The 121896-nt window shown below is 52.8% G+C and overlaps 3 protein-coding genes, 1 long non-coding RNA gene, 5 other non-coding genes and 1 pseudogene across 9 annotated transcripts; 8 read left to right on the plus strand and 2 right to left on the minus strand.

The window, feature by feature from the left end:
- Positions 1–15686: 15686 nt before the first annotated feature.
- Positions 15687–40004, minus strand: BRI3BP (BRI3 binding protein). The gene is made up of 3 exons (XM_058281221.2): positions 39722–40004; positions 31615–31717; positions 15687–20507 (listed from the first exon to the last, which is right to left on the minus strand). Exons 1-3 carry the CDS (start codon positions 39923–39925, stop codon positions 20086–20088), a joined length of 729 nt encoding a protein of 242 aa, XP_058137204.1. The 5' UTR covers positions 39926–40004; the 3' UTR covers positions 15687–20085.
- Positions 40005–42756: 2752 nt separating this feature from the next.
- On the plus strand, positions 42757–79147 carry DHX37 (DEAH-box helicase 37). The gene is made up of 27 exons (XM_058281222.1): positions 42757–42961; positions 46870–47039; positions 50147–50259; positions 51221–51554; positions 53492–53640; positions 54395–54487; positions 55913–56009; positions 57075–57188; positions 59463–59564; positions 59762–59876; positions 61427–61522; positions 61690–61772; positions 62783–62927; positions 63508–63584; positions 64544–64776; positions 66572–66683; positions 68881–68987; positions 69074–69262; positions 74409–74533; positions 74623–74739; positions 75123–75295; positions 76183–76297; positions 76409–76546; positions 76887–76981; positions 77069–77142; positions 77823–77920; positions 78068–79147. The coding sequence occupies exons 1-27, from the start codon at positions 42856–42858 to the stop codon at positions 78145–78147; spliced, it is 3450 nt and encodes a 1149-aa protein (XP_058137205.1). The 5' UTR covers positions 42757–42855; the 3' UTR covers positions 78148–79147.
- A 1337-nt stretch (positions 79148–80484) lies between these two features.
- LOC111761613 (acyl-protein thioesterase 1 pseudogene) lies at positions 80485–81688 on the plus strand (annotated as a pseudogene).
- Positions 81689–85819: 4131 nt separating this feature from the next.
- On the minus strand, positions 85820–85891 carry TRNAA-UGC (transfer RNA alanine (anticodon UGC)). The gene has a single exon. It is a non-coding gene; the product is annotated as a tRNA-Ala (tRNA).
- A 212-nt stretch (positions 85892–86103) lies between these two features.
- Positions 86104–86175, plus strand: TRNAD-GUC (transfer RNA aspartic acid (anticodon GUC)). The gene has a single exon. It is a non-coding gene; the product is annotated as a tRNA-Asp (tRNA).
- Positions 86176–90963: 4788 nt separating this feature from the next.
- TRNAF-GAA (transfer RNA phenylalanine (anticodon GAA)) lies at positions 90964–91036 on the plus strand. The gene has a single exon. It is a non-coding gene; the product is annotated as a tRNA-Phe (tRNA).
- A 517-nt stretch (positions 91037–91553) lies between these two features.
- On the plus strand, positions 91554–91625 carry TRNAD-GUC (transfer RNA aspartic acid (anticodon GUC)). Its single transcript has one exon. It is a non-coding gene; the product is annotated as a tRNA-Asp (tRNA).
- Positions 91626–93672: 2047 nt separating this feature from the next.
- On the plus strand, positions 93673–93744 carry TRNAA-UGC (transfer RNA alanine (anticodon UGC)). Its single transcript has one exon. It is a non-coding gene; the product is annotated as a tRNA-Ala (tRNA).
- A 4182-nt stretch (positions 93745–97926) lies between these two features.
- Positions 97927–100222, plus strand: UBC (ubiquitin C). Its single transcript, XM_004449970.4, has 2 exons — positions 97927–98039; positions 99005–100222. The coding sequence occupies exon 2, from the start codon at positions 99008–99010 to the stop codon at positions 100151–100153; it is 1146 nt and encodes a 381-aa protein (XP_004450027.1). The 5' UTR covers positions 97927–98039; positions 99005–99007; the 3' UTR covers positions 100154–100222.
- A 5579-nt stretch (positions 100223–105801) lies between these two features.
- On the plus strand, positions 105802–119551 carry LOC139436967 (uncharacterized). The gene is made up of 2 exons (XR_011646467.1): positions 105802–106019; positions 117375–119551. It is a non-coding gene; the product is annotated as an uncharacterized lncRNA (long non-coding RNA).
- Positions 119552–121896: the final 2345 nt, after the last annotated feature.

The following is a 121896-nucleotide window of genomic DNA, read 5'->3' on the forward strand; positions in this document are numbered from 1 at the left end:
AAAGAGACACAGAACAGACAACTGGGGTGGAGGGGAAGGGAAGAGAAATAAATAAATAAATCTTTGAAAAAAAGAGTAATTGAAAAAAGAGTAATTGGGGTGGATTTTGAACAGGTTCTTTCATTAATAAACATGGAAGGGCTGAACCAGGATGGGAGTGGGTGGAGTAGGGTGGGTACCAACCCGGCGTGAATTATAAAGTTATACCCGGGAGACAGGGACACTGAAGGTCAGCTACAAGGTTTTTCATATGGGTAGCAAACAGAGGAAGGCGGAGTGGCCACCCTTTCAGTAGAAATGTTCATATATATACAAGGGTAAGATCTGTCTGGAGCCATGGTTACAATGGCAGGTTTTTAGTTGGAAATGGTCACATACAAAGGGTGGTTCGTCTAGCCAGGTTCAGTAATTTCAATAGTAACCATTGTGGCTAATTTAAAAGGCATCTATATAATGTTTAGTAATTATACTTGTTCATTCTTAACCTTCAGTTACAGGATTAGATGAGAAAGTGTGCCAGGAGCTGGGGGTGGGTGCATAGGAGCTCTGCAATCTGACGGGTGCCAGTTACCAAGGGCCTGATGTGCCAGAGGAGGTGTCTAAGTTCAGCCCCCACCTCCTCTCCAACCGTGAGGGCCAGCAGAGGAGAAAACGCAGCCCCACCTGACGTCCTCGGCAGGAAAGAGGAGTCGGGAACTGACGGGCACAGTGGCGCCGTCGGCATCCCACCGCATGCCAGGCTGCAGGGAAGGCGGCATGGAGCTGCTTAGGTGAAATCCTTAGAAGCAGCAACTTCTTGAGACGGGCAGTAGAACAGTGTTCCCCAGGAAGGGGGGGGAGGAGAATGGGGGGTTATTGCTAAGCGAGTGTGAGTTTGGGGTTGATATGATGAAAACGCTCTGGAAATAGTGATGAAAGTTACTCAGTATTGTCAGTGTATTTCATTGTCAAAGAATTGGCCGCTTAAAATGGTTGAAATGATTTTTCTGCTATGTATATTTTACCACAATTTAAAATAAATAAATTAAATTTAAATTTAAAAAAGAAGTAGATAAACCCCTGGAGACATCACAGTCCTGGAAGTCGGAAGACAGTGGGTTCCTCCAGGTTCTTGGCTATGTCATGCAAAAGAATTTAAGAATGTGCCAGTTTATTGAGGCCAGTAAAAAGAGTTTATTGAGAGGCGAGAGACAAGAGTACACGCGGGAGACACGGATGCAGGCGACTCCAGGCAAAGAGGAGCCCCTGGGGCCCGGGCTGCCCTAAGAAAGCCGTTCTCCGCTCCCCTTTCCCAGAGTTGGGGGGGCCCAGCTGGTTGCTGTTCTGATCGTCTGCCTCCTGCTCCCCGCCTGTTAGCTCTTGGGGCACCAAGGAAGAGGCCTTTTGTTGGAGTTACCCAGTGCCTCCTCTTGACCAGAGGACCTGGTGGCCAGGGTCTCGTTGGGGTCTTTCTGGCTTTGTTCTTAGCAGCGGCCTTCCCTCAGGGTGTTTCCGGGAGGGGTCTCACGGCCGTGGTCCCTGCGGGGTCCCAGCTGTGACGTGCCTTCCCTCATTCCCTACACTAACCTGCCTCAGTTCCCCCAGGCAGATTGGGCAGGGAGAAAAGCTAGCTGCAGAAGATGTTACAGTGCCAGAAAAAGTAACACACAGCTCCAGTTTGTGTTTATATATCAATATATATACTTCTTTTGTAGATATATATATATATATATATATATATATATATATTTTTTTTTTTTTCTCTTTAAACCTTGATATATATGTGTAGAAAAAAAGAACTAGAAGGATCTCTGCTATACTGATAACAGAGGTTATCAGGGAAGGACTCAGGACCCGGGAGGTGTCAAAAGACATTTCAATCTTGTCTGCCATGGGAGAATGTACTCAGTCTTTGTATAGATAAAATCTCTGCTGACCTGTCCCCAGCCTCCTCCTTAGGACGTCAGCCGGTCAGCCCGGGAGAGCAGGGTCCTTGTCCTGTTTCTTAGCCCGGAGGCAGGCACAGGGCAGCTGCTCTGCAGTTCTGCAGAATGAATGAAGGAATGTATTAAGGATTAGGGTTCCTAGCGATACCTCCAAATGTCCCTCTAGACACTGAGTCGTCCCCCCCAAGCCATTTCTTTCCTTCCACCTTCTTTCCCAAAGCCTTGGAAGGAAGATTCCCGCGGCTCTAGTCTGGACATGGACTCATCCATGGCACCCATTGTATTCGACTGACCTAAAAGCTTAGACTGGGTCAGGTCTAAGTGACCAAGACAGACATGTCACCACCCTCCTCTGCCCGAGTTTACAGGCCAGGGAGAGGGTATGAGGAGCGAGAGCCATCTCACACCCCAGTGCTCGGGCTGGGTACTCCAGGTAAACTAAACAAGAGAATGTTCACGTGTATTTCCTTTTTTTTTTTTAATTTCTTATTTTAAAAAATACATTTAGATTACATAAATGTTACATAAAAAATAAGAGGGGACTCCCACATGCAGTGGTTCACACACCGCCCACATTTACCCGCCTTAACAACATCCTTCATAGTGTGGTACATTCATTGCAATTGAGGAACACATTTTGGAGCAAGGATTAAAGTTTATATTGTAGTTTATACTCTCTCCCAGCCAGTTCTGTAGGTTATGACAAGATATATAATGGCCTGTATCTGTCATTGCAATGTCATTCAGGACAATTCCCAAGTCCTGAAAATGCCCCCGTATTCCACCTGTTTTCCCTTTCCCTGACCTCAGAATCTCCAGTGGTCACTGCCTTTTCACCAAGCTACTCCACTGCTAGAATCACAGTAAGTCTATAGTAGAATACCAGTTAGTCCACTCCAGTCCGCAATTCATTCCCCAATCCTGAGGATCCTGGAATGGTGATGTCTACTCCACCTCTCTTTGAGAGGGGGCTGCAGTCCCACATGGCCGATGGATGGGATTCGCTTGCTTGCAGCTGTAGACTCTCTCGGTTCCTTGGTATGGTGATTGTCCACCATCACCTCCTTGTTAGTTGTCCTGGGTGAGTACAATGAACTGGAGAGTAGGTAGTATATTTTCTTATATGTAAGAAAAACCCAGAAAAGCCTTCATTCTTATTCAATGAATCTGTTCAAGAAGATTCAGCCACAAAACACATTTATTTTTTAAATTATTTTATTTTTTAAAGAATCTTTAGATTATGTAAATGTTACCAAAAATAAATAAATAAGGGATTCCCATATGCCCCACTCCCACACAAACATTTTCCCACATTAACAACATCCTTCATTAGCATGGTACCTTTGTTACAGGAAACATGTTTTAAAATATTATTATTAAATTGGTAAATCTGGCCAGTTTGACTAGCCCAGTGAATTGATGATCTGGCAAACTGGCTTTTGGGGAGCTGACTTTCTGAAATGGATTACTCCTTGTGACCACCTTAACAGGTATCTGTCATTAATTCAAATGTCACCTCCTCTAAGAGTCCCCAACCCCTCCCTTTTATTTCCTTCACAGTGCAAGGCTAAATCACCCTGGTTATGACTTTGTTCCGTTTTATATTTTCTGTCTCTCTATACTACACGGAAGTTCCAGGAGACCAGGGGCCTTCTGGCGTTGGTGCACCCACGTCACCCCGCGGCTCCCGGGTCTGCAGCTGCTGGGCAGATAGGCAGAGGCGTGGGCACCGTTCGAGCTATTCTCTCCAAGATCCCCAGCAACTGTACATCACCAACAACGCGTACACTCTAAAAAGAACTCCAGGCGGTGCTACTCCTTGAGCCCAGTGCTAAGAGTGAAACACAGAGGCATTCTCGCAAGCAGAGGCTTCGTTTACTCCTCAAGAGATTTCAACCTGCCGGACAAGCCATGTGAAGCTTCCTGTGGTCTACAAGGGTTTCCCCTCTTGCTTGTTTAGAACACAATGAGGTGACTCTCCACGCTCTGGCTCGGTTTGGCTTTTCTCTTAGGTAAATGCAAAGCTCTCCCTTCAGAAACCAAGCTTCCAGGGAAAAGGATCCGGAAAAATACCAAGTATGCCGTGGATCCCACGGGGACACATTTCCCTTTCCTCTCTTTAATTTTTATTTACTATTTCCTGTGCAGGTGCAAAAAGGTCTCCGCCTCTCTGGCTCCCCGTTGGGAAACCTCGCACCTCCTCCCAGCATTTGGTCCTCAGTCCAGGTAGCCCCCAGGGTCTCCATCCTCTCCCCGCTTTTCCCCTCAGCGCTCAGCAGCTTCTGGAATCGAGGCCGGCCGCGCTGCCAGCGCGAGCTCCGCGGCAGCAGGGGTCAGTGTCGCCTCCCGGCTGTCACCCCCGGAGGCGGCGGCCCCCGAAGTCTTAGACCCAAGCGCCGGGGCCCAGGCTTGGCCTTCCCTGTGCACATTCTGAGAGCCATCTGGACGTTTCTTGCGGGCACTTGGGGCGATCGAGGCATTTGCTTTTTATTAGTGGTCCCTGACTTCTCTGACTCGTCGTCCCGATTCTTTGGGTATTCTTTTCATTTTAAAGTTTATTCTTCAGGATGTCCCGCGAGAGCTCCCGTCTGCTGGGGTCCTTAGCAGCAGGGAGGACCCCCGGGGATCCCCCCCACCCTCCGGGGGCAGCGCTGCCGGCCGCCCGCGTCGCCTCCACGTGGCGCGGCCGCCTCCCCCCGCCTACCTCGGCCCCACCGCGGGGCCCGCCGGGATTCGCCCCGCCCCGCCCCGCCAGGAGCCTGCGGCGGCGGCGGAGGGATCCGGGCACTATGGACACACCACAATGCGCTCGCGCGCTGATTGGCTGGCGGGGACTGGTTCCACATCAGCCCAGGTCCGCCGCGCCGTGGAGGCTTGTGCGACCGCCAACCAGTCGCAGGTCGCTGCGGCGCCAGGGCCGCGCCTCTCAGCCAATCGGAAAGGGAATTCGGAAAAGGGCGTGCCCAATTGGAGCTGGGCAAAGGGGCGGGGTCATCCTTGGCGCGCGACGGCGCAGCGCCGTCACCTTGACAGCGGGCGCCACCGGCTCGCCCTTGACTCCACCGAGGCAAAACCTGGAGCTTGCGTCCTCTGGTGCAAAAGGAGGGATTTGGGGCCGAAGTGGCCGGAAAATGTTTATCCTTCAGTTATTTTTTCAAACATGTACCTTAAGCCTTTAGTGTGTGCCAGATTTAAAGCGTTCGGGACTGGGGGGAGAGCACAGTCCAATGGGAAGAAAGGGGGCAAATTCACCAAATAAAAGACCAAAGAAAAGGAGGTGGGCCGGGAGGGGATTATTCCACCATGCCCTCTGCCTGGCTATGGGGCAAGCAGGATCCGCACAATCGCAGGTGAGAGAGAAGGGAGCTGCTGAGGTAGGGCTGGGACTGGCTGCCTTGTCCTCCCTCCCTCACCCCATTCAGTGCCACCAGACGGCTCATTGCTGGTGCCCAGGTCCTGGTGAGGAAGCAACGACCCTCGAAGGACAAAGGGCAGTGAGGAGCAGTTATCTTGCCTCTTTAGGGCCGGGTTTTTTTCATAAATACTGAGGATTGAACCCAGGACCTGGTACGTGGGAAGCAGGTGCTCAACCACTTGAGCTTCTTCCGCTCCCCCAGTTAAAGGATGAGAATTTATGACCAGAAGGGCCTAAGGAACCGCCTTGCTGAGGGGATCTTCAGATCCCTTGTTATTCTGAGGAAAATTTTGGGATTTATTGAAAACCTTAATTCATTGCATGCGTACCTTAGAGCTGTGTTTAAAGTTGAAGTTTCAATTTGAATGATAAATATTGTATTCTTTCAAAACCTCTGGTGAGGGAAGTGGATTTGGCTTAACTGATAAGGCGTCCGCCTACCACATGGGAGGTGCAGGGTGTAAATCCAGGGCCTCCTGGCCCTTGTGAGATGAGCTGGCCCGCGCACAGTGCTGATGCGTGCAAGGAGTGCCGTGCCACGCCCCTGTGTATGGGAGCCCCATGCGCAAGGATTGCGCTCTACAAGGAGAGCCGCCCTGCGCGAAAAAAAGCACAGCTTGCCCAGGAGTGGCATCGCACACACGGAGAGCTGACACAGCAAGATGACGCAGCAAAAAAGACACAGATTCCTGGTGTGGCTGACAAGAACGCAAGTAGACACAGAAGAACACGCAGCGAATGGACACAGAGAGCAGACAACCGGTGGGGGGGTGAGAAAAATAATAAATCTTTAAAAAAAAACAACCTTTGGTGAATGAATCTGTGTTTTTAGGAATAATCACTTTCAGAAAGAAGTTCTAAAGTCCAAATCTGAGACTTTTGTGAATATGGCCATAGCCAAATTAAAATAACCGTTATCTATTGACATGTATATGATAAGTAAATATAAAAATATATAAACAGGTCAGAAAATGCTAAAGGAGAAGGAATCATACAAATACTCCAATCATACAAATAGAAAAGATAATTTAGCCTGTGCTCCCACCTTTTGGCACTGGTAGAACTGCATCCTGCTCTAGTCCCTTTTTGATTATTTCCTTCTGTTCTAATCTTTTAAAAAGATTCTAAATAAACACAGAGAGATGTGCATACTATTTATACCTCATATATGAATTTTTACCTTTCTGAAACCAGTTTTCTTTTAATGATGGTTTTATTTTCCAACCATCCCTATAAACAGAGACCTGCAATTATTGAACTATTCAAGAAGAACTTTGGCAGGAAAAAAAAATGTCAGACAGCTGAGAATTTAAAGCCATGATGCAGGACAAATTGTAAACACTCAAGATTTATTTATTCACAGATGTACTGTACCCATAAGTCTGACAGGACACACAACGGGATGGGCAAGAAACGGAGTGTGAGTGCAGCTGCAAGCAAGATAGCTCCATCCATCTGCCCTACGGGACCTAAGGCCCCTCTCAGTTAGGAGAGTGGACATCACCATCCCCAAATCCTCAAGATTGGGGAATGAACAATGGATTAAAGTAGACTTACTATTATTTTACTATACACATTACTATTCTAGCAATGGAAGAATTCTTATTGCTGTAAAGGCAGTGGCCACCAGAGGGCTGGAGGGAAGAATAGGTGTCATATGGGGGCATTTTCGGGACATTGGATTTGTCCTGCATGACACTGCAGTGATGAATACAGGCCACTGTATATTTGTCATAACCTACACAATTGTGCAGGACAGAGTGTAAACTATAATGTAAACTGTAGTCCCTGGTTAGAGGCAATGCTTCAATATGTGTTCATTAATTGTAACCAATGTACCACACTAATGAAGGATGTTGTTAATAGGGGAAAGTGTGGGAGGGAGAGGGAGTGGGGCATATGGGAATTCCCTATATTTTTAATGTACATTTATATAACCTAAAGCTTCTTTAAAAATAAATTTAAAAAAATAAAATAAAAGAATGGGTTGGGGAGGAATGAAGGGACAGAAAGCATCTGGTTAGCACTGGTTGTGGCCTTTCTGACCTTGACGTAGACTTAAAAGGGATTTGGTCATTTCAGGCTTTCTTTTCTTCCTCCAGTCCGGTGACACTGAGATGCTAATTTCACCCTCTTTCATAAAATAACCTCTCAGCAGTTTCTTCTGCAAATTCTATTTTCTATTTCAAGGACTATAACTTACGTTCTCCCAATGCTTACCTGTGTCATGTGATCTAATCAATATCCACTTAGCAGCAGCCCTTCAATACTGACGTCAAGTAGAGATTTAAGAATGAGGAAAAATGCAATTCAGCAGTGACCGGAGGTAAGTGGCATGATGTCTTTAGTGACTACAGTGGGGACAGATGCCATTGCTGGCTACAGGTGAATTTTTGAGTGATAAACAGGAAGGTTGCGAGCTGACACCTACATGGGTGAAGTCTATGATAAGCTGGAGATAATATCTGGAAAAAATGCCTATACCTCTTTATTTCTTTTGTTTTGCTTATACCATTGGATGAGACCTGAAGCCCTGAGTTCAACAATGGGATGTGACAGCAGCATTCTTTATTGATCATAATCTTAATTGTACTGCATCTATACTTTTTGCATTTGGTATAATGTTTGTTACAATTTATATATATATATATGTTTTCAAATTTGGGAAATTCCTATTTCTAGTTTTCTGAGTGGTTTTTTTTAATTTGGTGGTGAACATTTACCATTACTTACAGAATCTATTGAAATAATTGTATAATTTTCTTCCTTCATCCCTTAATACTATGTGTTGCATTAATACATTCCCTGATGTTAAAATTCCATTGCATTATGAGGCTAATATAATCACTTGTAGCTAATGTAATCATATATATATTTTGCTCCCATGTTCGTAAGTGAAGAGTGTATTAAATTGTATTTTCTCATACTGTCTTTATTCAGTTTTTTATACTGTAAGGTTTTCTTGAGATATATTTGTATATTATAGAAAAAAATAAAAAAAATAAATACAGTGGGTTGAGAACATTTCAAACTGTACAAACTCTAATCCAAACATGATCAGTTTGTGTTTGGGACTTGTAAATTTGCTCGTTGTGAGGAAGGAATCTTGAGAAAGTGTTTAGAGCTCTTGGTCATGGCAAAAACTTCCCGGGGGAGAAGCGGCTGTGGCTCCATCAGTGGGGCTCCCGTCTACCTTGTGAAGGCAGGATCGCCTGCACGCCGTGGACAGCCACCGGCCCGCAAGCGCCGCAGTGCCGCCTGGCCTGCAAGTGCTGCAGAAAGCCGACCCAGCAAGGTGAATCCACAAGAAGGGAGGCGAGTAAACAAAAAAACCTCCAAAGACACAGCGAGTAAACAAAAAAACCTCCAAAGACACAGAGAGTAAAACAATAAGCAAGCTGCAAGGGGGAGTGTGGGAAAGGGTCAAGTTTAATTTTCACAAAGGGAAGCCGGAGCTGGCTCTGCTGTTCGAGGAGGGAGAGTAGGGGATCCAGTGGCTTTGGCACCCAAGAATCTGACAAGTAGCCCTGAAATGAGGGGGGGCCAATGGTGAGTGCTGGGGGAGGGCCAGGGTGAAAGCAGCACCAGTTTGGAAACCTCGCCAGGTTTGAAAGCAGCACTGAGCCGCCCAGCTGGCGTGTAGGGAGCGGGAGAGCCGGGAATCAGAGCAGGAACTGGGAAAGTTAGTAAGATCTCTTGGGTAGGCTGCAACCCCTGAAGTACCCAATCAGTGGGGAACAGGGGAGGGACACGCCTGTTAGGTTTAGGTTACAAATATCACTGTTCCTTGTTGTTTGGCACGCAGGCCATTTTGTCCAGGTCACGTGCCCATTCTTGCAAGATCATTAATAAAATTCTTTCCTCCTCCACAATCAGGTGAGCTTTTGTTTTCTTATAGGTGCAGCATTCTTTCTAAGGGGGGAGGGAATAAAAATAAATAATACAGACACACAGAAGAACGCACAGCGAATGGACACAGAGAGCAGACAGCAAGCAAGCCGCAAGTGGGGGGGATTAAAAACAAACAAACAAACAAACAAAAACTGCCCAGGTGTTCATAGGAGAGACAGAAAACATAAATGGACGATAAAGAGGAAGCTGGGGCCCAGGCCTGCAGCAATGAGTGGAGGAAGTGTTTTTGCATGTTTCCTGCCAGGGCTTTGGCAACACATTGATAGTTTTTGTTTTGTGAATAGTAATGATCAGGATAGATTTTGATCATATATTAGGAGACAATCCTAACGTTATTCTTATCGAAGGCACCAAGGTAATCCATGAAATGCAGTTATTAAAAAAACAAAACAAAAGAGTACAAATAATTTATCTTGTTAATTTTGGCAATTGTGAAAGTGTATTTCCGGAATTTGGGGGTTGCACATAAATAGATAATTAATGACTGATAATTCAGTAGATAATCTTTCTGTTGACTTAGTTTGCTTTTCTTTGGGTTTTCTATAAACAGGGTGTTTGGATAGATGTTTATGACCATTTTTGAGTAGTTGTTTTCCTACTGTAAAGCTCAAGGACTAGCTAATGTATGTGGTTAATCAGATTTACACTAACTGTCCACTGAAATTCGGTTTACACTTATCAGAAATGAGCAATACTTTATCAAGGTTGGCCAGTTTCAAGTAGGACAATACCTATCAGTAACTGAATTTATGTTTTGGCGGCAAAAAACTGACATTAGGAATAAGACACCTCACACCTCCATACCCCAACAGAAGCTTTGAACCACCTGCAAGAACTAGTGGAACCACCATCCCTGTTAGCAGTGGCGAGTATCCCCTGCCTGTCACCTGGGAGACTGGGGCTTGGCTCCCCGATCGGGAGGCAGCTGCCTTTTTAAAAAGGGGGAGAGAAAAAAAAAAAGAACTGGCAGAAACAACTTTCTTAAAGCCCCAGCAAACATAACACACACAAAAAAGCATCACAAAGCGTACACCACTTAAAAGCAGTAGGCTCTCATGGCCCCTGGGTCCCTCCCTACCCCTCACCTGCATGCTCCCAGTGGGGTCCCTGGACCTGGCTCCAGATGGAGCAGAGTGACCTTGTGCACATGACTAGAAGCAGGTATGGCCGTCTCGGTCCGTCTGTTGGGGCCCCAAGGGACTTGCTGTTCCAGTACCTGCCCTGCAGGTGGAAGACCCCTCACTGAGCTCCCCTACAGAATGCTGGGAGAGGAGGCAAGTGGCTGCCTGGGGCAAGGGGTTGCTGGCTGTAGAACGTTCAGTATAGTTGTTTGATCCTAGCATGCAAAGAAAGTTTTGTAATAATGCTTGATACAAGCTTAAGGAACAGACACTTTGGAATTTAAATTCCAGCAATAACATTAAAATATCAAAATGTCCAGGTTTCAAGAAAAGGTCACAAAACACGAAGAAAGGGGAAAACATAGCCCAAAAAAAGGAGAAGATAAAAGCATCAGAAACCACCAATGAGGAAGACCAGACATGGGACATACTAGAAAGAGACCTTTAGAAAATGGTCCTCAATGTGCTCAAAGAGCTAAGGAAAACATGGTCAAAGAACTAAAAGAAATTATGAAAGCAACGGATGAACACAAAGAGAATATCAATAGAGAGATGGGGATTATGATAAGGAACCAACCACAGTGGAAGGCCACAGTATCAGAAACTAAAATTTACCTAGAGGTAATCTGAGCAGAACTGAGCAGAGGTAATTGGAGCAGAAGAAGGAATCAGTGAACTTGAAGACAAGAAATAGAAGTCATTCATCTGAGAAGCAGAAAAAAGGATGAAGAAAAGTGAACAGAGCCTGAGGAACCTGTGGACCACCACTAAGTGTACCAAACTATGCATTCTGGGAGTCCCAGAAGAAGAAAGAGAGAAAGGGCAGAGAAATAATGGCTGACAACTTCACAAATTCAACCACAGACATGAATATACACATCCAAGATGCTCAGCACACTCCAACCAGGATAAACCCAATAGGGCCACCCCATAACATATTTCAAACAAACTGTCAAATGCCAAAGATAAAGTGAAGATTCTGAAAGCTGCACACAAGAAACAATGTGTCACCTACAAGGGAGTCTCAGGTACATTCAATGATTTCTTAGGGGGAACTATGGAGGCAAGAAGGAGGTGGAAAGACATATTTAAACTGCTAAAATCAATCAACTGCCAACCAAGAATTCTATATCTGTCAAAACTGTCTTTCAAAATTGAGGGGGAGAGAGGCAGAGCAGGTTATTCAACAAATGGTGTTGGGAGAACTGGATATACATATCCAAAAGAAAGACAGAAGACCCCTATCTTACACCTTATACAAAAATTAACACAAAATAGACCAGAGAACTAAATATAAAAGCTAGAACCATAAAACTCCTAGAAGAAAATGAAGACCTGTTGATAGGTGGTGGTTTCTTAAACCTTACACTGAAAAGCATGAGCAACGAAAGAAAAACGGACAAATGGTACCTCCTCAAACTTAAACACTGTTGTGCTTCAAAGGACTTTGTCAAGAAGGTGAAAAGAGCCCACTCAGTGGAAGAAAATATTTGGAAACTGCGTATCTGATAAAAGTTTGATTTCCATGCTACATAAAGAGATCACAGTGGAGCAGATATAGCCCAGTGGTTGAGTGCCTGCTTCCCATGTGTAAGGTCCCAGATTCAATCCCCCATACCTCCAAAAAAAGAGATCATACAACTCAATAAAAGAACAAACAATCCAATGAAAAAAGTGGGCAAAAGACTTAAATAGACAACCTCCAAAGAGGAAATACAAATGGTGAAAAAGCACATGAAAAAAAATGTGCAATATCACTAGCCATTAGGGAAATGCAAATCAAAACTATAATGAGATATTATCTTATAGCTCATAGAATGGCCATTATTTAAAAAACAGAAAACAACAAGTGCTGGAAAGGAAATGAAGAAGTAGGAATGCTTCTTCACTGTTGGTGGGAGTGTAGAATGGTGCAGTCTCTCTGGAAGGCAGCTTGGTGGTTCCTCAGGAAGTGAACTACAGAGCTGGTATATGAGCCGGCAGCCCCTCTACTAGGAATACATTCAGAAGAACTGAAAACAGTGACACAGACATTCACACACAAATGCTCATAGTGGTGTTACTCGCAATTGCCAAAAGATGGAAACAACCCAAGAGCCCACGAACCAAGGAATGGTTAAACAAAATGTGGTGTATACATATGATAGAATAGTATGCTGCAGAGTAAGAAGAAATGAAATTGGGATATATACGATAACATGGATGAACCTTGAAGACATCATGCTGAGCGAAATAAGCCAGACACAAAAGGACAACTATCGTATGGTTTCACTAATAGGAACTAAAGACAAAGAATAAATACAAGGAGTTAAAACCTAGAGTACAGGTTACTAGGAGATGGGTTGAGGGCTGAGAAGGGGTACTGATGCTTAATGTATGTAGAATTCTTAGCTTGACTGTGAAGTGTAAGAATGGATAGAGGTGATGGTAGTTTATGAATGGGTTTATAAATGGGATTGTGGCTGAAAGGAGGTAACTTAGGGACGTAAATGTCAGTTGAAAGAAAGCTAGAGAATAATTAATAAAGACTGAATAACATAGGAAACCCCGAGGTGGATGAGGATTGTGGTTAACAGTACGAATACAAGAATATACTTCCATAAGCTGGAACAAATATACGTCACTACTACAAGGTAGAAAGAATATGGAGATGCATGGGGGAAATACAATTAATGTAACTTATGGGCTACAGTAACAGCAATATTGTAATATTTTTGCATCAGTGTCAAAGAAGGTATTTTAACAATTCCACGGGTCAGTAATAGGGGATTATGGGCTTTTTTTCTTTTGGACTAAGGAAAACATTCAAAAATCTCCTGAGGCGATGACTGCACAATTCTGATGAAAGTGAGATCCACTGAGTGGGGACACACTGTACGAGGCATGGGACTGTATAGCACAGGGAACAACGTGGTTGAAGATGGACTGTGGTTACCATACAAATATGAGCATTCTCCCATGAACTGTAATGAATGTACAATACGAATACGTAGTGTTAATAATAGGGTGTGTCCAAAAAAAAGGGGAAGCAGGTGTAGATCAGTGGTTGATCACACTCTTCACATGTTTAAGGTCCCAGGTTCAATCCTGGTCCCTCCTAAAAAAAATAACAATAAGGGGTGTATGGAAAAAATACTTCAATATAATTAAGAAGTCAAGGGGGAGGAATGAGCACATACTGTATAGAAAACGCTAGGAAATGCAAAAGAATATATAGTGGCAAAAAGTAAATCAGTAGTTGCTTGAGGATGGGGGAGGGGAGGGACAAAAGGGACACAAAGGGGCACAAGGAAACTTGGGCGGGTTCACTCTCCTGATTGTGGTGTAGACATATGTGAAAACGGGGGGAGGGGGGCTGTACCTCTGAATCATGTGCAGTTCACTGTCAAGTACTCCTCGGTCACTCCTTGATCAAGCCGCTAGGAAACAAAGCAAAACAAAGCCTGGGAAGGCTTGGTTGGGAAATAGGTACAAAAGTAAGGGGTGGCAATACCTGGCTGCCCTAGAGGTTAGGTAAGCTTCGTGTTGGCTGAGACTGGCAGCAGCAGGCGGGGTGGTGAAAGCTGGTGAGGCTGAAAACGAGGCTGGATGGGGGCGTGATTTCCAGCTCAAATTAATAGGGCACTATCGCCTTCCCTTGGGAACAAGCCGATGCCGTGGGTGAAGGGCCAGGCCCGTCACGCTCCCTGGCCCACGCACAGCCACCCTGCCGTTCTGGCCAAGATCCCCCATGGTGTTTAGCTTTCCTCCCCAGTGCCTTTGCCACCCAGGCCCCACTCCACTATTTTTTTTATCCCCCTCCTTGTGGCTTTTTGTGTGCTGTCTGCTCTCTGTGTCCATCTGCTGTGCGTTCTTCTCTGTCCGTATTTTTTATTTCCCCTCCCCCCTTGCAGCTTGCTTGCCGTCTGCTGTGTCCATTCACTGCATGCTCTTTGTGCTTTTGCTTGTCTCCCATTTTTGTTGCGTCACCTTGCTGAGTCAGCTCTCCGCAGCGCTTGCTGGCCAGCCTGCCTTCACAAGGAGGCCCTGGGATGCAAACTCAGGGCCTCCCATGTGGTAGACGGGAGCCCAACTGATTAAGCCACAGCCGCTTCCCTCACTGCTATTTTAATGCAAAGCTTTTTTATTGTGTTCTCACAAGATTATTTGAATCGTGTATCTATCTAATTTACTCAAATGGACAATGTTTTTATATCTCATTCTGGCTTCTACTTCCTCACCCAGCGCTGTTTTCATTGCTACTGACTGTTGCACTCTCCCCCACGGTATACGATTCCCACCTCTAACCTGCTCACTTTCCCAGTGATGGGCGACTCAGATTGCCTCCAAATAATTTCATAATGACTAGCCTCAAACTGTCCCCTATGGGACCGATGTGAGAATTTCTCTGCAACAGGTATATCAGGAGAAGTACTACTGAGTCTCAGGTATATTTAATGTGACTGTACTCTCCTTATATTCATTCCTAAGTATTTGCTAAATAAACAACTTAAAGCACCCAAAACATTGGGAGGATTTTACCACAATTGCATTACCCTGCTACGGTTATAAGATTTAGCAAATAAAAGTCCAGGACACCCTGCCCACACCTTGGTTGCAGCCCAGTGAGACTGATTTGGGACTTCTGACCTCTAGAACTGTAAGAGAATAAAAGTGTTGTTTTAAGCACTAAAAAAAAAAAGTACAAGATACCCAGTTTGAGTTTTAGATAGACATACAGGATTTTTTTTAAAAAATTTATTTTGCCCCACCCCCTCATTGTTTGCATTTGCTGTGTCTGTTTGTTGTATGATCTTTCTAGGAGGTACTGGGAACTGAACTCAGGACCTCCCATGTGGGAGGGAGGCACCTAATCGTGAGTCACCTCTGCTTCCTGCTTTGTTGATCTCTCATTATGATTTCCTCGTCTCTTGTTGCATCATTTTGTTGTGTCAGCTTGCCACACCTGCCCATCATGTCAGCTCACTGACTTGCTCGTCTTCTTTAGGAGGCACCAGGAACCGAACCCAGGACCTCCCACGTGATAAACGGGAGCTCAACAGCTTGAGCCACATCCACTTCCAATAAATGGTTTTTTAGTATAAGTTTCTACAATATTTGGGACTAAAGTTATTTATCTGAAAGTCAAATTTATCCAGGTGTCCTGTATTTTATCTGGCAAGCCTATGTGCAACTGAACATTGAATTCAGTATTTTATTATGACTCTTCTCAGACTGGAAAAGAGAATCACCGTTACATGTCAAAACTGGGGAAACTCCACAGATACTTGGCTGAAAGTGACGAAATATATTTAGGAAGTTCATACAACAAAATTACAATAAATGTTTATTGAGCTGTAATTTTCACAATACTTTAATTCTGTTCTGAAATCAGTCTACAAATATCTCTACTTAATACCAAAGCCAGTGATTTAATAAATAAAAAGTATATATATCACTTTGCAAAAAAATAATAAGCCTTATTATATTTATGTCTACCGTGTGATATTTGTAGGATCAATTTTCCAAGGCTCAGAGAGCTAAGGTGCACACACCACATACACACCACTGTGTCAACTTAAATGCTATAGAAAATTGATAACCAGATACACAAAATAGGAATTGAATCATAAATATAGTGTCGATAACGGGTCCCATACCCCACAATGATTTCCAGTTAGGAAGAGGGAAATAATTGCTTCGCTGGATTTTAAGTGTGCACTAATCACCATCACAAGAAATCAATTTAATTACGCGGGATTCAGAGATTTAACACACATGCAGGTATTAAAGTGACACTACAATAAAACCTTTAGATTTGCAAAAAGACATTAGAACATACGGTCAATAAGGCCATTCACTACCACGGGGTTTCGGTAGACGATGCAAATGACAATCAGCTTTTTGTGCCACCACAAGGTAAAAACTGGTACTGGTACACGGCCTACGTTACAAGGAATCACTGAAGAGCAAAGCACAGAATGCTGCGACACGCTGAGCGATTGCGCGTGTACCCCAGAGCCTAGCCCACCTCGACGGGCGCCTACGAGTACTGTGTTACGCCCTGCAAAAAAGATAACAATTCTATTATTCACAAGAGAGGAGCAAAGATCCAACTACTCAAATGGCCATAAACAAGAACTCTGCATTATGGTCTTAAGTTATTTTAAAAACACGGGGGCTAGGGGGCAAAGGCCGGCCCCTTAGAAGCCTCAGGGCTTCCTCCCGACACCGAGGGGATGAGGAGAGCTGGAGCGCAGTCAAGCCGGCCCACGCGAAACCCACGGGGAGAGGTCGTGCCAAGCCGTAAGGCAGGCGACACTCGTCACAAGTGCCTTACGGTGGCCCAGGGTGCGTGGAATGATGCCATCCTGGATTCCCGCTAGCGACAAAGCGAGCGCTCGAGAAATTCCGTTGCCAGAGATGACATGGGGACCGAAACGTGAAGCAAAAAAACCCAGGAGGCAGGTAGTCCTGACGTGCTGGAGAACGTGTTCACGAAAGAAGAGCGCGCCGGGAACAGCGCGTGCCTGCCCTGCTAGCACGGCAGGGGGGAGACGAGCTACGCGCAGACCCCAAACCATCCCCAACCCCGCCACCGGCGCCGGGTGGTCCTCTTCCTTTCCTTACTATTTTCTCTTCTTGGAAAAACGGGTATTTCTCGTGATACTGAAGCACCAGGAAATTAACACTGATTCACTTGAAGATGACATCCTGAAGCCACGGTAGTTTTCATCGTGTGTGTAGGTCATATTTAATGATGGCTGCACAAATATATTCTACAGCCCTGAAGAGAGAAAACGGTATTTCCCTTCTGGGCATGAGATATGGTAGAAAAATATTTTTTTCTACACACAAAAAAGAGGAAAAAGAAAGAGATGGGGTGGGGGAGGCCAAACACCCTACAATCTTCCATGGAATAGAGAAAGAAAAAAATCCCAAACTAGTAGAGGTTAGGAATATTCCTGAAGTTAAATTTATCTGTTAAAAATCAAGACATTCCATGGAACTGCACAACAATGAATCCTAAGTTAAATTGTGGGGCTAGGGTTAATGGTACAATTATAAAAATGTGCTCTCATCAATTGGAACATAGGTACCAAGCCAATTCACAGTGTTAATGATAGGGTGATGTATGGAAAGCCTGTGTTTCAGGCATAATCTGTAAACTCACAACTTCCTTAATTTAAAAAAAAAAAAAGACATTTTCAGACCTGGTATCTAGGACGCCAATCAGAATGAATTTCAAAAAACATTCTGCCCTGAATCGATGACCTGAATTACCTGTATGTTCTCCCATTAAAAGTAGACATCTTTTCACTTGAGTGTATCAAACTATAAAATGGGTCTCGGACTACATTTACCCAATTGTGGAAAAAATGGCACATATTCTCAATTTTTCATGGACAGCTGTAGTCTCAATCCACCAGGGAATACTTACAAGTGCCCAGATACACGTGTCTCCGTCAAATTTAGTAGAAATCAGATGGTTTTCCGACCTAGGCCCCGAAACCACACTGTGCCCTTTGTGTTTTGCGCATGGGGTGGGAGAAGGAGCCAAGTGGGGATGTGCGCAGGGGTGTGAGATTTAAGACTTAAACTTGGGCAGACGACTGGGAGGCGCAGAAGGCGTGAAGGCAGGAGCTGGCGTCGGCTTTGTGCAGACACCGCCTTCGCCTCGGCCAACACGAACAAAGCAATTTGGGGCTCCTACCCGAGGTGCAGTCAGATGCACTAAGGGAGGAGGGCAACACAGCTCCCTGGAGTGACTGATACCCTCTGCTAAAACAGATTCAGCTCGAAGTTTCTAAACGACAAAAATGGAATGGTTTCAATCCAGGAAGCATGTGTCTTAAATGCCTGTGGAAAAAAAGTTGCCCAAGCAAATCCCAGAGATCATGTAGGTGTTTTGGAAAGTGAACCAAACTCAGAAGTTTGGGGTCCCATTACGTGCACCTCAAAAATAGAAGTTTCTAAAACAGCCTCAAAAATATCTACTTCTGGTTCCCAGACACTTGCAACCAAAAATAAAACTGCACAAGGGGAGCAGATGTAGCTCTAGTGGCTGAATGCCTGCTTCCCACGTACAATGTCCCAGGTTCGATCCCCACTACCTCCTAAAAACAAATAAATGAAAAAAACCCACTCAGGGGAGCCGGTGCAGCGCAGTGGGTGAGCATCGGTTTCCCACTTGAGGGCCTGGGTTCAGTTCCCAGCCCCAGTACCTCAAAAGACAACAAAAACAGCTCAGAAACACCTCCCCAGAGTTGGTAGACAAGTAAAGTTTCTTCAACCTGGTATCTGGGCCGTAACATCCTGGTTCTCCCCGATCTGGCGGGGGTCCCTGCAAAGCTCAGTGCAGGGGCTCTGCAGGGGGAACCTGCTGGGAAACGTCGGTGGGTTAGAAAAGGGTCGCGGACACACCCGGGGCCCAGAGCCTTCAGAACCGCGGTTTGCGAAAACAGGGGCTTCGTGCCCCTGCCCTGCCTGGCTGGTGCTTACCAACAGGAATTCCGCCCCAAGCCTTGCAGGGCTCTTTTTCCAGGACCCCCACCCCCCACTGAGCTGCCGTGCCCGCAGGTTCCACTGCCTGCCCCCAAGGACCACCAAAAACGAGGACCCAGCAGACTTCCGACAAAAAGCACCAAACGAACGTACTGTAAAAACTTCAGTGTGTGTGTGGGGGGATGCAGACCTAGAAGCCTTGTTTATTGCTGCTTATTGTTCCTGAGAATGCTGTATAAGCAACAATAGACGCAGAAATGTGATTTGCTGCTGCAGTTTGTTTTCTTCCTAAGGTCCTGAGTTAATCAAACACAAAATGAAACAAATCATTAAAAAAAACACAAAACAAAATGAAACCAATCCACAACAAGCCCTCAATGGTGCATCCTTCACATACAGCCTAGTGTCAAATGGCTAAATTGGGAAATCAAGTCAGTTCTTGGGGGATTTTCGGTGCCTACCCAGGGAGCTCTTGGTATCCAGCCTCAAAGACATTTGCTTGCCTAGTGTTCCCATTTCCTTTACAGATCACTGGGGTTAAAAAAATATCGAAGTACAGAGGGAAAGAAACCTCAGGTTTCCCACAAATAAGGATTTCTTCATTTAAAAATGGAACTGATGGGGACACTGCTGGCATCTAGGACCCAAAAGAGGTTTTGTCGTCTGTCCACATTTAGAAGTGACGACATTCATCAGCTGAGTCAACAGCGACCAAAAATAAAAACAAACAAAAGCTCACAGTTTTGGAAGACGGGAGAAACCTCACGCAGACCTCACCCACCATCTCCCAAGCCGCGAAAACAAGTGCTTGTGTTGAAACTTTTCTAAAAGTGTCCCATGAGCATATTGTTCCCTTTGATTTCAAAGTTTTAATAAACGCGACTCAATCCACCTTTATTAAAAAACCTTACAAAAGATGTATTTAAATGCTTGAAAAATGAACTCGATGCTCTACGCACAGGTCGACTTCTCGTCCTGTGCGGCTAACGTGGTTATATCCTTTGTTTAAAAAATATTTTCCCGTGGATGACACCCGGTGTGTAGTTCTACATAAATGGCCTGTGAACTCCTGGCACGCGTCCTAAGAGCCGCCACGCGGTCAGAAACACCCTGGAGGGGCCGCCCTCCTGCTCAGTCACGTTTATTAGGGTGGTCGGGGGTCTGGCCTCGCCTCCTCTTTTCCCGGGAGCGCGCGCTGGTGGAGGGGCCCCGGCGGCCCGGCTGACCTTCACTTGTCGTTGGTGTGGTCGAGGTTCTCCAGCACCCTGCTGAGGCGGATGTTGAGCAGTCTGACCTGGCTCTCCAGGTGCTCCAGCTTCTCCTCCACGCTGGGCCCGCTGGGGCCGCCGCGCCAGTACACGCCCATGGGCCCGGTCATGAAGTAGAGCGCCACCACGAAGCACAGCGGCAGCACGGCGCTCTCGGGCTCGCCCTCGTACTTGTGCAGGATGTACACGCAGGACAGGGAGAAGAGGACGACGCGCACCACCCAGAAGCAGCGGCCGAACACCAGGTGCAGCGCGCCGAAGGCCAAGCCCAGCGTCAGCGACAGGAACCAGTAGGCCAGGAGGACGACGCCGACCAGCAGGAGGGCGCGGGCCGGGCTGCTGGACACCGAGGCGGGGCTGAAGTACTGCGACATGGTCGAGGCTGCGGGACAGAGCAGAGAGACAGCGCCTGGTCACCCGGGAGCCGGGGCTTCGGGGCACGCTGGGGTCGGGCGACCCGGCGGCCCTCCGGCTTTGCAGTCGCCCGAGGGACGGAAGTAAGCCGCCCCTTTAACCTGTGCCCTGAGCACCTCGAGCCAGGCAGAGGGCAGCCCCTTAGAACACAGACACTGCCCACCACACGGTGCCTTGACGACGCCTGTCAGTGTGCCCGAGCCTGCCAACTGTCCTTCCTCCCCTAGTGACAAACGCCCAATTTTAGGATATAGGGCCGCCTAGGACAAAGACATTCCCCAACCTCCCTTGCAAATACATGCCGAAGCTTTCGCCAAGGACAGCTGAGCAAAGGGCTTTGCGACAGCTTCAAAAAGAACCTAAAAGTACCAAGACGGGGCCCTCTGCCGCTCCTTCTTCCTGCTGGAATGTGGACACAATGGCTGGAGCTGGAGCAGCCTACTGCGCCACGAGGGAGGGGAAGCCCAGGGAGGCCACTTACGGAGGAGCGGTAAGATGGAGGCGGCCTCGGTCCTGAGGACGAGCAGCGGCACGCCGCCATACCTGCGTAACCACCTACCTGCGAACCCTCACATGAGAGAAAAACAAGCTTCCCCTTTGCTTAAGCCACTGCTACTTTGGGTCTCTGATACTCACAGCCAAACCTGATCCTAAATGGTAGGCACAAATGGAGGTGAGTAAGATCTTCCATGAAAGGAAGGACTTGCATCTTCTTTGCGCCTGATTGGTGGAGATTTTCAAACAGAAAAGTTGAAAGAACAGTCATACACTCCTACCTAAACCACCCAGGTGTAACAATAATTAACATTTGGCCCTATTTTGCTTTCTCTCTCTATTTAGGTTTTTCTCCCTGAACCATCTGGAAGATACATCATGTTCCATATGCACACATCATAATGCACCTTTTTTTTTTCTTTTTAAAAATTTTATTCATTTTGTAAAAATATTACATTAAAAAAATATGAGGTCCTATTCAACCCCACCGCCCCCACCCCTCCACTCCCCCCCCAGCAACACTCATTCCCATCATCATGACACATCCATTGCATTTGGTAAGTACATCTCTGGGCATCGCTGCACCTCATGGTCAATGGTCCACACCATAGCCCATACTCTCCCACGTTCCATCCAGTGGGCCCTGGGAGGATCTACAATGTCCGGTAATTGTCCCTGCAGCACCACCCAGGACAACTCCACGTCCCGAAAATGCCTCCACATCTCATCTCTTCCTCCCACTCCCCACACCCAGCAGCCACCATGGCCACTTTTCCCACACCAATGCCACATTTTCTCTGTGGACCTTGGATTGGTTGTGTCCATTCCACACCTATGTCAAGAGGAGGCTTAGATTCCACATGGATACTGGATGCAATCCTCCTGCTTTCAGTTGCATAATGCACCTTTTAAGGATAAAGATGGCATTCGCCTCAAATCACAATGACATCATCACACCTGAGAACATCAATAATTCCTTCGTATGTGATATTTACAGCTGTCACCATCTGCCCAGCCAGGACCCGATCATGGTTCGCACACAGCACTAGGCCACACCTCTTTAATTTCCTTTAATCTAGAAGAGTCCCCGACGCTGGCATTCTGAAAGTGTCGTCTTGTTTTTGCATCTGGTCGTCTAACGTGTTCCCTGAACAGCCGCAGCCGTGGTGCATTTAATTTACCCCCGTGCTTCAACCTGAGCGTGCGTGTGACGCCCCCACGGGGCTCGTGGAAACCCGGGTCGCCGGGCCCCACCCGAGAACGTCCGACTCAGGCGGTGTGAGATGGCCCTGAGAATCGGCACCCATTCAGTGGGATGCACACAGTCACAAACTTCCATTACAAAACTTTTCCGTCTCCCCACAGAAGTCTTCTACCCACTTCGGATCAACTCCCCATTCCCCGTGCCTCCCGCTCTTGACAACCTGTGTGCTAATTTCTGTCTCTATTGTCCATTATTTCCTTTGTAGTTATCACGGTGCTTAAATTTAACATCCTAAATCTAGAACAATCTCATTTGCTTTGATACTAACTTAACTTCAATAGCATATACTACAAACTATTTCCTATACACCTGACTTCCCAGCTTTATGTATTTCTAACAAATTACACATTTATACATTATGAGTCCAAAACCACTGATCGATCGTTACATTTTATGCATTGGTCTTTCCTTTCCTTTCCACAGGAAGGAAAGAGTGGCATTATAAATGAAAAATACAATAGTACTGCATTTGTATTTACCCAGATTATCATCTCGTGCCCATTCCTTCCAACCGGCTGAGCTCTCTGTAGCATCTTTTCTGGAGCGGGTCTGGTGGTGACCAAGTCCCTCAGCTTCTGTGTACCTCTTGTCAAGGAAGTGAGATAGGGGTCCTCTTTTTTTTTTTGGTTACGGATAGCCAGTTTTCCATTTGTTGAAGAGACTGTTTTGTCCCATTAACATAGACTTGGTATGTTTGGCCATAGAGGTAAGGGTTTATTTCTGGACTCCCAAATCTATTCCACTCATTGATGAGTTTATCTTTATGCCAATACCACGCTCTTTTGACCACTGTAGCTGGGTAATACGTTCCCAGGTCAGGCAGTTAAATTCCTCCCATGTTGCTCTTTTATGATGTTTTGGCTACTTGGGTGTACTTTCCTTTCCAAATGAATTTGGTAATTGCCTTTTCTATTTCTGTAAAGTAGGCTGTTGGAATTTTGATGGGCATTGCATTGAATTTATAAATCAGTTTGGGTAAGATCAACATCTTCACAATATTTAGTCTTCCGATCCAAGAACACGGAATGTCTTTCCATTTGTTTGGATCTTCACTGATTTCTTTTAGCAGTATTATCAGGTTGTACTTCTTTGGTTAAACTGATTCCTAGGTATTTGAGTCTTTTTGTTGCTATTTTAATAGTAAATGGAATGTTCCCCGATTTCCTCTTCAGATTGTTCTGTACTAGTGTACAGAAAAGTTATTGATTTTTGCGTGTTAATCTTGCATCCTGCCACTTTGCTGAACTCATTTATTAATTAGCTCAAGTAGCTTCATTGTAGACATTTAAGAATTTTCTAAATATAGGATAATGCCATCTGCAAATAGAGATTTACTTCCTCTTTTCCTATTTGGATGCCTTTTTTTTTTTGTCTAATTGCTGTAGCTTCTAGTACAATGTTGAATAACAGTTTTAACAATGGGCACCCTTGTCTTGTTCCTGATCTTAGAGGGAAAGTTTTCAACCTTTCCCCATTGAGTACAATCTTGGTTGTGGGTTTCTCATGTATGTCTTTTATCAGGTTGATAAATATTCCTTCTGTTCCTATCATTTGAAGTGCTTTTATCAAAAAAGGATGCTGGATTTTGCTGAACACCTTTTCTGGTCGATTGAGATTATCACATTTTTTTTCCTTCAATTTGTTAATGTGGTATATTACGTTGACTGATTTTCTTATGTTGAACCAGCCTTGCACAACAAGAATAAATCCCACTTTGTTGTGATGTATCAGTCTTTTGACATACTGTTGGATTTGATTTGCAAATATTTCATTGAGATTTTTTGCAACTATGTTCATTACAGAGATTGGCCTGTAATTTTCTTTTCTTGTAGTGTTTTTATCTGGCTTTGGTATTAGGGTGACGTTGGCTTCATAAAATGTGTTGTATTATTTTCCCACCTCTCCCACTTTCTGGACGAGTTTAAACAGGATTGGTGTTAATTTTTTTCAAAATATTTGATAGAATTCACCTGTGAAGCCATCTAGTCCTGAACTTTTCTTTATTGGGAGATTCTTTGATGACAGATTCAATCTCTTCAAATGATTGGTTTATTAAGTTCTTGTATTTCTTGAAGCATCGGTGTAGGTTGTTTATTCATTTCTAGGAATTTGTCCTTTTCAATTAGGTTGTCTTGTTTTTTGGCATACAGTTTCTCATAATATTCTCTTTTGGATCCTTTTTATTTTTGTGGGGTATTTGAGTCTTTTTGCTGCTTCCTTTCATTTCTGATTGTATTCATTTGCACCTTCTCTTTTTGTTAGTCCAGCTAGGAAGTTGTCCATTTTATTGATCTTCTCAAAGAACCGGCTTTTGGTTTTGTTGATTTTCTCTATTTTTTATTTCTTTCTGTTCTCAATTTCATTTATTTCTGCTCTTATCTCTTTTTTTTTTTAGGTACCAGGACTGGGGATTGAACCTGGGACCTTGTATATGGGAAGCCAGCACTCAACAACTGAGCCACATCAGTTCCAGAGCTGGGTTTTTTTGTTGTTGTTTGTTTTGAGGCACCAGGAACCAAACCTGGGAACTCCCATGTGGGAAACAGGTGCTCAACTGCTTGAGTCACATCCACTCCCTGCTCTAATCTTTATTATTTCTTTCTTTCTGCTTGCTTTGGGATTGGTTTGCTTTTCTTTTTCTAGTTTCTTCAGTTGTGCACTAGATCTTTGATTTTAGTTCTTCTTCTTTAATTAGGGCGATAACTTTCCCTCTCACGACTGCTTTGCTATATACCATAAGTTTTAATAAGCTGTGTTCTCATTTTCATGTTTCAATATATTTACTGATTTCACCTGCAATTTCTTCTTTGACCCACTGATTAGTTAGGAGGGTATAATTTAGCCTCCACATATCTGTGAATTTACCTCTTTCCTGTTTATTATTTATTTCCAGTTTCATTCCATTATGACCTGAGAAGGTGCTTTGTATAATTTCAATCTTTTTATATTTACTGAGAGCTGCAGTGTGACCTAGCATGAGGTCTACCCTGGAGAAAGACCCACGGGCATTTGAGAAGAACGTATATACCCGCCGAGTTTGGGTGCAACATTCTGTATGTCTAACTTGCACATCATATTGTTCAAGTTCTGTTTCCTCGTGGCGCCCTCTTAGTTATGCATCCTTTGCTGTTTTCTGGACCTTTGAGAAAGATGCTTCTGCCCTTTCCTCCTGGTTTTTCCAAGCTCCTGCGGGGGGAGAGCCCTGACGCGCTCACTCCATGGGCTTGAGGAGGGGCCCCCCCTTTCAACGTGGTTTCTGATTTGGGAGCTTACTTCCAAACTTAACCCCTGCGTACGATGACGCTGTCACACCTGGTCTCGGGACCCCTTTCCACGCTCTAATATTCCCGAGGACCCCCAAGAGCTCTTCTTCGTGTGTGTTCTATATGAGGATATTAACTCTACTAGAAACTAAAAGTACTTTTAAAAGACTGACCTTCTTTAATTCATTTTACGAAACAATCACACCTGCTATCAGGCACTATTTTAAGTGTTTGCAACTCTAAAGTCTGGCTCAACAGAAGAGAGCTGCATCCCCCAATCTGTGCACCAACCTGCTGCTCTATATTGGTGTGGCTCAAGTACATAAGGAGCAGCTGACCTCACCCAGGTGGTGCTGGAAAAGGGAGGGCCTTAGAGCTCCCCCAAAGGGGTCTTAGGGACCCCAGGGTTCCTCAGACCTCACTTTGAGAACCACTGGACTGGAGGACATAACCAAAGAGACATAACATACACTCTTATGTACAAAAACACCTAAGGGAACACTGCACGAGAAACAAGTCTAACCTCCACTCCACCCGAGTGACTTAAAAAAACTTCCACTTCCACTAAGGAAGGGCAGTAAAATGTGCGCTCACTCCCCAGACCCTAAGGATCCTGAACGGGACCCTGGATTTCCTCCCTTACAATGATGCAGACTTAATTTAAAAGTCAGGCTCATCTGTACAAGGGAGTATTATTCAGTCCTAAACAGGAGTGAAGCACTGACCCATGTCGAAATGCGGACGAACGTCAGACACATCACACTAGGTGAATGGAGCCAGACAAAGGAGGCCACGTACTGTGATTCCCTCAACGTGCAATGCCCAGAAGCGGCAAATCCACGGACAGAACGCAGAGCAGTGGTCGCCGGGGACAGGCGGCTGGGGGGGGGGGCACTGCCGATGCGGACAGGGTTCATTTTGGAGCCACATCAACGTTCTGGAATGGGACAGCGGTGGGAGATGCACAGCACTGTGAATGCACTGCATACCTCCGGAACATTCCCTTTAAAATGGTTAATTTTATGTTCCATGAAGGTCCTATCAAGTTCACAGACTTGCCCTTGGGCCGGCCTGTGTGTCAATGCACGTCCTGTACTGTCCTCACGAGCGGAGCAGGGTCGGCGGCTCTGGGCTGCGGCTGGCTACAGCCGGCCCACGGCATAGAAGAGCGAGCCCGGGAGGGTCTCTGCATTGCGACAACGTGGTCCTCGGCGTTTGCCGAGTGTCCGCCGAGGGTCAGGTGCCGTTCTGGGCAGGGGGCCCGTGGGCTCGTTCAATTGTCACGACGTGCCGATGCACTCAGCGGCACCGTCCAGGCGATGGCCCGGCCTCGAGGGACACAGAGGACGAGTGCTTGCCAGGGTCCTGCAGCCAGGACAAGCCAGGGCTGGGGTTCCAATCCAGGGGGCCTGGCTCCCAGAGCCCATCTGCTTCGTCCTGGGGCTCCACGGGTCGCGCCAGCCCAGCAGCACCGACATCGTCTGCATTTTGTCGGAAGTGGCCTCCGAGGCTGCAGAGGAACTAAGAACTCGATCGAGATGACAGCCTCAGGTCCGTCCCTCGACTCCTGGACAACTGCTCCGTCTCCTGGCAGAGTGATTCCATTCAGGTCTAAGTGGGGCCACGGCTGCGCTGACCAGCATGGCAGCTGCTGGCCACATGTGGCTTCTGACCACGGGAAAGGAGGCCAATCTGAAATGAGGTGTGTGAGTGGAGAATACATGCTGATTCTGAAGGCGAGTGTGTCATTTCCCAGGACCGCCGTAACAAAGAACCACAAGACGGGGGGCTTACGACACACAAATGCATTGTCTGGCAGTCAGAAGTCCAGGTGGCGCAGGCTCGAGGGCGGCTCCCCCCGCCTCTCCAGCCCTGGTGGTCTCCGCCCCCTCCCCCTCCAGCCCTGGTGGTCTCCGGCCACCCTCAACGCTCCTTGGCTCATGGCTGCGTGGCTCTGGTCTCCACCCCACCTTCACGTGGCCTTCTTCCCGTTTGTCCCAGTCTCTGTGTCTGCCCTCAGCTTCTTCAAGGACGTGGGTCACGTCGGGTTAGGGTTCCACGTCGCTCCAGAAAGACCTCATTGCAATTTCACTAATTCCATCTGCAAGGACCCTATTTCCAAATAAGGCCTCATCCTGAGGTCCTGGGGGAACGAGCTTCAACCCATACAGTTTGGAACCAAAAAAGCAAGGCGCTGCGGTAACCCCTGTTACACTGATTACAAGTTGGGGGGGTAATATTGAGTATATCCAGTAAAATAATGTCTTATTAAACTTCACTTCAGGGAGCAGATGTGGCTCGAGAGGTTGAGTGCCTGCTTCCCACACAGGAGGTCCTGGGTTCAGTTCCCAGTGCCTCCTGAAAAAATTTAAAAAAGCAAACCAGACCAGAAAGCCAACTTAGGGGAGCCAATGTGGCTCAGTGGTTGAGCGCCGGCTTCCCACTGATGAAGTCCCAGGTTCAATCCCCAGCCCTGGTAGCTCAATTAAAAAAAAAAAAATCATTTCATCTGTTTCTTTTTGCTTTTCTTAATGTTGACCTGCCTTATGTTACTGCACTAAGGAGTCCCCATTTTAACCAGCACCCTGAAAAGTTTTGCAGAAGGAAACAAGGATTGTGCTCACAGCAAGATTTTGCAGCAGAACAGCAGACTTGAATATTCGATGGCCCATAAAGCATTTTGCACACTCAAACTTTAAGCCTAAGAAACAAACTGCAAAGGCCTTCGGAGACTTTGAAGCTGACGGTATCAAACCAGGTAAGTGAGTTCCTTTCCCTCTAGAACGTGCCAGATGCTCTGCTCCGAACGGGGACACTGACAGCCTGCAGGCTCTGCCGTGCGGTGACTCAGTTCCCATCCTCCCCCACGAACCGGAGCCTGCTCTGCGCCGCAGTTTTCCTGGCCGAGCCGCACACGACCTCCTGCATCAGGCCTGCTTCTTCGGGGCCTGCTGGTCAGGAATGGAAGCGCCGGCAGTTTACCCAGGCAGGTGGCACCCGTGGATTCTGAGCAGGACGGCACTCGATGGCCAGATTCGGGCTGTGCACCGACTCAGCCAAGTCCCGGGGGGAGGACCGGGAGTGGCCCTGGGGGACAGCGGCTGCTGCAAGCGCCCTCTTGGCTGGCCGTGCCGCAGCCCCCACGCCTCCGCCCAGGCGCAAGGTGCCCGAGAGTCCGCCACGGCCCTCAGAGGTCGAAGTGGACGATTCCAGGCTGGAGACGGCGCTCACGAGGGACAGCGTGAATCAGGGCGCCCCACTCAGCTCCGGTTTCTCATCTGCAAAGTGGGGCATCAAGGGCCGACTAGAGAGGGGTTCCTGGCCTCCTGGGGCTGCCGTTAGCAAATCACCACAAACCGGGGTGCTTAAGACAACAGACCGCTCTCGTCTCCCAGTTCTGGGGGCCAGAGTCTGGGAAGCAGCTGCGGGCGGGCGCGCCCTCTGCACCTGCAGGGAGCTGTGCAGCCCCTCTCCTGGCCTGCGGCTGCAGCACCCATCTTCACACGCCGTCTTCTCCCTTTGTACTTCTTTACGTCTGTGTCTACTCCTTAGCACACCGGGCAGTGGATTAAGAACACCCTGATGCAGTGTGGCCTCATCCTAACTACACCTGCAGAGTCCAATTTCCAAATTAGGCCCCACTCACGGGTGCTGGGGGCTAGGGCTAGAGCGAGCCTTTGTGGGGGGATACGATTCGACCCTCCATGGCGGCTAAAGCAGCAGGGCCAGCGGTCATCAGCTCCTACCCACAAAGGGCCCCTTGGCACCAGGCCCAGAGCAGGGAGCTGAGGACACACCCTGAAGGCGGCAAGACCCCCGCGGGCAGGGGCTGACATCCCAGAGGTCGGCGGGCAATGATCAGGCGAGGACAAGTGAGCAGGATGCGGCAGTGGAGGGGGGTGAGGGCCCCGGGAAGGCTGCCTGCATGGGGCAGTCAGGCTGGCCTCCTGGAGGAGGTGTGCGTAACAGACCTGCTGGGCAGGAAAGACCCGAGCACCCCAGGCAGGGCACACAGACACCAGAGGGGTGGCAGGCCACAGCCTGGGTCCCCGGAGTGGGAAAGGGGCAAGCGGGGCTGGCCTGCAGGAAGGGGTGGGAAGGCCCCAGGAGCAGACCCTGGCCACGTCAGAGTTTGCAGTGTGGCCTGGAGAGTCACTCCAAGTGCACTGCAAGTCACCGGGCACGTTAGGCAGGAGAACGCCATGACCTGATTCATGTTTTTTTAAAAAGTCACGCCGGCTGATTTGTTGAGAAAGCACCGCAGGAGGTGAGAGAGGAATCCCAGTTAGAGGGTGCAGGGAAGGCCGAGCCGGCACACCCCACGGCTGCCCACAGCTGGGCCTGCACGTCCACGGATGAGCTGGTCCTGGGAGCGTGGCTTTCCCGAGGCTCCCCGAGCACCCCAACAAGGGGGGCTCCCTGCGTCCGGGCCGGATGTCGGCTTTCCTGCTGGGAATCTGGAACCCTGACGCGTGCCAGGCAAGTGCCCACTGACCGGCCCCCAGTGGAAACCCCGGGCAGCCGCTGGCGAGCCTCCTTAGAAGGCTCCCTGTGCCGGCACAGGCACCGCTGGGCGACGGAGCACGTCATGAGGGACCCCGTGGCGTGCCCGGCTGGGCTCTGTGCCCCCTTGCTGTGGTTAGCCGGCAATGGGCCCGGCGCCGTGCCGGGCACCGGGAGGCCTCCTCCTGGCGAAGCATCGAACCTGGGAGTGGTCCTTTCATTTTTTTAATTTCATTTTTTTTTTCTGGGGGTGGTCTTGGGGTCCCCGACACAGGCTCCTGCGGACGTCTTGGCGGTAGAGGTGGGGCCTGGGGCAGGGCGGTGGGGCTGGAAAACGGCACCGGCTAGGGGGGCTACCCTGCAGGGGACCCAGTGGAAACGGGGCCTCGGCCTGATGAAGAAGGCAGGAGGGCAGGACGCGGGTGCCGGCCCCGGCCTCCAGGTGACCCGTCCTGGCAGCAGAGGGGAGCCTCTGAAGAAACTAGAAAGGCAAGACCTCACGGGGCGTCAAGCCGGCACGCAGTAGTGATTCTGCACAGGTGCTACAGTCCCCCACAGAAGGTACCTGAAAGCCTGCCACCGGTCCCCGCAGGTGGGGAGCAAAGCAGCGCTGCCTGGGGAGGTGGGGTGCAAAGGTGGGGGCGGCTGGAGGCCGAAGGCCTGGACGCTCAGGCAGGAGAACCTGGTTTGGTTCTAGAGCTGCTCTGCCTCACTGCCTTGGCCTGGCCACGTAAACACCTCAACGTGCCCCTCAGAAGCGAGGGGAGGGTGGGACCGTGGGCGCTAGGGGCGCTCTTCGCAGCTGCAGACATGACCAACGAGGCACCACAAATGCATACGGGCAGGGCAGCATCTGCCGGCCCCTCAACGACTCTTGCCCGACGTGGCACGTCTCGTGGCCAGGCTCTCGCGGCGTCCGTCCCAGCTCCTTCTGGCCCTGCCGAAGCTGGAGAGCCGAGAGCGGCGCCTCCAGACTCCCTTGCAGCTAGGCACTGGACAGAAATCAGGCCCGCCCGGCGGCTGCCCTCGATGGGGCGGGAGCGGCGCGTGGCTGCAGGAAGGCCGGGCGCTCCTGCTGCAGGGCACGCAGCATCCTTGCTGGGGCGGCGGAAGCAGCTTCGTGGCGCTTGACTCCGAGCTCAACTCGCGCATCCTCAAACTCAGGAGCCAGCCCAGTTTGGCAGCGGTCAGGGATCCTCTCCTTACTCCTTCTGCCCTCTGGGGGTTCAGGGAGCACCCGACTCTTAAGTCCCTTTCTGCTTTAATAACTAGAGCGGCTTCTGTTACGGATCTCAGTAAACCAGAAAACTGCGCTTCCGGTCCACATGGTTCACCAGGGGTGGAGAAAACAACCTTCTCCCGCCTTATCCTAAATAGTATCTGTGAGCTCAGCCATTTATACACACGTTCACACACAAACATTAACATTAACTGTCCGTTCCTGTGCCTGCTGCCCCAACCACCCGGACTCCTCGGGTGCCACCCGCCACGGGGGCCAGTCCACACCGGAAGAACCGCTGGAACTGAGCAGCGTCTCACCAGACACCTACCGTCAAGTCCAAGGACATCCAAAAGCTCCATCCAGACTTTACATACTGTCTCCACGAACACGTCCACGCCCTGCACGAACCTCTCGGTCAGCCTGGTCAAAAACTGCAGAGACAAGACAGCGGTCACTGCCACGTCAGCCGGCACCCAGCCGCCCCCCCAGCCGCGTCGAGCGGAGGCACGAGCTCCGCCGACCGCACGGCAACGGACGAAAGTAACGCGCCAATGGCGCACGCCACGCCAGGGGTGGTCTCGTGGCCCAGGGGGTCGCAGCCCAAGCTGGGGCTCATCAGCTGCTGGGCAGGAGAAAGGAGGGAGGAGATGACGCCACCCGTCGACGGGCCGAGCGGCGCGACTGAGGGAGACGGGAGCTCTCTGCAAAACTGCTTGGCGCCCCTTCGCCCGGAGCCCTGCGGCTGCCCGCTCCTCTGGCAAGTTCTCCTTTCTCGGTTCTAAAGGGTGGGGGTCTCTGCCTCCAGCCTACCTCCCCTGGAAGCCGCAAGGGAGTGACGCGGAGTGCGGGGACAGTGCCGCTCCCGCCAGAGCAGCGTCAGCACCTCCCGGAAACCTGGCCTGCCCGCGGCTTCCACGCCACGCCTCGCGGGTGAGCCTGCGGCACCCAGAGTTTGAGAACCACAGTGCTCGGATGAGGAGGGGCGGCCCCATCTCACTTTAACACGCAGCAGTAAATAAGTGATACATACACAGGGAGAAAGATCCCGAAACCACCAACGGGCATTCAGCCACAAGTAAGCCTCCCCCCTCCCACCTGGCCACCCGGTGACCCTGCCACCCGTGCCCACCATTACCCAGCCCTTGTCTCTCTTGCCTAAGACGCGTCGTGTGAATGATGGCAGCTGCGGCTCTTGCCCCACTCACGGCAGCCCGTGCTCAAAGGTCTGCAGCTTTTCTCATCTCATACTCTTATCTTTTTGTTTTCTTTCTCTCCCCCCTTTCCCCGTTGTCTGCTCTTGTGTCCATTCACTGTGTGTTCTTCTGGGTCTGCCTCTATTCTTGTCAGTGGCACTGGGAATCTGTGTCTCTTTTTGTTGCGTCGTCTTGCTGCGTCAGCTCTGTGTGTGTGAGGCACCATTCCTGGGCAGGCTGCACTTTTGCACGCTGGGCGGCTCTCCTTACGGGGCGCACTCCTTGTGCGTGGGGCTTCCCTACACGGAGGGCACCCATGTGGCACGGCACTCCTTGCGTGCGTCAGCACTGCACATGGGCCAACTCCACACGAGTCAAGGAGGTCCTGAGTTTGAACCTTGGACCTCCCATATGGTAGGCGGATGCTCTATCTATTGAGCCAAATCCGCTTCCCATCATACTCTATCTAGGAGTCATTCAACCTTGGATGGCACAAAGCCACCTCGTACTCTCTGAGATGATACTGCATCTACAGCCATGTAGGAAATCCCCCGTTAATGGACACTTAGGTTGTTTCTGACTTCCTGCTGTTAGACAGAGCTCCACCAAAACTCTGGCACACATGGTGTTTGGCTCATGAGTGGAGAATAAACACCTCAGAGTGAGCTGGCTAAACTGGATGTCCTGACCAGACTGCTCCCCTGGGAGAGGGGAGAAAGGAAAACCAGGGGCAGCCACAACCAGGAGAGGAGCTCACGGCTGTGCTAGCGATTCAGAGTGCAGGCCTGGGGATACGGCTGCCTGAGTTCAAATCCAGCTCTGCCAGTTACTTATGGGGCAGTTGTGAGCAAATTGTTAATATCCTAAAGCTCTGCCCCGGGCGCCAGTTCTTCAGCTAACAAATGGGGGTGACGGTACTCGCTGCATGTTGTGATTGGAGCATTAAAAGGGGTCGTTCATGTGAAAGGTGCACTCACCTGAGCACACGGTAAATGTTCAAAGCCCCAGCTGACGCCCAGTATTCAGACGGAGCTGGGGACACCCAGACGTCCTGCAAGGGCATCGTCCTCGGCACCAGAAAACTGCCAAGCTGCAAGCACTAAAGACCAAGGACACACCGGGGGAGCAGCGATGAGCGGCGGATCCTACCACATGGTGAATGCTACTTGGCCGTGGAAAGGAATGAGGTTCTGCTGCGTGTGGTGAACCTGGAGACATGCCAGGAAAAGAAGCCAGACCCAAAGGCCACGTGTCTAGGATTCCACACGGGAAGTGTCCAGGGGAGGCGAACCTAGCGAGACGGAAAGCAGACTGGTGGCTGCCCGGGGCTGGAGGTGTGGGGAGATGAGGACGCTAATGGTTCAGGGTTTCTTCTGGGGGTAATGGAAATGTTCTAAAAATGACTGTGGTGATGGCTGCACAATTCTTTGAAATACTAAAAACACCTGAACTGTACACACCTTCAACGGGTTAATCACACTGTATGCGTATTTTATCCCAATAAAGCTGTTACCAAAAAAAAAAAAAAAAAAGGGAAGCGGATTTGGTTCAACGGATAGAGCGTCTGCCTACCACGTGGGAGGTCCAGGGTTCAAACCCCGGGCCTCCTTGACCCACGTGGAGCTGGCCCACACACAGTGCTGATGCACACAGGGAGTGCCGTGCCACACGGGAGTGTCCCCCACATAGGGGAGCCCCACGCACAAGGAGTGCACCCCGTAAGGAGAGCCACCCCGCGTGAAAAAAGTGCAGCCCGCCCGGGAGTGGTGCCACACACATGGAGAAATGACACAACAAGATGACGCAACAAAAAGAAACACAGATTCCTGATGCCCCTGACAAGAATACAAGTGGACACAGAAGAACACACAGCAAATGGACACAGAGAGCAGACAAGGCGGGCGGGGGGGGGGGGGGGGGGGGAGATAAATGAATTCTTGAAAAAAAAAAAAAAAAACAGCAACTGGTCTGGACGCTTCAAAAATGCCAATGACATAAAAACCTCCCAATCCCACCCTCCAAGAAAGCAAGGGGCCAATGAGAGACAAAAGAAGACAGAGAAACAAGTGCAATGAGCAATCTTTGATTGGGCCTTGGATTTTTTAAAAATGGAAATGTCAGAGTACGGACTGTACATGACAAAATATTATGGTATCAAATTTAAGTTCCTTGGGGGCCGGGGTTCCATAGGAGAGTGTCAGGTCTTCAAATGCTTCAGCCAAAGAAAAAAGTATATATTTGTGTATTTGTAGAGAAAAAGAACAACGAGTTTGGGGGAAAAAGTGAGCACCTCTACGTGAGGACTTTACAGCGACTCATTATCCTAGCCTTTCAGCTTTTCTGTAGTTTGAAATTTTTTGAAATAAAGTTAGAGGACTTCCTGACACAACGCAGATGAACCTTGAAAACGCTACGCTGCGTGAATAAGCCAGCCACAAAGGGACGAATGCTGTGATGGAATCTAGATGAGGAAGTATCTAGCAAAGGCAAATTCAGACAGAGACAGAAAAGAAGACTCGAGCTCCCAGGGCTGTGGGGAGGAAGGATGGGGAGCGACTGCTTAATGGGACCGAGCTCTCATTCGGAGTGACGGGAAGTTTTGAGAAGGGATGGTGGTGATGGCACAACACTGGGAATGGAATTAATACCGCTGAACTAACTGCCCTTAAAAATGGTTAAAACGGCAAATTTTATGTTCTATACACATCAGCACAATTTCAAAAGTGAGGGAAGCATTACCTTGATAATGGTGTTTACACGTCAAAACTTATCTAACTGCACACCCTGTTTATGTGCAGTCTATTGAGGTATAATATCAATAACACCTTTAAATAAAAACTTATAAAATGTTGGTGAAAAAAAAAGGACAGGAAGGGTCAAAGTTATTTTCCTCAAAGTATAAAATAAACCTACTGAAAAGAAACAAAACCAGAAAGTCAATTTTAAAAAGTAAAAAAAAAAAAAAACAACAAGCAGCTCCCGAAAAAGAAAATACCAATGGATTCTGAATAAATGAAAGATTGCCTAACTCATCCACAACAAAATCAAAAAGTTCACTAACACGCTTGGTTGTAGAGGGTTCGGGAACCAGGCCTCTCCAATGTGGCTCGTGGGAGAGTAAACTGGCAGCAACTCTTTTTTTGTTGTTGTTGTTTTATTTTTGTTGGTACTGACTCTTTATAGAGGAAAATCTAATAACCTCTCTCAAAATTAAAACTGCACATGGAACCAGAACTGTGCAGAAAAGGAATTTACGCCGCTAGAAGTCAGGAGAGTGGGCCCCCTAGGGAGTGACTGAAGGAGCACGGAAGGGCTCCTAGGGGACGGAAAGTTCCATTTCCAGATCTGCCGCTGGTCACAAAGTGCAGTCACAGTTTGTGACAATCCACCACGGTGTATATTGTACTTGCTTTCAGAGCACAAATTACAGGTCACCTAAAAGCTGTAAAAACGCACACTCTTTGACTCAGCAAGTCCATTTCTAAGAATTTACCGGTCACCTTGACCATGTGCACACGCAATGTATAAGGACCTCCCCTGCAGCCCCGATCCGAGTGGCAAAAGACAGGAAACCAACAAAACGTCCACCGCTGGGGTGGGTTAAACAAACGGCAGTGCAGCTCCACAACAATCTCTTTGCAGCCTTTGGAAAAGAACCGAGCAAAGCTTAATGCACTGATAAGGCCTGGCCCCCCAAAATATACAAATTTTTTAAAGAGGAAGGTGCAGAACAGTATACCTAACGCAAAACCTGCAAAACCAGGGGGGCAAGGATCTATATACTTATGCCTCTACACGCTCAGACTCTGGGGCCTTTGGGGATGGGGAATGGGAGAGAGGGGGGTTCAGAGGGAGGAAGCAACTTTAGTTTTTCAGCTTTAGAACTACTGGAAATTACATTCCATGCAACCGTGACCTTATTTGAAAATCTCTATAAATATTAAAGGCTTCTTAAAAAATAAAACTAAAACAAAAGCCAAAGAACAAGGGCAAACAGGCTAGCTGCTCTGCCTAACGTTCAGGATGTCCCGCCCCACAGGTCCAAGTTCATTTTTCATCCTGTACTCCCTGATAACACCCGAAGGCCAGGTGGACGGAGAGGCAACCCCCGTGAACGTTGCCCCATGCCCCATGCCCCATCCCTCCCTTCCTCTCTGCCCGCCCATCCTCCTGAACCTAACCCTCCAGGCAGGGCACGTGCAGCCCCTCCCTGTCTCCCTCCTCTACCCTGTTCCTGTTGACCGTTAAACGCTTTTCTTGTGCCCACGCCCCCCCTCTGGTCTATTTTGTCAAAGCCCAAGGTCTTGCGTGATCTGGCCCTGGCCCTGCCCCAGCCCACCCCCCACCTCCTCTTTCTGGCCCTCAGGAACACCAGGCCCACCCTGCCACAGGCCCTTTGCTCATGCTGCCCCCCCACCTCCTCCTGCAGGCCAGTTCATGTCGGGGCCACGCCGGGGCCTCTCTGGCCCAGTCATTTTCGCCCTTACAGAGCTTAGGAGCCTGGGGTCCCCCAGTTCCCTATCGCCAGTTAGCTGACCTGTGGCAAGAGGGTTAAGCTTCCTAAGCTTCAACTGCCTCATCTGTAAAATGAGGTCCTCCGTCTTAGAACAGTGCCAGGCACATAACACGCTTGGAAAGAAATAACCCATCATCACGACTACGTCTCCCTGTTTGATTTTTTTACTAGCACTTATCACTACGAACCAACCTTGTTTTATTTATTCTTGACGTATTCGCGTCTGTCCCTCACCTCCCTCCACACCAGGAAAGCTCCCTGAAGACTGGTATTCTGTTTGACTTACACTTCACAAATAGGAGGTGCTTAATAATTTTTTTTAAATTGTGGTAAGTCACACTTAACAAAACTTACCGTTTTAACCATTTTCAAGTGCACAATTCACAGCCTGAGTTGCACTTACATTGCTGTGCAACCCTCACCACTGCCTGGTTGCAGGACTTCAGCACCCGGTTCGGAAACCTCAGGCCCCTGAGCGGTGCCCCCCACGCTCCCCACCCCCCGCCCCTGCCAACCGCTACTGCTTCTCTCATTGTGGATTTGCCCCATCTGGACGGCTCCTATAAATGGAATCACGCAATAGGTGGCCTTCTGCGTCGGGCTTCTTTCACTCAGCACCATGTTTTTAAGATGGCGCCACATTGTAGAATGTACCAGAACGTCACTCCTGTTGACAGCTGAATAATAATATTCCACCGCCCGGACAGAGCGCGCTGAGCTGTTCCGCTCCTGCGCGATGGACACCTGGGCTGTTTCCACCTTTCGGTTGTTGTAGCTCATGCCCCAAATCCGAAGGTCACAGGTTTATTTTGGACAACCCCAGATTACAGTATCGGGTGTTCCTTTAAACACCCTCAAACTTCACGTCACACACGGCGGCGCGGCTCTCCGCCTAAACCCAGCCACACCGAAAACGACAGTCGCTCCTTTTTTTTCTAGTTAAAATGAACAAAACAATTTTCCCCCTAGCCTGGGCTGTCGGGCTACTCAGCAGGAAATAAAATAAGTCATTTCAGTGTCATCCTGATTTGGGGACCGGCACGAGGTCATGAGGCAGGAAGAAGAGTGAGGGTTAGGAGTGTGGGCCCCAGGTTCAAATCCCTGCTCCGCCTCTCGCTGACATGAAGCCCCTCACTTCACCCCTCTGTGCCTCAGTTTGTTCATCTGTAAAATGGAAACAATATGAACACCTGCCTCCCAGGGTTATAATAATTAAAAGAATGACCCTATCTGCCAAGGCAGTTAGCAAATAAGAGCAAATAAAGCTAGTACTTTCACCTCTCCTGACCTGCGCAAACCCCGTTGACCCCAATAAGAGTTCTGACTCCCACGTTCTCAGATTCTTTGCCACAGCACACCCCTTTCCTTGATCCGAAGCCAGCAGCTAAGCCCTTAAATAGCCATTTTGTCTTTCACCTCTGTTCACCTTTGGAAGGTCCCCGCGGGCTCCTGCAGCATACGCTGCTCCAAGAGACTTTTGCTAAACAAGTGATTTCTGCCTTCAAATTGCTCAGGCAGGGGTCCGAGGGGAGTCTCCTGGCACCCCCTAAGCCTGGGCAGCCTGGAGGGCCACCTCTGCTGTGATCAGGTGTTGAGCCCAGCTCCTTCCTCCCCAGGCCACGTGCACAGTGCCGCTTCCCTCCCGGAACTGCACCTCCCTGGGAGAGGCAGCCTGGGTACCTGCCGTGGGAGTGCACCCAGCCATGCCCAGGCGCTTCCCAGCACACCAGCCTCGCCCATCACCCGTAAGGGTCTCTGGCCACTGTGATGTGCTCTCAAGTTGTTGTTTTTTTCCCTCCCTCTCAGACACCAGTAAACTTCACTGAACCCTGAGAGTCCTCCAGCAGGGCTAGCCTGCTGCTTTACACCCCGGCGGGGAAAGAACAAGGGCGAGCAGGAATTCAGCCAATCCCCGGGCCACAAAGCACTAAGGCCTATCACAACCTCATACAGAAGGGGTATTCTTTTTAACTACCCCCTTGAAAGGATAAAGAAGTGGAGGCTCAAAGAAGGTGGTAATGGCAAGACTGGAACCCGAACTTCTCACGACTCCAAAACCCTTGGGTTAAAACTAAGGGAGGAACAGAGCTAACCCACGGCCACGTGCAACTCTCCCCAGGAACTTCCGCCTTCCTGGGCGCTCCAAGGCAGAAAGGCCTAGAAAGCTGCACCTAGGGCACCCAGCTCCAGGGGCCCACCAGGAGAGCCCCCTGCGCGCCCCACACCACTCAGCCCCCCAGAACCGGAAGACCCAGGCCAAAGGCCCGGCGCACTAGGCGCTCCACAGGGACACTTTGCCAAGTGGCCCAAGCAGCAGAGCCCACGGCCTCGCGCCCTTTCTTTTCCAGCTAAGGAAGAATAAATAAACCCAAGGCTCGAAAGCAGGAGGAGGAGGAGGGCCCGAGGTGCTCGGGGGAGGCGGGTCGGGGTGCGCGGCGCGGGCAGGGCGCCCCCTGGGCGGCGGGCGCGGGGCCTGGCGCATAATGGGTGCTCGGCCGACGCGCTCCAGGAATGAATGGGAGGCGCGGCCGCGGGCGCGCCGTGCTCGGGGGCAAGGGCCAAGGGGAAGGGCGGCGCGGGGCAGAGGGCACCCCGAGGCAGAGGGCACCCCGAGGCCCGACGCCCGGAGCCCGAAGGCCAGGCCGCACCCCTGTCCGGCGCCCGCGCCCCCGGCCCGCCCCGGGCGCCCGCCGCAAGGTGACCGCGAACGCGGGCCCGGCGCCCACCTTCTGCGCGGCGCGCACGTTGTCCTCGCCCAGCAGGCTGCCGACGCTCTGCGAGAAGGTGGCGGAGGCGCGGCGGTGGCTGTTCTTGTCGGCGCCGCCGCGGCCCCGCGCCGCCTGCGCGCCCGAGAGCAGCCCCGGCAGCAGCAGCAGCAGCAGCAGCAGCGCCGCCCGGGCCCGGGGCCCCCCGCAGACGCGCGCGCCCATCCTCGGCCGGCTGCGGGCTGCGGGCTGCGCGAACCGGCCACACGCACCGACGCCGCGCCTCGGCCCGCGCCCGCCGCCGCCGCCCCGCCCCGCGCGCCCCGCGCCGCCGCGCCCCGCCCCCGGCGCCCGCCCCCGGCGCCCGCCCCGCCCCCTGGGGGACCCGGCTGCCCGCGCCCGGGTCCTCCGCCCCCGACGCCCCGGAGCCTCCCCGCCCGCGGGACTCGCGGCCTGGGGGGCTCCGCGCCTCTCCCCCAAAACGACGCTTTATTGCGGCCCTGGCTGTCAAAAGGGCCCCTCGCCTGGAAAGGTGCGAGAGCCGGGCGGGGAGCGCGGAGGCGGTGGGAGCCCCGGCGTCGGGGGCGCTGCCCCCCGATCGGGCACCCGGCCCGTGGCCCGGGCGCCGGCCCGTCGTCCTGGAATTGCCCCTCGCCTGCCCTTCCGGGGCGCCCTGCACCTCGGAATCGCAGCCACGCCGCGGAGGGCAAGTTCTTTTGACCGACGCCCGGCTAGGACAGAAAAGCCCGGGCGCCCCGTCATTAAATAATGGGTCCAGGCGACGGTCGTCAAAAGAGACCAGAGCGAGAGGTAAAGGCGTGAAGGGGAAACTGGAAAATGGGGGGTCCGAGCCGTCACGACCCAAACGCGCCCATTAGTCTCCGGAAGCAGCCAGCGCCACCTGGGAGGGACTCGGGCCAGAGCTCCTAAACGTGCCCTCCTCTGGCCTCAGCGGTCTCCAACGGTTTACAGGAAATGTGGGGGCGCAGGAACGAGTGAGAAGAAGCAATCGGCCAAGTGCTGAATGTGGGGCAGTCCACGGGACAAACGACCCAGTTCCTTCCAGGAAGAAATGGCATAAAAGTGGGGAGTTGATTGGAAAAGACCTACGGGCCTAATAACCAAATACAATTCAGACACCTTGTTCGCGTCCTAAATGAGACAAACCAAGTCTACCCAGACATTTTTTGGGACAGCCAGGGATATGAAACTTTAATTTTTTGCCAATCTGAGTTTTTTTAAAAAAAGCATCTTATTTTTAACTTACATGTCTTACATGTGCTCCCTTGTGAATTGCCTGCTCATAGCTTTTGACCGTTTTTTATTGTATTCACTTCCTTTTTTATTGAGCTATAACATACTTGCCAAAAATTACACACATCATAAGGTACCTAGCAATGATTTTTCACAAATTGAACACACAGGGGAACCAGCAGTCAGATTAAGAAAAGGGTCATCACCAGGCCCCAGAAAGCCCACCTTGGTCCCTTCCCATTTGCTGCATCCCCCCCAAAATTTAGGGGATTCGTTTAGCCTGTTTTTGAACTTTACATAAACAGAATCACACAGGATGACTGTGGCTGGCTTCTTTTGTTCATTGTATTTGTGAGATCCATCTGTGTGGTTGTGTAACTTCTTTACAGATAGGATGTTCTTTATATCTTCGCAAAGCAAATCCTTTGATATACAAGATTTTAGAGGGAAACGGATGTGGCTCAACAGACAGAGCATTCGCCTACCACATGGGAGGTCCAGGGTTCAAGCCCAGGGCCTCCTGGCCTGTGTGATGAGCTGGCCGATGCACAGGACTTATGCGCACAAGGAGTGCTGTGCCGCGTAAGGGAGCCCCAAGCGCAAGGAGTGCACCCCTCAAGGAGAGACGCCCAGCACTGAAAAAGCGCAGCCTGCCCAGGAGTTGCCCAGCACACACAGAGAGCTGACGCAGCAAGATGACGCAATAAAAAGAGACAGATTCCCGAGCCACTGACAAGAACACAAGCGGACACAGAAGAACACACAGCGAATGGACACAGAGAACAGGCAACTGGGGGGGGGGGAATAAAAAATAAAAAAAGATTTTAGAAGATACAGTAGGAGAATGCACTATTGTTATGTACTTTATATTTTTAAAATGGTCATACCTTAGGTTGCTTAAATATATTTAAAGAAGAAACTGTGTATGGCTGTCATCCTAGCAATAAAATCCATGAAAACACAGGCTACATGTGCTAGTTACACTTTTCATTTGCAAAACACATTGAAATTAGTATTTAACTGTTAGACAGGGTTCACATGCATACTTCCAAAATCCTCTCCTGTGCCACTTGTGGTGTTGTGTCGCAGTCGGGGAAGGGGAGCAGTTTATCCAAATAAAATCCCTCCCTCCCTCTTTCCTTCCTTGTAGTGAGGGAGGGGAGTAGTTTATCCAAATAAAATCCCTCTCTCCTTCCCTTTTATTTATTGCTTACTTACTCTGCAGCCAGACATTGTCCTAGGTTCTGTAAATGTTGTTCATGAAGCAGTTTTGAAAAATAACTTTAGCAGTTCTGAAATAAAATAACATCTAATGCCTTCATCTTTTTGCGTGCCTGGTATAATTTGAATGTTTGCCCTGAACGAAATAATTTTTAACGGGGAAAAAAACAACACAAAACCCGCGATAGACTGTAACAGCTCTCTTCACAAGATAATTGCAGGGTTCAAAAACTACATTATTTCCGAGTGTCCTGTAGACGTTGCGACGTGGTAATGAGAGTTTCAAGTTCCCTCGGTCCCTGCGAAGGAAATACTTAGCGCCTCTTTACTACACAACTAATACACGTTCGTGGCAGGAATATCAGAAAAGGCAACTGAGCAAAAAAGGGGAGGAGAAGTGAGAAGTATGTTATTAGTTAAATTAATATCGGTAGATAATTAAGATTTAGACACTGACTACAGCGACAGAGAGCAGCCCTGGGTTTAAACCCAGACCTCCGCGGGGACCTCAAGCCCCGCCCCCGGCCCCGCCCCCGGCCCTCAGTCGCCGGTTTAGTCCCATCTCTCGCGAGAGTACCAGCCGGAAGTCGCGCTGCCTGGGCGGTTGGGGACACACGTGTGCTGGGCTTGGGGCTCCGCTGTGGCTCCGGGGTTCGGCAGAGGAGCAGAGCGGGGGCGTCATGGGGAAGCTGCGCCGGCGGTTCAACGTCAAGGGACGCCAGCAGGCGGCCCCTGGCCCCTCGAAAGGCGACCCCGAGCCGCCCCCAGTGCGGCTGGAACTGGAAGGTAAGGGGTAACGGAGCGGGGCTGACTTCCGGGGGAGGGGTCGCGTAGAGCCTCGCTGCCAGGGCTGGGCTGTAGGGGCCTGGGGCCCTCCGGACTGTGCCCTGCCTCCGCGACCCGGGGACCCCCCCCCCCCCCAATTTCAGACGATACGAAGGCGCGGGTGGGAAGTGCAGGGACAGTCTAGTTTTAACGCTGACTGGAGCAATACCTGGGTGGCTCTTGCAGTGCGTCTGGCCTTATATAGAGTAGCGTGGAGAATTGGGGCCAGAAAGTGAGGCCATTCCATCCACTCCGAGGACTTCGGTTATAATCGGCGTGCCAGCGAGCTGTCACTGTCCTGCTCAGCCCCAGGCTGCTGGACGTTCTGCTCGGACGCTTTTTCCAGTAGAGCGCCTACTGTGTGCTAGGCCTATTCCAGATACCCGGCACAGCAGGGATTTCTTAAGATCCCTACCCTCCTGAGCTTACTTACATGCTTAGGGAGAAGATAGGTGATTGACATGTAAAATACATAGGCTGGTATGTGGGTCTAAGTCCTAAGGAGGTAAAGCAAAACAGGTGGCTGGGGGGATCGCAGGGTTCCGTAGGGCTGCCAAGGAAGGTCTCTCTGAGAAAGGGTTATTTGAGTCAAGACCTGAAAGAAGCCAGAGTGGCTGAGAGCAAAAACGGGAAGCAGATTAGGTAGGGCCGTGGCTTTTCCTTAAGGTGAGATGGGAGCCATGCAAAGGTTTAAAGCAGAGGATGAACACAATATGCGATGAAGTCTTCACAGCGTCACTGTAGCTACCGTGTTGAAGAAAAATGGATGGTGGAGGGAAAAGGTCGAACCAGGGTGATCAGTTAGGAGCTCTTCACTAAGGTAATTGAGGCAAGAATTGATGGTGCTTGGACTGGGGCAGTAGCACCAGGGAAGACGAAGGAGTTGGGTTCTAGATATATTTTGAAGGAGGTGTCAAGATTGCCCCCCCAGGTGTTGGGCCCGGCCACTGGTGAAGGCTGGGGCTGGTTGGCTTGGGTGGGTAAGGGCTCCAGAGTCCAAGAGCTTGGCTTTGGATGTGAGCAGTTGGCGCTGTTAGATACTCACTTAGAGGGTGGTCAGGCAACTGTTGTAATCTGATCCGCAGGAGAGAAAAGTCCAGGCTGGCGATGCGGGTTTGGAGGAGTCTGCGGGTAGGTGGTATTTAAAGTCAGGAGCCTGGCCTGGCTCCCTAAGGGAGTAGCGTGGGTGAGAGGAGAGAGGTCCGAAGACTGAATCCTGGGGCCTGCCCGCGCTGGAGAGAGCAAAAGGAGGAAGAGCCTCCCACAGGAATGGGGGAGAGTGGGAGAGCCTGGTGGTCCTGGAATCAAGGAGAAGGACTCACCCTCTGTGCCAGATGCTGCTGTGGCTCAGAGCCAGAGAAGACACCCATGGACTTGACACGGGGTCACTGATGACCTCCGTGGGGCGAGGCTGGATTGACCAAGCCCGAGGATGTCCTGCAGTCCCCTGAAACGGAACACCTTCCAGCACTGAACTCATCTAGCCACTTGGCTATAAGTGCCGCGAGGGCCAGGCCTAAGAGGACCAGGCAGGTGGAGGCGTTAGGAAAAGGATGGGTCGGCGTTCTGGAAATGGCCAGAGGGAGAAAGCAGCCAGAGCGCCTGGAGAAGCCTGCTTCCCTGCTTCCCCCAGGAAGCGGTGTCCTGTTCCTCGCCCTGGGGTCTTCGCCCTGGGGCCTGGAAGGCGGTAGGAATCTGGAAGTCTGACTTCCCTTCTCCACAGTTTCCCGGATAGGTGGGGAATCGAGGCAGATCACCTGGCACCTCTGCGCCTCGGTGTTCTCCTCTATAAGTGGGGCTGATAGCAGTAGCCGTCCTACCTGCTTTTGGGGATCTGGAGACGATATTGGGAAGATGTGCTTATTTAGTGAAATGAGAATGCTTTGAGAAGTAAAGAAGGCTGTGGAGGAGTACCATATCCTGTGATGGATGTCAGCCCCTCGGCGACTGACAGCAGTGACAGCTCCGAGCAGGCGCGGCACCCCCACGAGGGCGAAGACTCCCGGCTGACCGTTGGAACTGGGTGGTTAGAGCAGAGGGGCCAAGGTCCGTCAGACCCAGAGATAAGGGGAAAATCATCGTTGGAGCAGAAGAGAGGTCTCCCTCTGTCCCCGCTTCGCGGGCTGGAGAGATCTCTTAACAGCGTAAAGCAGATTGCATCCCAGCTTAACACCTTCTAGTGGCTTCTTTTCACACTAAAAATAAAATCCTGGCTCCATACCCGGCACCACTGGGCCCCTGCTCCTTTGTGACCCTCTCCTGCCACTCGCCCTCTCTGGTGCGCTCCATCGGCTTCCTGCCTGCCTCAGGGCGCTGAGCTTCCCCCCTGCTGGACCGCTGCGCACACTCGGGTCTTCCCCTGGCCCCCTGCTCACCTGGCCCCTCCGGCCGGTCACCCCTCGCGTCAGAGCCACCTTCTCTGAGGTGCCTTCCGGACCACCCCAGCCAGGATCGCCACCCACCCCTTATCTATATTCTTATCATTCCCCCCTCCCTGCTTATTTTTTTTCCTACGACACAGCAGTCCTCAAACTTGTTGGTTTCTGGATCCTTCCTTTTATACTTTTTAAAACTGAGGACCCCCAAAGAGAGTGTGGGTTATAGGTATCGACATTTCTCATATTAGAAATTAAAACGGAGAAATTTTTGAAATACAAGGATATATGAGCACATATTCCATTAGCCGTCAGAATTACAAAGTCATTATATAATTTGGAGCCTGTGGAAAACACCACTGTACACCCTTTTTGTTTTTAGAGGAGGTACCAGGTATCAAACCCATGACCTCCTACATGGGAAGCTGGTGCTCAACCACTGAGCTACATCTGCTTCTCTTTTGCTTTTAATTCTCTGTATTTGACAGCTACACAATGGACAGCTTGCATTGCCTGAAATGATCTTGATTGGGTTTGCTGGACGTCTTCTGCCCTTTGTAATATTCACAGAGTCTTAGGAACCCTGTGCATTCAACAAAGGAATCAGATCCTGCCCTGCAGGAAGGCTGGAGAGGAGATGCCAGGCAGTGTACTAGCCAGGGTTCTCTAGGGAGACCCGAGAGGAGATACCTGTGAATTGTTTGAGATTTTATAGAATTGTCTCACGTGACTGGGGGATGCACAGGTCCACATTCCACAGGGCAGGCTGCGCGCCAGGGGCTCCAGCGAAGGTCCTCGTGAATCCCCAGGAGACCCTGGCTGAGTGAAGCAGAGACGGGGGTTCTCTCCCTGAATGCTGACATCAGTTCTTCTTTTAAGGCCTTCATCTCGTTGGATGAAGCATCTCTTATCGCTGACAGCAGTCTCCCCGCTTGGTCGCAGGAACAGGTGTGACCAGCCATGCACGCCGTCAGCTCGCTGAGGATTGAAGTCCGTGAGGTGCCCTTGTGTTACGGTCAGCCCAGTGCTGGCTGGGCCAAACGCCGGGGCACCATCACCTGGCAAAGGTGTCCCCTGAGCCTCTCCATCACAGGCGGGGATAGGTCCTCGCCCAGAGTCTGTGAAAGGTTGAAGCTGAGGAGTGGTGCAATAACCCAATTGTTCGAGAAAGGTCTAGGTCGTCTACTTCCAGCCTACCGTGTTTAAGAATAGACATGATAACTCTCTCCTAAGAGAAAGCCTGCGTTTCTGTATTTACGGAAGTGTCTTTGGCCTCCCTCCTGACAGGGAGCCCACCCTCTGAAGGCTCCATTGCAGTGCTGGCGCAGTCGGAGGCCACCCCCCCTTGGCTGGCTTGCGTGCCGTCTGCCCCCTTCTCCCCCCACACACTGGTGGGGAGCAGGTTCCACCTGCTGCTTCGTGCCGACAGGGCTTCCCAGGCGCCTGCGGCCTCAGCCTTGCGGGGCTGTGGACGAGGCCGGCACACCTTTTCAGGTAAGGAGCCGCTGAAAGGAGTGGACGCGAGCAACGCACTCGTGCTGCCCGGGAAGAAGAAAAAGAAGACAAGAGCTCCTCCCCCGTCCAAGAAGGAGCGGAAGCCTCTAACCAAGAAGGAGAAGAAACTGCTGCAGAAAGTCTTAGAACAGAAGGAGAAAAAGAGCCAGGTATGCCCCGCTCGGTCAGGGCCCGTGCCCAGCTCTCCGGTTTTGGGGGTGGGGGGTGGTCCGCGTCCCACCGACGCGGTCCCTAGAGCAGCGCCTGCCATCAGAACTTCCTGGGATGAGGGAGACGTGCCCCTTCGGCACTGTCCAGTGCAGGAGCCCTGCGGCACTACTGAGCACTTGAAGTCACTTGAAGTGTGGCACGTGCGACTGAGGGAGTGAAGATTTTTAAAAATTTGCAAAGACTGTGTTGTCGAGAGCAGTTTTAGGCTTACAGAAAACCTGTGCAGGAAGTACAGAGAGTTCACTCCCCCACCCCCTGTGTCCACTCTAATTAGCACCCTGCGTTAGGGTGGTACATTTGGTACAACTGATGACCAGTGTCCGTAGGTTATTAGCCACCCAAGTCCATGGTTCACGTTAGGGTCCAGTTCTTTGGTTTCAGCGAATGCAGAATGTCACGTACCCACAACCACAGTATCCCACGGACCAGTTCCCCTGCCCTGAGGGAGGGTCCTCCGTGTGGTCTCACGGCTTGATGGCGCATTTCTTTTTATTGCTGAAGGAACTGAATTTGTTAACTTTACTTCATTTTAATTAGTTTGAATGCAAACAGCCACCCGTGGCTCCCGGCCACCGCATTGGGCTGAAGCTCTAGAGCTTTCGGGCCCACCCGGGAGGGGCCCCTCGAGGCCTCTGCTGTCTGGTGCGTTTCCACTCTTCAGGCCACAGCCTGTCTGCTGGAGGGGCTGCGGAGCGACACGCTCGCTTTCTTTTTTTTTTTTTTAATTAATAATTTTATGTTATTTATATTGGTCAGCCAAAGGGGAGCTGATGCAAAATACCAGAGATCTGTTGGTTTTTATCTAGGGTGTTTATTTGGGGTAGAAGCTTAGAGGCCATAAAGCGTAAGTTACTTCCCTCACCAAAGTCTGTTTGCCACATGTTGGGGCAGGATGGCTGCCAACGTCTGCCAGGGTTCGGGCTTCTCAGGTTCATCTCTTCTGGGGGCTTCCCGGGTTCCTCTTTTCTGGGGGCTTGTTTCTCTCCAGGCTCAGCGCCTCTGCTCTCTCCACAGCGCCAGCTGTAGACTTAGGTGACCGGCTCTGTCTCTCTCCTGGGCTCGATTCTCTCTGAGCTCAGCTGATCTGCTCCTCCGTGTGCTTACTTCCCGGGCTCCAGCTCAAAACTCCAACCTCCCTTCTCTGTGGTGCTGTTTTTCTGTTAGTCCTGCACAAGGGTACGGGGATTCATTGTCCTACTGACATGGCCCAATCCAAGCCTTAATCCTTTTTTTTTTTTTTTTTAATTTCTCTCCCCTTCCCCCTAGTTGTCTGCTCTCTGTGTCCATTCGCTGTGTGTTCTCCTGTGACTGCTTCTATCCTTATCAGCGGCACCAGGAATCTGTGTTTCTTTTTGTTGTGTTATCCTGTTGTGTCAGCTCTCTGTGTGTACAGCGCCATTCTTGGGCAGGCTGGACTTTGTTACGTGCTGGGCGGCTCTCCTTACGGGGTGCACTCCTTGCATGTGGGGCTCCCCTATGCGGGGGCCACCCCTGCGTGGCAGGGCACTCCTCGCGTGCATCAGCACTGCACATGGGCCAGCTCCACACGGGTCAAGGAGGCCCAGGGTTTGAACCACGGACCTCCCATGTGGTAGACGGACGCCCTAACCACTGGGCCAAGTCCGCTTCACTTAATCCTTATTTAATCAAGTAAATTTCTGAATCCAATATAATCTAATATACCCAGAGGCCAATACTTATTTTTGGAATTGATAAATAATGCCAAACTGCTGCATTATTTATTTCTTAACTTTATTCTAGAGGATTTCAAACTCTTTCCTTAATGTTTCTCATTGAGGTAAAATTCACATAACATAACTCGAAGTTTTAACCATTTAAAGTATACAGTTCAGTGGCTTTTGGTATATTCAGAATTGTGCAGCCATCACCACAGTCAGGCTTAGATCATGTTCATGTCCCAGAGAAGTAACCCCCGCCCCTCTAAACCCTCACTCCCAGTCCCCGCGGTGCTCCCAGCCCTAGGCGACCGCTAAGGAACGTCTTCAGTATTGTCACGTCTTCAGTAAGTGGTAAAATTCCAAGTCTCTTGTAGATGCTCCCCCCCCTTCTTCCCTTGTAATTTACTGGTTGGAAAGTGGGGTTGCTGGTCTAGTAGTTTCTTACAGTCTAGATTCTTTTGCTTGCATCTCACGGTGTAACCTTACTTGCTTGCTTTCTCAATTCCTGAAAACTGGCTTTTGGATCCAGGGCCGTGGTTCTCCAGCAGGCCATGTCCGGAGACGCTTTTTGATCTCACGTCTATGAGAAAGGGCAGGGGGTGGCATGACCTCCAGTGGACGGAGGCCGGGGCTGCCACTGCTTGTCCAGCCATGCACAGGGCACACCCCACCACAAACAGTGGGACCCAAAAAGACTGCGAAACCCTGCAACAGTTTTCGTGAGATTCACATTGCACTTTGGGCAGGGCTCCCTCCCCTGGGTGCTGGGTGCTTCTCCGGGAAGCAGGTCTCTCTTTAGCAGCTGCTGCTCAGTGCCCAGATCTTAGCAGAGGGCTAGAGCCTTTTTCCATCCTGCTCAGGGGTTCTCCCCACTGCCCTGCACCTTGCTTTGTCAGGTCGTGAGCTTTGTGCACTGAAGTGTATCTAAAGCATGTACACACGGTTACAAAAATGATACAGCAAAAATTCACAGGCACCTCAGCCAGGTGGAAGAATTCAGGGGGCCTGTGAGCCCACAGAGAGCTGCCATCCCCTGGGCCTGCCAGGGGGCATTGCGTCACACAAACAGGCCATCATTTATCGACTCAGCATCCTGCTGGTGGACACCTGGGGAGTCCATCATTTCCCACTGTAAACAGTGGGGCAGAGACGCCTTGCGTGTAGCAAAGGGCTGAGAAAGTCCCCCCCCCCCCCGCGCTCACTGCTGCTGCCATAAGAACAGCACGCCCCCGCAGAGGTGCACGTTGACATTGATTTTGAAAAGACTCCTGGTGATAGCGATGCCATAATTTTATTTAGAGTCTCACTTCCTTTCTGAAGCAGGTGTTCTGATGTCAAATGTCTAACCCACACGTCTCCTCCCCCAGCGAGCAGAGATGCTGAAGAAACTGAGTGAAGTCCAGGCTCCCGAAGCCGAGATGAAACTGCTTTACACCACGGCCAAGCTGGGCACCGGGCCCCGCATGTATTGCGCCAGAGAGTGAGTCCGCCGGCCCGAAGCCCTTCCCCCAGAACCCCGCGGTGGGTGCTGACGGGCCCCGGGCGCTGCACACCTTAAGACCACACCCTCGAGGTGCTCCACGGGGCTGGAGGCGCCAGTGGGCAGAGTCCACGGGCGCAGCGGCCTGCAGCGCCTGGGGCGGCGAAGCAGCCTGCTGCGGCGGTTCTGGTATTCTCCTGCAACGGGGCGTCCTGCTTTGCAGGTTTTTCAGCTTTTGCCCAGATGATTAGGCCAGAAAGTGTGGCCAGGTGCTCAGGGGCTAGCTTTGGCCCGAAGACGTGTTTTGTGCCGCTCCCTTAGTGTTCATGAGCGATTTGGACCGTGTGCCCACGTTTCAGAATAGGAGAGCTCACGTTACAATCCCCGGTTGGTCGCGGCCAGTTGGGTGATCCGGCCCCGCCAGCCTCACGTCCCCGCAGAGCGGCAGTCAGCGGGTGCGGTGGGTGCCAGCCCCGCTCGACGAGCCTGTGTGCCCCCGCTCCATGGACCCCCACCCCTGCCACCCGGCCTGCTCGCGTACGTCCCTGCAGGCTGGTCTCTGCCCGCGTTGCCATTCACTCCGCGACTCCCCGGGGGTCCCAGGACCTGGCAGTAGGGCCGTGCAAGGATGACGAAGCCCCTTCCCTCGCCGAGCGCGCCTGCTCGTAGGGGGCCGGGCGATAAGCAAACGATTAAGAGCGAACCTGGTGCTGGGGAATACGAAGCCGCCGAGAGAGCTCAGGAGAGGCTGGGGCGGCGTCCAGGGCTCCGTGGTCAGGGCGGTCGCCCGGCGTAGCGTGAGGGCAGCGCTGCCCGCGGGGAGGGGTTACGGGGTCCAGCAGGTGCAGAGGCCCTGCTGAGGGAAGGGGCGTGCCGTGTGAGCCCTGACCCCCAGGCCTGCGGGGGCGGCCACGGCCGGTCCTGGGCCCCCGGCGCCTGACGTTCCCCCTCCTCCCGGCAGGAAGCCCGATGCAGCCGCAGCCCCGGGTCAGAAGATCAGCAGCCTCGGCGGGGCCCACCGGAAGCGCCACCGGCAGTCGGAAGAGGAGGAGTCCGAGTCCTCAGACGAGTCGGAGGCCACCGAGGCCAAGGCTGCCGGTCAGACGGAGGAGACTGGCGCGGGGACGCTGGCCGTGCGTTTGCCGCCAGTGCCGCCAGAGGCCAGGGACGAGAGCCCGGTGCCCAGCAGCCAGCCCGGCCAGGCCAGAACCCCCGCCGCTCCCCGCGCCCCTCCGGCCAGGCCCCCGGCGCAGCCCGCCATCTTCGTCCCCGTGGACCGCTCCCCCGAAATGCAGGTTCGTGGCGCCCGGGCCTGCAGCTGGGGACCTGGACCTGGGCTAGAGCGGCCCGGGGCCGAGGGCGAAGAGAGGCCGTCCTGGTGGTTCACACCCCCTGCCTCGGTGTCCCCATCTGGGAAAGGGCAGAGTAAGCGTCCCCCTCTTGTAGGCTGCCGCACAGATCGCAGCGTGAATGCACGTGAGGACGTGCTTGGGACAGGGCCTGGGGGGTGGCTGTCGGTGCCGTGTCGGCACGTTTTGTCACCGTCGCCGTCAGCTCCTGCGTGGGTCCTGGCCAGGCACGATTTGACCCGGAGGCGAGTCCGCTTCTGCCACTCTCCAGCTCGCTTCCTGAGCTGTGGTTCTTGGCCTGTAAAGTGGGGGTGCTCCTTCTGCCTCAGTTTCCTCATCCGGTAAACAGGGACCACACTAGGTTGTCACAAGCGTTTGAGGGCCGGCGCCGAGCAAACCCGCACAGCGTGGTTCTCCCTGTCTCATCTCGGGGTGGGCGTGAGGTTTCGGTGACGTCGCGGGTGCCGCAGGGCCGCCTGGCTGGTGGCGTGCTCGGTGCAGGGACGCTGGTGGTTCCTGCCATCGGGTGGGGGAGACCGACCTCAGCCAACAGTGCTGTAAACAGGGCCGGGAGCCAGGCAGGATGGGGCCGCGCACAGCACAGGCATCCTTGGGGAGGGGGCGTCAGGAGCGAGAGCTGAAGGGTGCGCAGGAGCCGAGAGAGGGGCCCATTCCACACCGAGAGCCGCGCGAGCAAAGGCCCTGGGGCAGGAGGGCCCTAGGCCCCCAGAGAGGCTGCTTCAGGCCGAACGCTGGACTGTGACAGCGGGTGAGCGGGCGAGGAAGTCTGGAGGGGGAGGTACGGGGCATCGCGGCAAACGGGAATAAGTGCCGCTGACCGGATTTGTACTTGGAGTGCCCGCGAGCGTGTGAAGCAGCCGTCACGTGAGGTCAGGGCTGCCAGCCAGCCCCGGCGTGCCAGCACCTTCCCACCACAGGCTCACTCCTCGGTGCCGTCTGGCAGCAGGCGGCGGTGGGGTAGCTGCGGGGATCCTGCTTCCTGCATCATCCGGGGTCGTGGGCGCCTTCGGGGGCTCCAGTGCCCTGATGTTTGACCACGTACATACTCCCCGCAGTATTGCACTAGGCTCGCCTGTTCCTGTGACGGGAAGCACATCACGTGTTTTTCTGCAGTTTGCTTTTGGGAGTCAGTGCTGTGTTCCTAAGCATTATCCACGTGATGCGTCAGCGTGAGGTTCATTCTTTTTTTTTTGCCCCAGCACTGGAGTAGTCCGTTGTGTGACTCATCCATAGTTTAAGGACCCTTCCACTGATGGGCATTCGAGTTGCTTTAGTTTTTTGCTCATCGTCATTGTCCTGTTAAACCTCCTGGCCCTTCTCGTGGGCACATGTGGACAGCTTCTCTGGGGCAGTGATTGCAAACCGGAAATCCCAACCCATCCCTGGGTCATGAAGTGACCAGGCTTTTTTGGTTTTACACAAATGGAGTGGAATAGAATAGGAATAGAGCAGGATAAAACACACTAGCACGTGTCACGGAGCGGGATACACGTTGGTTCACATGAGTGTGTGTGTGTGTGGACTGAGCCACGCTGTAAAATGTGTTTCTTCCCATGGGTTGCAGGGGAAAAATGTGTGAAAGCCACTGCTTCTAAGTACACACCCGGGTGACGACTTGCCGGGTGGCACGTCCTCGCCTTTAATAAAATTAGCACCTGCTTTCCTGCCCAAGCAGCGGTGCCACAAGCGGAGGCCCCCAGCTCCAGCCAAGGGTGCCCGTTTCTCGGGGGCTTCCCTGAGCCACGTCCGGAGGATGCTGGCCCATGCGTGACTCCTCTGTCCCCCTCCCCACCTGTCTTCCCCCGGCCTTGCGCGGCTGCCACCGTCCCAGGACGCTCTGAGTCGGCTTCTTCTCTCCCCAGGAAGAGCGGCTAAAGCTGCCGATCCTCTCGGAGGAGCAGGTGATCATGGAGGCGGTGGCCGAGCACCCCGTGGTCATCGTGTGCGGCGAGACGGGCAGCGGGAAGACCACGCAGGTGCCGCAGTTCCTCTACGAAGCGGGCTACGGCAGGTGGGCGCCATCACGGGGCTGCCTCGTGGCGCGTCGAGCGGTCCGTGGGGCCCCAGGGTCACCCCGTGGGGCCCCAGGGTCACCCCGCTGGGCTGCCGGGGCTCGGCACGTGGTCGCGCTCGCCACTCCATTTACTGCGGTGGAAGGACACGAAGCCCAGGCAGCAGAAGGAGGGGGGCACGGGACGGGTCTGGAGGGAGCCACGCGGGTTCCCCGTGGGGTCACACAGGCCACACCTCACCCCCCGGCGATGAGGGTCCCAGCACAGGGGGAACGTCCCGGTCAGCACCCCTCGGTTTCCTGGGGCCCCCTGGGCCCCTTCAGCAGAGACCATGTTGTTGGTGCCAGGAATCCACGCACAGGGGACCCCCTTACCAGCTGGGGAACAGGGCGCCCTCCCGAAATCCACGTTCCCTCCCAAAATCCATGTCCCCTCCCAATATCCACCTTCCCTCCCGAAGCCAAGGTTTTCCGGGGAGCCCAGAACCCCACAGGCTGTCCCCTCGGTGGGGTCCCACGTCTTGCATCTAGAGGGGCATGGGCATGGCTGGGGCAGCCCAAGCCCTGGGCCCTGTCTCAGCAGCTGCGCCTGAGCCGTGAGCGGCGCCCGCCTGCTGGCTCCTCGGCCGCGCCCTGCTGCCCCAGGCCTCGTCTTGGCGTGTGCCGTTCTGCCCCAGGTGGGGTGCCTCAGGTGCTTGACTTTGGGACCAACAGCTAGGCTGGACTTGCTAACGTGTGCTCCCCCAATCCCCAGCGAGAACAGCGTCATCGGTGTCACAGAGCCACGCCGAGTGGCCGCCGTGGCCATGTCCCAGCGAGTGGCCAAGGAGATGAATCTGTCCCAGCGGTGAGGCACCTTCTGGGGCGGGCTGGGGGTGGCGGGGAGCGTGTGGCATCGCCCAGGGCAGGGACACCCGCCGAGCAGGTTGCAGGCCTTGTCCAGTTGGGCGGGGGTGGGTCTCGGGTGAAGGCGCCGCCTCTGCACCCTAGCGCAGGGTCCCCACGACCCAGGGGCCTTCCTGCACCCTGGACAACGGAGCAGCCTGGGCGAGGGGCGCGGGGCAGAGAGGTCACCTGCCGCATCCTCGGCTCACATCACACACTACACAGAGGGGCCAGGTGGCCCAGAGCAGCACGTGGCTGGACTGAGGTGCCACCCGATGCGTCCTTAGCCTTGATGAGCTGATCTGAAGCTCGGGTCCCAGAAGGCAGAGCCTGTCCTGGTGGTACGGGTGTCGGACTTGCCTTTGCCAGCAGCCAGAGCCAAGGCAGCGCCGGGCTTGGCGTAGAGCCTCCTGGCGCGTTTGTGACGCGGTGCCCGGCCCAGTGTGCACCGGCGCAGGCAGCTGGACGAAGCGACGCGTTTGCTCTGGCCTCATCCCGAAGGCCCAAGCACGGGAGAGGGAAGCGGGGCTCCTCCCGCCGCCCGTTGGTCAGAACCACCGAGCAGCCCCACTGTGCGCCCAGCCTGGCCGGGGCCCTGAGGCTCCAGCACAGCGGTGCAGAGGCGCCCTCCCCCGCGCCCCGCGCTGGCCTGCCGGGTGGGGTGCCTGTTGGGTCTGCGGGTTCTGTGGACACGGGGCCCGGGAGGAAGGAAAGCGAAGCAGGGCGCCCCGCCCCAGCTGCTCCCCGCCACGTGTCCTGAGATGCCCTGTGCGCACGGCAGACTCGCGCCCGTCTGTCGCTGTCTTTTCCATAAATGGTAGCGCTCTGTCCACACCTTGCTGCGTCTTGCCAGTTTTGTCTAATATTTCTTTAAAACACTTGAGGTTCTGCCTCACCCTCAAGAGAAAGGAGAAGAAAGCCTTGTGTGTTGAGCTTGCAAGCACGTCCCTAGGTAGAGAGGTTCGCAGTGTGACCCGCACACCCTCGGACCTGACGGTGGTTGTCGTCCCCCGGCCCCTTGGCCCACCTACAGACGCCAGGGTGTTCACAGCGAAGCTCGGGCCTCCCGTCACCTCCCACGGCAGCTCCTCATGCAGGGTGGGAGGGCGCTGGGCGGGGAGGGGCCGCGCCGTCACCCCTAGCTCCCGCGAGAACTCTTTCTGGTCTTTCATCAAAAGCCTTTCCCTCCAGCCAGGGTCTCTGCGGCATGTGCGCGGCGTGGCCGTTAACGCCTGAACAGCTCCCCTCGCCAGCCCCGCGTGCCAGAGGGAGAGCGAGCTGGGGAGGTGCGGCGCTGGTGGACCCTGCCCACACGCCACACCCCGCACCCACAGGTCTCCCCGCCCTGGGGGCCCCTCCTGCCCTGAGTCACTGCCTCTCCCCAAAGGGTCGTCTCCTACCAGATCCGGTACGAAGGCAACGTGACCGAGGACACCAGGATCAAGTTCATGACAGACGGCGTCTTGCTCAAAGAGATCCAGAAGGTCGGTTGCTGGTCTCATGAGCAAGGGAACAAGCAGCCAGCATGCCACCTGCTGGCAAAGGGTGTCGCACACTTTGTGGCTGTGTGGCCTCGGGCAAGTTACTTAACCCCTTCGAGCCATTTCTCGATCTGTAAGTGCCTCCTTTCTCATAGACGCACGTGGAAGCTGAAGGTATATAAAGTAGGCAGATAGCCTAGAGCAGTGCCCCGTACCCCCGGTGCCTCTTAGACGTGAGCCCGCGCTTCAGAGCCTGCATGCTCACCCAGCGGGGCCCCAGGCGCAGCGGTGCGTCGGAGGCAGCGGCAGGCTGGGCGCAGCACCGTTGTCCTCGCAGACCGCCTGGTCCAGAGGGGAGACGCGACCCCGTTGTGGCGCTGTGCCCACTGTAGATGGGACAGCCCAGGCAGGGGGCCTGGTCGGAGCCGCAGCGAGTCCTCACTACCCAGCCCTGCAGAGCTGTGTTCCGGGCGTCTGTGCGTAGGACGGGAGGCTCAGCCGCGCCCCCCGCTGCCAGTAGACCCACTTGGGCCTCAGGGAGGTCCACAGGGAGGCCAAGCGTCCTGGGACCTCAGCCCATCGGGGGTGGCCCGAGTGTCCCAGCGTGTGCCGGCTCAGGTGGCCAGCCCGCGGGGGCAGGGGCAGGGACAGCCCCGGCGCCGAGTGGTCCTGCCTCCCCCGGCTCAGGGGCCCACGGCCCCCCCCCGCCCTGGCACCTGCTCTTGGCCGCTGGGTTCCGGTAAACAGGAGCCCCCGTCTCTCCGGCTTTTTCTCCACACATGGTGCTCACTGATCTTTGGACTTTAACGGTCTTCGACATCTCACCGTGACCCCATTCTTATCCCATTTTACAGACGAGGAAACCGAGGCCCAGGGAGATCAAGTGACTCGCCTGAGGCCACGGGGCCGGGAAGGGGCTGGACCGGGGTGGGCTCCCAGGCCACGCGGCTCCAGGAACCTCCTCGCGGTCGGGGGCAGCAGCAGGTTTAGGGACAGAGAGCAGCCGCGTCGGCCCAGGCCCCGGCTGGGACCCCGAACCGGCTCTGACCCCATGACCTCTGCCCCCAGGACTTCCTGCTGCTGAAGTACAAGGTGGTGGTCATCGACGAGGCCCACGAGCGGAGCGTCTACACCGACATCCTCGTCGGCCTCCTGTCCCGCATCGTGTGTCTCCGGGCGAAGGTGAGCGGGAGGCGGGGTGCTGGGTGGGCTGCGCACCCGGCAAAGGCCACCCTGCAGGCGCTCGGGCTCCACGATACACGTCTGGCTGCGCCCTGGGCTGCGCTGCGACGGTCTCCTGAGGCTGGGCCCCCTGCCCGCCCTGGTGAAAAGAGCTCCTTGTGAACCCACCTGCCGCACCAGTGTGGGGCTCCTGACTCCAGCAAGGAGTGGGTGTTCGGTGGGCCCCGTGGGACCTGACCCTGGAACGGCCCAGAGTGGGAGGCCCTGGCCGAGGCCCTTTGCCCCCCGGCGCTGAGCTGCCAGCCCAGCATCAGCTTCTCCCTTGTCGGAACCCCGGGGGGACGTGGCCTCCCGCCCTCCCCCAGCCCCCGATCAGGCTAAAGCCGACCTCAGGGGGCAGCCGGGTCGAGGGGGCAGCCGGGTCGAGGGCGCAGCTAGGGAGGGCTCCGTGGGGCAGTCCTCTTCCAGCCCCCCCAGTCCTGCTGAGAAGTTGCTGCTCACGCTCGGCCTAGTTCTCCAAGTGCAGGGTGTTCACCCAGCAGGTGCCAGCTGCGTGCTTGCTGAGTGCCCGCCGAGTGCCTGCGTGTGCCTGCATGTGCTTGCCGAGTGCCTGCGTGTGCCTGTGTGTGCTTGCCGAGTGCCCGCCGAGTGCCTGCGTGTGCTTGCCGAGTGCCTGCCGTGTGCCTGCGTGTGCTTGCCGAGTGCCTACGTGTGCCTGCGTGTGCTTGCCGAGTGCCTGCCGTGTGCCTGCGTGTGCTTGCCGAGTGCCTGCGTGTGCCTGCGTGTGCTTGCCGTGTGCCCAGCATGTGCTTGCCGAGTGCCCGCCGTGTGCCTGCATGTGCTTGCCGAGTGCCTGCGTGTGCCTGCGTGTGCTTGCCGTGTGCCCGGCATGTGCTTGCCGAGTGCCCGCCGAGTGCCTGCGTGTGCTTGCCGAGTGCCCGCCGAGTGCCTGCGTGTGCTTGCCGAGTGCCTGCCATGTGCCTGTGTGTGCTTACCATGTGCCTGCCGTGTGCCAGTCGCGTGCTTGCCGTGTGCCTGCCATGTACCTGCCGTGTGCTTGCCGTGTGCTGGGCTCTGTCCCCGTCATGGACGAAGCAGGCAAAACTGCCTGTCCTGGTGGAGCTTCCGCTTTACACATGGCGACAGGCAAGAGGCCAGCTCGGGAGGTCTGTGAGCCGGTGGAGGACAAAGCTGGGAAGGACAGGCAGACAGCAGGGAGAGGCGGAGGGCTGGGGGGCCTCCCTGAGAAGGGTGCAGGGTGGGCCCAGCAGGGGCACAGGCCATGGGGCTGCCATGGCAGCAGCCTTCTGTGACCAGCAGCGCGTGGCCCTCTACCTCTGGCTTCTCTGCCAGCCACTGCTTGCATGGCCCTGCCCCATGGGACAATATCAGCACCCCGTGCCATTTTGTGGCTGAATCACAATCCCCTGTACAGACAGGCCGTTCTGACTACCCGTTCATCAGCGGATGGCCGTCTGGGCGGTTGTCCGCTCTCTGGCTGCTGTGAAGGGCGTTGGTATGGCTTTCCATGTAGAAACTTCCGTGTGGGCCCGCGTAGCCGCTCCTCTTGGCCACGACCCAGGAGCGAGGGTTCTGTGTCGGGCGGTACTCCTGTTTAACCCTGTGAGGACTGCCTTGGCTTCCTCGCATCTCTGCCAGCCGCCGTCGTCTGCTTTGGCGGGGACCCCTGGTGGGCCTGGGCGTCCCTGAGTGCCTTTCGGGGACTGTCACAGAGCCCAGAGGGCGCGGCGGGGGGGAGCGCCAGGAGGTGGGTGGGAGCAGGGGAGGGTCCCTGTGGGAACGGGCCTGGGGCCTGGACCGGGCGGGGCCCCCGGCCTCGGGATCCCCCACGTCCCCGAGGAGCCGGCAGCTGCGGGGCGTGGGTTTACGTGCAGCAAGACGCAGCTTCCAAGGGCCTGAGAGCAGAGCCCAGTGGCTCAGCCGCTGCTTCCGAGGGGCCACCTCCAGAGAACGAAGACAGCTACCTGAACCTCAGGGACAGACGGACGGACAGGGCCAGGGCAGGCCTGGCGGGAGCCGACAGCAGCCGCGCCCCTCGGCTGGGCGGGGCCGGTGTCCCCCACCCACCTCGGCCCTTTCGAGCTCCACTTTGGGGGCTTTTAAACCTCTTAAACCACCCCCTGGGGGAGGCAGGTCTGCCGGCAGCTCGCTTTTCCCAGGGGTCTTTGGCAAGCGGAGCTGGGCTGGGGCTGGAGGGCAGGAACAGCCCCTCGGCCTGGCCGGCCGCCGTCACCAGGGCTCTGCCGTCCACAGAGGAGCCTGCCACTGAAGCTGCTCATCATGTCGGCCACGCTGCGGGTGGAGGACTTCACCCAGAACCAGCGGCTCTTCGCCCGGCCGCCCCCGGTCATCAAGGTAAGGGTAGCAGCCTCCGGAAGGCGCAGCCCGCTGCCAGGGCCGGGCCAGGGCCGGAACCTCGCTTCCCCACATGGGCCATGAGCGGCACTCGAGAGGTGCAGGGGCCTGGTGGCACCGTGGAGGCTGCCCGGCTCACCCAGGAGGGCCGAGGAGGGGGCGCCCCCGGCACCCGCAGCCCCCCTGCTCTCCCGTAGGTGGAGTCCCGGCAGTTCCCGGTGACCGTGCACTTCAACAAGCGGACGCCGCTGGAAGACTACAGCGGAGAGTGCTTCCGGAAGGTCTGCAAGATCCACCGGCTGCTGCCCGCGGGTGAGGCCCTGGCAAGAGGCCGAGGGGCCGCCTCCCCCCAAGCCCCTGGGCAGGGCCCACCTCCAAGTGGGCCGAAAAGTCTCCTGAGCTTGCCGTGTCTCGGTGTCCCCACCGCTCCAGTGTTCACGGCTCCTGCCCGCCCCGTTCAGCCCATTTGCCAAGAGGCTCTCGTGACTGGCCCTGGGGGTGCCTGCAGGCGGAGAGGGGAGGGCGCATGTGGGCCCTGGGGGGTGCCTGCGAACCATGGGGGCGTCTACAGGCCCTGGGGGTGCCTGCGAGCCATGGGGGCACCTGGGGGCACAGGTGTGCGCAGGTCCAGGCAAGGCCCAGCATTCAGCCTGGGTGCCCATGGTTTTTGCAATGCCCCGTGGCACGCACAGGATTATTTTCCTAGTATTTTAAGAGGCTTCTGGACCCTGCTCCCTGGTGTCATGGTTCTTTTTGGGTTCAGGTTGTCCCACCTCTGGTGTCTTTGGCCCCTAAGCTTTCTGAGGTCCCAGGCCCCTCGTAAGAATCTCCCAAGCACTCAGGACCCTCGTCTGGAAAAGCAGACCCCTGGACACGTGCACACTTTGCCCACGTTTTGGGGCCTTCCCCAGGCCCACTGAGGCCCCATTCAACTCCTGGCCTAAGAGTCCCCGTCTCCAGTGACAGACCCCAAGTCCACCCTTCAGTGCAGACCCCTGCCGTGGCTTTCAGGCCTGTCTCTGTGCGTTGCCCTGACTGTTGAGTCCAAACCCCAGGTTCCCTCTGCCCCGCTGCCGTCCCCATCACGCCTCCCCACATCTGCCCGCTGCCCCCTCTCGGCGGCTGGCCCCGGCACCTCACGTTGGCCTTGGGCTGGAGCCCCCTCTGCCTTCGGCTCCAGAGCTGACCCGGCAGCACGTCCTGGGGGCCCGCCCTCCGGCGCGGGAGGCCACGGCCTTCTCCGCGGGCGCTCTAGTCTGTCAGCCTTTGCAGAGGCCGCGGGCAGCAGGCGAACGGATGGCCTGGCTCGCGCCTGGTCGAGCCCTCTCCACAAGGGCCGCGGGGGCGTCCCTGGGCTGTGCGGAGCCCTGGCTGCTGTGGTCAGAGGCACAGCCGTGTACCTCCAGTTCCCAGGCTGGGCCCTGCCTCCCCTGGGCCTCCCCACTCCTGGTTCTTGGGGTCACTTTTGGACCGGTTTCCCTTGCTCCCCCCTCCCCTCCACTCTGTCCACCCTTGGAACAGGCCCTGCCCTGTCCCTGCTCGCTGTCACCCTGGGGTAAAGCTGCAGCTGTCCCCAGTGGCCCTACCTGCTTCTCCATCCCCGGATGCCTGTGCTCTGCCTGACCTCAGGGCCTTTGCACGTGCCGCCCCTGCACAGCCCTCCACCGGCAGCCCGGCCTCCCTGCTCCCGGCTGCCCACTCTGATGGCAGCCAGCCCTCCCATCCCAGCACGTCTGGATGGCTCCCCCTGGGCCCCCGGATCCCCTCTGGCCGCTCCCTCCCCCCACACCAGCCCTTGGGGCGCCTGGCCCCAGGCCCTTGCTGAGGAGCCTGCGCTGAGCAGCTGACCGTCCTCTCGGCAGGTGGCATCCTGGTGTTCCTGACAGGGCAGGCCGAGGTGCACGCGCTGTGCCGCAGGCTCCGGAGGGCCTTTCCTCATGCCAGGCCCCGGCCGCCAGGTAACCACGCTCCCCCGTGGCAAAGCCCGTGGCGCAGCGGGTGGGCATCTACGGCCTCCGTCCACCCCCCGACCCCGGGGGCACGACGCAGCGCGCTTGCTCGGGCAGTGGGGGAGCCTGCGGTGGCCCCCAGGTGCCTTTCTCCCCAGCATTCTCGACTTTTCCAGAAAAGGGAGAGGAGAGAGATTCGGTGGAAGAAACGCGGAGGTTTAAGAAGTCGCGGGCGAGGGCGCGGAAGGCGCAGGCCGCGGTACGTGGGGCCGGCGGGTGCTCGGGCGCTGGCGCTCTGTCCGCAGTGCGGAGGCCGTCTGGGCGACGCTCGAGGCCAGCTCTTCCCTCGCGCTTTGCGTGTCTCGGGGGCCCAGGCGCTGCCCGCTCCACGCCTCCTTACCTTCCTGGGGTGCTGACAGAGGCACACGGGAGGCTCCGTTCCCGGGTGGAGCACAGGTGTGGGTGGGCTGGCTCCCCCTCGTCCCCCACCTCCTGCCTGGGGGCTCCCGCGCCCCTGGCCTGTGGCTGCACTCGGCCTCTGTCTCCGTGTGGCGGCCCTGCCTCTCCTGTGTCATCGGGGTGACGGCATGCACAGCGCGGTCACGGGCCGGGGCCCCGGGGTGAGAACCTGAGTGCAGCTGCTGAAGGTCACGTTAGTTACCGTTAAGTGTAGCAGCACATCCGGTTTCTTCATCCCCGAGGGCACTTGCAGGGGCTCGGTAGCCACGTGGGGCTGGCGGCAGCCATCGTGCATGGCACAGTTCTAGAACATTCCCGTCACGGGGGTACTGCTCTAGAGGCCGCAGGGTGCGCTGTGATTTGAAATGCATGCGAGGTTCCCAGTCTCATGGGTCAGAAGGAATCTTCTGGAAGGCTGAGCCCTGATGCCTGCGCAGGGCCTATGAGGCTCCCCCACGAGCAGGCAGAGCCAGGAGCCCCTTGGTGCCCGATAAGGGAGGGAGGGGGCCAGGTGGGCGGTGAGGGCCACACACGTCCACGAAGCGAAGTCACCTCGTGGCCGCTGACCCGTGGCCCGCGCAGCGAGGAAGCTCTTCACATGAGTAACCCTGTGGCATCCGCCCAGCAGCCCTCTGGGGTCAGTTCTGCGATCACCCCCAGTTTCCAGCAAAGGAAACCGGCAGAACGAGGCCAGGCGCCCTGCCCAGGAACGGGAGGCTGCTGTGTCGGGGCCCGGGTCGTCGCCCCGTCCGACGTGCTTGTCCAGCAGGGCCGCCCAAAGCTGTGGCCCTGACGTCCTTCTCACCGCAGGCGTTGCCGCAGATCAACCTGGATAATTACTCGGTGCTGCCAGCGGGCGAAGGCGACGAGGACAGGGAGGCCGAGATGGACGACGAGGAGGCGGCCCTGGGCTCCGACCTGGACCTGGACTTAGGGGACGAGGGAGAGGACGCAGGTGAGCCCGGCAGAGCGTCCCGTCCCGTCCTTGGGGTGGCCACGCAGGAGGTGGACCAGCAGCCCTGCCCCCGAGCTCGTGCGCAGGTACGCGCCCTCGTGGGGGAGCCCTAGAGAGCGGGGTGCCTGCCTGGCTCGACGGAAATGGCGCCCGGGGCAGAGACGGCCCCTGGGGGTGAGCGCGGGCCTCGGTGGCCAGGGGCTGCTCAGCTCCAGGGTGTGCTCCGGGTACCCTGGCGAGCAGCGGAGCCCAGCACCCCAGCGCAGGGAGCCACCGCTGCCCGCTCTGCCCACACGCACACGGGCGTGACACTGTCAACGTGTGGGCGGTCCACTCCGGGGAGCGGATCACGGCGTTTGGCGGATGTTCTGGGACAGGTGGAAAGCCCTTGGGCTCCCCTCAGCAGTCCACCAAGGCTGGGCCCCCTCCTGTGCTGGTCCCAAGGGTCCCCTGGGTACGCAGCTGATCCAGGGACCCTCCAGCAGAGCAGGGTGGGGCCTGGCAGCCGGGGTGGGGCCTGCCGCTGGCTATGGTCCCAGTCCCGGCCTACTGCCAGCACGGCCCCCGCTTCCTCCCCCAGGTGAGCAGCCCGACGCCTCCCTCCCCCTCCACGTGCTCCCACTCTACTCCCTCCTGGCCCCAGAGAAACAAGCCCAGGTAACAGCACCGGGGGATGCGCAGCTGGTCTGGGGGGGCCCTGACGGCAGCAAGAGGGGCAGGCCACGTCCCGGTGCGCCCTGCCGTCGGTGTTTGACCTGCACCCCCGTTCCCTCGTCGAGAGGTGGACGGCGCGTTGGTTAGGAGTGGGCACTGCAGTGGCCCTGGGCCTTCACCCGGCTCACGCCTTACTGGCCCTGGGGCCTCGGGCCACTCATGCCGCCCGTGCCTCAGTTTCCACTGCCATGAAGCGAGGCTGGCGATGGTGCCAGCTGTCCTCACCGCTGTCACCATCGTCACCACTGGCTTCCCCGCATTCGGTTTTGGTTCAAAAGTTTCTGTGCACTTAACACTTCTTTTCTGGTTCCGGTGTAGACACGCACTTAGTATAAAACGTTTAGATAAAGACTTGTAAAGAGCATCTGTTTTTCCCCGGAAATTCAAGTTTACTGTGATTTTAATAGAAAGCTGTGAAGGTTTAGACACGTGTTTGTGTGGCATAATGCTGTTTTTTGATATGCTTCCATTTTAAGATAGGTGATTTGTGTTCCCTTGCTGAGGTGTGTGGGGAGCTCCCCCTCCCCAGTACACCTGCTCCCCCCACTGCCCGGGCACACCTGCTCCCCCCACCCCAGCACCCTGCTCCCCCCCCAGCACGCCTGCTCCCCTCACCCCAGCACCCTGCTCCCCCCACCCCAGCACACCTGCTCCCCCCACCCCAGCACTCCACACCGCCCACCCCAGCACGCCTCACTCCCCCCATAGCCCCAGAACTCCCCGCTCCCACCACCACAGAGGTTCGGGGTCTCCGTGGAGAAGAGCGAAGCCTCTGCGTCGAGGCCGTGGCCTCCCCAGCCCCTCCCACCCCAGCCACGGCCTCCCCAGCCAGGAGGAGTGGCCTGCTGCGCCCCCCACGAGCCCTTCTGATCCGGGTGCCCCCTCGCTGCCCCCCGTCCCAGGTCTTCAGGCCTCCCCCCGAGGGCACGCGGCTGTGCGTGGTGGCCACCAACGTGGCCGAGACGTCCCTCACCATCCCCGGCATCAAGTACGTGGTGGACTGCGGGAAGGTCAAGCAGCGCTACTACGACCGGGTCACCGGCGTGTCCTCCTTCCGCATCACCTGGGTGTCCCAGGCGTCGGCCGACCAGCGGGCTGGCCGGGCTGGCCGGACGGAGCCCGGCCACTGCTACAGGTGGGTGCCAGGCCCCCGCAGGGAGCCCCTTCCCCAGGAAGCTGTGCCTTCGGGGTGCTCTGTGAGCCCCTGGTTGGTTGGCTTTCAGCTGTTTCCATTTCTTTATTCTGCTCTTGGGGCCAGGCCCTGCTCTTGACTGTCACTGTGTTTCTTTGTTTGGTCTGTTTTGCTTTTTTAACAGCTTTATTGAGACAATTCACATACCATACAACTCAGCCACTTAAATTGTCCAGCTCAGTGGCTTTTAATACAGTCGCAGAGTTGTCCAGCCGTCCCCCAGTCAGGTGCAAACACGTCCACCACCCCAAAGATAAATGCATACCCCTTAGCAGGCCCCCCCCCAGCCCTCGCCTCTGCCCGTCTGCTTCTGTCTGAACTCGCGTGTGGGCGTTGCGCGCCGTGGGCACTGTCCGCGTGCTCTGTCCGGCTTCCCTGCCTCGGCTCCTGTTTTCAGTCATCCACGAGCGGCCTGAGTCAGCCCAGCATTCCTCTCCGTGGCCGAGTCCTGCTCGCCGTGTGGACAGGCGCGTTCTGCCTCTGCGTTTGTCCACGGGTGGCCCTCTGGGTCGTTGCTCCTGCCCGTTAGGAACGGCGCCGCCTTGACTGGTGCCGCCTTGACCGGTGCGTCGGGGCTGGCGTGGCTGTGCGGCCTCGTTCTCTTCTGCACGTTTCTGGGAGTGGCGCTGCCGGTCAGGTGGTCACCGTGTGCCTCCCCTGAGAGGCGCAGCCGGGCCGTCTTCAGAGCGGCTGCCCCGGGTTACAGCTCTGGGTGGACGCGGGGCTCCCGTTCCCACTTCCTCCTCAGCGCCAGCCGTCCTCCTTTGGGTTCTCGCATCCCGGGGGCTCAGGTGGCAGCTGCTGACCAGTGACGTTGAGCCTCTTGTCATGCTCATTAGCTGTTTGCCGGTCTTCTTTGGGGAACTGTCAGTTCAGGTCCTTTGCTCATCTTTTTAATAGGGCGTTTTCTGATTATTATTATTGCCATCGTAATGGTTTTGTGTGTCCTGGATATAAGTCTCTTACCAGATATTTCCTAGAAAATGTTTTCTCCCATTCTGTGTGCTGTTAGTATTTGTTAGGTTTACTGCATTTCTTTTCAATATTGTTTAAAGTTATGAAAATTTGAAATTTAGGAAGTCTAGAAAGAAAACTAGTAAGAAGTAACAATAACTAACCTTTGCCAGGTGCTAGCTGTGTGCTGGCACTATCTAAGTGCTTTACACGTGGTGCCTGTCTCTGGTTCTGAGCTTTACACACAGTGCCTGCTTAGCCTTCACCGTTCTAAGGCTTGGTGTGCCCACCTAGCGCAGTGCCCACTTAGCCTTCACCGTTCTAAGGTTTAGTGTGCCCATTTAGCGCAGTGCCCGCTTAGCCTTCACCGTTCTAAGGTTTAGTGTGCCCACTTAGCGCAGTGCCCGCTTAGCCTTCACCGTTCTAAGGCTCAGTGTGCCCACCTAGCGCAGTGCCCACTTAGCTTCACCGTTCTAAGGCTCAGTGTGCCCACTTAGCGCAGTGCCAGCTTAGCCTTCACCCTTCAAGGCTTAGTGTGCCCGCGCAGCACAGTGCCCGCTTAGTCTTCCGCCTTCCCCACAAGGCTGCACCTGCGATTTACCCGGTCACAGCTGAGCAAACGAGGCGGGGAAGGTGCTTGCCCAGCACACGGCTGGCCCTGAGCCCGGGTGGTCTGGCCGAGCTGGCGGCAGCACCGTCTTTATGGTGCGTTGCTTCGCCACGTGGGGACCTGCCTTTAGCTCTCGTAAACCTTCTTTTCCCACCGCCCGTGCCATCTGCGCAGGCTGTACTCCTCCGCGGTGTTTGGCGACTTTGCGCAGTTTCCTCCTCCTGAAATCACCCGGAGGCCCGTGGAAGACCTCATCCTTCAGATGAAGGCGCTGAACATCGAGAAGGTGAGCCGCAGCCCCCGCCCCGCGCCGCCCCCGGGGTCCCCCCGCGGCCTGGCATTTGATGGTCCTGAGGGAGAAGCCGCTGTGCCCTGGCCTGGGTGCTCGGGGCCCAGCCCCACGGGGAGGCAGCCGTCGCGTGGCGTCCTGTGCTGGGCCAGACAGAGGGCCGGGGCACAGCTGGCAGCCGCCTGGGGGGCCCTGCTGTGAGCCTCTGTCTGCCGGGGCCTCTGCTCCCCAGTGCCGCCCGCGGCCGCCTTGAGCCATCCAGGGGGGCTGCCAGAACAGAGGCCTGCAGGCTGAGGTGGCTGTACTGCTCGCAGGCCGGCAGGCGTCCTTGGGGCTCACGGGGTGTTCTGGGTTCCTCCTGGCCGCAGCCCCCTGCCGACAGGCGGGAGCGTGTCCTGCCCACCCCCCAGGGGCTGCCGGCTCCCGCTGCTCTAGGGCAAGCGCCCCGCACGTGCTGGGGTCTTGCCCATCAGCTTGCTGGAGCCCCCCCCCAGCCGTAACGTGGGCATCCCACCCCATCCGAGCAGACAAGCTGAGGCGGAAGTGACAGCCTTTGGGGTGCGCCCCTGGCGAGCAGCATGACCTGAGGGTGTTTTGTCGCTTTGAAAGTGCACGTCCTCATTGGCTTCTCTGACTCCAACCTGATATGTGCAGTTACAGAAACCCTGACACTTAAGAAACGTCCTAGAGAAGGGCGAGCGCCGCCTCTTGGGTAACGGCGTCCACCGCCCACGTCTGTTTCCTAAGCGCGTAGAGCCCTGTGTTGCGAATTCTGCCGTGTTTAAAACCTCAAGCCGTGTTTCACATCCTGCCTTGGCTCGGGTTTTTTTTCATCTAATGGTGGCTGGGACAGTCAGGTCCCAGGTGTCTTCCCGGCGGCCCAGGTGATGGCCCACGTGGTCAGCCCCCGTTGCGCAGACGAGGAGCTGAGGCACAGCCGCTCCGGCCTGTGGGCCCCAGAGCCAGGGGTGGCGGCATGGGGAGCTGCGCTGGGCCGGGCTGCCTCAGGCGACCGGTGCTGCCTTCTGTGCCTGAGGGCAGGTCCCCCGCCGCCCAGAGACCCTCTACGGCTCCCCCTGGCTCTTCAGCCCTGCGGGAGCAGCCCCCGCCTGCCCTCCCGCAGCCCCCTCCTCTCGCTCTCCCCCGCACCGCAGCCTCTCCCGGCCTCTCCTTCCGTGGCTTTGCTCTCTCTCTCCCTCTTCTAAGGATGGGGCCTTTTTTTTTTCTTTTTTGTTACACAAAAGCAAATCCTTAAGAAAAAGCTCAGGACTTCTTAGAGGACAAAAAAACATCGTTCAAGGATGCATCTTACATGGTAGCATCAGCTCAGGGAAGCCTCTCCGGGTTAGAGCTCAGTTGAGACAGTCCCCGTGCGGCATAGCCCGCCCATTTAAAGAGCACAATTCGCAGGCATGGGCCACCACCACCGCTGGACTTGAGAACACTGTCTTCACTCCCAGAAGGAGCCTGTACCATTCAGCCCTCACTCCTTCCCCCGTCCCGCCCTGCGCTAAGCAACTGCTGATCTATTTACCGTCCCTGTGGTTTGCTTGGCCTGGATGTTTCGTGTAAGGGGACTCATGCCCCATTTGGCCTTTGTCCTCTTCACTGGGCACGCCTTCGGGCTTCTCCCCCTGGTAGCACCGCCCAGCTCAGCCCTTTTCGTGTGGACGCACCACACTGTGCTCCTCTGTTCACCTGTGGATGGACCCCTGGGTGGTTCCCACCTTCGGGCTCTTGGGAGCAGAGCAGCGGTGCACCCTGGGGTGCACGATTCTGTTTGTGTGCCTGCTTTCTGCGGCCCCCAGCCCTGAGCCTGGTCCCCCGGGCCCCCTCTCCCTCTCACTGTCTGCGCCCGGTGACCTCTGAACTCTGTTTACCTGCGGGTTTACTTCCTGATTGGCGGCGGCTCCTCCTAGCGGGGAGTGTTCCTGGAGGCCACCCCTGCGCCCATCCGCCCCGCTTTGTCTCCGTCGCCAGGAGCAGCGCCTGGCTGGCGGGGTCCCCACGAGACGTCTGCAGTGAACGGAAGTCATGAATAAACACAGGGAGGCTGTGGGGGTTCGGTCACTGGCCCACAGGCCCTGAGAGGGCCCAGGCCCCCGGGAATCCCCGCTGGTGTGAGGCGTGCCGAGGGCAGGTGGGGAGGGGTCTGTGCCTGTCCCCCGCCACGCTGCCCGCCCTGTGTCCCCAGGTCATCAACTTCCCCTTCCCGACGCCCCCGTCAGTGGAGGCCCTCATCGCCGCCGAGGAGCTGCTGATCGCACTGGGCGCCCTGCAGGCGCCCCCGAAAGCAGAAAGGTGGGGCAGGGGCGGCAGGGAGGGGGACGCGACTCCCGCCCCCCAGCCCAGGCCGGCCCCTGCCACCACAGACCTCTCTCCTCCAGGGTAAAGCAGCTGCAGAGGTCCCGGGTGAGCTGCCCCATCACCCCGCTGGGCAGGACCATGGCGACGTTTCCCGTGGCCCCCCGCTACGCCAAGATGCTGGCGCTGAGCCGCCAGCATGGCTGCCTGCCCTACGCCATCACCATCGTGGCCGCCATGACGGTCCGGGAGCTGTTCGAGGAGCTGGACAGGTGCGGGGGCGGCGGCCGGGGGAGCCCTGGGCTGGGAGCTCAGCAGACCCCTGGCCCCGGCCTCTGACCAGCTCACGGGGTGGCCGCATCCCCTCCGAGCTCGGCAGTGCCCATCGTACCCCACGAGAAGACGTAGGGAGACTGAGTCTCAAGGGCACCAGGGTTCCAGCAGAGAGAGGGTCATGGATTCAAAGAGAGGGCCACATACAGCGGATCCAGTTCAAAGAAAGAGCTGACCTTCAAAGTAAATAGGGAAAACCAGGTCCGCCGAAAAGTGAGAAAATGCGTTTAGTTTATTGTAAACAAAGATTTAGGTGGCAGTCGTGACAATGGCCAATTCCTAGATTAACATATTCTTTAACCATTTCCAGATGCACTGGGAGGATGTGCCTCATGGCACCCTTCCCCGCCTCTCTGCCTTTTGCAACTTAGTAAAAGGGTCATTTCTGCAGACTTTTATCTGGAGGCAACTTCCCTTTCCTGAGGACTTCTTAATTCTTTGAAGTCCAAACCACTCCTTGCAGAAGAGCTTCTTTTTTGGAAGCACCTCCTGCGCCGTCCAGTCTGGCCATCTTGCGTTGGCTCACGCCCTTAGCTGCCCAGTCCTGACACTGCCACAGCGTCGTGTCCATCCCCTTCAGGAAATCCCGCACCTTTTGCACAATTTGCAGCTGCCCTCGGGGATCGACCTGCTTCCCACTTGTGCCATCTTGTCTGACAGTGTGCAGATGCCAGTTGGGTGGGGGTTTGGGTGCCAGCGATGCAGCTCGCCGAGGAGGGCTGGAGTTGTGGCGATCCTCCTCTGCTTCTCGTGCTGATGACCCTGAGGGCCTGTAGCACGCACCTCCACTGGCATGGGTCGCGCAGCGGCCACCCTTACCTGCCATGCCTGGGCTGCTTCTACAAGCTCTGGCTCCTTCCTCAGCGTCTCCCTGCTCTTGCCCAGAATCAAAGTAGCCTTTTGAGGCCACCCCACAGCGTCGTTTCCATCAGCATCAAAGAGTCGCTGGGGAGAGCGGGACACAGAGCAGGACCTGGAGGCCTCAGACCCTGGAAAATTCGGGTGGTGGTTGGGCCCGTTCATTTGGCCCTTTTAGGACCAGTGAACCTGGAGAGTCACACAGGAGGCCTTGTGCGTCATCCTGACAGCCCCTGCCCGTCTGGCAGACCCCTGCCCTCCTGGGCCTGGACAGCACCTGGGCAGGGACAGACGTGGATTTTCCCTTTTCCCTTTTCAGTTTAATTGCAGCAAAACAGGAGGGAATAAGGTAAATCTGAGGTTTAGCTCTTGGGATGCAGCTAGTGCGACTGAGGAAATGAATTTGCAGTTTAGTTTTAATTAATTCTCATTCAAATAGCTGCTGTATTGATAGCGCAGTTCTAGAGCTTTCTCTGGGATCACCCCGTACTGCAGCTTGCCTTCTACCCACCAAGCACCCAGGCCGTCTTTTCAGGAGCTCTCTGCGCCCCAATTCCTTCTCTCTAAATGCCTCTTAAAACTCCCAGCAAGGGTGTCTTTTAATTTAGTGGTTCGTGCCCTGGCTGTGCATCAGAATTCCTTGAGAAGCTTCTTGAAAACCCGAACATCTGGTCTCTCCCCAAATTCCCTGGAGTCTCCTGATCTCAGCCACCCTATTTTTTTTTTTTAATTCATTGAAATACATCACTCATACGTAAACATAACATAATAAGTGTATAATAGTTGTGAACGTACAAAACAAACATATATAACATCAAACAGACATATATAACATCTCACCCTACCACCAGTAGCTTGCATTGTTTTTAAACCTTTTTAACTAATGATTAAGAGCGTTGTCAAAATATTACTCCTAAACAAAGTAGTTTTTCCCTAACCAATCTGATTGTTGTTACCTTTATATCATTTATATATTAAGTGTATAGTAAAAGTTGTGAACTTACAAAGTAGACCTGCATAACATCATACAGAGGTCCCATACGTCAGTCCTCCACCAACACCTTGCATTGTCATGAGACATTCGTTACAAACTATGAAAGACCACTGTCAAAATCTTACTACTAATCATAGTCCTTATGTTACATTTGGTGTTTTTCCCCGAACCCACCCTATTATTATTTTTTAAATATCTTTTTTTATGACAGAAGTTTTAAACTTATAAAACAATCATGCACATATGCAGAATTCCCAAATAACACCCCTCCATCAACACACCACTATGTGGTATGTCATTTGCTACAGATAAAATAGTATCATCTGGTTGTTGCCATGTCCATAGTGTACATTTGGTTTACATTTTCTATACTTCCTCAGTATCAACACAGTACAGCTTTTGCATAGATGCAAGAATGTTATATTATTACTACTAACCACAGTCCATAGGTCACTCCAGCTGTATTTTTCCCGTGCTTCTCCACATTCCCATCACCCTGCAGTAATGATATACATTTGCTCTAGCTAACAAAGGACACTCTTGCATCTGTACCATCAACCACAATTCTCATTCACCTCTTGGTTCACTGTGCTATTCAGTTCCTGGATTATTCTCTAGCATTCTGTCAATTGGCATTTACATAACTAGACTACCATTTTCAGTCACATCCTCATTTATAAACTATCTATTACTCTCTGTTAACATCCACTCTATGTATTTCCACACTTTTACCATAAAGCTAGTTAAAACTTGTACATACATTAAACATTAGTAGTCCACTCGGTCCTTCCCTTATCTCCTTTAAGAACCCACCACCTACCACTGGGTCTTGAAGACATTTTCCTACAATTTCTTCTAGAAATTTTATGGTTCTTGCTTTTATTTTTAGTTTTTTGATCCATTTTGAGTTAGTTTTTTAATAAGGTGTGAGATAGGGGTCCTCTTTCCTTCTTTCAGCTATGGATGTCCAATTCTTTCAGCAACATTTGTTCAATGGATTGTTCTGCGTGAGCTGTGTGGGTTTGACAGGCTAGTCAAAAATAACTTGACCATACCTGTGAGGGTCTGTTTCTGAACCATAAATTTGGTTCCATTGGTCTATTGTGTCTGTCTTTAGGCCAGTACCGTGCTGTTTTTACCACTAGGTAGGTATTATGATTTAAAGTCTGGAGATAAGGGTTCACCTTTCCTTTTTATGATGTTTCTGGCTATTCAGGACTCCTTACTCTTCCAAATAAATTTAATGATTGTGTTTTCAATTGGGATTGCATTAAATCTGAATATCAGTTTGAGTAGAATTGACATCTTAATGAAATTTAGTCTTCCAATCCATGAGCATGGAATGTTCTTCCAGTTATTTAGGGCTTATTTGATTTGTTTTGACATTGAGTTGCAGTTTTCTGGATACAAGTGCTTTATATCATTGGTCAAGTTTATTCCTGACTATTTGAGTTTCATCTGTCATATTTTATTTTCACCACTCTTTTGACACTTTTAGTAATATATTGCTATAATCTTCATTTCTAGGCTCTCTTCCAGGCCCCTCTCTCCTCTCTTTTCTTTTCAGGCTCTAGCACACCCTTTAGTATTTCCTGAAAATCTGGTCTCTTGCTTAGAAATTCTCTCAGTTTCTGTTTATCTCTGAATATTCTAATTTTGCCCTCATTTTTGAAAGACAGTCTTTGTGGATATAAGATTCTTGGCTGGAAGTTTTTCTCATAGTATCTTAAATATATCAGACCATTGTCTTCTTGCCTCTGTGGTTTCTGGTGAGTAATCAGCACTTAATCTTATTGGTTATCCCTTATATGTTATGCATTGCTTTTCTCTTGCTGCTCTCAATTCTCTCTTTTTCTTGGGCCTTTCACATTCTGATAAGTATGTATCTTGGAATTGGTCTATTTGGATTTTTTCAGATGGGAGTACATTGTGCTTCTTGGACAGAGATATCTATGTCCTTAAATAAGGTTGGGAAATTTTCCAACATTAATTCTTTAAATATCCCTTCTGCCCCTTTTCCCTCTTCTCCTTCTAGGACACCCATGACATGTATGTTTGCATGCCTTTTGCTGTAATTTAGTTCCCTGAGAACTTGTTCAATTTTTTCCATTCTTTTATTCATCCGTTCTTTGGATGTTCACTTTCAGAGGCCATTTCTTCAAGCTCACCAGTCCTCTCTTCTGCCTGCTCAAATCTGCCATTATATGATTCCAATGTTTTTTAAATTTCATTGATTGTACCTTTCATTCCCATAAGATCTGCTATTTTTCTATGTACGCTTTCAAATTCTTCTTTGTGCTCAGCCAGTGTCTTCTTAATATCCTTAATCTCTTCAGCCATCTCATTGAATTTATTAAGGAGATGTGTTTGAACATCTATAATTAGTTGTCTCAACTCCTTTATGTTGTCTGGAGGCTTATCTTGTTCCTTTAACTGGGCCATAACTTCCTTCTTCTTGGTGTGGATTGTAATTTTTTGTTGGTGTCTTCGCATCTGACTTACTAGAGTTTTTTTTTTGGGTGCAGTTTTTCTCTCTAGTTTAGGGCTTCCTGCCCTTTTCATGCTTGCTGGTTGTAGGTAGTAGCCAAAGATGTAGTTGGTGCTATAAGCTGTGGAGGCTCAAGCTGCCCTCGTTGCCTCAGGGACCAATGAAGCTTCTTCCAACTTTCTCCTTTGCCAGGGGTAGGGACAGAGTCACAGCTATGTGGAATAATCCACATGCAGGCCTAGACTAGCAATCCTATTTTTAATAAAACTCCCCAGGGGATGCTGGGGTCGCAGCTCTAGGCTGGCCTAGCTGCCAAGGACACAGCCCCCGGCCCAGTGCCTGGCGGCAGGTGGCCCCTGCTCCTCCCAGCAGCATGGCTGGGGATGTCCACTGCCCGCGCCCTTTTGTCCCATCTGGAGAACGGGATGTTGGGAACCCCATGGGTGTTAGGGTTAAATGAGCTGACAGAGCCCTGTGCCGAGAACCCGCCCGGCATGTGGGTTACTGTCCAGCTCGGGGCCCTGGCGTGATTCGTTTCCAGCCCACACTTGAGCAGCCCTTTCAGCTGCGCACATTTTCAGTCTTGCCGGCGCCTGTGGTGCGCTTTGGCCTGAGCTTCAGAACTTAGGCTCCTCAGCGACCCCAGCAGGTGTTTTGTCTCTGACTCAGCCTGCAAGCTGTGATCCCTGGCCACGAGGTCCCGACATGGCCAGGGCCGTAGCCAGGCAGTGGGCTGTGTTTGCAGGCCGGCCGCCAGCGACGACGAGCTCACCAGGCTGCAGGGCAAGCGGGCCCGGGTGGCGCAGATGAAGCGGATCTGGGCGGGGCAAGGAGCGTCCCTGCAACTCGGGGACCTCATGGTGCTGCTGGGTGCGTGGGGGCCGAGGGGCGGGCTGGAGGGCCGGTCGCATGGGCCTGGGGGGCGGGCGTCATGCGAGGGCCTCCCGCTCTCCCCCTAGGCGCCGTGGGAGCCTGCGAGTACGCCGGCTGCACGCCCCAGTTCTGTGAGGCCAACGGGCTGCGCTACAAGGCCATGCTGGAGGTGCGGCGTCTGCGGGGCCAGCTGACCACGGCAGGTGCACCCCCCCTTCCACGTCACTGTCCCGCCCTCCTGTCCTCGCGGGCACAGAGGGCAGCTGGAGTTTTACTCGCATCTGCCCACCAGGCGAAGACGGGGGAGGGCGGGCAGAGGGGCACTGGCGCCACGTCAGGGGCGGACCCGGCCTCCGGCAGCTTCCCTCTTCATGCCGGCCGGGGGCGTCTGGGGGGCGTTGGCCATAGCCCGCTCCCCACTCCCCCACACAGAGCGGGGCCTGGGTCCTCAGGAGGAGGGGTGGCATGAGGGGGGCTGCATGGGCCCCCTCCTCCCAGCGGCCTGGCGGAGGGGTGAAGGTCAGCGGCAGGGGGCCTGGACCTCTCTAGCTGAGGCTGCCCCATAGCTCGCTCCGCTCTCCCCCAGTCAACGCCGTGTGCCCTGAGGCCGGGCTCTTCGTGGACCCCAAGATGCAGCCGCCCTCCGAGAGCCAGGTGACCTACCTGCGGCAGATCGTGACGGCTGGCCTGGGCGACCACCTGGCCCGCCGGGTCCAGAGCGAGGAGCTGCTGGACGACAAGTGGAGGAACGCCTACAGGGTGGGCTCCCGTCCAGGGTGGGGGGCGTGGGGGGGCCTACAGGGTGGGCTCCAGTCCACGGTGGGGGGGTGGGGGGTGCCTACAGGGTGGGCTCCCGTCCAGGGTGGGGGGGGTGGGGGGTGCCTACAGGGTGGGCACCGGCTCAGGGGGTCGAGTGGCCTCCCAGACGAGCTGCATAGCACAGCTGCGCCCCAGGCCCCACCCTCACCCCTCCCACCCCTCTGTCCCTTGGCCCTTGCATGTGGCCGGCCTGGGTCCTGGTGGCACTGAAGGGCTGGACTGCGGGGCCCTTGGGGGTCTGGGTGGGCCTGTCCTCCTGGGGCCCATGTCCCTGCAACCTCGGGGACCCAAGGAGCGGGTGGAGCTCCGTCTTCCCTGGGGTTAGACTCGCTTTCCCTCGCCTTCTTGGTAACAGCCTGAGGTGGAGCCCGTGTTCTGGGCAGTTGGCCCCTCTAAGGCGTACGGGCTGGTCAGCAGAGCCACATGACCTTCTCCAAGTCGACCTCGGGACACGTTCATCTCCCCTCTGCTCCCCCCGCCCCTGGTGGCTGCGCCTCGGCTCCCCGTCCTTGTGGCTGTGCCGCTGGGGGCACTCCCGGGGGTGGGGTCGCACAGCCGCTGCTCCTCCGAGCCTGGCCCCATTCGCCCGGTGTCCTGCCTCATTCCTCAGGCCTCGTCCACGCTGCAGCGGGTGTCGGCACCTCAGGCCTCCTGTGGCTGGGCAGCCTCCCACTGTGTGAGGAGACCCCACCCCGTCCGTCCATCACCCGTCACTGCCAGCCTCTCTGTACCCGTGGGCCAAGTGCCCACGCGATTCCACGGGCTAGCAGCACGGGGACCCCGGTGCTTGGCGCTCTGGCCTCACGCGTCGCACTGTCTCTCTGCAGACTCCTCTCCTTGATGACCCTGTCTTCATCCACCCCAGTTCCGTCCTCTTCAAGGAGCTCCCCGAGTTTGTGGTCTACCAAGAGATAGTGGAAACCACCAAGATGTACATGAAAGGTGAGGCGGCTCGTGGCCAGCCCGGCCTGTGGCCCCGGCTTGCCCTGGTGGGGGGACGGCGAGTCCCTGCCTATGGTGCCCGCGCGGCCCCAGCCTACTCCCTGTCCCCAGGCGTCCTGGCCGTGGAGATGCAGTGGGTCCCGGCGCTCCTGCCCGCCTACTGCCAGTTCAGTAAGCCCCTGGAGGAGCCGCCCCCCTCCTACTGCCCCGAGAGGGGCCGGGTGCTCTGCCATCGGACCAGCATGTTCTGTGAGTGAGGGTGCCGTCTGGGTGGCCTGGGTGGAGCTGGTGGTTGGTCACATGGGGTGCCTTGAGGGCAGGGCCAGTGGGCAGCGGGGTGCATGGAGGGACAGGGCCGGTGGGCAGCACGGTGCCTCGAGGGTGGGGCCAGTGGTTAGCCGGGTGCATGGAGGGGTGGGGCCAGTAGCCAGCGGGATGGGTGGAGGGGCGGGGCCGGTATCAGTGAGGTGCATGGAGGGGCGGGGCCGGTGGACAGTGGGGTGCATGTGGAGGGGTGGGGCTGGTGGGCAGCGGGGTGCCTCGAGGGGCAGTCCCAGGACCCACTCTGCCCCTCACTCCTGCCCTCCAGATCGAGTCAGCTGGCCGCTGCCCGCTGTCCAGGTGGATTTTCCCGAGGGCATTGACTGCTACAGACACTTTGCCCGCTTCCTGCTGGAAGGACAGGTACGCAGCCAGGCGGCGGCCCTCAGCGCTTGCGGCAGCCCACGGTGGTGGCACGGGGTGGTCTCACCCTCCCGTGGTCTCCTCCAGGTCTGCCCCCCGCTGGCCGCCCACCGAGGCTGCCTGCTGTCCAGCCCCAGCACGATGCTGAAGACGTGGGCCAGGTACAGTCCTGCCGAGGGCGTCTGGGGGGCCCGGGGTCTCCCGCAGGCCACCTGCCTGCCCCCCTCCCGCCCCCAGCTCCGCACACTCCTCTTCACCGGGCCCTCCCCTTTGCTTCCGGTCTGCCCATGGCCTGTCCCCGAGAGGCTGGTGCTCTGGAGGGTGCGGGCAGCAGGGCCGGTGGGGTGGGCGCCATCGCCTGCAGCCACACGCACACCCAGTCAGCACCGGGCACGCGGCGCGGGGAGTGGGGACTGAGCCTCCCCCGCGGCCTGATAGCCGCGTCACGCGCTCGGTCAACCCGAGAGCCCCTGCTCTGCCTGGCCTGTTCTGTGGTGCCTGATGGCGTGGTGCAGGGGGACGGACCTAAACGGGACGTTGGCAGCACATGTGGCAGATGGCCATGCGGTCCACGAAGGGAGGTGGGGTGGGGAGCCAGCCAGGGGCCTGGGGTTCTCGGGGGCGGGCAGCCTTGGATGGGCACGAGCCTGGGAGCACAAGGAAGGGCAGTGTGGCCGGGTCAGAGGGGACAAGGGTGGGGGTCCAGGCGGGGCTGGCCTGGAGCGGGCCCCCTGCTCTCTGGCTTCCACTGTCCCCACTCCTGACCGGGTGACTGGGCCTGCGGGTGGCTCCGGCACTCGGGCCCCCCCAGCCTGCCCACTCCCCCCTCCCCACCCCGCAGACTGCAGCCCAGGACAGAGAGCCTCCTGAGAGCCCTCGTGGCCGAGCAGGCAGACAGCCGCGACGCCTTGTTGGCTGCTTGGAAGAAAAACCCCAAGTGTGAGTGAGCCAGGCGCCCCGCGGCCAGGGGCTGGGAGAGGACCGGAGGGGCCGAGCGGGGCAGGGCCGTGCCCTGGGCTGGCGGGAGGCTGCTGCCACCCTGGACCCTACCAGCCCCCTCCGACGCCCTGTCCCTGCCCCCCGCAGACCTGCTGGCTGAGTACTGCGAGTGGCTCCCCCAGGCCATGCACGCCGATGTCGGGAAGACCTGGCCCCCCGACCGCTGAGCCCTGGGGCCTGAGGGGCTGGCGAGGTCACCGCTGGACCGCACCTGCTGCCACCAGGACTGTCGCGGGACTATTGCGCGGTGGCGGCTCACTCTCCCACGCCGCTTCCTTTGCAGTGGACTCCGGGTTCTGTTAGTCACTTGTAGAGCTGCCGGCGGCAGGGAGTGGAGCAGCGGGCAGGGGTGGGAGCCCCACAAGCCCTCCCCCCCGCAGCCCTCCCGCCCCCCACCCCTGTCCGGAGGGCCCGAGGTGGCTCGGAGCCTCCTGCCTGTGCCTCTTCCGTGGAGCGCGCCCGGAAGGCCCCGCACTCCTGTAGGTGCCCTGTGGCGGCCCAAGCTTCAGGGAGGGCAGAGCTCTGCTCCACCCGGGGGCCTGGCCCGGCCTCCCCACTTCTCCAGGATCGGTGTCTTGCTCTCCCTGACCACGTCGTCAGCTCCCAGGCAGCAGACCCTCGTCCCCTCTCCAGGCTGCACAGGGTGTGCCTTGCTGTCAGCCTGCAAGGGGCTCCCAGGGCCCCCAGCCCCCTTGTCCTCTCCGGTGACGGAGGAGAAAGGTAGAGAGGAGAGGCAGCACTCCAGCCCTCACCCCTCCATCCTCCATGGTCGGGGCCTGTCACCTCCCACCCCGGGCCGAGCTCCTGCTCAGGGTGGACCCCAGCGCCATCGCTCAGCTTCCCCCACACAGGCGGTCACCTTTGATGGTGGAGTCACAAAATAAAAGCTTGTCTAGGGAAGCGGATGTGGCTGGACTGATAGAGCGCCCACCTACCATGTAGGAGGTGCAGGGTTCAAATCCAGGGCCTCCTGGCCCATGTGGTGAGCTGGCCCACACGCAGTGCTGCCGCGCACAAGGAGTGCCGTGCCACGCAGGGGTGTCCCCTGCATAGGGCAGCCCCACGCGTAAGGAGAGCCGCCCCGTGTGAACAAGTGCAGCCTGCCCAGGAGTGGTGCCGCACACACGGAGAGCTGACGCAGCAAGATGACGCTACGAAAAAGAAAAACTGATTCCCAGTGCTGCTGAGAATGCAGGCGGACACAGAAGAACACACAGAGAGTGGACATAAGAGAGCAGACAATGGGGGAAGGGGAGAGAAATAAATCTTTAAAAAAAACTTGTCTAATTCCAGAGCATTTTCATGAAAGCCCGTACCCATCAGCCCATACGGGTCGCTGCACCAGCCCCCACCCAGCACCCACTCCGTCCTTTCTTTGGCTGCGTCTGTGCTGGGTCGTTCACGTGTAATGGGGCCTCCGTCCACGGCGCAGCAGGGATCAGCGCTGCGTCCCTTTTCGTGGCTCAGTCGTGTTCCAGGGTGTGGCCACATGGTGGCCCCTCTGTACCCTCCCCAAGTAGGCCGTCTTGTGTCCCCAGCATGAGAGTGTGCACACATTGAGAGGAAAATTGTGGAAAACATTTATAAGGAGGTTGGAAAAGGAAGTTTAAAGCAAGACGTTCCAGGAGCTATCAAAGGAAAAGACGTCTGACCTCACAAAGGTTTTAGTTGATGTGGAGAAGGGTATAAACCGTGTTGAAAGACTAGGTGAGGGGAAATGTGGCAGAACATGAGCCATTGTATCGGGCTATGGAAGAGTTATTGCAAATTGGAGAGAAAGTGGGGAAAGGCTCTGAAGAGGCGGGTTGCAAAACATCTAAATGGCTAGTAGATGCAGAATGCTCAGCCTCCCAAATGGGTGGGAAGTGAAAATAACGTGATCGCACTTCGGGCACTGCAGATTGAGAAAAAATAGCAGTCCCATTGCTGGTGCGATGGGGAAACAAGCACCTTCCTCCGCTGCTAATGAAACGTGTGCACTGGCACAGCCTTTGGGGAGGAAATCTAGCAATAGCATTTTACTTATTTTTTACAGCAGTTGTGGTTTTACAGAGAAGTGCACAAAATTCAGAGTGCCCATTTAACACATGCAGTTTTCTCTGAACATTTTGCCTTGGTGTGGTACACTTGTTACCATCTATGAACCAGCATTATTATGTTATTAACTGAAGTCCATAGTTTAGGGGTTCACTGCCTTGTACAGGTCAGTGGATTTCTTGCTTTCGTTTTTAACTTTTATTGTGGAAACATAGACCCACCATAAAAATTCCCATTTCCACCACTGCCAGGGACGCAAACCAGTGGTATTGATTGCATTCACGATGTTGTGCTACCATCACCTCCATCCGTTACCAGAACTTTTCCATCCCTCCGAACAAACCGTCCCGGTTAGGTGCTAACTCCCCGCTCCACCCCCACCCCCTGGTAAACCTGTCTTCTAATTTCTGACCATGAATTAGCAGCTGCTGTTGTAAGACGATGACTCTCCGGGCCTGAACCCTGCGATGTCCATAGAAACCCAGATGCCGGCGGCCGTGGCCTGTCTGCGTGCCCACTCGTTGACAGCCACGCTCATGAGCAGCCAGCGGCAGTGGCCGAATCGAGGGGGTCGCCTGCCTTGGGGAACGTGCACCTATCTTAAACAGGAGTCGGGTCTGTATCTACTGACCTGGAGAGATTCCTGTGGTAGTTCAGGGCAGAAAGGGCAGGTTGCTGAGAAGTCACACCACCCCACCTGTCCCCGCCCTGGACTCCCTGTCTCCTTTGACACTGGCGTAGAAATGGTTTGAGGGGACCCCTGCCAGGCTGTTCGCACTGGCTCCCTGGATGGGGTCTGCAGAGGGACAGCTAGAAGGAAAAAGGCAAGATAAGAAAACGCAGACATTGCAAAACAAAAAATCACTGGAAAACAGTGGGAAGCTAGAGGGAGGCCATTCATGGCGGGTGCTGCTGAGAATGGCAAGGCTGGAAAAGAGCCACGCTTAGCCTGGGAGGACATTCATTTTGACTTGATTAAGGCACAAACATCACGGAATCCGCGCGGTCGTTTAAACTGCCCAGCACATGTAGTGACGACAGGTCAGCCCCGCTGCCCGCCATCGTACCCACCGCCCGCAAGGCCACCGTGGCAGTTATTTTTCTTCGCAGATTGGGAGATACAGGGCACGGGCGGGCAGAGGCCCTGCAGGTGTCAGAAGTTCATGTGTCAGCTACACCTGCCCGCACGCGCCAGTTATGCCCGTTGATGTTAAGCATGAACACGATGTAGGCCTTCTTGGTGTGGTAGTGGGCCCTCGCCCGGTGCATGGGAAGACAAACCTGGAATCAAGCAGGGCAGCAGAAAATGTCAAACCTTTGTTAGACCAAATGGTGAAGAATGGAATTGCTGTACCAGGATTCCTTGGGGAGGATTTCCTCAGGGAGGGGCTTTATCTGTATATCCTGCTCTTGGCACGCAGCAGAAAGTGGCTGCTGGCCTCCACAGTCCTGTCAGTGCTAGAAGAGAGATTGCTCTTCTGCAGTGCCATGGAGATGCGACTCCTTAGTTCCCCTAACGTTTGATTCTCTTACAGCCAAAAGGCTGAAAAACACTGGCAAATTGAGCCAGTGGAATTCAGAACCTATGAGGGCATGTGGCACAGTCCCCGTCCCCAGGAGATGACGGCTATCAAGCGATCCATTGATACACTCCCACCATCAGTTGATTGACAACTCTGAGAGGACTGGGGTACAAGTACGTCAGCATCACTGATGTAGAGGAGAAACCTTTAAACATGGCCAGGCCTCAAACTTCCTCTTTGCAGTGTTAGAATGTTTTGCAAATATTATGCATACCAGTGACACAGACTAAATAATGTCTCCGCACAGGAAATTTGCTCTTTTAAGTTTCTATACATGTATTTTATAATATGATCCAAGAGTATGCTAGCGTTAAAATAGGTGAAGCTTTGGCTTCTTTATCTCAAATGGAATTCAGAAAAGTAATACAATACTGCAGTTGGAATTTTTATTACATCATTTGGAAATTATGTGTCTGCTTAATGAAAATTTGTTCAGGTATAATCGAGCAGTTAAGATGTAAATGATTAAAGCGCACTGTGACTTAGACCAAAATTGCTTGGTCACCATACAATGACTGTGTTTTTATACGTGTATTCATATATACATGACAATTGTAATACAGAATGAGAATGCAATTGTATTATATTATTCCTCATAATAGGAATAATACTTTCAAGTGTTTGTGGATGAGTAATATTATTGCTCTCCTCGATTAATGGACCTTCTATTTTGGAGACCAGTCTTTTTTTTTAACTATCATTTCTGTTTAATATTCTTTTCTGCTCTCTAGAAAAGACATGTTCTTCCTTTATTATCCTTCATAGGAGACCAAATATTGCTTCTTTGCATAGACATCTGGTGTTAATAAATGGTGTAATTTCATGTTCTGAACCACAGACATATGGTATTTATGATGGATTTATACTTATGATAAAATCAGACATCACTTAAAACTTACGTACAATTTATTTCTTCAACTGTATCTTAGTCTAAATTTAAACTTATTCAATTATTGGAATCTTTAGTTCAGGTAACAGGAATAATTCTGTGATTTTAATTTTCTGGAATCACCTGGAAGAATAATTAGATCATAGAATGTTCTGAAATATTTAAGACTTGATCTTAAAAACTAAGTTCTAAGATGATTTGGTCTAAGAGGATTATCCTTGTAGCAGTTTGTTTACTTATTTTGTACACGTTTGACACCAACTACAGTGGAAAATTAAATCCATCAGAAAATTTTGCTTTATTTTTATCTGCCAATGAATTTATTTCAAATTTTGACTTTATTCAAATGATTTTTAGTTTTTTTGGCAAACATAAAAATAGCATTCTTTTTATTTATGTAGTCAAAAGTTTTCAGATTACTGGTAAAAAATTGTTTCTGGGCAATAAGGTCAGTCATACCTTGAAATACATGGTATAATTACCACATGCTTTAATATTGAATTGAAATGTGTGTTTGGTATTTTTGAACTGTTAATTTTTTGGCTGTTTTCCAACTGACCAAAACAATGGTGGGATTGTATCTTTATAATGAATGCTAATAGATAATGGAAATAATTTTGCAGTGTACAAAACAGAATGTTAATAATTAAGCCATATATTTATGTCTGGATTTTAAATTTTTAAACAATCATTTACAAACGCAGTGTCCTTTACTTTGAGGAATTTAAACAGTTATATTCAGTTATACAAATCAGCAACATCTTATTCATGGTAAGATACCTTATTCTGTTGAAAAGTTTTGCTATAGTGTGGGAAAATATAAAGCTTTTTCACAGTTTCTATCAATGTGAAATAAAATTTAATTCTGGGGAAAAAACACAAAACTGACCAACAAGATACTACGTAAGTATGTGCTATGCAAGAAAATGGCGTTACGGGACTGGACCGCAACAGCACGCTCCTTGGAGAAGACGCTGGCACGGCGGGCCCTTGGCTGGCAGCTGGGAGCTTGGGTGTCAGAGGCACACAAGCCTAGACCATTGTGCAAATACTTCATGATCAACACCTGCTTCCCTCTGGGAATCTGGAATTTTGGTGTCTTTTAGTTTCCTAGGGCTGCAGAACAAAGTAATACAAACTGGATATCTTAAAACAACAGAAACTGACCGGCTCTCAGTCACGGAGGTCAGGGGTCCAAAGTCAGGGTGTTGGATGCCCACGCTCCGTGGATCCCGTGGGGAGTGCCCGCACGGGCCTCTCTTGACTGCAGTGGTGGCTGGCCTCCCTTGGCTCATGGAACCATCGCCCCAGTCCCTGACTCGTCCGTCTTCCCGTGGTCTCCCCGGCACCTGCTGGTGATTTTGTCCACATTTCCCCTCTTACAAGGACTCCAGTCCTGTTAGGGTAGGGCCACCTACTCGCCGGCCTCCTCTGGGCCACAGCCTCAAAGACCCTGCTTCCAGGTGAGGCCTGTTGGCTGGGCGGGGGCAGGGAGGGGGCTTGGACGGGTCTGCCTTGGTTTGGTTTTCCCCCTCCCATTCCAATCACCCGTCCCAGATTCTTACTCCTCTTTAAGTGGGCAATCAAAGATCTGAATCATTTTACTCAACCTTTTCTTAAAATTTATTTTATTCAAAAATTTTCAAAATGAGCACTCTGCACCCACCTAGCAAGAACTCACCCTCACCTTTGTTACATAAGCAGGACAATGTCCAATACAGGGGCCCGCCTGCGACGAGCCCCAAAGGAGCAACGCGGCTCTCAGGGAGGTGATTTATGGTGCGTGCACAAGCAAAGGCACTGAGGCATCTTCCCAAAACGAGTTCAAAGTGAGAATGGGAGCTAGGGTTTTCATAGGCGCAGGAGAGGGAGGGGAGAAGGAAAACGAGTGATGCCAGGGGTCTTGTGAGGAGGGGACGTGCACTTTCTCAGTCCTGGCTTGTGGCCAGCGCCACACGCCTGTCCCTGGTGTCAGCAGCTAGCTAAGGAGGTTGCGGGCGCGCGGTGCCAGGTTTTCACGAGGCCCTGTTGGCTGACGCTTCAGTAGTGTCGCCTGTGGCCCGGGGAGGCAGCCACTGCTGTGCCGAGCCATAGGGTCCTCCTGCCGTTCTCGGGGCTTTTGGCTGTGAGATGTTATCTTACTGCTGTCAGCAAAGCTGAGAAGGTTGATGTCCTTCCGGGACCTAAGTGCACTCAGTAAACATCTAAGATTACATGAACAGAAAACCTGCTCGATTAGTTTTCGGGAACAGTGTTAGAAGATCCAGAGCTGCTTAAATGAAGGCATTTTAGGAAGTGTATTTTCTGGCTAGCACCCTCTCCTTCCATCCCCTGAGAAGCTGTCATCTTTCTGTTTCTATGAATGTGCTATTTCTAGCTGTTTCGTACAAATGACATTTGTCTTTTGGGGGGAGGCAGTTCAGCCCATAACGAGGTGCCTCCGTCACCAGCGCCCGGCAAAAACCCAGGGCAGAGTTTCCGGGGGGCTTCGGGGCGGGGACCTCACACACCGCTGCCTTGCTGGGGAGAGCGCTCTGGGGGGCCCTCGCCGCTGCCAGGGCGCACGAGGCCGCCCCTGGGCCCCTCCACCTCCGCCTGCGCCTGCCCTTGTGTCCTCAGCGGCGAGCGCGACCTCGTGCAGGGTCCCAGCGCCGTGCCCGTGCACAGGCCGGAGGGAGGCGCCTGCCGGGCGTCCAGGCCGCGGCGCCGCACAGAAGAGCACAGCCGCGCGGGGCCGCGCCCCTGTCCGCGGCGCTCGCCCGGAGCCCCCTCGCCCCGCACCGCGGCTGCAGGCCCGGCTGCGCCCCCTGCGGGCCTCCTCCCGCCCACGCGCGCGCTGTTTCCCGCGCGGCCGCCAGGCGGAGCCTTTGAGAACCCAAGGCAGACCTTGGGGGGCCTCGGCGCCCCGCTTTCCCGGGGCCTCTGCGGGTGGGTCCACAGCCCCCACCACTCTCGTGCACACGCGGCCGGAACGGGGCCCCCGCGGCTTGAACAGGGGCCTCCCTGGTCCCACCTGGCCTCCTCCAGGCTCCAGGCGTCACCGGCATCGTCTTCACAATGACCCTGGCCTTGAGGGAGGGGTCCAAGCTCCCGAGCCCTCCTGTCCCCTCCGTGGTCAACACGATTCCCAACCCTCTACCTGGGAACTCAGTAGCCGCTCAAGGCGTGCCCAGTGCCAAACACCGGGCGCCCAGAAGTTACTGAACGAATGGCCAATCGCAGCGCCCTCGTTAGAGGTCACTGTGAAGGTTTGTGCGGGGGTGGTGGGTCCGGGGGGAGGCCAAACCGCCGACCCCTTCCCGGAAAGCCCCAGCCGCCTCGAGGAAAAAGTGGAGATGCCGGGGATTGAACCCGGGGCCTCATACATGCAAAGCATGCGCTCTACCACTGAGCTACATCCCCTGGACCGCCGCCTGCTTGTCGGCCAGACTACAGGAAGGCGCGCCTGCCCCGTCCCCCCGCAGCCGGCGCCGCGCCCGCAGCCGCGCCCCAGGCCTCCCTGCGCGGAAGCCAGCGGCCAGGGACTGTGCCTGAGGCCTCAGGGGGCGGGCGGGGAACGAGGGCCCAGCGCCACGTGGTTATGAGTCTCCCTGGAAAACACCCGTTCCGCCGAGTCCTCGTTAGTATAGTGGTGAGTATCCCCGCCTGTCACGCGGGAGACCGGGGTTCGATCCCCCGACGGGGAGGCTAACGTGCATTTTGATAAAGACCGGCAGAACCCAAGCGGTGTTCCTGACCTCCTGCCAGCTTCGCTGGGTGCGCTACCTGTGACCGTCGCGGGGCGTTCAGAGGCTGCCTTGCTCACCGAGCGCAGACGAGGCGGCAAGAGCGCCCCGGGAGCGCCGCGCCACGTGCGCGCTCCTTTATGCTAAAAATAGGAGGGCTAAGTCCGTGCCCCGTGCGCGTGGGTTTTTCCGGGGGCGTCACGGTCCCCCGTGGCTGGCGCCGGTGCAGCGTCCCCACGCCCTTGCCCCGGGCGGGAGGCTCCATTTCACCTGGTGGGACAAGCCCGAAACGCAGGCTTCCCAAGGCCACGCGGGCCGCCGTGGACGGCGGGCTCTGGGTCCCTCGGCAGGCCCCGGCGCTGCGGGCGGGCTCGGCCTTGCCTCGGGCCCCTCGGACCGCCGAGGTTTCTTCTTCCCTCCCTCCCTCCCTCCCCCTTCCTTTCTCTCTCCCTCTCTCGCCCGCGCTCTTTTTTCTTTCTTACGTTACTCGATTTCTATCAAAATAATACGCTTTAATCGTTTTAAGAGAAAACAACAACTATAAGGGGTTCCCCCTGCCCCCGCTTCTCTCTCTCTCTCCTTTATATCTCTCTGTATTTAATTGAAGTCCTGAAACTACTGAAATTTCCATCCAATAACTTGGGTCCATGGAACTTCTATTTTTTTTTACATCAGAAAAAAATCTATTTCGACTCTCCCTTCCCCGGTGCAAAATTAACTTCCAGGTATATGTATTTTATAATATTTTTGCGTTCTTTCTTTTTTTTTTTTTTTACTTATTTTTTTGTTTTGTTTTCCTTCTTTCTTCTTTTTTTTGTATATGTATTTTAAAAGCAAGAGATGAAACTCGAAGTACAAGAGCAAATCAAGCAACCAGTCAGTTCTTACGAGCATTAAAGGAATCCAGAAACCTTGCCAGACGTCCCTGCTCAGAAACAGGGAGGTCTTTACAAGCCTTTATGCATTTTGTTAACCATGCCCATTAGGTATATGCAGAAGATATTTAAAGAATGCTCGCAAAGGAGTAATATCTTTATTATGGAAATAATTTATTCAAATCACTAAGAAAAACCCAAACTTGCCAGCAGAGCACAAGCAACAGGCAGTGAACTCACAGAAAGGGAAGAGGAATTGTTTAATAATTCACGGAAATCGTTTGCTCTTAGTTAAATAAATGCAAGTAAAACGATGAGTTACCACTTTTGACCTGTGATATCAATAAACCATGTTTTAAAGAAAAAATGTAGGGAGAAAGAAGTCAGATTAGGAGAGGGGATGAAAATTGCCTCAGTCCTTTGGAATCTCAGACTTCATAATCCCATATGTGGAATTTTTCCTTCAATAAAACCAATCTTAAATACAGAAGAAAAAGCCCATGTACAACCTAGAGAGCCACAGATTGGAAGTCAGTTAAATTGTTACCTATAGATCCAGATGACAGAATAGCATGTCACCATTTAAATTGACATGACATTTTTAAAAACGCCTTCAAAAGCTTTTTTTCCCCCATAATCTTTTTTCTTACTGCAGAAGAATCGATTAGAAATTACTTTTTCTTGTGGGATGAAGAAAACATTTAGCTGTAATACAGTTAATCCTTTCATTTCATTTATTTTCCTTTTGTTAGATTCAAGTAAAAATGCATTTGTTAAAAAACAGTAGAGAATATGATCCCATTTTAATAAAAGTTGTCTGTCCACCTCTCCTCTCTGTAAATACGTAGAAAGGCTTAGAATGATGATGTTCAACTACCATCACTGTGGGCTACGTTTTCAGTGGAGGCATATAGGTGGTTTTTCACTCACATCTTCACACTTTTCTGATTCTTGACAATGAGCATTTTTAATAAAAAATAAAGACATAAAAAAGAACATAACGTAATGGTAATTAAGACCTTGGAACTCATTTATTCCACAAATATTTATGGAAAACTTTCTATGTGCTAGACACTGAGCTGTAAACTATCAAATGACAAAAACAGGAGACAGAATTCCATGAACTGAATGACTTGAAAAAAATTGGGGCGGGGGGGGACAAAACAAAGTGAATATGGAGTTTTAAAAAGTATTAACAATGGTTCTGAGACTGGGGAAGTGTTTTCCCTTCTCAAATTCTAACCACGTGGTGCTGCAGGGACAATTGCCGGACATTCTATGTCCTCCCATGGCCCACTGGATGGAACGTGGGAGAGTGTGGGCTATGATGTGGACCACAGGCCATGGGGTGCAGCGATGCCCAGAGATGTACTCACCAGATGCAATGGATGTGTCATGATGATGGGGGAGAGTGTTACTGTGGGGGGAGTGGTGGGGTGGGGGCAGTGGGGGTGAATGGGGACCTGATATTTTTTGAATGTAATATTTTTTTAAAAATGAATAAATAAAATAAAATAAAATAAAATTCTAACCACGTCAATTACATTTCCAAAACACACACTTTGCTGTGGGCTCACTGGAGATTCAAGGTCTCAATGGACATCAAATCTGAGCCCCTCTCATTCTTTCGGAGGCTGAGAGCTGGGTCTACTGCAGGGCTGGACTGGCTGTTTGGAGCTGGGTCTAGCCAGACCTGACACCCATGTCAACAACAAATGCAACAGGAGAGAAAAAAAGGAAAAGAAAAACAACATCAAAAAAACGAATGCACTGGGCTGAACCCTGGGAAGACTGTGTGGAAGGCCTCCGCGGGAGCCTCTTCAGAGGGGACCCTAATTTCAACAGCAAGAGAGCCGAGCATCTCAGAATGTCTCCCAGGCACCTGAAACCAGAAATCCGCCTTCCACCCCACTTCCGGGGAAATGCAGCCACTGGCGAGTTTTGGTGTGGACAGGTATCACCCACCCTGGACTTGGAGACACTTCGGGGGCTCCTTCATTCCAGCAAGTTCTGGAGCCTGGCTGATCAGCGTTTCCATTTGGAAATCTAATGCGCATCTCAAAGGTAACAGCCCGTGACTGAAGTCTTGACCCCCTGCTCATCCTGCAGTGCTCCCACTCCCACGATAAAGCATTTACCACCCAGCCCACACCATGGACCCACTCTGGATGTCAGCCTCCATCCCTCCCTTTCTCCTCTTGTGCACTTCAAATCCATCAAGTCCCCTCATCCTCCTTCCAAACCATATCTCAACTGTGTCCCCTGGAAAACTCCTCCAGGGCCTCCTGGTCTAAGACACTGGCAGCCACTGCCAGGACTATTGCTGTAGCCTCCTCACCTACCTTCTCCTGCCACCCTAACCCCACCTCCTCTCCATTCTCCACACAGCAGCCAGTGGAGACTAAAAAATATGTGTATACCTCAATTACCTCTGTTAAAAAAAATTGAGGTGAAATTCAAATAGCTTAAATTTAGCCATTTTAAAGCAAGCAATGAATGACTTTTAGTACCTTCACGGTGTTGCGCGAACACCACCTCTATCCAGTGAGTTCCAAAACATTTCCATCAACCCCGAGGGAAACCTCCTGCGCATCAGGGGTCACCCCCCTGCCCCCTGCCCCATGCCCCCAGCCCCTGGCCACCATCAATCTGTGTCTCTTTGGATTCGCCTATTCTGGAGATTTCACAGGAGTGGAATCATGCACTCCGTGACCCCTTGTGCCTGGCTTCTTTCACTCGGTGTGATGTTTTTTGAGATTTATCGAGGTTCAGGGGTGACTTTTAAAGATGTAAATCACTCCACTCCCCGAGGGACCTCCCAGCACACTCAGAATAAAATCCACACCCTTCACTTTGGCCTTCAAGTCCAGCAAGCTCTGGCCCTGCTCCCCTCTCTGACCTTGGCCCCCCCCCCGCCCCGCCCCCTGACCAGCTGACCCGCCTTCCTGCTGACCAGCCTCAGGCTTCTGCATCAGCTGCCCTCTCTGCCGAGGCTCTCCTCTCTCCAGGTGTCGTCAGGTCTCCCTTTCTCTTACTGCCCCCGACCCAGGTACCGCGTCCCAGGAGGTGATTTCGTTGTCCTCTTAGCACTGACGAGCACGGCCAGCTACCTTGCTAGTGCATTTGCCCAGGAGCCAGGTGGCCACCAGGTGCGCAGCAAACCCTTCCGAGCGCCTTCACTTAATGACTTCACACCCTCAGCCCCTCCCAGACAACTCCCCACCCACCCAAAAGGAGAGCAGGGAGAGGCCCAGGCGGACGCCGACCTGCTGACTTTTTCATGCCGTGAAGATGAGCAGGTGCCCTAGGGCACGAGGGCGACGCTTGGGGGCCGGATGTGAGTGACTCCCGCCCCAATGAAAGCCGCGTTCTGGCCCGTGTCCTCCCACCGCTGTGGCTGGTCAGCACCGCTCCCTCCCCTAGGGCTGCTTGGGGAGTCGCACCCAAGGGGTGACCCTGTTTCACTGGCAGAGAAACAGCTTCAACAAGCTGCGCTCAGAGCCAGGAAGAATTCATTCAAAAAAATTTTATTGGGCACTTACTATTTGTGCCGGACTCCGTTCCACTGAGGGATACAGCAGTGACCACGCAGACTGTCATTCTGGCTGGGGAGGCAGATAAAGGACAAGGACAAAAATAAATGAGCTCACAAATTAAAAGTGGCTGGCGCCATGTTGGGAGAAGTGACCAGAGAAGGCTTCTAGGGGGAGGTGGCCGTGATGGACGAAAAGAGGCCATCTCACGTCGGGGCCTGGCGAGCACGGCGGCGCCCGCTCCATTTGAACTGGATTCGGGGCGCAGGGTTCAGGGGCGCGCCAGACCCGGGGCTCTGAGAATGATGAGGAGAAAGAAAGCGCAAGTCAACTTTACGGCTGCCGAAATATCTCAGTTGGGAGAGCGTTAGACTGAAGATCTAAAGGTCCCTGGTTCGATCCCGGGTTTCGGCAGTTCATCTTTTCTCCTTGGCGCAGGGGAAAAGAACTTGGTTTTATCCTATTAATAAAGAAGTGTCTGTTTAAAACACCAGGGACAGCATCCGCAAGAAGCTCGAGGGGATGGGGTTTCATTTCAACTCCCCTGTTTAAGAAATCCCACAAGGTCAAGGTTTTCCAGCTGCATTTTTTTGGTCTATAAATGATTATTAGCATACTTTGTTAATGATGTTCTTTGTTCGTTATTCTTTTTTTGGTTAAATAGTGAACATTTTAATAGCAAGTAGTATTTTAGAAACTTTCTTTTGTTCGTTAAATTTTGCTTTATTACTTTCTGCTCTCTGAGACCTTCGCGGGAAACCCAGGACCGAGCAGGAAACGGCCTCATTAAGATACCGAGTGGTAAGTCACCTGGCTTTTTTTGTTTTACTTTATTGTAGGAAAAGAGAAAACATCAAATCCCTTGATCCTAAGGGTTTGGCGGAACTGAAGTTTTTCCAATAGGTAACTTGAGGGGGCCAATTACGTGTACTCCTCGTTAGTATAGTGGTGAGTATCCCCGCCTGTCACGCGGGAGACCGGGGTTCGATTCCCCGACGGGGAGACATTGAGGAAACTTTTCTCCATTCTCTTCTTAGTTCATTTCTCAATAGAATTAATTTCCTTAAATTTCTTAGAAATTCTCTATTCTTCTCTGGGCAACTACAACTGACAACCTAGCCAAATTCGGTTCTGCGACTGACTCTGCCATCACCCAGTCGCCCTCTAGCTTCTGAACGGTTAGACATATGCTTAAAAAAAAATAGTTCTCACACTGAAGTGTTCTTTTCCATTTCCTGCATCCTCAGGGTGCTGCTGTAAAAATGTTTGGTTTATATAATGGTTTCCCAGAATTAAAATCGCCAACCTCCAAGGCCAGAACTGCCGATTCTGCTGTAAATATTTCATCTTCTGTCTCTTGCTTTCGCCCCAAATCTGGTCCTGAGCAAACGTTTATGCTCTGAGGCGGGGGGGGGGGGGGGAGGGCGGCCCTAAGTGGAAACGGTTTCCCGGCTCACTTGGGTTGCAGACACCCACCTTCCTGAGTGTAGCCAGCACCCTTGCCAGACGCTCTCTCCTTCATTTACTTCATTCATTTTCTCTTTTGTTCTTTCGTGTTCATTCTACGGATCTTTCCCGAGCACCCGCTGGGGGCCAGGCCCTGCTCTGGCAGTTGGGAACAGAGCCGGGAACAGGCCGGACAGAGCCCTGCCCGGCTGCGCTTGCTCTCCAGCCAGGGCGCGGCCAGGCGACAGCCGGAGCCCAGGCGGGTTCAGAGTGGTAAATGCTGTGCAGACGGCGGACCATCCGCAAGGGCAGTGGGCTCGAGAGGCAGCGAGTGGGGCCTGGGGGCCGCTCTCGAGCCGCGGCCAGGGCAGGCCCTGGACAGTGGGGAACCGTGCTCTCAAGGCAGCGGGAACAGCAGGTGCCAAGTCCCTGCTGCGCTGGGGGGACAGCAAGGCGGCAAGTGCGCCGGGACGCGGAGGCGGGCGGACGGGCCTGGCGGGCGGGCCTGAGGCGGGGGCTCTCCCGCGGCGCCTCGCGGTCAGGCTGGTCTGAGGCCCGCTCCTCGCCGCCGCCGCACTGCCCTCCCGCCTTCTGTCCAAGCCCGGGGCACGGCCTCGCGTCACCAGCCTTCGCGTGACCACGGCCACGTTTACGGTAACGCGCGCGTGCCTCGAACCGGGACCCCTCCCGAAAGCTCTGCGTGTGAGGATTTGACAAACGAGGAAACTGAGGCCCGAAGAGGGGAGGCCGAAGGACACGGCGCCTGCTGGTGCGGAGGCCCCCGCGGCGCCCGCGCGCCCTGGCTGCCCTGCGCGGGGGCTGTGGGGTCGCGGGCCCCAGGCCGCGCGGGAGCCCGCGGGGGCGGGCCGGGCCGCTGGCGCAGGGTCCCTGGGGGCGACTTCCCGCACCCCCTGAGCCAGGTTCCTGCGCGGAGCACCCGAGCCTGGGGGGAGAAGGGCCCGCGCCCCGCGGCCTCCCTCGGGCCCGCCTCCCCGCTCTCCGGAAGGGAGCGCCGCTGCTCACGAACCCGGGCTCTTCTCGGGGGGCTCTGCAGGGGCCTCCGTCTGAGCTGAACCCTGATTTCGGGGGCTGGGCCTACATCTTTCCAGCTGGCCCATTTTTAGATCTCGAAGTTTCGTCGTGGGGGGCGGGTGTCTTCAAGCAGAGTGCAAACCTCAATCGCTGAAAGTTTGACTGGTCCTAAAGGACGGGCGACCCGCGATCTCTAGGCGGAGGTGCAACCAGGGCAACGCCTTTATTTATTAGAAAGAAACTTTTTCTTGTTCGGCGCGCCCTTTCCTGTCCTGCGAGGAGCAACCCTCGAGGTTTCCTTGGTTCCGGTGTCAGCTTTAGCTGCAAGACTACGAGGCACCGGCCTATTTGAGAAACACGAAACCAATTTAGTTTGCTCTTGCTAAACCCTAACACCCATTTATTTATTTTATTTTTTTCTCGTGTGTCATTACTTTATTTTGGTGTAAAGACGGGAAGTTGGAAAACACACTATTTAAAATTTCCTAACACCCGTTTAAGCGGCGTTTTTGAATTTACCTCAGAAAAGCAGACTGTAGCAGGGATTTTTCGGCAGCAGCTGCAGGAGGGAGGGGGATGTAGCTCAGTGGTAGAGCGCATGCTTTGCATGTATGAGGTCCCGGGTTCGATCCCCGGCATCTCCATTTTCCTTTTGTTTTTTTTTCTGGAGTATTATTTCTGCCGGTGGTTATTTTTATGAGCAGTTCGGTATTTAAATGCCATCGGTTTGACTGATGGTTACAAATGTCACTGTTGCAGTAATACTTGGAGCTAGGATTTTCACGCTCTTCCCTTCCGGTACTGGGAATAATTAGCAGAACAATGTAAAGGCAAAGGAGTTGACTTGATTGCCACCACAGCCCAGGGAGCTCACGGGCCTCCGGGAGCTCACTGAACGCTCCCTGGCGTTGCGGCGAAAGGCCCCGAGGACCCTCGGCGCATTCCTGGCCCCGGGGTGCTGACCGCTTTCCTTGCTGACGGCTGGAAACCCTCCGTCTTCAGAGGCAGCGGCCCGGGAGACCCCGGCCTTCCCGGCTCCCAGGGGCGCCCGCCGGCCTCGTGGCCTGGGCAGGGCAGGGCTCGGCTCGCGCGGGGCGCACGCTGTCCCTGGAGCCCGGAGGAGACTTCATCATTCAAAACAGAAGAAGGGGGCCGCTGCCTTCTGTGGGTGCAGTTCTCCGCCTGCTGGGACAGTGAATTCTTCCCCCCTTTCGCTCATCTGACCCCCTCCTCTCTGAGGCAAGTGCCTTCCTTTATGGGAGGCGGAAACTGACGTTCCTGAAATGACTCACCACTGAGTGGTGGCGCCTGGGGGGCGGCTTCTGTTTCTAATGAGCTTCGGTGGAGGTGATTTCTCTCTAAAGGTCAAGAAGATTTGTTTTTTTTTTGAACCACGGACCTCATACATGGGAAGCAGGTGCTCAAACCACTGACCTATATAGCTGCTCCCAAGATTTTAAGGGAACAAAACGGTGAGGTTATTTCTAAAGTGATCAAGCCTGGCATGAAATTAATTTTATGCTTGTTTTACATTAGATCTTGTAGTAACTATTTCTAATGATTCACTTGAGAGTAAAAAAAAAATAGCATAAAGAATTGCTATTGTCAAATCTTGTGCTGGAAAATGGAGCTTCCTAGAAACGGAGTTGGGACTCTGAAAACAAAAAAAGCTTTCAACTATTATATTTTCTTTTACACTTCAAAAGCCAAAGCCCAAACAGGTTAAATAACTTAGTAATGTTCCTAAGCTGTTAATCGGCAAATTTGAAGAAGAGAACTCAAGTCTGATTTTCCGACTAATGGGAGATGAAATGGGTTATTTTAAGCCCCACAATTCAAGCGTACAGATGTAAACAGGAAAAGGAACAAAACCCCTTGGGCTTTTTCTGGTTTTGTTTTGCAAGGCCTCTAAGATCCCCTTGATCCCCTTTTTTGGTTATATAACCCATGACAAAGCAAGGCAAACCGTTCTCAGCCAGTCCTCGTATTTCATCATTTCTCTTCGGGGTGAAAAATACTTGCTGAGGACAGCGCCTGCCATTCGCCGATATTGGCGGAAGGCGGAAGGCGGCCGCGCACAGGGCGCTGCCCTCCATGGGTACTAAAAACCTTGGGGTGAGGGGAAGAGGCGGCCACGCAGGCGGCCACGCAGGCGGCAGCGCCCGCCCGCCCGCCCCGGCCTTTGTGAGCTCAGCCCATCACGTGCCCTCGCCCGCCCGCCAATGCCGCCCTGTTGCTGGGCCTCTGTCATTTCCCCATTGGTGGCTGCTCGGGAGCAATCTTTTCTGGGGCGCCTGCAAAGGACGGATCTGTGGGCCGAACACACTGGAAGCGGATCCAGTGACTCATCCCGCTTCTCGCACGTTCTAGCACATTGCATTTCTAGGTCAAGGGCTTTGGGGCTTTGGGAGCGTGACTTGATACCCAGCTCCCGAGTCCAAGTCGGACAGTTAGCGCTTAGTGCCCTTCTCAAGCGTCAACGACAAAAACCCTCGTGTACCGCAGGGTTTCTCAGCCTGGGGGCTGCTGACTTGGCTGTGAGGGGCTGTCATTGTAGGTTTAACAGCAGCACTGACCTCCTCCCTTTAGATGCCAGCACCCACCTCCTCCTCTCCTTTCCCCAGTTGCTACAACCAAAAATGTCTCCAGACATTGCTAAATGTCCCTGGGGGGCAAAATCACTCCCTGGTGGAGACTGATTTAGACAAGGGCCTCTCTTTTGGGAGGACATATCTCTTCTCTTTCTGCTGACAGCCTCAGTGTCTCTCTAGCTCCTAGGGATTTTTTGTTTTCTCCTAGGAGGAACCTTGGGCCATTCCCCGCCCTTTGAGAGCCTGTTTTTCTCTGTCCTCCCCTCCTCCTCCGAAACCAGGGCTGTTTTTCTCTGTAAGGTTGGAACTCTGAATAAACCTGTGACACAGCTCGTGACTCAGCCTTTCAACAACCTGAATCACAAGCTTGCAGCAAAGCAACAGCCAAAAGCAATCAGGGTGTGGTTGGAAGCTAAGTCTGGTCACCTGAGAAAACCTCGGCTTTTTTTATTTCTTTAAAACCTTCTTGAAAATTCGAGAGAAATGACGTTCATGGGAATCTGTACTGCAAAGTGCTGAGATCTCTGGTTAAACTTGGAAAATGACAGTTTATTTTTTATTGTTCATTTTTAATTTGCTAGCAACACACGAATTCATTCTCTGGAAAATTGTTAAAAATTAGAGGCTGATGTCTAGTTTAAACAGCTTTTTTGGGGTTCAAAATAGGCCTTTCATGTTTTCATACGTACATACATTGTCATAGAAAAGATAGTGTTGTTATGGTTTGATTCGCTTTTTAAGTATAAATGTACTAAAACAGTAAAGCATTATTTTCTTAGTGACAGAAAATTTCAGTCGGCATTTTCTATCTTTCTTGAAGGCTTTAAGAGTAGAAATTAAAATACACATCTACACATATTTGTAGGGTGGAATTTTTCCAGAAGTTTCCTGAAGGAATTATGGTAGGAGGAACACTTTTCTCTGTGAACTTTTAAAAACCTGTTTTTCCAGGCTCCATGTTTTCCCATGTTCACGTCTTTTTTTAGAAAGATAAATACATCACAAAAACAGTTCACCTATTTTAAAGCACTTAAAAATAAAACCGACCCAGCAAAAACAGCAGGGTGAAGGAGGCCAAGGGGAAGAAGCGACAGATCACAAAATAGGTTATAAAAAATAGATTTGGTGATTCCTTTCTCCCTCTTTAATCAAAATGGAATTTACCTATATAAGCAAATTTCCTATTTGGGATATAATTTTTTTTTTCTCAGAAACATACAGGGCTGAGCGTCAGCTAATCTTTATTAAATTATCAGTCTAAGTGGGCTCAGTTTCTGAACCAAACTATCAACAGAACTGAAATTTCGATGCTTCTTTGCTTCCAGTCAAGTAAAACCTAGGAAGACTGAAGAGCAGCCTCGAAATGTCAGCTTTCAGTTCCAGATCAAAAGCGTTTTAAAATTTGGGTGACTTAAAGGAATTTCTTTTCCTAACTCGATCAGGACCTGCTCCCCTCACTTCTCCGCCGGGGAACTATTTTATTTCTTCCTTGGTCTGTTCTGAGGAAACCTGAGGGGCAGGGGCGCCTTCGCTTCCGGCCGGGTTTGGCGGGGCCCGGCCGCCCTCGCGGATGTGAGATTTGTCCAGTCACTCGCCTTGTCCCAGTGCCCGCTGGGCGGGGGACGGGTCCGACCGCCTCAAGCGGGGGGCCTTGCGACAGGGTTGTCCCCTTCTTGGGGGGGGGGTGTCACTTCAGGAAAATAAAAGCGTCCCCACCACCTTAAGTGTGACCCCCAAACGCCCCCTGGGCTTCCCGTGGGGGCAGGGCGGGCAGGTCCGCGCGAGGGGAGGCGGACCCCGACCCCGTCTGAGGCGCTCGGCCCGAACCCCTCGCCGGCCGAGGGCGGCCGCCGCGCGCTGCGGGGACCGTGGCGTCTGAGGGGAGGGGGCGCCGGGCGCGGCACACGGAGCCCACGGCCTGCCCGCTCCGAGCCGGCGGCCCGATCCGCGCCGGGTTTTCGCGCCTCCCGCGCCCCGCCCCCTCGCCGGCTCCCCGCACCCCCAGGCGAGAGCCGGACCCTGCCGCAGTGCGCCCCGAACGCCCTGATCCCTCCGCGCGGCCGCTCAGGACGGCGGCCCGCCCCCCACCCCACTCAGCCCCAAGGCCTTCTCCTAACAGGAGAACGTTTCCTGAGGGATATGGATGATTTCGGGCTTCTAGATTTCCCCCCAGACGGCAGGGCGAGATGGTCGAAATAGTCCCTTCTCGGCGTTTCTGCGGAGGGATCTCGCCAGGGCGGTGGCCGGCGTTGACTATATAAGGGAGTGCCTGGTGGGGCGCAGTGAAATCCGTCGAGGCCGGGAGCTTGGTTTCTCTTTCCTGCGTGAGCTGCTGTCACCGCCGCTTGGTGAGGAGGGGACGCTGGCCTTGGGCGCCGTACTCGCCCGGCGTCCAGCGCGGAGGGAGGCAGGGGCTGGCGACCCCGGGCGGAGGGGCGGTGGGGGCTTTAGGTCGTTTGGGAGCGAGGCCTGAGTGGCCGTGAGGGGGGAACGCGGCACGATGGCGGCCGTTTCCAGTCTCGGGTTGGAAGAAGCCGGGCTACGGCGGGTTGGGAGGCTGGAGGGACTAAGTCGGGAGGGAATGCGGGCTTGGGGAGGAAGTCTTGAGGCCTGAACGGCGGGGGAGCGAGGCCCCGAGTGGTTTGCTGGTGTGTTTATTGGACGGGGCTGGACACACGTTAGGTGGTTGGGTCTCGAGGGGCCTAGAACTCGGTTTACCGTCGTGGGGAGGAAGCGCTAGGCGTGGCGGGGCCGCGCTTCGCGGGATCGCGCCCAGTGGGGGAGGGGGACGAGTTGCGTGGCCGCGCACCGGCAAGGTCACGTGGTATCGCCCTGTTAGGTCATAATAGGCGTGGCGGGGCCGCGGTGTCGCCCCGTGTCTGGGGGGGTGGGGGGCGCGCGGCGGCCGCTCACCGGCAAGGTCACGTGATGTCGCCCTGTTACGTCATGCTGGAGGGTGGGGCCCCCTGCTGGTAACTGAGTGGGCGTTCCTAAATCACGGGACTCACAGGGTTTGGGCCTGGGGTAGAGTCTGCTGAATCGACGGGAGGGACCCGTGGGGGAGAGGTGAGACTCTGAATTTACTTTGGTCAGGTGTCTATTTTCCCACGTTTAAGTGGCTGAAGCCTGGCTTTAGGGGTATCTGTAAAGTCTTTGGAATGTTTTGTGGCAGTTTTTTTTTTTTGTTTGTTTTTTTAAGATTTCCTTTTTTAAATGGTTTGCAGTAATAAACGATACCTTTTAGGAATAGGATAATAGTACAAAATACTTGCTGAATTCTTGGGTCCTTTTTTGTTGTCTTCTGTTATAACAGACAATGCAGATCTTCGTGAAGACCTTGACCGGGAAGACCATCACCCTCGAGGTGGAGCCCAGTGACACCATTGAGAATGTCAAGGCTAAGATCCAGGACAAGGAGGGCATCCCTCCTGACCAGCAGAGGCTCATCTTTGCTGGCAAGCAGCTGGAAGACGGCCGCACCCTGTCCGACTACAACATCCAGAAGGAGTCCACTCTGCACTTGGTCCTCCGTCTTAGAGGTGGGATGCAGATCTTCGTGAAGACCTTGACTGGGAAGACCATCACCCTCGAAGTGGAGCCCAGTGACACCATTGAGAATGTCAAGGCTAAGATCCAGGACAAGGAGGGCATCCCTCCTGACCAGCAGAGGCTCATCTTTGCTGGGAAGCAGCTGGAAGACGGCCGCACCCTGTCCGACTACAACATTCAGAAGGAGTCCACCCTCCACCTGGTCCTCCGTCTTAGAGGTGGGATGCAGATCTTCGTGAAGACCTTGACTGGGAAGACCATCACCCTCGAGGTGGAGCCCAGTGACACCATTGAGAATGTCAAGGCTAAGATCCAGGACAAGGAAGGCATCCCTCCTGACCAGCAGAGGCTCATCTTTGCCGGGAAGCAGCTGGAAGACGGCCGCACCCTGTCCGACTACAACATCCAGAAGGAGTCCACTCTGCACTTGGTCCTCCGTCTTAGAGGTGGGATGCAGATCTTCGTGAAGACCTTGACTGGGAAGACCATCACCCTCGAAGTGGAGCCCAGTGACACCATTGAGAATGTCAAGGCTAAGATCCAGGACAAGGAAGGCATCCCTCCTGACCAGCAGAGGCTCATCTTTGCCGGGAAGCAGCTGGAAGACGGCCGCACCCTGTCCGACTACAACATCCAGAAGGAATCCACCCTCCACCTGGTCCTCCGTCTTAGAGGTGGGATGCAGATCTTCGTGAAGACCTTGACCGGGAAGACCATCACCCTCGAGGTGGAGCCCAGTGACACCATTGAGAATGTCAAGGCTAAGATCCAGGACAAGGAAGGCATCCCTCCTGACCAGCAGAGGCTGATCTTTGCCGGGAAGCAGCTGGAAGATGGCCGCACCCTGTCTGACTACAACATCCAGAAAGAGTCCACTCTGCACTTGGTCCTGCGCTTGAGGGGAGGTGTCTAAATCCTCCTTTTAAGCTCTCAAGAAATTTCATTGCACTTTTCTTTCAATAAATTTGTTGCATTCCCAAAAGTATGCCGTTTTCTTTTTAGTGTTAAGGGTTTTAGGGAAGGGGTTGGTGGAGAATCAACAATTTTTGGTTTACCATGTTTCATTCGCAACCTTGAGGTGAAATATTGGCCACATATGTTGTGGCCTTACGTAGAACTGAATTGGGTGGATATGAATAAAAACCATTCTACTTGGGGAAGGTTATAGTTAGAATTTTCCCTAAAAATACTGTGCTGTTGGGGTCATGTGAGATACCTTGCAAGTGTGGGACCATTTTCAGGAACACCAGGAGGATGTTACTTAAATTACTGGGAGTGGTGGAGGGGATTTACAGTTCATAAATACACATTGAGCTGTATAAAGTCATAATTCGGCCAGAAGAAAGATGTGGCAGGTAATGAAACATATTCGGTCATTATGCTGGAAAGTTTAAGTAGAAATGGGTTGAGGTTAAAAATTGATAAATTGTGATTCTTGAGCAGTGACTGGTGAATATAGAAAGGGCTTTAAAGATATTCTGGTGGTAATTTAGGAATAGAATTGTGGGTGAAACAATTGGCTTTGGGTCTCATTTGCTGCAAGTTTGTATTAACTGGCATTTTTCTTTTCAGGCTCAAGTTTGGGCATGTGGTACGGCTAAGGCACTGACTTTGTCCTTCCTACAACTAAGGGTGGGAATTGGAGGGAGGCTGGCTTAAAGGTGGCATAGGCACTACAGAGAAAATGGAGAGCCCAGTAAAGGATTTGAAAGAAGAAATTAACGGAAGGGACGGGCTTTCCCCCAGATCTTAGAAATTCATGCATAACCTCTCTGATTTCTTTGCTATTCCTATCATTTGTAAGGTACAGGAGATTATGGTTTAAGTCCTAGTTTTGCAATTAATAGAAAATTAGTATTTTCAGGATAGACGGGGCTCAACAGATAGAGCGTCCATCTACTAGATGGAGGGTCCAGGGTTCGATCCCCAGGGCCTCCTGACCTGTGTGTGGAGCTGGCTAATGTGCAGTGCTGTGCACAAGGAGTATGCCTCTTAAGGAGCTGCCCCATGTGAAGAAAGTGCAGCCCGCACATTAAGTGGTGCTGCACATGGGGAGCTGATGGAACAAAAAGACTGCAGTTTCCCAGTGCTGCCAGCTAATGCAGGCGGATGTAGAACAACACACAGCGAGTGGACACGGAGCAGACAACGGAGGGGAAGGGGGGGAGAAAAAATAAAATTAGCACTTTAAGAAATCCATTAAGCAGATCCATTAATCGTGGTAATTTTTAGGTTTATGTTGACAAGAGGTTACACAGAATAAAACCCAGTCTCCAGTTTACCCATGCAGACTGCATACAAGAAAGAAAACTGCTATAATCCCAGTTGCTGTACTAGGAGTTTTAGTGAAAATCGGTACAAGAGCTTGGGTAATGTTTTTTGAAAACTGGCTAGTTTTCAGCAGTGCCCCTTAAGGCAGATGGAGACCCTGAGTGCCTTGCTCAGAGCTAGAAAGCTTCACAGAGGAGCTCAGCAAGTTGGTATAAAGCTGGGAATTGGGGGATGAGAGTGCTCAATTTAAGAGAATTGGTAATTAATTTAAAAATTAGACATAAAACAGTTACTTCACAGGCACTAGATTGGAACTGCTGAGGTAAAGGGATCACACTACCATACTTTAATGAAAGTGGGGTTTTAAGGGGGAACTTGAGGACAATGAGCAAAATCTTTTATGAAATCCTATTAAAACAGGTTTTACAGGTTTTTTAAAGACAGCTTGAATACAGTATTTCTAAGTTTCTTGGTAACACCTTAGAATTTATATAATGAATTCATGATCACTGTATTTACTACTGTCCCATGTTTATATTTTTCTATTTTTAATTTAAAAATGTCAATATGTGTTTGAAACATTGAAAAAGTTCAAAACTCCTTAACTCCATCAACCCAGTCCTTGCCAAGTGTTACTTTCTTGTATATTTCACAATTTGTTTTTTGCCTCTACCAGGAACTACTAACACTTCATTCCCCTTCATAGAAAAGGTAGCATACTAGGCTATGTAGTCTGCCTGCCCCTTGCTTTTTTCACTTGGTCATTTGTAGTTTTTTACAGAGTTCTAATATCCTTTCATTTTGAATGAAAGAAAAGGACCCTTTGTGCATTTTCTCAGAAATAAAATCACTATGGCCACAGAATCCCCAATGAACATCCATCCAATAAATGCAAGCATGACAGGAACTGTAGTGGTAAGAGTGATGACTGGAAAGCATTTTTGCCAACGGGGGGCCTCAGTCTAGTTAAAGGACAGGTGTTAGACGTGTTCAGTTTCAAGGGATAAAAGCACCCTGAAATTTGGGTTCACACTTTAATCAATACTGAGTAAGGGATTCACTTACATGTGGTTGTATGAGTCTTGAGTAAATAAGAAAAACAGGCTCTTCATTTAAAGCAGTGTTCTTTTTACGTTGAGTTTCACGACAACAACATCCTTATCTCTGGGGAGAGCTGCTTTAGTCTGCTCTGCTTGCTGCTGTCCTCCTTGTTCTTAAACGGTGCTGGGAAGATTGTGCTGGGGCCTCAAGACAAAAAGAGCTTTCTAGAGACAGAACTAAGATGGGGTGGGGCCCAGTGGGACCCAGGCGATAGAGGCAGGGACAGAGACAGAAAGATCCGGAGAAGAGCCCTAGGGAGGGAAGGGCCCCTTCTGGCCCCAGGCTGAGAGCTCAGCTGGGCACGGCCTCCAGCCCAGCTCCCAACCCCAGCTCTGCCTCTCAGGCTCCGGCCGTCTGCCCAGCCGAATCTCCATCTCTGTCCCGCCCCTCAGGTGTCTCCGGGGACCCCTGGTGTTAGAAATATGGCACTTACACAGGTATATTTTTCAGAATTGGCAAGTGCATTTTGATTAAAGGGGTCAGCCATCTTAGGGTGCCGTGCTTAGTTCTGCAGGAAGAGGGAGCTGTTGGCACAGACTCTAGCTTAGTCACAAGCGCCCCCAAGCGGTTATGGTTTTCTAAGCAAATTTTGCTTTTATGTATCTACTCCTTCCAGAGACTTGTTTACACATCAGAAAAGTTAATTCATTGTCCTCCCAAATGCCTTTTACTTTATTTTTCTGTCTAGAATGATCTGCACTTCCAGTCCTGCAGCCCTCTGTTTCCATACCAGCTGGCGTTACTTCAGAATGCCTATTGCAGCTCTTGCTCAGTTTATTTTTTATTTTTTTAAAGATTTATTTATTTATTTCTCTCCCCTCCCCCCCACCCTGGTTGTCTGTTCTGTATGTCTATTTGCTGCGTCTTCTTTGTCCACTTCTGTTGTTGTCAGCGGGACAGGAATCTGTTTCTTTTTGTTGCGTCATCTTGTTGCGTCATCTCTCCATGTGTGCGGCACCATCCTGGGCAGGCTGCACTTTCTTTCACGCTGGGTGGCTCTCCTTATGGGGTGCACTCCTTGCGCGTGGGGCTCCCCTATGCCGGGGGCACCCTGCGTGGCAGGGCATTCCTTGTGCGCATCAGCACTGCGCGTGGGCCAGCTGCACACGGGTCAAGGAGGCCCGGGGTTTGAACCGCGGACCTCCCATGTGATAGACGGACGCCCTAACCACCGGGCCAAGTCTGCTTTCCTCCCTATATATTTTTTAAATGAAGTAAAAAATTTCTGATGCATATCACCTTCTGAATAGTATGTCATTGGAATTAATTTCTCTTTTTTTTTCCAGGGCTATATTACCAATGAGATTCTATGGGCCCAGTTGCTAGGGTTTATAAACTTTTCACAAGGCTAATCAAAATGGTTGATACCTTACAAATATTTTATCCAGTATATGAAAATGAAAAAATGGAATTTAAATTATTTTATTTTTATTTTTTATTATTTTTAAAGATATATAGATCACATTAATATTTTACTATTTACAGAAGGTAACATACTAGCTGCCACCCACCTCAACTCTGACATAGGGAATTATATTTAATGTGGTTACATTTTAACATATATTATAATATGAAATGTTTAATACTTGGTTGTGAAATCCAGAGTAAGAAAGCCTAGGGCCTACAAAGGTTTTAAATCAGCCATACTTTTCTTTCTTTATTCTTTATTTTATTTTATATTTTTTAAAGCAGACTAGACTTTTTTTTTTTTTCCAAATATGTCCGTACCAAAGAAGAAATCTGAAAGATTTTGGAAGAAATTTCTGTGGTATCCACATGTTAATTCTGGGCTGAAAGAATGGCAAGTAATTACTGGGCAGATCCTTTCAGTGCCTGTTTCCCTGGCACATAGACACAAGTATGGGGTGCAGCTCTCATGCTTTCGTGGACTCTTCATTAGTATTTCCCCAAACAATATGGCCATAGAAATCCTTAAATGGGTCCTCCTGAGCTCCTAATTTGCTTGAAAAGGAAACTAAATTAAGAACCATGTTCTTCTGTTAGGCATAGAACCAAAAAACAGAAGCCGAATACTGTTTTCTACCTTGAAGCAGAGCTGCACAATCAGTGAAATCGGCAGGTTTTTCTGATCAAAGGCTTTGAATGAATTGTAAAGAATACTTCTATAGAGAATAGATTAGAGGGGACTTACTGATATTGTATTCATGAACTATTGTGATTAGTAATCGAAGAAAATGTGGCATTGGTGTGGAGAAAGTGGCCATGGTGGCTGCTGGGGGTAGGGAGTGGGAGGAAGAGATGTGATGTGGGGGCGTTTTTGGGACTTGGAGTTGTCCTGGGCGGTGCTGCAGGGACAGATGCTGGACATTGTGTGTCCTGCCATGGCCCACTGGGTGGACTGGGGGAGAGTGTGGGCTATGGTGTGGACCATTGACCATGAGGTGCAGCGGTGCTCAGAGATGTATTCACCAAGTGCAATGAATGTCTCATGATGATGGAGGAGGTTGTTGTTATGGGAGGAGTGGGGTGAGGGGGTGGGGGGTATATGGGGACCTCATATTTTTTTAATGTAACATTTAAAAAATAGAGAGAGAAAAAAAGAATACTCCTAAAAGAGTAAATGAAAAATACATTACAAAGCATAAAAAAATAAACAAGTAGAGGCGTAGTAAATGGATAGTAGTAAGTAACAGCGATCATGATCTGTGTCCAGTCCCACCCTCACTACCAGAAAAAGGTGTGGTGGACACATGAGCCATTCTCTTCTTTGATCGGCGCCTGTGAACACACTTAACTTTTTCTTTTTTTACATGTAAATATTAAAATTGCGGGCCCCGCTGAGCAGGGCCGTCTGAATGATGTCTGTGCTCCAGACGTCACCATGGAGACGTGGCGAGGTCATGGTCGCAGACGTGGTCACTGTAACGAAGGACGCGATCGGGGAAGGCCGGCCAGGAACGCAGAGGACACGATCTGAGCGGCCGCCCCGGGGGGGGGAGAGGACGGTCCCGCCACCCCCGCTTCCGCGGGCCGCAGGGGTGACAGGCCCCCGCGCCCGGCGCGCGGCCACGCGGGAAGCGCGAGGTGGGCGCGTGGCGACGCCCTGGAGCGGGCCTGGGCGCGCTGCGCGGTGGCCCCGGCCCGGGCTGGGAGGCGTGGGGCAGCGGCGGCGCCCACGCGGCGGGAGGCGCGGCCCGGGGCGGCGGGAGCGCGGGAGCCCAGGCCCGGCCACGGCGGCGGCGGCGGCCGGAAGCGCCTCCCGCGAGCAGCGCGCCCTGCAGGAGGGGCGACGGGAACGCGCCGGGCGAGTTCTCCTCCGCCCACCAGCCGGAATCAGCGCGAACCGTCTTGTGTGAACGCGGAGCGTCTACAGGAAACAGAAAAGCCAGTCCCGGAGGCTCAAACAACTGGGTTTAGGGTTTTCTCGCGTAACAGGAAGTCTCCATGTAAGTAGCAACTATGGCGGCAGGCCTTCCTTGTTGTGACGCCGTAGTTACAAGATTGGTGCCACAGTTCCAGATATCACATCTGTATTCCAAGCAGGGAGAAGGGATGTCTGCCACATCTTTTTTTTTTTTGATAAAGAGAAAGAAGGGAAGCGGACGTGGCTCAACTGTCAGAACGTCCGCCTAGCATATGGAGGGTCCAGGGTTCATCCCCGGGCCTCCTGCCCCGTGTGGCGCTGGCCCGCGCGCAGTGCTGCCGTGCGCAGGGAGTGCCGTGCCACGCAGGGGCGCCCCGTGTGCAGGGAGAGCGGGCCCATGTGAAACAAAAGCACAGCCCACCTAGGAGCGCGCCGCGCACACGGAGAGCTGACACCATAAAGAGACAGTTTCCTGGTGCCCCCTGATAATGCAGGCGGTCGCAGGGCAGACAATGGGGGGACGGGGAGAGAAATAAATAAAAAACAAATCTTTAAAAAAAATAAAGGAAGAAAGAAAAAGATCTTACCAGATCTCGTTGGCCAGAGCCGGGTCAAATGGCCCCGTATGCCTGCAAAGGAGCTTGAAGAGTAGGGGATAGGATTCCTGTGACTGCTTTCAACCAGGGTTCCTCAAATCAACACTATTGACATTTTGGGGCCTGATTTTAAAAAAAAGCAAAACTTTTTTTAGCGGGACCTGGGACCTGGTACGTGTGAAGCACGTGCTCAACCCCCGAGCTACACCGGCGGCACCCGATAATTCTGTGATGGGGCGTCTGTCCTGTGCATTGTAGGATGTTTAGCAGCATTCCTGCCCTCTGCCCACTAGGTGTCAGGAGCGGTATCCCGCCCCCTCCCCCCGACAGTCGACAAGCAAAATCGCCACATGTCCCTCTGGGAACAAAGTCATCCCCCTTCGAAAACCACTGGTTTAAACCGAGCATACTTCTTCATTTCAGCCTGGATACGTTGGCACCCTGAAACAAACAAACAGACCAGAATTCTGTTAGTGAAGTAGGAAGAGAGTCACGGGTCTTAAGCAGTCCTCTACTGTTGGACATTTAGGTTGCTTCCAAATTTTGCTACTATAATCAGTGCAACAGAGACTATTCTTTGCTCATGTGTGATATATATCGGAAAGAGAAACTTCTAGAAGTGAATTTGCTGGGTCAAAGGACATATGCACTTTAAATTTCGACAGGTTTCCCAACTTCCCTTCCAAAGAGATTATACAAATTTACACCCGTGGCAGGAGCAGTCAACACCTGTTTCCCCACACCGCAGCCAACAGAGGGTTTTCAAACTTTGATCTTTGCTAATCTGATAGGAGAATAGTTGTATCTCATAATAGCTTTAATTAAAAATTTATTTTAACTTTCCTCTAACACAATAAGACCCCAGTGATTATTCCACTTGATGAAATCTCTTTCAACGTGAAAAACGTTTCTGGAAGCCCTTCGAATCTCAGTTTGGGACTTTGCTCTCCAGGAGGGCGTCAGATGTTTGTCCTGATTGCCTCATCTGTCACATGTTGAATATGGTGCTAATTATTAGCCATGGTGGATGCGGAGCAAAAGGCAAAATTGGATGTTGAATGCTAAAGGCTTTAACAAACTTTAAGAATGGCTGGACGTCTCTTTTAAAAGAAATCATGATGTTTCTCAAAGTGTACCATCGCTAGTTATCAGGTCATTTAACTGGACCTGCCCCAAGTGGCCAACTGGCGGTTCTGCTCTTGGAATCCAAGGTTTGTGCCGCAGAGACAAAGGACTGCTGACTTAACTGAAGGGCAGAAACATATAAAAAGAAGGGCGTGCCTGGCAGTAGGACCAGGAAACGTGTTTAGGAAGTAGGAGGGGAAAGCCCAGAACAGTCATCTCGCATTTGGGGAGACTCTGGAATGTTGCCCCAAGATGAACCCCCAGGAATCAGCTCAGGGCGAGGATGCTTTCAGAGATGTGCTCAGGATAGGATGGTGAGGTGAGGGCTGCAGAAGAGTCCTGGTGAGAGTCCCCGACTTCGCTCTGTCGCCTGTGTCCAGGGGCGCGTGTGGGCGCCCAGAGTTCTTTCTCCAAGGCCGCCGTAAAAACGTCGCCAGCCGCTAGGGGGCGTGGCGAGGAGGGTCACGGCTAACCCATTCCCTGCTCGGACAGGAGGAGCCAAACCAGTCTTCCTGCTGGCAAGCTTCCTGCCCTTCTTTGCCCCTTCTTTTTTTCCCCTTTCCTTCTTTTCATCCACCCCTCGTGCCCTCCCTTCAGTTCTTCCTTTCCTCCTCCTCCTCCTTTTTTTTTTTTCAGATAAGAGTGGGATAATGCACATAACAAAAAATGTACCCTTTGAACCATTTTACAGCGTACAGTTCACTGGTATTAGGTACATTCCCAGTGTTGTGAATCACCATTATCTAGTTCCAGAACATTTTCCTCCCTCCAAAGGAAACCCACCCCCTACCCATTAGCCGTCACTCCTCGTACTCCCCGCCCCTCATTCCCCAGCCCCCAGCCCCCGGCAACCACAAGTCTCTTTTCTGTCGCTGTGGATTGGCCTATTCCCGACTTTTCATATAATACCTGTCTTTTGTGCCTGGCTTCTTCCTTCCCTCCCTCCCAAATATTTATTTTTACTTTCCTTTGGGAGTCACATAAAGGAACAGAAATGAGATAATGACAAATTCCTTCTATATGATTTTTGTGTCTTATACCAGCTGTTTTTGCTTGAAATGGATATCTCCAATGGGTAGATACAGTCAAATATGGTATCTTCTATTTTGCATAAGTAAAAGAGCTGGCATTTCAAACTTTGGTATTACTGGATAATGTCTCTCAGTTTCTCAGGGTTGAGACCAGCTCATATCACAAGACCGCGGTAGTTTCACACTGGACCACAGAGAATGATCTAAATATTGCAAGTAGATGATCCAAAAAGAAGCTTCTGACTACTAGATATTACCCCTGAAGTTTTATTAAAAATCAAAATAGAGTATGAAATTTCCTCCCTGTCCAAAGTTATCATGTGTAAGTTTCAAGGCAGTTTACTTCCTTTTCTTGCTTGCTTACAGTTTCAAAAACAGTGTGTGAGCTTTCAGTATTTCCATAAAAATACAAACAGGACTATATGGAAAGTCTTGGAAAGTGCAGTATCTGCCTTTTAGTAATTCATTTAAACTTCTCCCAAAAGTTTTATTTTCTCATAGATGCTAATTATTTTCAAAATCCATGAATATTTTACCTCCTTTTACCATCCCAGAAACAATTTTCAGTAAATCCAAAAATGGCCCAGAGCAGAAGCAGAACTGAGAGAGGCAAGCTGGCCTGGGTTAATTCACAAGCTGTATAACCGGCTCCCCGAAGTCGTAAGCTGGATGTAATTTTGCTTTTAAAGTTACATTCTGAGTCAAATTGGGCTAAAAGAATTGGTTTCTTCCTGAAATTATTGCTAGCTACTTGATTCCTTATGGTGACCTGACATCTATATTCTAGTAGGTATTTTTCCTGACTGGATGCATCTCAAAGAAGAATTTACTATTGTCTTTGTGGAAAAGGAGGATAAACATGTCAGGATGAAGGAAATTATTATGTAACTCTATTCTTTCTGATTTTATTTTTTAAAGATTTATTTTATTTATTTCTCTCCCCTTCCCCTCCACTGTCTGCTCTCTGTGTGTTCACTGTGTGTTCTTCTGTGTCTGCTTGCATTGTCAGGAGGCATCAGGAAACTGCGTCTCCTTTTTGTTGTTGTTGTTGTTGTTGTTGCGTCAGCTCTCCATGTGTGTGGCGCCATTCCTGGGCAAGCTATGCTTTCTTCGCACAGGGCAGCTCTCCTTACGGGGCGCACTCCTTGCGCGTGGGGCCCCCCTACACGGGGGACACCCCTGCGTGGCAGGGCACTCCTTGCGCGCATCAGCACTGCGCATGGGCCGGCTCCACACGGGTCAAGGAGGCCCGGGGTTTGAACCCTGGACCTCCCATGTGGTAGGCAGATGCTCTATCAGTTGAGCCATGTCCGCTTCCCTTTCTGATTTTTTTCTGTGAATTATTTAAATATGTTACAGATTTCTTAAATAATGCAAACAACAGGATATTGACAAATCACTGTAAGATTTTCATTGAGAAGTAAGCCTTTTCATGGGATATTTTTATACATTTTCTCTAAAGTTAATGACCATGAATGAGGTGCAGCTTTTACTTGTCAACTGTGCCCAACTTCTTTCACTCAGCACCATGTTTTCAAAGTTCATCCATGTTGCAGAGTGTATCAGTACTTCATTCCTTTAAAAAAAAAAAAGATTTATCTCCCCCTCTCCCTCTCCCTTCCCCTCCCCCTCTCCCTCTCCTGCTGCTGTGAACATTCATGTCCACGCTTTTGTCTGAATAACTGTTTTCAGTTCTTTTGGGCTTATATCTAGGAGTGGAATTACTGGGTCCCGTGGTAATTCTGTTTAAACTTGTCAAGGGACTGCCAAACCAGTGTGTTTCTCCTCCTCTTTTTTTTTTTTTAAGGTTTATTATTTATTTATTTCTCTCCCCTTTCCCTGCCCCCTGTTGTCTGCTCTCTGTGTCCATTCGCTGTGTGTTTTTCTGTGTCCACTTGCATTCTTGTCAGTGGCATGGGAAAACTGTGTCTCTTTTTGTTGCATCATCATGCTGTGTCAGCTCTCTGAGTGTGTGGCTCCACTCCTGGGCAGGCTGCGTTTTTTTTGTGCTGGGCGGCTTTCCTTACAGGGCACACTCCTAGCACGTGGGGCTCCCCCATGTGGGGGACACCCCTGCGTGGCACATCAGCCCTGCGCGTGGGCCAGCTCACTACACGGGTCAAGAGGCCCTGGGTTTGAACCCTGGACCTCCCATGTGCAGGTGGACGTGCTATCATCTGAGCCAAATTCACTTCCCATCTCCTCCCTTTTTTGATTCTGATGAGCATACCCTCACAACAGAAAAAGCTCTTAGTGTATATTTAGAATTTCTCTGCTCTGCAAAGCAGCCAGTGATTTCTATGAAATGTACACCTGATTTCTGTCCTTTCCTTGCTTAAACCCTTCCACTGGCTTCTTCCCAATGCACACAAATAAAATCCCACATCCTCTCCACAGCCTGCAAATTTCCCTAAGATCAGGCCCTCCAGCACTTCTTACCTCATCTCCCACCTCTCCCCTCCATCCTTTCAAATCTCTTTCCTTACAAAGACTTGCTGGCACCATCACGTCTTTTGTTTCTCCCACGTAGTCACTTTCTTCTACAACTCCCTTATTTTGTTTCCTTATCAGAGCCTGAGCAGATGTCACACCAGCGCCCAGAAGGTTTCGCTGCTCTTTCTCTGCCTACCTTTCTGTGCCCCTATGGTGCCACCCTCTGCCTCACTCTCCACATCCCAACCTGCTGAACGGCTCCTGCCGCAGGGCCTTTGCCCTTGCCGTCCCCCTCCCAGAATGCTCTGCTCTCAGATATTTACATGGCTGCTCCTTCTCAATCATAGAACTTTGGCTCATCCATGAGGCCTTCTGGGATAGGTGGAATAATAGCCCTCCAAGATGCCCACTTCCTCATCCATGAAACCTGTGACTATGTTACCCTGCATGGCAAAGAGTCTTTGCATGCAATTAGATGAAGGTTCTGGAGATGGGGAGATTATCCTGGACTATTGGGTGGGTCCAGTGTAATCCCAGGGGTCTTTATGAGAGGTCAGGGCCAGGAGGTCAGGGCCAGGGAGGGAGAAGTGAGGAGGGAAGCAGAGGCTGAGTGACACACTTGGAAGATGGAGGAAGGGGCCATGAGCCAAGGAACCCAGGTGGCCACCGGCAGCTGAGAGGCCGGGAAATAGACGGCCCTTTGCGCAGCTCCTGACCGAGCACAGCCACGACGACACTCAGATTCCAGCCCAGTAAAACTGATTTGGGACTTCTGACACCCAGGACTGTAAGAGAAGGCCCTGTGCTGTTTTCAGCCGCTTGGTCTGTGGTCATTTGTTACCACGGCAACCAAGAACCGGCTAGACTCTCCTCGACACCGCCCCCCGTAGCAGGCTCCTCTCCCTCGCATGTCTGTCTTCGCTGCTGCGTGTGTGTCCTGCAGGTGGAATTGCTGTTCCAGAGAGCACACACGTTTCCAAGGTTTCGGGTCCTTTTGCCAATGTGCCCTTCGCAAACGCGGTCCCAATTTCCAGCCTCGCCCACAGCAGGGAGGGGGCCGCTTCTCTCTGCTCTCGTCATTTTGGCCTCCTCCTCCTCCTCCCCAGCCTGCCAGCCCCTGCTCTTCCTTCCACAGCCCTGTCAACGCCACGCTCGCACGTTGGCCCGTGCTGTTTCCTGGAGCATCTTGCTGTGACTTTGCACAGCGGGACCCTCTTGTCATTCCAAATCCAGTGCAGCTGTCCAAGGGACCCTCCCGGCCTCGTCACCTCACGTGGCCTCTGGTTTACTCCTCTCCTCAGCATGTTCCACTACCTGGAGTCTATTTACTGCGCGTCTCCCTTGTTTTCCTTGAGCGTGGGGACTTCATCTGTCTTATTCACTGCTGTTTCCTTGGTGCCTCAAACAGGGCTTGACGATAGTAGGTGCTCGATAAATAGTTGTGGACTAAATAATTAATGAAGAGCAGTATTTCTATCTTGGGGAGATACTTCTATCACAATTCTGAGTCTTGTTATCCTCCCCAAACATCCTTCCTCTTTTCAAAAAATTTCTTTTAAGCTCTGCGGATGGACTAATAGGAAGGGTATTAGGTAGGGACACATAGATGAGTCTTCAGATTGTCAGTGCCACTTTATTTCTTAAAAACAAGCAGAGGGAAGAGGATTTGGCTGAACGGATAGAGCATCTGCCTACCATATAGGAGATCCAGGGTTCAAACCTAGGGCCTCCTCACCCATGTAGAGCTGGCCCATGCTCAGTGCTGATGCGCGCAAGGAGTGCCCTGCCACGCAGGGGTGTCTCCCACGTAGGGGAGCCCCATGCACAAGGAGTACGCCCCATAAGGAGATCTGCCCAGCACAAAAGAAAGCGCAGCCTGCCCAGGAATGGTGCCGCACACATGGAGCGCTGACGCAGCAAGATGATGCAACAAAAAGAGACACAGATTCCCTGTGCTGCTGACAAGAATGCAAATGGACATAGAAGAACACACAGCTAATGGACACAGAGCAGACCACAGGGGGAAGGGGAGAAATAAAATAAATAAATAAATAAAAACAAGCAGAGACACAAAAGGTCACATGTTGTGTGATTTCATGTATTCGACACAGCCAGAACAGATAAATCCATGGAAACGGAGGTTCATGGTTGCCAGCAGCTACGGGAAAAGGAAAACGGTGTGTGTGTGCGACTGTCTGATGGGCGTGGGGTCTTATTTTAGGGTGATAAATAATGTTTTGGAACTAGATAGAGGTGATGGTAGCACCATATTGTGAATGTACGAAATGCCCCTGAATTGTCTGCTTTAAATGGCTGATTTTCCTCTCAACCGACAAGAAACAAGCAGCAGCGAATGCGACATGCGGTTCAGCGCCGGGCAGGAGGCCATGGTGCTCGCGACGTTACTCGCTACCCTTTTATGAATGCTTGAAATATCCCCCAATCAGGAAAACAGTTCTGAGGTAGGGCCTCAGAATACACGGGCAAAGAATTGTGATCTAGAATTTTTAGATTTTATGCAAATCTTTAGATTAAAAAAAAACAGCACCAAGTCTTTTCTTCTTAGAATTAAAAACGTACCTAACACATACATGTACGTGGTTAAAAAGCAATCCAGCATCTGCTGCTGCGTAATAAACTGCCCCAAACGTTGCAGGGTAAGACAACAGCCGACTGCTGGCACCTGCCAGTCTGGCCAGCGATGGGGTCAGCGCGGGGCTCGGGCTCGGGCAGGGGCTGGGCCCTAAAGAAGGTGTCTCTGCCAAGTCTGGCGGTGAAGCTGGCTTCGCCTGGGACCCCTGCCCACGGCCCGTCCACGTGGTCTGGGCGTCCTCCCACAAGCAGCTTGGTTCCTGGCAGAGTCCGCCCTGCCTCTCGTGACCAGTGCAGCGCCCTTCCAGCGCCGCGCCCTGCACACTGGAAATGAGTCCTGCCGGAAGGTGCAGCCCTCCAGGACTCGAGGGCCACACGGGAGGCACGTGTCCCCCTTCTCTCTTTCTCCTTCACTGGGCCAGAACGTGGGGGGCACGACGCTGGTGAGATAGCTCCATGCCGGGGGGCGATGGAGCAGCCAGCAGTGAGGCCAGGCCACACTGGAGGGGAGGAGGGTTGGCTCCACCCTTTCACGGGAGAAGATTTCACAGATTGGTTTTTTGTTGTTGTTGTTTTCATTGCTAGGTTTTTAAAAAAAATTTTTTTATTTATTTTAATTTTTAATTTATTTCTCCCCCCCCCCCACCCTGGTTGTCTGCTCCCCACTCCTGGATGGGCTGCGCTTTTGTTGTGCAGGGTGGCTCTCCTTACTGGGTGCACTCCTTGAGTGTAGGGCTCCTCTATGCGGGGGACATCCTCTGCCTGGCATGGCACTCCTTGCGCGCATCAGCACTGCGCGTGGGCCAGCTCATCACATGGTCAGGAGGCCCTGGGTTTGAACCCTGGACCTCCCATGTGGTAGGTGGGTGCTCTGTCAGTTGAGCCACATCCGTTTTCCCTCATAGATAGGTTTTTTGTTGTTGTTGTTCTTTTTGGATTTATTTTTTATTATTTATTTCTCTCCCCACCCCCGCCCCACCCTCACCCCAGTTGTCTGTTCTCTATGTCCATTTGCTGTGTGGTCTTCTGAGTCTGCTTCTATTCTTGTCAGTGGCACTGGGAATTTATTTGTTTCTTTTTGTTGCGTCATCTTGCTGTGTGAGCTCTCCGTGTGTGCGGCGCCATTCCTGGGCAGGCTGCACTTTCTTTCGTGCTGGGCGGCTCTCCTTACGGGGTGCACTCCTTGTGCGTGGGGCTCCCCTATGTGGGGGACACCCCTGTGTGGCAGGGCACTCCTTGCGCGCATCAGCACCGCGCGTGGGCCAGCTCCACACGGGTCAAGGAGGCCCAGGGTTTGAACCATGGATCTCCCATGTGGTAGATGGATGCCCTAACCACTGGGCCAAGTCCGCTTCCCTGAAAGTTTATTTCTTAACAGAGAAAAGTTTGCCCTGAACAATGCCTGACTTGCTGTTTTGTGAGAATGTAAGAGTTGTAAGAGGGAAGCAGACGTGGCTCAGCTGATAGAGCATCCGCCTACCATATGGAGGATCCAGGGTTCAAACCCAGGGCCTCCTGACCCGTGTGGAGAGCTGGCCCACACACAAGGAGTGGGCCCCACAAGGAGAGCCACCCCACGTGAAAAAAGTGCAGCCCGCCCAGGAGTGGCGCCACACACAAGGAGAGCTGACACAGCAAGATGACGCAACAAAAAGAGACGCAGATTCCAATGCAAGCGGATGCAGAAGAACACACATGAATGGACACAGAGAGCAAACAACTGGGGGGGGGGGGGAGGGAAGAGAGATAAATCTTAAAACAAAAAAAGAGTTATAGGAGTTCTTGTTTACTTTCATCTAAATAAGAACTCTGCTTCCTCTTATCAGCTCCATGCTGGGCAAAACTCTAATTTCAGTTCTTTATTTCTTTAGAAATTCCAAAGGATATGAAAGTTTACAACAGAAAAAAAAAAAGGTAAAAATGTTGCCCATTATAGGTTCTTTTTCAGTCAGAAATTCACATCCATAGGGTGTCAGTCAGGGACGACGGTGAAGGCTAAGGTGGGACGGTGTGGGGGAGAGCCCTCGCCGGTCCCCTGCCCGCTGCCCGCTTTCGCCTTTTGGTTTTAAAACCTCCAAGGCTTCAGCAGGGCAGGTGGCCGTCCACTAGAGATGCCACCCCCGCCCCGGCCGCAGCGAGGCATGAACTTGTTCTGGCCGATGAGCTAGAGGTGGGGGTGGCAGGTACAAGCGGTAGGCCACCCCCCAAAAAAGGAAGCAGGCGGTCACCTCCACTCGCTCCCACTTCCCCATCACACGCGCGATGTGGTGGCCGCTCTGATCCGGGGGCAGGACAGCGAGGTTGCAGCACGCTCGGGCCTCGGGGGACCGCGGTGGCCAGACTTCCTCCTTGTCCCGGGCTGCTGTGAGGTGAGGGAGGAGGAAATCGCTGGCTAGTGAAAGTGACCTTATTTTCTGGGTCTCTTTGCTACAGTAGCTTAATTTATACCCCCACAGAGGGTGGCTTTCCCCTTTTTAGACAACTTTAATTTTCACCTTTTTATTTTTTTCCAAATATAGAGGGATTTATTCACTTCTGCCAGAACATAAACTATCAAAGCGGCCCCCGCTGCGCCCCCGCAGTCCTGGGCCCTGCACCGGGCCTGTCACCTGAGGAGGGTCCATCCCTCAGGAGAGGCGCTGAGGACAGGAACGCCCTCAGGCTCCAAACACGGCCCGACAGGGCCGAGTGCCCGCTCGCGATGTCGCCCAGTCGACGGCAGCACGGGGGAGCAGGCCCTGGGCCGCAGCCCCGGCGCTGGCTGCCGGGCGCCTTCCCGTCCGCGTCTGGGGCGCGATGAGCAGGCCCTGGGCACGGCCCCCGGCAGGTGGCTTCGCGGGCGCGGCTCTGCGCCAGGCTCGCCTTCGTCGCACACGGGGTCCCCGCAGGCCTGCGCCCCGCCAACGAGGAGGCCCTGGGCTTCTCCAAGATCGCCCGAGAGTAGCGCGCGGCACCCACGCCGCGGCTCCGCTCCTTCCACGCGGACCTGGAGCTGCCGCGGGCCGGTCCGTGAAGGGCAGCCCCACTTGGGCATGGGCGCCGGGGGCAGAACGCAGCCGGGCCAGGGGCGCGTGCCACCCAACCTTTACCTTTTTAAGCGGTGGTTTTTACTGAGCTCTGGGTTCCATGAGAGCAGGAGCTGTGCCCGCTCGCTCGCCATTATGCCCCAGCACCTGCCACCTAGGAGTGGCTGAAGGACAATGGTTCTTGGACTTTAGTGCCCATAATAATACGTTATTCCATATTACATGGAATAACAATGCACATTCCTTGGGGTCCCAAGTCAAACCTACTGAATCAATCTTTGGACCTGGCTATAAATATACAACCTTATTTGTAATGGAAGAAAAAGACTGAGCATACAATTGCAACCAGAATGATAAAATGTTCAGCAGCAAACTTCCCCAGAAATGTAGAGGATATAAATGAAGAAAGCTTTAAAATGCTGCTGTCAGAGTAAAGGAAGTTTGAATTAGTGGCAAGAAAAGTATTGTTCTTAGGGAGTGCCTTAGTTTCCCTGCTACTATGACAAACACCACATAATGGGTTAGCTTGAAAAACAGAGCTTATTGGCTCACGACTTCCGAGCTAGAAGGCTGGCATCCTCTGGGTTCTTTGACTTCCCTGTTAAGTGGCAAAGTCCTCTCCTTTCTCTTCCAGGGTCCACTGGTCTTCGGCTTCTGAATCCTCCCTGTGATGTTCTCTTTTACAGTAACAGGAGGAAGACCCATCTTGATTCAGTCGACCGCGCCTGAACTACAAGTAACATCTTCAAAAGGCCCTATTTGCAATGGGCTCCATCCACAGGAATGGGATTAAAAACATGTTCTTTCTCTGGGGTAGGCAGTTCAACCTTCCACAGTGAGAAATATTGGTTTTGGAAAGATGTCAGCGCTTCCTAAATTTAACCAGAAATCAATGCAGTCCCAATGAAAATACCAATAGGAAATTTTTGAAATTTGACAAAATGGTGCCAAAATTCATCAGGGAAAATGAACACATAAGAATTGCCAGGGGAAGCAGATGTGGCTCAACTGATAGAGTGTCCATCTACCATATGGAGGGTCCAGGGTTCAATCTCCAGGACCTCCTGACCTGTGTGGTGAGCTGGCCCATGCACAGTGCTATCACACACAAAGAGTGCCATGCCACACAGGGTGCCCCTGCGTAAGGGTGCCCCACACACAAGGAATGTGCCCTGTAAGGAAAGCCGCCCTGCGTGAAAAAAGCACAGCCCACCCAGGAGTGGCGCCGCACACACAGAGAGCTGATGCAGCAAGATGACACAACAAAAAAGAGACGCAGTTTCCCAGTGATGCTGGATAATGCAAGCAGACGCAGAAGAACACACAGCCAATGGACACAGAGAGCAGACAATGGGGGGAAGGGGAGAGAAATACATAAAATAAATATAAAAAAAAAAAAGAATTGCCAGGAGGGGAGCAGATGTGGTTCAAGCGGTTGAGCACCTGTTTCCCACATGGGAGGTCCCAGGTTTGGTCCTGATGCCTCCTAAAACAAACAACCAAACAAATGAAAAAAAACCAACTCGGGGAGCCAATGTAGCTCAGTGGTTGAGTGCCGGCTTCCCACGTATGAGGCCCCAGTACCTCAAAAAAAAAAAAAAAAGAATTGTCAGGAAAGTTCTGGAAATGAACAAAATATTATAATGAATTGTTAAAGCTCGAGTATTAGATACAATCTGATTTACTAGGAATGGGACTGGGCAGTTTGAGCAAGGTCATACGAGAAAATAATTTAGAAAGAGACCCAAGTATATAGAGAAGCTGGTGCATGATGGATGATCTTTCCCATTGGTGAGGAAAAGAAGGACTGTCAGTACCTGGGTTCAGATAACTGCATCCTCATTTTACTCCTTAGCTGAAAATAGACAAATTCCAAATGGAGCAAAGATTTACAAATAAAAGCATCTACAAAATACTGGGAAAGAAAGCAAATTAAAATAATTTTTGGTCTAGGAGCCTTTTCTGAATATGAAACAAAACCAAGAAGTAAAAGAAAAAGTAAATGAAAGTCTATTTTTTTCAAAATATCAAAAGCGAAGTCAAATGGGAAAATACATTTGCAACTCTTATGTCAGGCAAAGAATTGATGTTCTTCATATATAAAGAGCACTAACAAACCAGCAGAACAAATATGCACATGGGAAGTTCACAGAAGAACTACAAATGGCCAATAAATTTATGAAAAATTATTCAGCCTTGGGGATGTAGAATGGTGTAAAACGGTGTAGGCACTGTTGAAAACAGTTTGGCTGTTCCTCAAAAAGTTCAACATATGATGACCCACAGGAAGGTATGTAGCCAGAAGAATTGAAATCAGGGACTTGGACAGATACTTGTACATAAAGGTTCCTATCAGCATTAGTCACCCTAGCCAAAAAGTGAAAGAAACTCAAAATGTTGGCGTGTATATGCAATGCAATAATACTCAGCCTAAAAAAGGAATGAAGTTTTGCTGCATGTTACATCATGAATGAACCTTGAGGCATCACGTTGAGTGAAATGGATCAGATTGATATGATTTCACTAAGATGAAATAGCTAGAATATGCAAATTAATAGAGCCGGAAAGTAGAGCACAGGCTGCAGGGTGGGGGTGGGGCTGGGGAGGGGCTGGGGAGGGGCTGGGGAGTTGCACGTTGGTGGAGGGTTTCTGTTTGGAGCGATAGCAAAGTTCTGGTAGTGGTGGTAGTGAGGGTAGCACAACCTCTGAATGTGATTAACCCAGGAATGGTGTGCTTGGGAGGGGTTGAGAAGGGAAGGTTCCTGTTGTATATATGTTTCCACAATAAAGAGAGAAAAACATTCAGCTTCACTTTTTTTCTTCTTTTTTTTGCAAATAGAGAGCTTTATTTAACAGTATAACAATTCACAAATTGGGGGAAGCGGATGTGGCTCAACTGAGAGTCCTCCTACCATATGGGAAGTCCAGGGTTTGAACCCAGAGCCTCCTGGCCCGTGTGATGAGCTGGACCATGAGCAGTGCGCCCAAGGAGAGCCGTGCCACGCAGGAGTGTCCCCCGCGTAAGAGAGCCCCACGTGCAAGGAGTGCGCCCTGCAAGGAGAACCTTCCCGTGCGAAAAGCGCAGCCTGCCCAGGAGCAGCACCGCACACACACTGAGAGCTGACGCAGCACGATGACGCAACAAAAAAAGAGACAAAGATTCCCAGTGCCACTGACAAGAATGCAAGTGGACACAGAAGAACACACAGCGAATGGACACGGAGAGCAGACAACAACCGGGGGTGCGGGGAGAGGAGAGAAATAAAAAGCTTTCAAAAAAAAAATTCACAAATTGGGAAACAGCACGTAAAACCAGGCGTTCCAAAGTGTTTGCAGGGTATTGGGAATTTAGAGCACAAAAATCAAGGCAAGGGGAATGGCAGTTTACCAGCAAGTTCTGTTCAGGCAAGTTCGGTCCTAGCAGCACGGTTTATTGGAATATTGAGGCAGAATGAAACTTGTTCAGTAGTGGTTGGAGCTTAAGCCTCTTTTTCTTGTTCTGTTTCCTGTAAGTCTTGCTCTCCAAATTGTCCATTCCTGAAGTTGGATTGCATCAGCATAGGTTACTTTCTTGTGAACTTCATTTCCTAGGAGCCATCAGGAACCCAAGGCTTGACTGTCAACTTAGAGTTCCTTTAACCCCATCTATGGTCCACTGATTTTCAATAAAGTCGCCAAGTCCATTTGATGTGGAAAGAGTCATCCTTTCAGAAATGGTCCTCGGACAACTATGTAGCTACAAGCAAACGCATGAAGTTGGACTCTTACCACATACCATATTCAAAAATGAATTCAAAATGGATAAAAGACCTAAATGTAAGAGCTAAAAATATAAAACTCTTAGGAGAAAACATAGGGGTAAATTGTTATGACCTGGAATCTTGAAAAGGATTCTTAGGATACCAAAAGCAATTAAAAAGCTATTGTGCTTCAAAGGACACCAGAAGGAAAGTGCGAAGACAAATCATAGAATGATGAAATATTTTCCTATTCGTTTCATAGATGAGAATATTTAGAAATCATATATCTGTTAAAAGACTTGTGTCTAGATCATATAAGAAACACTATTCAACAACAAAAAGACAAAGAGTAAAATAGTGAAAAATCAACAAAGATCTGAATAGACATTTCTCCAAGACAGATATACAAGTGGCCAATAATTATGTGAAAGATGTTTGATGTCATTAGTCCTCCACCAAAAGGAAGTAAAAGCCTCAATGGATACAAGCTCACACCCACCAGGATGCCTAGACTCAGATGGAGGTGTTGAGAATTCAGAACATTCATGAACTTGAACAAGGTCTACCTAGCTCCATGTCCAGTGGGTCAGGCTCAGGGCCCCCTGAACAGCGTCTGCATAGACCCTGCCCTTCCCTGTGCATCTGTCAGCTTTGTTTCAATATGGTGTTAGAGTTCTTGGTGAGCACAGTAGGACAAGAAGGAGAAATTAAAGATGAGAGGATGGGGGAGAAGGAAGAAAACTTGTCATTGATTTTCAAATTATATGAACATATACATAAAAAGGAAATCTATGATAGGATTAGAAAGGAGACTTCAATAAGATTAGTAGATTTAAGTTCAATAGTTATGAGAATTGGGGAAGTGGACTTTGGCCCAGTGGTTAGGGCGTCCGCCTACCACATGGGAGGTCCGCCGTTCAAACTCCAGGCTTCCTGACCCGTGTGGAGCTGGCCATGCGCAGTGCTGATGCGCGCAAGGAGTGCCGTGCCACACAGGGGTGTCCCCCGCGTAGGGGAGCCCCATGCACAAGGAGTGCGCCCCATAAGGAGAGCCGCCCAGCGCGAAAGAAAGTGCAGCCTGCCCGGGAATGGCACCGCACACACGGAGAGCTGACACAGCAAGATGACGCAACAAAAAGAAAAACAGATTTGGGTGCTGCTGACAACAACAGAAGTGGACAAAAGAACACGCAGCAAATGAACACAGAGACCAGACAACTGGGGGAGAGGGGGGAGGGGGTAAAGGGGAGAAATAAATTTTTAAAAAATCTTTAAAGAATAACTTTCATGTATCTATGGATCTCTATGAGGTCTTTATTTGCATCCATTGATCAGTGTTTTCTATGTGTGTGCCTGTATCACACTTCCTTAATTATTTTTATATACTTGATAAGTTCTGATCTGGTAAAACAATCT

The sequence above is a fragment of the Dasypus novemcinctus genome, chromosome 19 (genome assembly GCF_030445035.2).
Source record: "Dasypus novemcinctus isolate mDasNov1 chromosome 19, mDasNov1.1.hap2, whole genome shotgun sequence".
Classification (NCBI taxonomy): domain Eukaryota; kingdom Metazoa; phylum Chordata; class Mammalia; order Cingulata; family Dasypodidae; genus Dasypus; species Dasypus novemcinctus.

Bases quoted from the DNA above. Each gene is read 5' to 3' on its own strand.
- BRI3BP (XM_058281221.2), bottom strand. From the start codon at position 39,925: ATGGGCGCGCGCGTCTGCGGGGGGCCCCGGGCCCGGGCGGCGCTGCTG. The intron at 31,718-39,721 runs GTGGGCGCCGGG...TTGTCTCTGCAG, and splicing joins ACGTGCGCGCCGCGCAGAAG to TTTTTGACCAGGCTGACCGA. The intron at 20,508-31,614 runs GTAGGTGTCTGG...TCTGTCCCGCAG, and splicing joins GGATGTCCTTGGACTTGACG to CCTCGACCATGTCGCAGTAC.
- DHX37 (XM_058281222.1), top strand. From the start codon at position 42,856: ATGGGGAAGCTGCGCCGGCGGTTCAACGTCAAGGGACGCCAGCAGGCG. The intron at 76,298-76,408 runs GTGAGGCGGCTC...CCCTGTCCCCAG, and splicing joins CACCAAGATGTACATGAAAG to GCGTCCTGGCCGTGGAGATG. The intron at 77,143-77,822 runs GTACAGTCCTGC...CCCACCCCGCAG, and splicing joins ATGCTGAAGACGTGGGCCAG to ACTGCAGCCCAGGACAGAGA.
- UBC (XM_004449970.4), top strand. From the start codon at position 99,008: ATGCAGATCTTCGTGAAGACCTTGACCGGGAAGACCATCACCCTCGAG.